At 39.1% G+C, this 144,179-nt stretch overlaps 1 protein-coding gene and 1 long non-coding RNA gene across 3 annotated transcripts; one reads left to right on the top strand and one right to left on the bottom strand.

Moving 5' to 3' along the window:
• The first annotated feature begins 7,261 nt into the window (after positions 1-7,261).
• On the top strand, positions 7,262-22,493 carry LOC118221865. The gene is made up of 2 exons (XR_004764191.1): positions 7,262-7,753; positions 22,345-22,493. It is a non-coding gene; the product is annotated as an uncharacterized LOC118221865 (long non-coding RNA).
• Positions 22,494-73,638: 51,145 nt separating this feature from the next.
• grin2cb (glutamate receptor, ionotropic, N-methyl D-aspartate 2Cb) lies at positions 73,639-137,518 on the bottom strand. 2 transcript variants are annotated; one of them, XM_035407281.1, is made up of 14 exons: positions 137,015-137,518; positions 136,135-136,370; positions 115,825-116,254; positions 103,539-104,134; positions 99,911-100,025; positions 93,461-93,672; positions 85,390-85,558; positions 83,185-83,338; positions 82,608-82,733; positions 81,189-81,418; positions 78,353-78,513; positions 77,902-78,089; positions 76,957-77,189; positions 73,639-75,853 (listed from the first exon to the last, which is right to left on the bottom strand). In XM_035407281.1, the coding sequence occupies exons 3-14, from the start codon at positions 116,236-116,238 to the stop codon at positions 74,288-74,290; spliced, it is 4,164 nt and encodes a 1,387-aa protein (XP_035263172.1). In that variant the 5' UTR covers positions 116,239-116,254; positions 136,135-136,370; positions 137,015-137,518; the 3' UTR covers positions 73,639-74,287. The 2 variants fall into 2 exon arrangements, with proteins under 2 accessions (XP_035263172.1, XP_035263171.1); XM_035407280.1 differs by having other exon boundaries at positions 136,135-137,518.
• Between the last annotated feature and the right edge of the window lie 6,661 nt (positions 137,519-144,179).

Raw genomic sequence — 144,179 nt, 5'->3', positions numbered from 1 at the left:
ATTCATTCAGAGCTTACACTAGCCCGCTGGTACTGGTGTCAGTGGCAAGACTAAAAAACAAAAGATTTTTGAGAGCCATCTTTAAATCCAAGTATTTTGCATGGCCACCAATAATACACTGGGCAAATATGACTCCTGCAGTAGTGACCATATTTCTTGCACCCGATGTTCCGATATATTGAAAGGAAAATGTCAATGGGGAGGTTCATCCCCATTGGCAGCACGGTTTTACTAGTGTCGTTTTGAAAGAACCACCATGGGAGGGTGTGACCTCTTAAGATTCATCTGTAGGAATTCCTCTGAAAAAACCTTATCCACAAGTGCAGCCATACAGCATGAAGGTCAGGCTCTGTGCACTTAAAGCTGGATGTGCTGAAAAGCGATTGACCACAGGATATGATCCATGGGTGTCCTGGAACTGAGAACTAATAGCCCTGATTCTATCTGCAGGTAATGTTTGTGATAAGGCCTGGCCCAAGCAATAGTGTATCCATGACAACCTAAATAAAAGCAGTTACTATTTTTCTTCAAGAGAACTGCATTTTTATTTTTTTGAATAGACATGACATAGGTTGTGAAAGTCATACTATACTATTCAAGTTGCACTAACCTCTTCAGAGGGAATGAGATTTTTCATGTTTAATTTTCCTTTTCAGTTCTCATACTACATGCATGAGGATTCCCATTTGTCAAATCCTTCAGGTTGTCTGTGACTTTGGGCCATTTTAATTATGTGCCCTTCATTTCAAATGGAGGTCGGAGAAGTAGGAGGGAATATGGTTTTTATTTTTTAAAATAAATATGTTCTATCTTTTTGACAGGAATATATTATGGATGCCCTCCAGGTAAAGAATGGACAATGTGTGGACTTATAGAATATCCATTTAACTCCCTGACATTCCATTCTCTTTGTTTTTATCTTTCCTTTGTGATATACTGTGTAAGCAGCAGGATGGCAGTATGCATGCTTCTGCTTATCTCTTCTAATACTTCATTATATTGCCGAGCTTTCAATACAGAGCTCTCCGCAAAGTAAATTAACTGAACAACTGCAATGTCCAAAGAACACGTAAACATCTTGGCATGACACTTCAAATATGACAGCATTATCACTATAACCTCACAACAAAAGCACAGAACAGCATACAGATTTTCACTGTCTGTGTAATTGGGAACCAAGGCGATTGTGAACATGGTAGCAATATGAATGTTTTTTTCAACTAGCCAGTTGATATTTACACAACAAACCGCACTGCTTTGTTTGAACAACTTTATGATATATTGCCTTAGAGTAGTGCTTGTTCAGTTTGTGTGAATCATATGGCTTTAACTGTCAATTATAACTTGGCATTATTTTGATATTAAATTGATATGCATTGTACACTTGATTTACTTGCCTATAATAATTATATGTCATATATTAGACTTGCTATATAACTGGACAAAAACCTACACAGTAAAATGTCCAGTGTTGATTCAACTCTATGGGTCCAACAGGGCATGGCTCAGTCTATGGCTTTGCAAAAAATTTTTCACTTTTGCTATTTTCAGAACATGAAAAATAACCTTTGTGCTACATGCTGCTGAAAAAAGACATCTGGCCGGAAGGAAAACCTAGAGAACTGGTACCCAGCCAAGGCTGTCAACAAAGTAAGGCATGATACCAAATGTCACCTTGTTTCCTCTAGTTTTTGCAACAAAAGCAACCTCATATTCCACAGCCGGGAACAGAAACTGTTTGTGTGTTTGTATTCAATTTGTCATATTGTTGACAATCAAGAGTGTTTATGCTAATTTAAAAAAAATTATGGAGGCACAAATAACAGACAATTGGCGATATGCAGCGCCAAAGTCAATGAATGAATAAATGAATGAAGGATATATAAAACTGCAGTGACTTGAGTTATCTTATGAAAACAGCAACAAGGAAGCACAAAAATAACATACTTTGTAACTTCAACCATTTAAGGGTGTTTTTTATATTTATTTATGCCACACTGACAAAGTTATTAAAAGGGGCCAGGAGCAGACTGCCCATTTAACTTATTAAAAAATGAAAAAGGGTATGGTCTTTTTGAGATTCTCGTTTAATTTCTTTTCTTGTTGGATTGTCATATCATTAAATTGGATTGTCAAATCATTAAAATTGCAATTTGAGGCACAAACTTTAGGTAAAACATGATTTTAGTGTACTCCACACCATCCTCTGATCTCTACTGAACCTCAGAGTAATCTGCTAAATCTCAGCATCACAGTTTTTTTTTCTCCTGCTTGTGCATTAGAAATTATTCATCATTTATATATACACTCATTCATTACGCTTCCTTGCAAACTCTTTACAGTAGATGGTCATATCAATTCTATCAGAGCATTTCAATTAATAGCTCCCTTGTTTACAAAACATTTTTCTGTATTAACAGTTACTTACAATATTTTAAGTTTGAGTTTTCACTTTTATCTGCAGTTTTCATAAGGATCCAAAACTGTCCTCTCGTGAAGCAATTGCCTTACATTGAAACTGAATTTTGTAGTCTCATGGTACACCATAATTCATTATTCACATTTCTTGTTTTTAACTGAAAATGTACTTGCCTGTTATAATTAACTTCTTAAATAATCTAGTTACAGAAGACAGCTGTAAATAAAAAATTAAGTAATCATTTCTTTAAACAAATTAGCTTCCACTCTCATCACATAATTAGTTAGCAAAATGGCACCTTATGAATATTGATGAAGTGCAAAACAAGAATGATCAAACAATCTTTCCTGTGTAATGATAATTAATCTATTCATTTTAACATGTTGGGAATTAATGGATATGAAACCAAAACCATAGATTCAATACAAATATAAATATATGTTTATACTTTCGCATAAATCTGAAATTACGCAGCATACTGACAGCCCACAATGGTTGGATGTTACCATGGAAACATCTATCAAAAATACCTCAGAATGTCAAAAGTTGTACTGTGATGTTCAGTTGTAGAATGTTAGCTCCAGGTACCCAAGCACCTGCTCCTTTTGCCCCAAGTGCCCAATGTGCCTCTTTGTAAAATAAATACTGTAAAATAACTGGGTTTTGTGTAACAGTTTTCTAGGTTAGTGTGCCCTTTTCTCGCTTTGAACACCTGCCCCTCAAAAGGATTTGTTTCCTACGGTGTTTGCAATGAATGTACTCTCGTTTTCCACTGCTGGGAACAGAATCTGTTTGATTTATTCATTTTGTCATATTGTTGTCAATCAAGATGGTTTATGCAAAATGAAAAAAAAATTCGGAAGATGAAAATAATAGACAATTTGCAACATGTTGTACCAATGTTAATGAATGAATGAATTAATGTTATATTTTAATATTTTAAATAAATTATATAGCTGATAAAAACAGCTGTAAAGAAGCATATAATAATAGAGTTCATAACTTAATTAATTTTTCAAATTGTTGGTAATGGGAACTGCAAATATAAATTGTTTGGGTTATTGCAATATGGCAGTGCGTGTGAGCCTCCAGAAATTAAATTCCTTTCTTGTGGGTCTCTTCATTTTTTTGGAAAAGAAAAAAAAGCGTATTGGTTATTCTGCATCCAGAGAAGGCACAATGCTTAGGCATTTCCAACTTAGCTTGCCTGCCACAAAAGTGGAAAGAGCATAATTTACATATTACAAGTTGAAAGGATTTCACTGGTTGTGCATCATACCCAGTTAACCCTGCCCACTGAAAACATGTAGTTTTGCCAAAGTGAAACGTAAGCCAATCACTTCACAGGCTTTGCTACATCTTTTTTTTTTTTTTTTTGCAAGAATCAGAAAGTATTTCTGAGTCATTTGTGAATGCAAAAAAGTATTAAAACAACACATCAGCAAAGAATTCACAAATATTCAGTGTCCTTTAAGATGCGTCTTGTGTATTTGCCTGTAAGCTGCAGTTTTGACCTCTGAATGAACAGCTCTTTCAGTGGCAGTCAATGGTGCAGAAAATAAGTGATTTTTATCTCTACAGCATGGCACCATGTTTGCAGTGACTTGTTCATGTGCTTTAAATTGCTTTGTCCATTAGGGCCCAGATACACCAGCATGTTGTGTGTATGTGTGTGTGCGCGCGTGTGTGTGTGTGTCTGATTGTTTCTGTTTTTATCGTCCATGGAGGGACTTAAGTGCTGGTTATCAGATTTATTTATTTATATCATCTGACTGCAGTTTATGGAACCACTTTGTCCTAAATGGGCAGCTTCATTGCCTTATTGAACTTAAATTCCAAGAGTGGGTCAGAGAGGTATTCTAAAACTTCACAGTCTAATGGACTGTTGATAGCTGTCTATTAACCCCCTGTGCCTTGGGTATGATAGCAGCTCCAGGCAAAGGGGTGGGGGCACCATTAATGTAACTCATTTCTAACCTTACAATATGAAAAAGGCATAACCAGCCTTAATAAGACACATTCCTCCCAATGCATACTCAGGCTGTCTGGTAATCTGCAAAAAATATAACGTAGAGGACAAACATATTGTAAAGTTCAATTAGGTAGTGTGTGTATGTGTTATGCCTATGTTGTTGAAATGACATTGGTTTGTAGACATGGATTAAAGTTCTTCGCTGGCTTTAATTCAACTTCATTTGAGTTTCTGTAGACACTGCTTTTTTTACTGATATTTACTCACTGAAAAACACAGGGCAATTTACCAGGTCTATTGCACAAGCATCACCAGCCCCTGTCCCTTCACATGCATTCCAATGCACTCATCGTACTGCATGCACAGCTATTTAAACTGGCTGCTGCAAGCTTTATGCAGGCTCTCATTTGATATATTGAGATGCTAGGGGCATTTCTTAAACAATGTCCTCCCTCACATCACTGAATTCCATTTATCTAGACAGAAAAGAGCTATTATGTGGCAGTTGTACTGTTGTAATGTAATGTATTGCTACCTGGCAGATGAGGAGACAGTTAATGAAAGGTGCCTTTTTTAGAGGACAATTATCTCTGTCAATATTATTGTATACAACCTTGTCCCCTTATACTGTTTGCAACAGTTAGAAAGAGTACACTCAAATGATAAAACAATTTTACCCAACCTCCACTAGCCTACCTTCTCTTCTGTTCTCTCCCCTCTCCACCAATGGTCACATATTTCACCTCATCCAACGATGCCCTGGACCCCATTACCTCACCTTTGCTCCAAACCACCTCACCCGGCATACTTACATTCATCTCTTCCATGATCAATTCATCACTGTCCACAAGCAGAGTAGCTGTGGCCTTCAAGTTACACCCCTGTTGAAGAAAGCATCTTTGCATCCTTCTGCTGTCCAGAATTATCAAACAGTATCCTTCCCCATTCTCACCAACACCCTGAAATGCACAATTTTCTCCTTACCGCCCGCTCCAACACCCTGAAATATGCAGCATCTAACCAACTTTCTTACTTCTTGTCACAAAATAGCCTTCTTGACTTCCAGTCTGGCTTCAGGCTAGTCACACCACTGAGATTGCCATCGCCAATTTACTTCAGTCAGCTAGAGTAAGTTGCCTCTCTTCTGTTCTAATCCTTCTGTACCTTTCTGTCCCTCTTGAGATGGGGTCTTCCTCTTTACTCTTAGTTCACTTAAGATCTCAGGCACCGCTCTTCAGTGGATTGAATCCTACATCTCTGTACATGCTTTTAGGTTTTCCTGGCATGTCACGCCCAGCACCAGGTGTGCCCATGCTCTGTACTTTTTCTTTTACATTGTATTTCTTAGGTCATCTCTGCCCAGGGTTTCATGCTATTTCTATCCTGACAATACTCAGCATGACAATATTCTTCCTCTCTTTACCTCCATCTGACAATCTAGCCTCACTTCATATCTCAGTTTCCCTGAAATATATCTCATGCTGGATGGCAAACTGTCACTTACACGGGAAAGTTCACTTTCAGTTCTAGTGTATGCTTTAGATTGGTCCAGATAGTTTCTGTGTGCAATGAAGGATATCTTAGATATTTGCCTTAAAACCTGTCAGCTTTAAAATGACTTGTTTATGGGCAGTCTTGGGTTTGTGGTTTAAAGCAAAAAATACACTTCACATAACTAAAAACAGTTTGTGCAGCAATGTGCAAGGAATCAGATTGATTGAATGGGGCATTCTAAAATGCTTAATGTGAAAATTATTTAACAAGTGAAATACATTTAACTTTGAGGGGAAAATGGACCATATTCCGTGGTTTAGGGCACCATAGGATTTAGCAATGATGAAATAAAAAAAGAAATATACTTCTGTTAAATTCATATTAATTTAGTGAAAAACTGTCAAAAAAGAGGATTTAATGTCGCTTAGCTGGGCAAATCTTATAATTCAAAAAGGTAAAATTATTTTGTATTGCGGTAGGGATGTTAACAGTTCATCGATTCACTGTTAATCATTAACAGGAACAAAGATCAATGAATTTTATTGATTAAATGGTTAAATTTCAATAAACCATTTCAATGAATAACCTAGTGCTGGCAATTAGATTTTACATTAGCGAGACGTTTCTCCATTGTTAGACACAAATCCCCTTGACTGGTGGAAAGTTTATGAGTCACGGTTCCCTCAACTGGCAGCATTAGTGAAACGTTATTTACCCATTCCTAGAACATCGGTGCCATCTCAGTGCATCTTCTCAGCTGCCAGTTTCACCTTCAGCAGATTTGGGTCCACATGTCCCCTCAGAGGGAATACAAAGTTATTCTGAGTGATTACCTTTATCCTATGAGGAAACATTTCTGTCCTGATGGGAGTGGTCTCTTCCAGAATGACAATATCCCCATCCACAGGGCACAAGCGGTCACTGAATGGTTTGATGAGTATGAACATGACTTGATCAATATGCTACAGTATGGCCTTTCCAGTTACCAGATCTCAACCCAATTGAACACCTATGGAAGATTTTGGACTAGCGTGTTAGACAGCGCTCTCCACCACCATCATTAAAACATCAAATGAGGGAAGACTTTTTGGAAGACTGGTGTTCCAGCAGAGTTCAAGAGACTTTTAGAATCTATTCCAAGCCGCATTGAAGCTGTTCTGGCGGCTCATGGTGGCCTACAACCTTACCAAGACACTTAATGTTGTAAAAATTTCATTAAATGGTTTGAATACCTTGTTATATTTTTTAAAAAGGTTTTTTTTATTCTACACATTTTTAAAATTTAACAGTTTACATAGTTTTTAGATTTTGGATATTGTTTTATTTTACTTACCTTTTGTAATCCAATCGATGATGAGTTCAGAGGTCATGGGGAACAAAGAGGAGAGAACAAAAACAAACTGTTAATTAGTGTCCATGAGTTACAATCACAGTATGTGGCTATGATATATATAATGTGAAAAGCATTGTATTATGTACTGTCATTTGTGTATTTGTTTTAATGTTGTCAGCGCGATAACTTTTATTTTTTTTAGGCTACTGTTGTGAGGTAAGGACTCACACGGAAGGTAATATCTGTTCCAGACTGACTGAAAGACTGTTAGCTTAGCCTGTTGCTACTCAAGTGAAGGCATCGGATCCTAGCTGAATTTAGCTAGCTCAGAAAACCGTTAGTGTCTACAAGTTTAGCTGCGTGACAGATAATCAGAACCAGCTAAAAAAAAAAAAAAAGACAGGTAGCGGTTTGGGCTACCTGGAAACGCCAAAACTTCCTCTGGCATTGCTGCATGTTACCTCAGTCTCTTTCTTCGGAGGACGCCCTTCCACTCAGCTGCGCTCGCGCTGCCACGCCACCGCTCTGGATTTGAGTAAGTTACGACATTTTGTTTATTGCTCGGCATTAATGAAGCAGCCAGTTTGTTTTAGGCATCCACACACCAAAGCAATGCCTCAGGCCTACAACGTAAATGGGGAATGTTGGAAATGTTTTTCATTACCGGCTTTAGATAAAGGGATTTTTGATTGATTAAGAGTGGATTGTTGTTTGTACCACTTTGAAGAATTGATTTACCTGGCATTTTGCTAATTGGTTTCAGGGAACAAAAAATAAATAGATTAATAACTTTTATTGACATTTAGTGTGAAAATCCATAGTCTATTGCCCAAAGGATATTTTTGTTTACAAGTGAATAAATAATGAATTACTTTTTTTACTTACCTGTGTTGTGTTCAGTGGTTATTAGTGAGTGATGCACTAGGCATTTGACTTCTTGTTCAAATTTGACAAGGGGAAAGGGTTAGGGGCCAGTGGTTTAATTGGTATTAAGCAGAAAGAGGCAGAGTTATTAAAAAGGTGCTACACTTATGGGAATTGGTCATTTCTATATTGGCTTTGGGGCTGAAACAAAGGTATATTCAAGAGGCACTTTATTACCATTATTCCTTGATGTATAGGCCTAGATATCACTACTGGAAAACAAAAATCATCTTTACTTTAGGCCATCCTCTGTGTCATAATAATATTAATAGCTACCACATGCAGACAAGAGACCCCACGTAAGCACGTGTGTTAGAAGAATAAAAACTATCGCAATCCTCATGACACTTCCGCTGGAACTGACAAGCCCCTCCCTATGTCAAAATGGATTTACATATTTCAGGCTTCTGATAACTTTAGACATTTTACTTTGTGTCATTCGGGCTGAAGGAGAGGAGAGGTGGTCTGTTGTCCATAGAGAGCTCAGGCTCTGGATTGCTAAGTTTAACTGCTGTAAAAATGGCATCTTGGTTTTGAAGGTTAAAAAGCTCCAGCAGCTGGTTGATTAAAGGCTTCAACATGCCCACTGAGGCCTGTGTGCAGCTCAGCTCACGAGGGATTCTACAATAAGGTCCTGCCTTAATTAACTTTCCAACCATGAGAACAGGGCAGAGATCCTGAAAATTGCACTTAAGGAAAAAGGATTGAAAATCCATCAATTTCTTTTTTGCATTTATGGTGCAGTTTGTTTCTTTTTTTACCCTCCAGTGATCTACCAAAACAGTTATGCAAAGCAGATCTAGCTTTGTGTGAAGGACTTTAGTGCCTCCTTTGAACTTGAACTAGGCCTACTCCAAAGCAACAATTTATAAAAGTTTCTCTTAATAACACACAAGCGTTAAATTCAAAAATAGGTTTGCTGCCCCTCTGGTCCTGCCCTTGAAAAAAATCAGTGCATGACTCAAGGTCTTTCGTGTGCTTTCTGTCAACAGGAATTCCAACATTGTCCAGCCTTGCAGGCGGTCATAGTTTTGTTCAGTATGGTCATAAAGCTCAGAGAGTCGATCTACAGATTTTTTCATTACCTATTCTCTTGCATTCCCTTTCAGCATTGATGGGCATGTTTCCTGGTTAATGGGAATTGTTAATGTAAATTAATTATTTGAGCAATTAGGAGACTGCCTGGGGAATCCAGGCTTCATTGTTTAATACAGGATCAATTGTAGCACAAATAACTGCATTCAGTCACGGTCAGGCAGACGGTCCACTTGTTTTTAATTAGCGTGATTTATTGCATGAAGTTACTTCAAAGGGTATTTTGTCAGGGTAAGGACAAGATGACAAGAGAAAAAGAAAAAGAACACACGCACACACACACACACAACACACGTTGTGTAATGGGTAACAAGTAAATTAAAGTTAAAAAAATAAGTGCTGTAAATGCATACTGTATGGGCACAGACAGTCCATGGGCCAAGTTGCTTACTGGTTGAAAAAGGAATAATAGAGGTTTGGGATCGAATGTTCCAGAACAGCTCCAGAAGTACATTACAGTTTTATGGACCTAAAAGTCTATAAAGTTGAGAAAAACAAGACAGTTGAGAAAAGAAAATTAAACAAAAAAGTATCTAAATGATACATTTACATTTATGAATGAAGTTGGCTTTTAAAACTGTAAGAGGCTGTAATGTGATTTTAAGTGCTTATTGTTAAGATGGCATTAGACAGTAATACCTAGTGTAGGCGGATGTTGTGAAGCTTAGGTGCAGTACGGGCTCCACCCCAGGCCATGAATGCTGAAAAAATGTTGAATGTTGGAAAAATGTATCAAAGCAAAAAGGCCAATGGTATATTATCACAATGAAATCGGTTTGTCTCAGCTTCTGTTATAGCTAATATTTACATTCTCTTTCATTTTTCAGTCAAATTAAACTAAACTAAGAAGGACAGTACAATATGTCCCTTCATTTAGTTCATCAAGGGAGATTGACACAGAAAGCTTAAGCTACAGTATTTTCTAAATGACAGTGAAATTCTACTCCAACAGTGAACAGATACAGAAACAGCCTCCCAATTTAAATGTCTGGATTTAAAGGCAGCAAGATCACACGCAGGTTATGCCAGTTAGCTTGTTATTTTCACACACAATTCTCCAGGTAAAAACTAAATGAACTGCCTTGCAACACTTTGGCCTGGATTCAATCAACATTGAATTAGATTCCCCATTAAACAGAATTTTTTCTTCACACAGCAAAGTGAGCTCCCCACAAAAAAACAAATGTATATCTAAGCCAGGGATAAGTGTATCAGGAGGAGCCAAGATTTAGAACAAATGTCATTTGAATCCAAGCCTTGGCATGTATAGCTTCTGGCCCCATTAAAATATTTATAACTCAAAACAGTTGATGTTACAGTATGCAAGGTGTGTGGAACTGCAGTTTCATATGTATAATTTTCTTATATGAGATGGATGTTCAGGGTTCATTGCACTATATAGATATGTGTATATATATATATGTAAATGCAAACTAGATCTGGCAAGGTTACACCTTGGTGACAAAACTGCGGTCACTGTCTTACCTTTTTTTTAAACTTCTCATCAGCCTCGATTATGTGACGAGCATTAGGTGCACCTTTTCTTATCTGTATTTAATATGCAGTTTGTTATTTCACAGCTGGGTGATCAGCCTAATTGAGGTTTTCTTGAACCCTGTAGATTATGTGCTGCTGTTTAACTTTGTAATCAATTTGGAGGTGAGCCACTGTACCAAAAGTCTAAAGCAGGATACTATGCTTTGTTGGGCTGCCTGCTACATCAAGGGGAGACTGGCAGGTTGTCATTACTGCCAGCTATCACACCTGCTAAATTATGATGGTTAAAGTGGTATTAAAAATGTATTGATATGACACCACTCAGCAAGGTGCATTTCATTACAAATTTCGCAGTTTATCAATGTTTTATAATGGCAGGAATGCCATCCATCAAGGTACAGGTTACTGGGGTATAACTCCATGCCAATACCTGTTTGGAACTCAGGTTTGCTTCAATATCCCAGGCCTGGTCTACATACTCTCATGTAAACAAATTTTTTTTAAACAATATAATGGGTCAAATGCTTAGCAAGTGTTTAGACCTCAGGATTAGGCTAACTATAACGATATAATGGCTGAGGACTTGGGGGTGTATTAGGGTAGTGTATAAAAGTGTTTCATGTTTTTCTGCCGGGGAATTCTGCCTGTAGCTTAATGTTGTTACTGGGGGAGCACATAATAAACATAAAAAGGGAAGGCTTCTTGGAGAAACGTGATAACAATGACATTAATAAAGGCTTTCTGTACATATTTAATGATCATATATAGAGGACAATATGATGGAAAGGGCAACAAGGTGGTTATATTGTTAGAATATTCAATATTCAAACGGAAATACATTCATTAGAGCAACAAAAAAGCTGTTTCGTGACTTTATAGTCCGTAGATACAAAATGTTTGACACTGATATAAGTTTTTTTTTTTTTTTTTTTTTTGCCTCCGGTGGCAGTGGAGCATAGTGGCATGGCAAGGAGATTGATAACTTTGAGATTAGGTAGATTACTCTACACATTGTTCTACACCTTGATGTTTGTCACTTCTCAATTCTAATGTCCTGCCAAGCCTCAAGGTAAATCAGCCTGATGCAGCCAAATATCAACTTGCTCACCCAACCTCTTTAAACATGGATTCACCACCCTCACTAGTCTAAAAATGAAATATGGCTATTATGAATATGACAATTTGCCTTTACCATGATAGACAGAAAGTTTGGCACTCTCTACATAAAACTAATTTCAGATTCCCATTTCAAGTAAACAACTGTAGTTTCAAACTAGTATCAACAATGAGCACATCTTATAAAAAGATTGATTCTTTCCCCTCCAAAATGCTGACTTGGGTGGTACGGACAAAGCCTCCAAATTAACTTGCTCTGCAAATTCCTTGTCCTGTTCACTGCACCTGATATCAGAATCTATCCAGCTTGCCAAAGTAATACATGGGAGATGAGCAGTAAACAGTGCTGTGTATCTGCGTATCTCTGTGGGTTTTCTAATCTCAGATGTAGGTTGCTACATAGTGGCTGCCACTGGTACCTTTTTGAAAACTGGTACCTTTTTGAAATTTTCTATTTAAATGCATTTCAACTGTCTACGAAAGAAGCCAGTCAATCAAGTCACTCAGGGTATCATAAAGATCCTCCATAGAACAATTTTGGACAAAGAGACAGCAGCCATCCATCATAGCTGCCCCACCATAACCCTCTTTACTCAATACAATCTCATAGTGTTTGTTTTTATTTCACGTAGAAAAACATTTTTATTTCCCATTTTATGATTGCAAACCCAGTTTAAAATGCCTGAACAACAATGCTTCAATACATACAATTTTGATTAGTATCAAGTTGGTAGTCTTTAGGTTTGTTTCAATATGGATCTTATTAAGATTTTATGTGCCATGTAGGGTTCTGTAGAATTCGATAAAAAGGCACCAGTGACTGGAAATTAATTAGATAACAAGTACTCTGGGTATTTAGAGTAAGTCTAAACATGACTGAATGTCATGTGTTTTGGTTATTACAAAAAGGTAAGCTTTACTCATTTAAATTCCTTTATATTCATTGGAAGCATGTGAAGTTTAAATCCTTCAGTACCACTCAAGCATACAAATCACATCTGAATCAGAGCCAGGGAGGAATCTATGAATGCATGTTTTGTACTGTAGCTGCCTGACATTTGTTTGATGTATTTTTTCAATGCTGTGTCATGTTGTGTATTGACATTTTTGTTTATACTCATATAAGTTGGCCACTTTAACCTAAGGTTCAGATTATACTTTGTATTATATTACCAGAACAAAATGGCATCCTATTTCATTGAGTTAGATTTCTCAGGATATAAAAAAGGCTGAAAATAAGACTCAAATACAGTGGATTATGGTTTCATTGAGGCTTCAGGGGAAATTAAATTAGATGGTCCAAACATTTGTCCTTGTGAGTAAAAAAGGTTTTCGTCATTTGATCTCTTTTTTTATCACAGTTCACTAAACTGAGAAACAGAGAGTTTAAAGTGCATGTACTGTGGAATGGCTTTCTGAGAGACATAGTATAAAGACATAGAGACATAGTTGATCTCCCTTGTTGGGGCTGTTTAATGAATGTTATATATCAATGCAGTGCTTCCCTGGGTTTGTTCACTTTCTGGAGTTTTTTTTTTTTTTCCCAGTATATTATTTCAGTTTTAGTGTATGTTTTCAACAGTCCCAGACAGTTGGAACAAGCTGCTTTGGAGTTTATGTTCTTGCTTTAGACCACAAATATCCATGATGCCCTACACCGGCCATTGTAAAGCTTTCTGGTCTTCAGAAACTTTTCTATATATCTAAAATATCCTTCACAGCACACACAACCTGCCTGTCTGAGTCACTCCTTTACATTCACTAAAACTGAAATATCTAAAAAACCCAGAAAGTGAACCATACATTTGCATTTGGAATGTGTGTAATCCCCTTTCTGGATGAATTATAGTGGATTTGATGGTGGATCCAGGGGGCTATGCACATACGTCGTCCCTCCAAAGCCCCAACCTCCCTGCACTTCAAAATCCACTGCCTTAATGCATATGGATAGAGCATTCATTTTTGAATACAGAAACTGAAATGAAACATTACATACCTTCTTAATTTTAATACCTATTATCAGATACGTTTTACTTCTTTTAGATACGAAAAATCATAAGCCCAACAGAACTATCTGAAGCATACAAATGGAGAACAGTTGTGTTTACCTTTACATGACAGCACTCGGGGAGATTATGGTAACCTTGAAAGACCACAGTGTTCTTAATACCTGTAGGATTGTCATATTTGGCATCTACTGGTGGTGCAAGTCATGACATGGGTAAAAAGCAGCAATGCTCATTCTTACAGTATGTCTTAATACAGTGGGACCCCTGTGTATGCTGGTTTTGGTTCTGACCACAATTGCAATCCCAGAATTTTAACAAGCTGTTAATATTTCTTAAATATGCTTCTCATGGTTTGAGAGATTATTTAACTCTGAAGTCAAATTCAAAGAAAATAGCAGTGCAAGCCATGATGAATAAAAATTCCCATATTCACACTGTGCCATATTTTAAATTATTACATAAAGGTTAAAATATATAATGTAAAATGTAACTGATCAAATTAAAGACCAAGTTTAAGGTAATGTGAAAAGTGTGGACACCTGGCCACTAAAACTAATCATTTGGTAGATAATGAAGAATTTAAATACAACACAAATTCTAATGCGACAAACCTGTATTGCATTAACAAGTATACAAGTATAAGGGAAACAATTATGAAAGAAACACTTTTTAAACAACCTTAATTGAGCAAGACTGGATGTAACAAAAACTGGCGCACACAGAGGTTCCACTAGGCCAAGTGTGAGAACAGTTGTCTTAATGAATATATAATTTGACAAGTTACAAATGTCAGACAGAAAACTGCGGGTGGAGAGACTGTAAAACATACACATTAGCTATGAGATGTGATTTACCAAGGTTGCTATGATTTGCAGCTTCATGAATTTTTCTCACTATTTCATGCAAGGAGAAGGGGGTGTAAACTTAATTTAAATACACTGACATGGCCACTGTTATTGATGTCATACCTGCTATAATGTACCACACTTGTGGAATTTTAATCATGGAGAAACCCTCAAGATATGTGATCAGATGGGGAAAATCTTTCAGTCCTTCTGAGCTACACCTTTCAGCAATGCTGCTAAAATTAATTCTGTTGCAAATTCATGGGGAAATTCTTTGCTTCTGCACATGCCACATCTGAAGTTTCAAGTAATCTTCAGCATGCAGGCGATATTTTGTTTTAATAGTGATACCTCATGATCTTAAAATTGATCACAATTCATTTTCTTAGATGTCAAAATGATAATTACTTTTATTTCATTTCATCATTACGTAAATGATGGGTAATTTTCAGTACAGATGAATATGGTGTATTATATATATGTGTGTTTAGCTCAGGAAACAACAGTTTGTTAACCCTTTTTGTTTTTGGCTGGACCGCAACAGCGGAGCCAGCCCTACAAACGTGAATGTCTGTGACTGACTGACTGACTGACTGAGTGATGCAGTTACACCATTGGTCGGCCGAGTTATGAAGTTACACCATTAGCCGGCCGAATCACGTGTGTTAGGTCCAGCCATATACTAGGTTTTAGGGGAGGGTCAGGGAAGCAATGGAATACATGGACAATATCGGGTGAGTTCGTTTAGTCTTTGAATTTGTCATTATGCTGAGAAATAGCTAAACCATTTTTATTGATAGTATTTGTGTTTCTCTGCAAATGTGCGAAAACACGCTGGTATAATAAAACAATGAAGGTAAATATATATAGTCCGCTTCGTTCTGTTGCTACCATAACATAACAGACTTTCTTGTGTCTACAGCTGCAGTTTCTCACTGCAATTACTAATATTGAATATAAACAAAAGACGCAATTTATGCTGTAGTCTGCTAATGTCTAAATAAATAATACGGTACTCTGCGCGCAGCACACAGGTAGCAGGGATGGCAAGTTGATATTTTGTTTTTTGTTTTGTTTTTTCTGTCGTATTTATTATTTGAAATATGTATTATTATTCTATCTGTCTCTGAGGCGCTCTGAAATGCTGAGCAATGGATTGGAATATGTGTCTTTTCGGCTGGACCGCAACAGCGGGGCCAGCCCTACAAACGTGAATGTCTGTGACTGAGTGATGAAGTTACACCATTGGTCGGCCGGGTGACGTGTGTTAGGTCCAGCCATATTCTAGCCATGCCACTTGTTATGTTTAACTAGCTGTGGCAGATATTTCAAACATTTCAGAATGTCCTTAGGGAATCTTTGAACAGTCTGGATAATACCGGAGTAATTTGCTGGCCATAGTTTAATCTATCACACAGCATGTAATGATGTCCTGACCTAAGCATTTGTTATTAAGATTTCACTCCGATAGTCAAAATGCATCTGTAATGGCACACACTCTAAAAATAATTCAGTGACCTTGAAAATGTGACTAATTAAAAAGTTACGCTGTCACAATAAAATAGCTGTATATCACTGAAATGATCACTTGAGTTGCCTGCACCTAAATGAATGGCCATACATCCAACTCACTAAAGCATCCTTCATTCACCTCACAACTCAAAATGAGTGGTAATGGACAGACAGACACGTGATTATTCTCAAAAGTGCCAGTCATGCAAAAAAAAAGTTGTAACTGTACCATCATTGGGTTTACTTAAAAGAAGATTGAAAAAATAGATTTTAAAAATAAGCATAAATTACTGTATATCTACAAAGTTACGTACAGTAATTTCAATTACGATATATAGTGCTGCTTTGCTGCATTTTTTCCATTACTTATCACACCTATTCTCGGAATGTGACCCGCAGTAACACCTTTATCAGTGTAAGTATTCTTTAGTTAATAATTTAATTCCATAATTCCATCATAACCCATGCTTTGCATCAAATTTTCTCCACTTTTCATTCAGAGTGCTAGAGTGCTGACTGTGCATGTCTATAAATGTAATCTTCACTCCACTTTAGTCTGATTGACTGGCAAATTAGGAAGGAGAAGTTTGTTATATAAGATGAATTAGAACCTGAATGGGTGGGTCGAGAGAGTTGTTTAATGAGGAGAAAAATTCTCCTAAATGCTCCTAAATTCAGATAAGACTGAAATGTTGGTTTTAGGTCCCAAAATATTAAGGGAGAAATTGTCTACTCTCACCTTAAACTGTGATGGTTTCCTGTCAGTTTGGGATGCTGAAAAATTGATCCATGCGTTTGTTATGTCGAGGTTAGATTACTGTAACACTCTGCATTCTGGCTGCCCTAATAACTCGTTAAAGAGTCTCCAGCTTGTTCAGAATGCAGCTGCTCGTATTTTTACCAGAACTAAGAAGTATGAGCACATTACACCAGTACTAGCGTCGCTTCACTGGCTACCCATTAAGCATAGGATAGATTTCAAGGTTTTGCTCCTGACTTTTAAAGCTCTGCATGGACGTGCACCTGTGTACATATCTAACCTGCTCCTACCTTATAAGCCCACAAGGTCACTCCGATCCCAAGACGCAGGCTACTTGGTAGTCCCAAGAATTTCCAAAAACCTAAAAGGTGGTAGGTCTTTCTCCTACAGTGCCCCACTACTGTGGAACCAGCTTCCAAAATTTATAAAGGAGTCAGACTCTTATAATCAGTTGTAGTCTGGAGACAGGGGGCGAGAAGCCTGTAGTCATAGAGCTTTGTAGGTGGCAATCCTTTCCTTACTGTCACTTGTCAATCAGCTGTGACCAGACTTTACATGGGCTGGCTCTTGTTAGGCGGGTATGGTTGTCTACCCCTCATGACTGCATGGGCCCTCCATCCCTGTCCTAGTAGCTATGCAGCCATATACTACTCCTGGTGGGATCCCCCCAATACATACTACTGCCACTGTCTCACTGTCTGCTATATTGCAAATTCCCTAATAGCCGTTTCTACCCTCTTCCCCACGCTGCCGGCGGGGCTCTTGCCCCAACCCTCGAGAGTGCTTCAAGAGTCGTCTGGTCTCACCCACCTCTGTGGTCCAGCCCCTCTTTCGTCATTGCCTCCACCCTGCCCACATCTGTCGCCACCTGCTGTTCCCCATCACCGCCACCCGGCTCCACCCATCATCTGAGCCACATCATAAACCTTATAAAACTGACTGACATGTTGGTCACCAGTCGGCACCCTGAGCCGACCAGAGGAGGATAGATTTCCCCCTTGAGCCTGGTTCCTTCCACGGTTTCTTCCCATCTGCCACAGGGAGTTTTTCCTTGCCACTGTTGCCTTAGGCTTGGTCCTGTGGGGGTTTAGGCCAGGGTTGTCTGTAAAGCGTATTGTGACAACTGCTGTAAAATATGCTATACAAATAAAATTTGATTGATTGATTGATTTGATTGATAAAGGTGGCAGAGACGTCATGGCAAATAGGCAAATGTGACAACAAAGTTGTTCTTTCATATTGTTGGCTTTGTTACATCAACCATGTAACACCGGGGCCATGAGTACTCATACTCCTTTATGTTTACAATTAATACGTTTTGTGCAGTTGTACTCCATTGAGCATCCTTTTTAATACAAAAGGGCCCTCTGGGTTCTCTGTTTTTTCTTTAGTTTTTTCATCACAAGTCATCATTGAGCTCATTTAAAGTCAGCAGTCTAGTAATAAGAATAGCCTGAGCAGATGGGAAAAATCAACCTAGTGACGTCACAACCTAGCTTGTTCCAAGAAGGCTGCATGTTATTGGTAGTAGCTGAAAAAAATCTAACTTTATTTTTCCAGAAAATACCAGTGAACTTCATATTTGAATGTAGGGCCATAGCTTATGTAAGGCATATCTTATGTTTTTCACTACCCCATTTCAGTGGGACTATAGAGGTGTTGATCTGTGGTCAGAGGAATGCTATGCAAATATACTTTTGCCATGGCTTAATGTCTGGATTGGTTGAATATGTTTAGAAGGTTTTGACAGATTGTTCTGTCTTGCTTGCCTTTTTATTAATGTGGGCAATTGTTTACATAGTTTTGATTATGCATCATGCCTTGGCTTGTGTAAAAGGACACATTGCATGTTAATCTCATTTTAAAGAAAAATTCAAGAAAATTTTAAATCCATTTGTAGTTTTGTGATTTATATTTATGCGACAGAGCCCCCATAAAATCCCTAGTACAATGCGTCTCCTAGTAGCAAATTATATTTGAAAGACAGGTTGTCACTAATTCTTTAAACACTCTTTAAAAGACATGCTGTAGATACTGAATTCAAATGGTTAGCTAAGCTTTATTTAATTAAATTAATGCTAAGCATGTATGTGCACCAATAATAAAATTGAATTAAGATATTTTCCAGTGTACAGCACAGTGCATCCTTGTGAGTAGAAGAAGACAGAAATGAAGTGAGATACAGTGTTCATAAAAAATTGTTGGTAAATGATATTAAACCCTTAAACTCTTCGAGGACAGCCACCTTTTATATCCTTTGCAGATCACAGGGAAAATAAAACTGACTTATTGGAGGGGGATATGATGAACTGCATATAAATCAGTCATGTATTAGAGATGTAGGAAATGGCGTACAATGTCAAAATGTGGAAAAAAAAACTTAGTAATAATTCATTAAAGGAAATAGTAGTCTCTTCCCTTTCACTATTCTCATCTACTACAATCCTGGTCTTGGTGAGCCACATGGTATGTTGGTTTTACTATTTATTAATTAAATCTGTCATTACACAGTTAACTGACCTCCCTAAGTTTCTCAGCTACCATCAACAAAAATATAATTTCACCGGTAAAGGCAGTATGCTTCAGAAAAAAAAAGTTATTGTGTTCAGCATGTCACCACTTAAAGCAGTTAGAGAAGACTTAGGAGGTCCGATGAAACTTTTCCAGTTTAGAATTGTGAAACGCAACCACTCATAACTAAGGCTTATGCCAGACTGGCTTTGAATCAAAGGTGTTTTTTAAAATCCTCCTGCTCTCTGATAGGGTTAAGAGGTGATATAGGATCAAAGTGGGATACCATATTGTACTGAAAAATAGCAACTCTCATGTGATGAAACATTTCTGGAATGTCACACTTACTTGATTCTGTTTCTGGACTCCCTCGCAACTACCACATAAAAAAAGGGTGTGAATACAGCTTTAGTCATTACAGATCATCACTTTTTCCTGTGAACTTTTTCCCTTCTGTCTTACACACCTTTTTAAAAGGTGAACAAATACCAAAGGCCTCTCACACAAATGCAAGTGTGGGCCAACACACACACACAAACACTGGTTTTTCCTATACTGTATATGATATGTAGTTTACAGTCAAAGGAAGTCAACCAGGAGAGTGGCAATATATGCAAAGAACTACACATTTATTAGCGTTAGTTTTTGTATTCACATCACTGCTGAGAACAAACCATTCACAACTCGCAAGGACAGAAGAGCTGTGATATATCTGCACAAGCAAAAGCTAAGCAATTACATTGAGACTCCATTGAATACCTTTTCCTTGCTGCTCTTTTCCCTGAGATTTAAATTTCAGCCATTGCCATTGTTTCATTTTTAATAGCATCTTTACACGAATGAGAAATTGATGTTAATGTTTTAACCTGAATGCAGTGAGAGCTATCAATATACAACAAATACACATAAGTTCCACGAAGAGACAGACTCCAGATGCAAAGACTGCATAACACACTCTGTTCCCTCTGATCTGGAGAGAGAAGTCTATCGAAGGTCATGGTGCTTTTGAAATAACAGAGCAGGGATAGTCCTTTCAGGACAATTTGGATCCTGGCCATATGGTGCATTATCATATGAAAATGGTCCTTTGCTTCATGCTTTTCTGATCTACTTTTGTTAATATTTGAACTAGAGGACAGTGATAGTTTTACCTAATTTATTATTTAACAGCACCCGACTTTTTCTGAAGGATATACATATTTCTGATTGGCTAATTGCTTTTGCATCTTCAGTATGACAATGAATGAGACTGAGGTGGCGTGTGTGCCAATGTGGAGCCACCTGGGGGTGCAGCCAGACTCTTCTGGCTGACAGGTGTGCATTCCAGATAAAGCAGCATTATTCAGGCTGCCACGGCTGTGTCCACGGCGGAGACCAACCCCCCCAGGGCTCTGCGTGGTGTGATGATAATTGCACAGGAACAAGAGCAAGCCTGTTTCACATCAGTATGGTCCACAGGTGGTGTTTTACATGCACCACTGACTGTACATGGATTAGGTTTACAAAAAGTAACAAAAATCCCTTTCTGTGTCTGATGTGTAGTTAGAATCATATGTTCATGTTTTTGTATCTAAGGTTTGCATGATTTCTCCTGTGCATTGGCTACACTGTGCAAATACCTATTTTTATACTCAAGGCACACTGTTATGCTATGTATTTATACGATCTATGCTATTTATTTATTATACCATAACACAATATTACATGCCAGAAATATAAATTCTGCCAAGCACCGGAATTTGACACACTTTCAGTACTTCCATATATTCAGTACATGTGAGGTGATGCTTATGTCTTTCTCTTTGATCTCATTTCTATATTCATCTTCAGACAACACTGTCAAGTGTCTTATTGTCATGTCTCTGGCCCTGTCTGATGTTGCATAGCCCGCTACGGGCTATTCCAGCAGGCAGCACATGACTTTTGACGGCCGTCTCGCTGGTTACGGTTGTCAGGTGAGACTGCTGGACATGGTCAGCCAAGCAGCAACAGTGACACATTCCTGAGCTTAGAGGTCCAGGTGGCAATTCTCTGCATTTCTCACATGTCCTCTCGAACACAAAACAGAAAACATGCAGTGCTTTCTGGCCACATGAATCCAAATTATATTATGAGTCTTTTAATTGCACCCATCATCCAGATATTTCAGCAATATTATATTTGGTACTTTGTTGACTTAATAGTGTCTCCCTGCCATAAACTGTGTAGAGGGTCCTGCAGATTGGGTTCTGATGAAAGGTCATATATTTGAATATTATTGTTGGTTGTTTTTTTCTGAAACTGATCATAGGGTGGTATTTGGTATTTAATTTCACATGAGCTTTGTTTATTTTAGCGACAGCTACATTCTTGTTGTTGTCACAGCTGATGCAGTGGTGTCCAAATGACAGTGACATAGCGGACTGATAAATTAGAGAGACATTGTCCACTGGCTTGGCTGTACTCTCTTCTGCCTATGATGACACAGGATGTGGGCCAGACATCTGCAGACCTGGGGGCCTCCCTGCCAGCACAATGACATGTTTGGTTTCATAAACAAGACACATAATCCAGCTCCATCTCAAACAAATATTGTGCCCTTCATTCAGTTGGAGTTCTGGAGAAACTGTAAAAAAGTATAGATTATGACTGGACCAATCCTTTTTTACCAGAGATGTAAGTTAGCAAAAGACACTGAAGGATAATAAAATTGAGAATTTCAATTGACTCTGCAGAATGTATTTTTAACATCTCTGTGAGGGGGTAGCGTGGTTGTGGTGCCGGCTGCAGGAGATGGGGGGAGTGGTTTATCCGGCTGGCAATCGCAGCTGTGGGCAGTTACATGTTTAGTTCTAATCTTTCTCTGTGCTGCCTGCAGTGAGGACGGGGGGACAACGGATTCACACAGTCACGGACAGCAACACAACAGTAACAACAACGACCATGACAATGACCACAACGACAACGACGACAGTGACAGTATTGTGGTCCATGTATTGAATAAACAATGTGCATTGTACAGCTCCATGCCTGTGTGGTTCTGTGGGACAATCATATACCGCACATATTTTAACTTTTTCATGATACAGATTTTTTTATCATATTTCACCACCCCTTGCCATATGCTAAAGTGTCACAGTGCAAGCACACAGCATTTGATTAATTTGAGGAGATTAAAGTTCCATTGTTTGGAGCCTTCCACTTGATCCTGTGAAATATTTCATGAATGCCGAGGGAGCATATACCTTCAGGAGCAATGCACTGCTGCTCTCGGACACGTTGCTGAAATGTTAATGAGAAACCTTTAGCAACAACCCTTTACCATGCACAGATTAATTGGTCATCAGCTGACTTCTCACATCAGCTGAATGTAAAGAAGGAATCCATCTCAGTCTGACACTGATGGGGCACCGCTTTCATTGATTTGGCTCTGATGGATGCTAATACTTGCGAGGGTGCATGTTATCATACAAATGCAATACAATATACAGCACAAATTTAAACAGTTTGAACAACACCCCACAGAGATCAAACTTATAACAATTTTCTGTCCTTGGCTTTCTTGTTTTTAATCTTGGGTGCATGATAACAGCAAGAAGACCAGAGATAAACACAGACTAATTCCTGAGTTGACGGTATAAATGATTTATAAAAGGTGAAGAGAAGGTGGCTGGAAACAAGACTTTGGCATAATGAATATACGCATAGATATATTATGATGCTTTAGCTATTGTGTTTTGGCTGGCTTTAACATGGTATTTCTGCAACGACACATCAAAGGAAACCAATTATTATTTAAAAAATCAGTTTATATATCTACATCTAAAATATTTTATAACAAATGGACATAACTGATATTGATCTTAGGGGGTTTGGCCAATTATGAATGAGAAGTATGAGAATGAATCTGTGTACCTTCTGTTCAATTCATAACCATTTTGAAATTAAGGAATGCATAATGAAAAAAGACTCCAGTAGGAGTCGCTAATGCAACGATTAGGACTCATACCCTCACCGGCTTCCCGCTCGCAAACACAGCCAATTGTGTTCGTAGGAACGTCTGACCAAGCTGGACGTACCGCCGCCGGGGATTGAGACCCGGGTTTCTGTGGTGGTAAGCGAGTGCTTATACCTCTACACAACCCAGACAGCCTAACTTGTGCCTTTTTCACAAAACTAAGGAGTTGACAGTCATATTTTCAACATGGTTATACGCAGAATAAGAATCTATGCATGATTTTACTTGACACGATTCTATAATAAAGTTATAGTCTAGTTGTTTTTCCTTACGTAGAGTCAACGCTACACTCACTAGTTGGTTAACATGTGACTCAGCATATGACTCTGATTAGTGGAATATGTGCAGTTGATGTACTGTGAAGCAGTTTGAACTTCCATGGTTACTGAACTGTGCTAGGAGTAGCAGATGTCAGCCAGTAAAATTAACATGAATTAATTCCTTGACAGGGGAGTCCCTGGTCTGAATGTTTTGAACCCTCTGTAATGAGTGGCCAATTATACAAATTTTGTATTTTGTATTTTACATTATTTAAAAAAGCTTAAAGATATGATGCTGAATAAAATAAAATCTAGCTTCTTGCAGCATTAAACACAAGTATGGGGCAAAAGCAATGCGAATTAATCTATAATGGCATTTTGGGTATTTAACTCAACATTCAAACAATGGTACTGTACATTCCTTTTGTGCAATTGTTAAACAGTGCAATTTTGCTATCTTGACAAAGGCTATTGATAAATCTTAATTAACTTTTTAGGGGCATTGCTTAAAATGTAACACTGGAGAAGAGCAATAGAATTTGTGATATACTGAGGAGAACACTAATGATAACTTTCACATGTAAAAAATTTTGCCTTCTGTCTTTTTTGGTATCTTTTTCTTTTGCAGCTTCAGATTTTAAAGTTAATTAAATCTGTCGTCTGACAAGTCAGCTTTGGCTTTCCATTGTAAAATCAGCCCTTAAGTTAAGATATGTGTGTAAGACTCTTCAATTAACTGACAGTCGATGTCTCCTATAAGTAAATTTGTGGATACTTGTCTTTTAAGTTGGGTCACATTGATTTGACTTTGAGAAGTTACCAACAGAATAATACAAAATGTATCATTTCAGTGCGTATAACTGTATTACATTTTACAGTCAAACATTTACCTCGCAAATTGTTATGTGTTAATGATTATTAGCCACTGAAACAAACAAACTGTGCCACAGATGTGTTCAATGTTTCTAGTCATGAAATTATTTACTTTAAGTTGGAGGTGACTTTATTTGCCACTGTTCTGAATTAGCAGTAGCCTTTTATACTTGCACCTTGACTGTGATACAACGGCCCTATATGGATTAAACATAATCTACTAGTTTCATCAGTTTATTGTTGAACGTCAAGTTATTTATTTATTTATTTTTACTTTTTTGAGAGTACTTAGCTACAAGTCTTCGGCTTTGATTCAGTGTGCCTTTGGCGTCAATGTATGGCAAGCACAACATGTAGCAGCAGCTGCTGCAACTTAAATGCACTGCGATGTTACCTTAATTTGTCTTTTAATCTGTATTTGCGCCGTACCCCGCAAATCCTCTCAGCCCCAGGAAGCGGCGCCCTTCGGGTTTCTCAGGTGGCGATGTTTATTACGCCCACCCATTTGCTCTCAATCTGTCAACACCAGGGCTGGGCTCCCGAGGAGAGGCCGTCATTTGGCAGTCCATCTTTCAGATGACACGGAAACACAGCGTCCCATCTGCCAGCTAGGTATCCAAGCTGGGGCAACATTTGGCAGGGACTCATCTGAGATGGTACCTCCCTCCTCTTTCTTTTTTTTTTGGGTGGGTTGGGGGGGGGGTTAATGTATCTACCTTCAGGCATTCCTCTGTGCTGGTTAATTTGTGATTAGGCTGTCTGCCTTTAAAACACACACATGCACGCACACACGCACACAGTATGAATATTTTAGGCATTGGTCATGGTTTATATTTTTCCAATATAAAACTATTCTTGTGGTTTATGTAAAGTGATATACTTTATGAGGCATACTTTGATTCTTCCTTCTAAAACCATTAGAAGATCATCCTGTTGCTGTAGTCATAAAATGTAAGCAATTTAAACTGAGTTAAATCTTCCAATTTGAGCCTTGAAGCCACTCCATTAGGGATCATTTGCACTTGTCAGATTGCTAAACACTGCCAGGCATTGGCCCTGCAGGCCTCTGTATGGAAACGTCCTAATTGGGAGGTGATAATCAGCTTGTCAGCTGTCCTTATTATAGGTGTGACCAGTGTGCTCACGGCTGCAGTAACTCATTCACAGGCAACAGGCTTCACCCTTAGGGGCAAGGCAGCTTTCCATCCATCTGCACCTAGTCCTCTGTCTCATTTTCACACAGGTCGAGAGGGAGACAATACAAACCACAAGTGAAATGCAGCTCTGCTCACACTTCCTGTAAAAGGTCACAGAGTAGAAAATAAATAAGTCAATATTCTCATTTAATTCTTTTGCATAAAACTAGAGTACATGCGTATGGTTGGCTTTTGAGTTGAAGCAATTGTGTCCATTTTTCATTTGTAAATTAGTGTAAAATGTAAAAACAAATTAAGGTGCTGTGGACAGGCTCCATGTGTACCCTTTGGGACAATATTTGACATTGGGGGTATTGACATCATATTTTTTTAATAGTTCATACATAATCAAGACATTTAAGCTCATTTGTGAAGCTTGTCTGTTATCATTAAACTCACTATCACTGTAGACTACTTTCATTTATCTTTATTACCTACATTTTATGACTTGTGATGTTCACTCATGTGAGATTATTTAAATTAGATTTTAATTAAATTTTTGGAGGAGGAGCTAAGTTTAATTGTAGTAAAGACTATTGTTGCTTAATCTACATATTTTGTTTAAGTCTTAAGTTTCTGGCAGGGATGTGTGTAAAGGTTAAAAAATAGTTTTAAAAAGTTAATATAGGTTTTGAATAAAAAATCTCATGCACCTATCAACTGGAATAATGGAAACACTTGTACGCTTCAGAGAGAACATGGTTTCTCTTTATTAACAGGAACATTATTTTCCACAGTAAATAATTAACATCTCTCCAGTCACTCAAATAAAGTATTCCCCATGTCAACTGCACATCAATATTTGCTCTTTCTGTTGAAGACATGTCGAGTGTCCCCAGATAGTCAGATGGAATGAGCTGTAGGGGTCAGTAAGCTTGTGCTTGAAAGCCTGGAGACTCTCGTGCAGCACAGCGGCTGTCATTTCTCACTGATTGATAAAGACGGTTGTGGTAGTACATTCCACCCAGAGGAGCCTGCTTTTCAATCTGCGTTTCTCTGATTGAGTTCATGTTCTTATGGACAGTGGCAGAAATCTAATAGGGCACTGGGTATGCTGAAATGCCGACGTCACCTCTCAAGAGGACCACCGTGTCTTTCAGAAGTCGATTTCAGCCTGGGCAGCTTCAGAACCTACCACAGCAGGAGCCATTTAAAGAGCCCGCCCAATGTTGGCAAGCAGTTTTTATGTTCACATTCAGGGCCGGCCCGTGGCAAAACGCTCTATGCAGTTGTTTAGGGCCACAACCGCTAGGGGGGGCCACGCGACCACAAGGGGGGGCCACACAATCCAATGTTTATCTAAGGTAAATAACGTTATTTTCATAATTACGTTATTCATCCCCCATCGCGGAACTAGCGGTATAAGTTTTAAATGGAATGGCAACAGAACATTTCATAACAATGTAATGTAAGAAGGATTTTGCCAACCAAACCCCAACATCTCATCATCTCATATTAGACAAAGCTCTTTATTGCAAGCAGGGGGAAATTAAGACTATGAACATATCAGATCCAGTGAACAGTGATTTCAACATGGCAATACTGCAGTGGTATAGATCATGTCTGGTTTTATTGTAAATGTAGGGGATTTAATTTCTGCAGGAATAAAACACTATATCCAAAAGCACAAACAGCATCAATTATCTACTTCAAAACAATAACTATTTCCCATTAATTTCTTTGAATAATGTTCTCACTATAATTTACTTGACAGTTTAATATGCTGACATGCCCATTTGCCCTCTATGTGTGTACTGCATTAATATGTATACTAATGGATAGTGAGGACAGCCTCTGAATCAAATTAACAAATTTCTCTCAATGATCTTCAGCTTTGTGAATTTTAAAGCTGTTTTCTGCTTTAATGATGTATATTTAGGCAGCAAAACAATGTATCTGTTGTCACTGGAAAAATAGCTTTATAATTACAAAAACAGGGACGCAAAGTTCTCTTTTTTTGTGTGACTGAGTACAGTAAATGGGATTATTCATTTATTTAAAGAAAGAGCCTGTTGACTGGTGTCACACTAAGTTCAGAGGTTGCAGTGGTGGGTCTCTGCAGGGCTGTACCAGTAAAGGGGCCTGTCACTCATACCGCTCATATTCCAGTTTGTGCCTCTTCTCAAGATTATACACATCTTAATCAAAAACTGAATATGGCCCATATGTACAATGGTGTTACACAGGTGTCTCCACGGGTCTATCATTTTACCCATTGTTTCCTCTCCTGAGGAGCTACAAGTTCTTCATCAGATAAGATAAAGGGTCAGTGCTTGAAAATGATGCATTGAGAGGATGATAGGATTATTGAGGTTGGAGAGAGTGCCACTAAATTTGAAGGTTAGAATGTCAAGCTCATCCAAACCCATGGCCTTCAAGAAAGACAAATGAAATACTGCAGCTTTCAGTTATTGTGCACCGACAGTGTCTTACTGTATGCTTACAGCTGCCAGCCCTGAGAGGAATATACCCTGTATGATGTTAGTATTCTGGAGAAGAAATGTTGCATTGTAATACAATAATTCATACTTAGACTGTAAAGGCAGAAACACAAGCAGTATTCATTATTCAGTATCAGTAATTTTGATTATATTCATTACAATAAATGAACATCCATATTATGATTCATATGCTGTTATAATTATATTAGCATATATATATATATGCTAATATAATTATATTATATATATATATATATATATATATATATATATATATATATATATATATATATATATATATATATATATATATATAATTATATAACATCTATCATCCATTTGTGCTCATCTAACACAATTACTCTGTTCAGCACTTTATATGGGGGAATTTCAGAACATTTAATGAATAGCACCTACCTTAGGCTAGCTGAGTCAGGCACCATGGTTGCTTTGCATAACGTCCCTAGAGGGAGGGCAAGCAGAGCTGATATGTAGACTTGTCCTATCCCTACAGACTGGAAAGAGAACATATCATTCCTGGATCCTATTGGACAGCAGATATAATTGTAGCCAGAGTTCCATCAACCACATGCCGTGCCACTTATAATTGCCCAATAATTAGTCTCTGCACGTTCACCCATCTGCTACATTATTCTGACCTTTACCTGTGAAGTTGGTATTTTCCCTCCAAATAGCTACCGGTGTTCATATTCTGTGGGACTTGTTTTATGTTCTGTCCTGAATTCAAACCTTTCCTGCCTAAGTAATTTATGTGAAGCTGACCATTTTCTTGGTCTTCCTAGAAGGTACTTTCCTCAAAGATGCTGAGTGAATCTGACAACGTCATCTCCAGCTTAGATTTAGCACATTGTAATTTATCTGTCTGAGGTGATAATACCCAATGCAAAGCTGCACCATTGCTTAGTGTTTTCTAATGGAGAAAATGATTAATGCTTAATTTACTCTGACTATCATAAACTGCTAGATGTTAAGTCAGGTATCGCAGGACACAATAAAATTCACAACACCAGGCCTTCAACTTAATAGGCAATGTACCGTTGTCAATAAAGTCCTTGTGCTATCATTGTCTAACTGGTGCCATATCATCTTATCACATCACTGGATTTCCTTTTTTGTGTTCTGTAATATAATTTTAATCGATGAGATGATTAAATGAGTCTCATACCCAAAAGATATTCCCTTATTTGGTGTTTTTATGATGGTGGTGGGGATCGCTGTCTAACACATTGGTCCAAAATTTCTCATAGGTATTCAGTTGGGTTGAGATCTGGTGACTGCAAAGGCCATATTGTATGATTCACACATGTACACTCACCACTTGTCAAGAATATGGTGAAGGATTACTCATCTGATCATATCACTTTTTTCCACATCTCTGCAGACCAGTGCCTGTGGTTTTTACACCATTGAACTCTGAAATGTGCATTCGTATTTGTAATGAGAGGTTTAACACAGTCTGATCACATCCTGCATTGACATTCTCAGTCACCTGAGGAAGAGTTGCTTTTCTGTTTTTTCTTAAATATCACACTAATGCACAAGCGTCATGGTCATACACACACACACACATAAACATATATATATATATATATATATATATATATATATATGTATATATACACACACTGAGCCCCAAAATATTTGGGACACAGACACTTTTTTTCTTGATTTGGCTCTGTACTCCATATTTAATCTGGTTTACCGCCAAATCTCCACAATCTAGATCATTTATTAAAATTAAAACTCGTAAAATGTCCACAGCACGTTGTTTGACAAATTAAAGATGGACTTTTTGGAACTTCCCCCTAGGGCTCCAATCTGGCCAAGAACAGAGCAATGGCATGGCAGGAGAGGATCAAGAGAGAAAGTTGGAATTGATTTGTGCAACAGTGGGGGATCAGAGAGATAGCCCCAAAGTCCTCATTAGTACATGTGAGCAGAATATAAAATGCTTTTCTGACAATTGATTAATCTCTGCTGAGTGACACTGTAGCAACCACTGGTCTCAAAGCAAATCTCTGGACGTTCTTATTTGAGAAGCTTGGAATTTAAGTTTGTGTGTATAAGCAACCAGGGTCCTCACTGAAATTTCCTCTCATGTGTGGTAAACGTGTGATTTCTTCAACATCTCTTGGAAACTATATTGTTTCATGTTGTCCACCAGGCTATGCTGTAACGAAAGAAAGGGTGAGTGTTTACAAAATAGCATGGTCTGGTGTTTAACCTCGTAAGTTGCACTGGCCCATATTCAGACCAGAGTGGGTTTATTTCCATTCGTTTATTTATTTCCATTCGTTCAATCACTCTGATAACGATATACCGTTTGAAATGTTAAAACTCACAGTTTTATCTCTATAAACAATTTTATGATGGCAATGTTTTAGTGTCAATGATTCCTTATTTTGTAACGTGGGGTGGCAAAACAACTTTGGCGGGTCCTCACGTGTTTTGGAAATCCACAGGTGACACGGTCAAATAGGTATCTTTATCGTGGAAAGGATCCAGCAAACAAGATCCACAGTAGTTCTTAGTCCCAAAATGTGCTAATTCAGAGAAACATTGATATGAACGCCCATTGTTTATTTAGCAATTCTGAAGAATTATCATGGTTGTACATTTTGTTGTTACATACACATTGGAAGTATTGTGAACACAATGTTATTATCTGCGGTTTATACAGACTCTGAAAGAACATGAGCCCACCTTCATTATAGGCAGGGGGTGCTATACCAGAATGCATTGGGCGAGAGGCAGGAGTACACCCTTGACAGGTCGCAAATCCATCACATGGCACACACACGCCATTCACTCGCACATTCTTACCTAGGGGCAATTTAGGCTCTCCAGTTAACCTAACCTGCATGCCTTTGGACTGAGGGGGGAGACCAGATGTCCACAATACAAATATTTTTTATTCATCATTTGTTTCCCCAATTTTATTGCAAAATAAATAAAATGTCGGTCTCTGGGGGAGAGGGAGGGGGAGGGTGACAGGCAGTGGTAGTCTACATCTTCAACTATCATACAGTATACAATATACAGTATTTTACACCTCTAAACACCCATAATTTCAATTGATTACCAAGTGTCCTTTTTCAAGTCTCAAAATAGCCTTTTTTCGGAAACCTGCCTAGACGTATAGATAAACTATGCAAAATGATCATGTTTGGTGGTACTGTCATCAAATTTAAACCAGAATTGGCCCAATGTTGTGGCTGTGGGCCTGTGGCTCCATTGTGTATCTAAACCCATCAGGCACACCCACAAGCATCTGTAGCAAAACAATACAATCTTTTAGGTGAGGAAAAACTTCTTCTGCATTTGAGCTTCTGTTACTTTCTTTCAGAAATATTTTGAGTAATTCTGACTCAAAACAAATTCCCAAGGGTTACCTTTCAGAAGAGACCAGGATTATGCCTGTAGTCAAAAGAGTTCAGAAATAGTAACCATTTTATTTTGGGTATGTCATTTTCAGACGTGTTAAAAAAGGGTGCAATACAGAAGGGTATTATATCATTGAGAAGCATTTTATGTTAAATTGTGAACTGTAACAATGAAGAAATTGATTTGTTTAATTGAATCATTGGGAAGACATACAGAAACAGCTTTTCTTTTCTGAGAAAAGCACTACCATTTTGAATACCCTATAATTTACTTTGAAGAAACCAAGGTATTTGAATTCATTATTTGAGTTATGTGGTCAGTAGCCTTACCATACTGTAGTCTTCTATTCAATTAAATGATGTGAGTCTTAGCTAGGAGTTAAATGGGAGACATGGAATCTACAGATTGCCGCCATAATACACCACCCAAAGTGACACTGGACCAGAAGGGGGCAATCTTCCCTCTGGGTAAAGTGAAAAAGAAAAACAGGAAATCGAGTGGGACACTGTGTTGCAGGAATCACCATATTTCAACGATTTCAAATGAAAGTCCTCACTCAGTGTGGTTATTAATGATCTCAAATATCCCATGGCACTTATCGCTAAAAGCAGAAGGACTTTGATGTCCTCGACAAATTACCAATCTAGCCCTCCAAATCTAACCATCTAATTACCCTCCAGTTAAATTGGCTAAATAAATCCTTTCCCCTCAACCTCTGCTAACATGTGATGTTACCCGTGAGGGTGATACAATTTTGTTTGTGGTTAAAGCGTGTGGGTTGGCATGTGGAGGTGGGGGGGGGGGGGGGGGGGGAGAGACAGGTATCTGTGTATGATGTTCTGAGAGATATTCTCATGTTATCTGTTAAATGCAAAGAGAGTTTGCGGTCCCCTGCTGACTCCACAGGTATTGATTCTGAGGATCTCAATCACATCTCTGACAAGGACATTGGAATTCTGTGAAAAACATCTTTTATTTCTTTAATTGTTTGTTTTAGCTTAGGGTGTTAATGAATGCTGCGTCACAAATGTGAAGTTGTCTCTCAGTGATACACCATCTGTTTTATATGGCTTATACATTGCACGGTATGTTTAACATGTTTTTTTTTTTGTTGTTCTTCCATGACAGTTAAGTCACAGTTGCATCATTAGCCATGTTAACAATGTAAACAGCAGCTTTGTCTTCCCGTGGCACATTAATGGATCGAGAGGATTAAAAATGAAAAGGAAAGCTATGCTTAAAATTCCACATTTTAATAATTCTATATGAACCTCATCTAAAAACATAGACTTCAACTGACGTTTGAATGGGACTATTCTCTTGGTTATTAAAACATTTTTTTGCAGCAATGTTTGCAGAGATTCTTTTATATGAACAATAAGTATGTTCATTACATAATTTCACCTTCATGTTTCAAACCTTTAAATAAATGCATACAATTTAGTTGAACCGCATTTTAAATAAATTAATGTAATTAATGTAATTCATCAATGAAATTAATATGGGTTGAAACATACAGCATTGTTCTGAGGGGAATTCTTGACTTTTGATAAATTAAAAAAATTAATAAGATGAAGATGTAGTAAATAAATATATAAACACATATATTTATATAGAGACAATTCCATAGTATTCCATATGAATCAAAGATCTATACATCTAAACAACCAAACCTCACCTCCAACTAGTATTATTGCAGGTGGGTCCACTAACTTTTTTTTTTTTTCAAATAAAACAGGACGTTTAGGATGAGATTAATGACATTTTTTGGGATGTTTGTTGGATTTCACTTCATATATATATATATTACTTTTTCAATATACCTTTCATAAATGAATGTGGAGGTTTAACTTGATTTTAGCCACAACCTCCTGTGATAAAGGAATATAGGGAGAGGAAAATGACATAAATGCTTCTTGGAGATTCTGGATCTGTCTGCTTTTTCATACAATTTTTGTATCTAAAACAGACAGATAATACAAGATTAAAATATATGCCGGATAGGTTTTTAATCAATGCTGCATGATTCATCAAGATCATATAGCATGAATGGGCTTTCATCAACATCATGTGACAATAAATAATGGAACACTTCACCTACATTTCATTTAGGTCATGGTTTGATTGTCATTTAGTATTTCTCTGTGAAGCTCTTAGACTGATTAACAGACACGGACGAAGATTAATTTCATATCAACTTCTGATTTCATTTACAGTCGCTCTGACCAGGATCCATTGCAAAAATGTCATTCCCAACCACATTATTCAGTATTGAAAGGAGCCCAGACAAGGAACTTTGAACCCAGAACTAAATAAAAAGAGCACATATTAGTAAGTTGAAAAAAGCACAGAAGTTTATGATAAGCCAAAAAAAGATGTCCTTTGCAATTCACTGAAAGTTGGTACAGAGAGTGGAGTGCAAAGATAACTGTAAACTGCGTAAACAATGTCAACTGGTCCTAGCCAACACAAATTCAGTGTGTGGTCTTCATGATAAATAAGGAGTTGTACATTTAAGTCCAAGGGAACTGTGTTTCAAAGTCCCCCCCTCCAGATTTGGCCACATGGCCTTCTTCTGCCATGTCATACCCCCTCCTCTTCCTCCTCCTCTGACTCCTACTTTAGACAGATGTTTAATAAGTTGGCTGTGATTGCATTATAGCAGCGTGGCAATCAAGAACTGGAGCGGTGAGCCACACACAATCAGCTCTCAGAAAGCATGCCTTGTGATAGACTCCCACGTTGCCACTTTATCACCCTGTCAGAGATAGGGAGGATATCTCCAAGGTCATTCCATCCCTCTGCTACAATCTTCCACTCAGATATTCTCCCGGCCGTATAATAAGGAGTTCGAGTGGAGTAATCCAAGTCTTTACACTCTGGCCCCTATATACATTTCAGAAAAAATAATATTGTGTTTGATAATGCATGCAGTACTCCAAAGAGTGTGGTTTTTATTTTTTTAGATCCCACACACTGAGGCTATTAGGGCTGTTCATAAAAGGGGATAGGACAAACACAGTGCTCAACTGTCAGCTGGGTTAATGCTGATAAGCGTGCTACAGTTTGCCTTCTGTGTCAAATTAGTGCAAAAAAAGTGAAATGTCTCAAACACGTAGACTGTTGGGCGGGGCAGAACAGATTGCGCATGGTGGGAGAAGAGGGGCTTAATTGCATTTGGAGGTGATGATGTATAGTTGGAACAGAGGTGTGAATTTATTGTGAAGCTGTGAGCACACAGATGCATGCCATTGGCAGGCTGTTGACTGATAGGAAGAAATATGTCCTGGCTGTCCTGGCTCTTCTGTTGTTCATTTGGGAACATTCAATTAAAACAGTTTTATAACTGTTTGATAGCTTTTGTTCATTGCTCAAGCTGTACAGTATATGGAGATTCTTGAACCCATTTTACCATTGAAGATCAACTTAACCTTCCTCTAGGTCACATCCCCAATTTCGCACATTATGTTAGGAAATTAATGACAGACTTATGTTGTCACATCTGATTAGTCATACTGAACCATGTCTTTCCTTCACCCTCCGTCTGAACTAATGTCAGCACCAGATACCCTTTTATGCTTGGAGGAAAATGGCCTCCAGACTTCAAGTCAAGTGTGAAGGGATAAGCATATTACAAAAAACACTATGGTATACCGTCAGTAATGCATTTGGGACAATATTTGTGTAAAAGCAGTTGAGATGGCTGGATCAGTCATGTGTAGGTTTCTAACTGTGGAGGGAAGCATTAACTGTGAAGCTGTCAAGATTTGCTGTGACAACAGAATACCCACAGTAAGCTGAGTTTGGGTATGGTACAAACACTCTGATCCGGCTTAGCTTTGTTTTTGAGAATAACAGAGTGTTGATTTTTTTTTGTAAAAAAGAAAAATGGGGGGGGGGGGGTGGGGGTGTTGCCGGTCGTGCACAGGAGCTTCTCTGTAATCCCCATCGCTCAGAGCTCTGGGTTCAGACAGAGTGTCGGTAAAATATAAATCCACCTGGGATTTGGGGATAGCAGAAGAAGCACTCAGTTGAGCAGTTTTTTTTTCTGTTCATTTGGGTAAAGTTTACTGCCTTTGCCCTCAAACTTTGCTCTGTGGCTGCATGCACTTGCTTCACATCTGTGGCTAATCTTTCAGCTATTCCCTGAGGCAAAAATCTAACCTGAAATTATGGACAGCAATTTACAATATATACAAAGTATAGTGCCAAACTGATTTTTCTCATCTAAGATCTGCTGTTTCAATAAAACGTATATTCTTCAAAAAATCTGCATGCATGGCGCTTAAACGAATGATTGTCCTGCTGAACTGCTATTCCTTCTGTGAAATGACTCCAGTGATTTATACTCATCCTTCTACCATCCTCAGCCTCTCTCTGTGCTTCTGTCCTATGGGACTCACTGGCCTCACTGCTAACTCTCACCTCGACACAATATGATAACAAATGCCATGTTATGGAATGTTATACTAGGGCTTTGCTGTTGTGCATTTTTCTAGCTGTTTATGTAGGGCTGTAAATCCATCCTCAACTGCTCTATAATGACTACACTAACTACTATGACCGATAAAATGGACAATAAACGCATAAATGTGCGCAGTTGGAATTGTAGTTTTTTAAACATTTTCTGTGCTTGCTTACAGTTCAATAAAGGGAGTAACTGACCCTCGCCCTGCCTGCCCTGTCCCACATAGCTGACTGAATCGATAGATTAAAAAATGTGATTAAAAGAAAAAGATTGAGGTTGATCTTTTGCCGTTTCTTTGGTTTTGTCTTCCCCTTCCCTCCCCCTTCATTCTCCACATGTTCTCAATATTGAGTAGAGGAGTACCACTGAGGTTAATCTCTCTCTCTCTCTCCTTTTTCTTTCTCTCTGCTCCTCCCTCCCTTACCCTTAAACTCTCTGTCATGAGAATACAAATCCATAACATGTATAACAAAGTTGATGGTCATGCTGGCACTGTCATAAATCCTCTGCCTTGTTCTCATAATTGTCTGGGGAGTCAAGTCGTTAAGCCACCCTAGTAATGGCCTATCATTCTACTAAGTGACAGAATTAATTCATAAATGTGTTCAGTTTTTTTTTCTTTCATTGCCCCTCTCTCAGGGAAATGAAAAAAAGAAAAAACTGAACATCTTTGGCTCTCAGTTGTCTCTGTCCATTCCACAACATGTTTAGTTGAACAACTTCTGAAGTTGTGAATTCAATGTTATACTGTCCAATAAAGGTATAAAACATTATTAGAAATGTTTAAGACATCCACAGATTTTACTTCACCTGCTAATCTCAGTTTTTTGTCAGGCAGTTTATGGATGAGAAGTACTTAAGACATTTCTTGAAAGTCTTTAATTGCATTCCTTTTTGTCAATCTTGGTGGCACACACAACTTTCCACTGGCAGTTTAACTGAAATGAATCTGTTGTTAATTGAATGTGACAAGACTGCTTGGCAAAAAGCACAGGACCCACATATAAGGAGTCTTCAGTCTACTGGTGCCACAGAGAAAAAACAGACTTTCTAGTTTTCATATCTTAGGTTGATATTTAGTGTCCATTGAGGTACCTGTAACACTGGTGACACGCACATATGCACGCATTCGCACGTTTACATAAACTCACATAAACATAATTTGCTACTTGGCGCATATTAAAAGATTGTTTTTTATTTTATTCATTCGCTGGTATGAATGAATACATTTATGCCTTTACTGCTTCCTTCTGCCCACCCCCTCCAACAGCATGACCGGTTAGCTGTCACATGACGCCTGCATTACAGTCCAGTGGAAGCCAACCGCCTCTCATTCTCCTTCTTTTAAAATTTGACTTACTTTCATATTTAAAAAAAGATTTGACTTGTCATGACCGCTGATGTCACTGAAGTGCAAAGCATGAGAATGACAGTGAGAAAAAGGTCTCTGTAGCATAGTTAAGAGGATGAAGAACAGGATGTAAGTCATACATTGGGGGACACTCGAAGCCCGAAGGATGAGTGTGTCAGAGTGGACTGTAAGATCTTGACACAGATGCTAGGCTATGCCTGGAGGGCATTTTGGGGAGTTGGAGACTGTACTACAATATAAAGAGATTGGAAAACGGGCACTCAGAAATATCAAATCTTTACTGTATTCATAGTTCCAGAAGAAACCTACCTCTGTAAAGAGTCATTAGAAAAATCTGCTAATTTGGATCAGCCAACTCCAAGGGGGTTCTCCTTTTTAACATTTCTTCTTCTCTTGCCCTCTGTATATTGGTGCTTGCCAGAAGAAATGAAGACACCAAGAAAAGGCCCCTTCTAATGAAACATGTTTTTACTGGTTGAATTGTACCCAAGTTCACATGTACAAAAAAAACCTTTTTAATCACAAGTAGTAAGTTGGAAGAATGCAGTGTTATATGAATACAGTATTTCTGAATACCCTTTTCCCCTCATCCTCATGTGTGAGATTTCCACTTTCGCATTCAGCCAGAAAGATGAATAAAATCAATTAATTATCATTATCTGCTATTTCATGTAAGATTCTTCCTCTCTTTCATGAATATTTAGAAGAAGAAGAAAAAAAACTTTGGTTCTCTTCTGTTTTTCTTGCTTTGATTAACAAGCATTTGAATACTGATCCCAGTAGAGCAGGCCCTAGAGTTTTGGTGGCCCTAAATAAGAATGTTGCTGTGGCTCCAATGGTCTGAAAAAAAACTTGAATTGTGGCCCAGGGCTGGTTGTGGCCTGAAACGACTGCATAGGGTGTTTATGCCAGTGGCCGGCTCTCTATCCAAGTGATTGATTAACAGCCCTTCCTGTTTTAATAGGTATTCCATTTCCCCTTTTCATTCAATAATATATTAATGTACATTATCTTGAGATACAATTCATTACTGAATTTGGATAGATGTAGAGCACGAGTGGACATGAAAGTCTCAAAATGTCTCAAATGCTCGATACAATTTCTCATTTGCTTTCTCCTCTCCTGAGAGCCTTATCACACCCAAGGTTCTTTAAACCGGAACCTATGCATTAACTTTGCAAATTTCTTTCCTCAATATGCACACTGTATATATCTTTAATTAAAACACCTTCAGAAGTCATTTCTTTTCCAATTTCTTCTAATCTATTCTGATTTAAAATGAACATTTTTTAAATTTTAAGTAGTGGAGGAGGTACCAGAGTCTCTGAAAACAGCTGCCCTGGGATTTTCATACCAGACAGTCTCAAGAGTTTGCAGAGAATGGTGGGATAAACAGAAAACATCCAGTGAGCTGCAGTTCTGTGGGCAAAAAACACTTTGTTACTGAGAGGAGGAGTTAATAGGAGAACAGGCAGACTTGTTACATTACATTACAGGCATTTAGCAGACGCTCTTATCCAGAGCGACATACACAACTTTTACATAGCATTTTTACATTGTATCCATTTATACAGCTGGATATATACTAAAGCAATGCAGGTTAAGTACCTTGCTCAAGGGTACAATGGCAGTGTCCTTACCCGGGAATCGAACCTGCGACCTTTCGGTTACAAGCCTAGTTCCTTACCCACTGTGCTACACTCCGTCCTACTTCAAGCTAATAGAAAGGCCACAAATGGTAAAATAACTATTTCCAATGGTAATGGTGTGCAGAATGGCATTCATGAACACACGATGCAACAAAACTTGAAACGATAGGGCTATAGCAGCACACCTTGCTGGGTTCCACTCCAGCTAAAAACAGGAAGATTAGACAACAGTAGGTACGTGATCACCAAAACTGGACAATTGAAGACAGGAAAAAAGTTGCTTGGTCTGATGAGTCTCTATTTCTGTACTGACATGCTGGTGGTAGGGTCAGAATTTGTCATAAACAGCATGAATCCAGGGATCCATCCTGCCTTTTGTCAATGGTGATAGTGCAGTAGTGGTGTGGGTGGGGGTTTAATGGGCACACATAGGCCTTTTAATACCAAATGAGCATCATTTGGATGCTACATAATACCAAAGCATTGTTACTGACCATGTGCATCCCTTTGCGACCACAGTCTACCCTTTATCAAATGGATACTTCCAGCAGAATAATGCACTACGTCACAAAGCATCGCAAGCTGGTTCCACGACCAGGACAGCAACTTCAGTTTACTCCACAGTTCTGAGATCTCAATCCAGTAGAGGACCTTTGGGATGAAGTGGAATGGGAAGTTTGCTGCATGAATTTATGGGTGAAATATCTGCAGGAACTGATGCTATTTTGTCAGCATGGACCAAAATCTCAAATAAATATTTCCAGCAACTTGTTGAATCCATATCACAAAGAATTAAGGCTCTCCTGGTGGCAAAAGGGGGTCCTACGCGGTACTAGATAGGTACAGTATACCTTATAAAGTGGCCAGTAAGTGTATAATGGATATGTCACAGAGCAGAAGCGAATGCACAATATTATTTGTAAAAGCCCTGTGCTGATGTTTCATCCTTTTTCAGATAAGCTATGAAATTACATAGTGCCATTTTTCCTCCATTGATTCCGGTCATGTATTTTCAGGTAATTTATTAAATAACATGTCATTTTCCCCCCGCTGATCTCAGTCATGTATTACCAGAAGTTAATTAATAGCTTAGTGGATAAGGTTGAGTTGTTCCTGATCTTAAACAGAACATTAGTTTTGCTCAGGTTTACGTGACCTCTGTGTTCATTCCAGAACAGCACACTGTTGATTGTTTCTTTAGATATGCATTACCTGGGCCAACTGAGATTGGAGAGTGAGCTTGCCTGTCCACCACAAAGGCAATCTAATACCATGTCATGGTGATGTAATTTTCACTCTGATAAATATCCACATGGTACTGTAGGAGTAAATGCGTCTAAACCTGAACAGTCCATTATATTAGTGTATTAGGCTTGTCAGGATACCAGGTCTGTTCAAACCTACGCACTTTATCACAATAATGAAAAAGAGGTGGTAGCAGGCGGCTGTTCCGTCCTCTTGCTTCATCTCTGTAAGTTTGCCAGAAGCCCCTCAGATAGAGTGGAGAACCTTACGAATATACAGTACACAATGTCCACATTAACTTTTGTTCATTTAACTTTTGATTAATTAATTAATTCATTCATTCATTTATTTATTTATTTTAGGAAAATTGAATCAAAGGAACAAATGTAACCCAACGCACATTTTCTATGTAGATAAACAAACACATGCTCTGGGATATAATGTGCAAAAGAAAAAACAAACCATTAAAAACATTATTTGTGATGCTCAAGAAATAGCTTACATGTAAACTTGCATTCTGTGGTAGTCTTTGGATCTGGTGACATTTACACTGCATGTCCATCAATATATAACATCCACAGAAATAGCTTATCTCTTGCCTAACCTTTTAGTCTGTAATGGACAAAAGGAGGAGTTTATTACAGTACTTGATATTTTTGTGCCATGGGTTGTCATTGTGTCTGAAGAAGCAGTTTCCTTTTCTCAAGAGATACAAATATTAAATATGACATTATATCAGACAATAGGATAGGAGATTAAATCCCTTGGATTGCTCTTGTTGGTCATGTGTACTGCCTTCCCACACCACAGGCAGATGATTAACAAGCAGGACCATAATTCATGGACTTACTGCAATCGTAGTTAAAATATGGAGGGTTATTTTCTGAGGGGTATTACTTTGAGCTGCAGAGGCCATCTGTACAATGCTGGACGATGTGGGGGCAGTGATGTGTCAATGAGTGGAGCACATACTTACAGCAGGCTGAACTTTTGACCCTGTCATAAAAGCAGTGGTCCAGACCCAAGAGGCTGTATTATATGGCTATCATATTCACAAATGCAGACATCTTTTTTTGGCTTGGGTGTGTGTACTGAAAACATATTTGCATTCTTAACCAGTTTAAACAGTATTTGGTTATTTTTTTCAATTAGTTCAGCTATTTGGTAAATTAATCAGGAAACCTCAGACGCATTAATGACATATTAATAAAAATAGTCTTTGGGATCCAACAGTAGCTGTAGGAATACTTCTAACCTCTTGTCCTCGACCATGTTAATTGGCTGAGTCATCTGACACAATCCATACTGGAGTCAAGTCCCCCTTCAAGGCCAATACCCAGACAAGAGCAAGATTGAGATCTTTGACCAAGATCGGCCACTTTTAGCAATCCCAGTCAGCAAAATTACAGAAAAGGATTTTTAAAAATGTCATTGTATCCCATTCTTCTTCCACCGTATTCCGACATGTTTAAATCGAATAAATATTTTAGTGGTATTATTATAGAAAGGAAACCTCATATTGTCCTTCATTGTATATACAATACAAATACAATATTCTAGGTTGACCCAATTTGCAATGGCAGACAATTAACACTGATGTGGCATAGGCTAATGTTATTCAGAAAACGGGCTTTCAAGATTGTAACATTATTTACAGTCGACACCAGGCGGTATTATTTTTTATGATCATTTTGCTAATTAGTTTACATTCTGCTAATCTCAAACATCGATCTGAAGCTCTCTTGAGGTTGAATTTCTATGCATGAAAATGAGTTATAAACTGGGTATGCTTTATGACATCGTCAAACAAAGTCCCAAGTAGGCTATAGGAAAGCTGAAGAAACAAAGCAGGGTAACATTACGCAGAACGCTGACTTGAGCAGTCAAGTTGAATGTTAGCGAATGTCAAGCTAGCACTGACTAATCACACACAAGTGTACATGTTTTAAAAAGTGGTATGTTTGTACCCTGAAATAGAATGAACTAGCATTTGAAGACTGTTTCCTTAAATGAAGATTGAATTGACAGCCTTTCCAAATGTTTCACAATAATTCAAAACCACATTGGCACCATCATAAACAATGTGCATGCATTAGTTTGCGCAGTTTGTGTTTAAATTACATTTTTAATGAACTTGCGATTACTCCAAATCATTGTCAGCATAAATGAGTTCATCACTAAATTTGCATTAAGGTTCATTGCTTTTCATATTTTTCTGGTGGACATATTTTTCAGGAAAAATTTTGTACATTTCATGAGACATTATTTTGTTTAAAGTAAAAAATAAAAGCATAAACAATTATTTAAAGTTGGGGGAGAAGAAAGGGGTTGTTGTTATCCGTTCCTTCCCCCAATTCATTGTCAGCAAACATCAATGATCGAACCGTTTTAAAACTGCAACACGCCATGAGCCCGGCTGAAAAGTCAACCAACAGTCTTGTGTCTGATTCTTTTAGAGGGCTGACTCTAAAAGCCATCACTCCAAAAGAATGAGCTAGTTTGGAATGGAGTAACAGCCATCCACATAACATTTATACACATGCTTGTTTTTCAGGGGTTTCATAATATCAATCTTCAAGTGGCATCCAGATGGAAATTAATTTCAGTTAGAGGTAAAAAATAATAAAATAGGCATGGTCAAACCCTTGGTCTTTGTTTTGTCAAGTTAATACATTTTAAGGGTCAACCTTTGCCTCGTAGCCTCATAGCAATAAGGGGTGCCGATGTACACAATCAATTATTTATGAGATCTGCTGTGTAATTTCAACAGCACAAAAAATGAGATGCAGGTGTGTAATGCATATTTTGTCTCCCTTCCGATTATTTCAGTTCTTGCTTCAACTGGAAAGCAGCCCTTCCATTTATGTAATGGTTTTTTGCAGCCTGCAGGTTAGAGTAGTAATAGTCTATTGTACATCTGCCGACAGGAGAGATGAATTTGAGTAACCTTATAAGTAGCTGCCAGAGGATAACAAAACATAGACCCTCCTCATGGAGGCACAGCTGTGGTGTAAGGGAATAAGCCATTTACTGTGAAATTACGAAGAAAAAAAAGCAGAAGGCTTTGGAAAGCAGCAAGGAAATATATACAGGAATCCTAATAGGTCAGACATTCAGAACTGTTCAAGCACTTGAGCGATGTATAATAGCAGGGAATGCTGGCAGTCTGCTGGCAGATTCTCCTAGAATCTAATTTCCTTCAGGAACATAGCCATTGCTTCTCCAGGTGAAGCTGCCCTGTGTAGTGGCTTTAAAAGTAAAAGGGGTATTAAAAATCAGATTTTATTGGCAGTCACTTAACTCCTCTCCAGACATTTTCCCTCCCAGTCAGACAGATAAAATTCAGGATAAAGCAAGATATAACTGGCGTATCCAGAATTTTAGTGTTTTTTGATATGTATCAAATGGTAATGGCCTGATTCTGTTCTACATTCCTATTTGTGCAGGATTTGTAGTATGCTTTCTTTAGAAGAGTTTTGTAATTGTCTCTCTCTATCTCAGGCGTATGACGACAAACCAGAGCTCATAAGTTGTACTTGGATGTGACAGAATGTCGAATGGTTACTTTTTACCACGCAACATTTTCCAATTCTCTTCCGTTAATTCTCTCTTGTGCTCATCCGTAGATTAGGACTTAATTTTGACTTTTATGGTGTGCGTTTCCAAACAATAGTCATTGTGCCACTTCACACTGACCTTACACTAATCAAAGCTTTGTAAAATGGTAGCAGGAACAGGTGCTGCGGCCTATTACCTCACCGTTGGGCCTGATTGAAGGCCTGGTGCTCAGGGCTAAAGGAGAGAGCTTTGGGGGAAGAGGTGGGATGGAAAAGTGCTGTCTGTGGGTGCAAGTTTTTGTTTCTGAGTTTTGTTATTACTTTGCCTGAGAAGCGTTCTGTAGCCAGATTGGCCTTTTCCTTATTTGGTGGAGGATTCTGCAGTGTGGCTTTTTATTGGCAATAAATGACAGAAAGCCAAACGTTTTAGTAGTTTTTTTTCTGTTTGTTCATCAAATGATCAGTGGCCAGCCCCAACCAACTCACAACAAGGCTGTAGCATAAATGTAGCATTTTACAGACTGCACTAGAGAACCAGGAGACGAGCTATGTGGATCTAACCACCTCGGGTCCTGCATTAAACCAGGCCTATTTATGTAATAGCTCATACAATTCCACATGGATACAGTGCTGAGAGATATTAATTTCTCAGTTAGAGTGCATTGAAAATGTTATACTTGACTTAATTAAGAATAAATAACAGACATCAATATTTTTCAGTGCATACTGTAATTACTTGATGTGTCATGTTCAATATAGCAGTAAACTATATTAGATAAATTCATACTCTGGACAGTTATCTTCAGAGAGTTTGTGTACGAATTAATTTTAATATACAGTGAAATTTGAATAAATAAACAAATGAATGAAGACCCTGCCCAGTAGAAAAGCAGGGGTGGAAATAGATATGAGATTCCTGACTGACAAAGTCTATGGAGCTAATGTTGATATTTAAAACCTGAAAGTGTGCCTTAGTGTTACTGTAATGATTCACTTCAGCTTAAAATGTCAAATGGATTAATCTTATTTGGGGGAAATGTCACTGTATGCTGTTGCATTTATACATCATACATTCTGAAGTGCCCAATGAGACACATGGCTGCAATCTAATGAAGTACCTGAATGAGGAAGAGCCAAGGAGAGTTTATCTATTACTATATCTAAAATACTTGCTTTGGTAATGTGGCGCATGCTAATTGCCTCTGCTCGTTTCTCTCCTTTGTTCCGCTTGGCTCACTGTCATTGTGCATAAGCTCGACCGTGATAAGAATGAAGTGCCAGTTAATGCCAGTTAGTTGTTATCACATCTGGAAAACAAGCGGGAATTTGTCTCGCAAGCACAGATTAATCGCTGTCTGCAGTTCAGCGGGAGAGAGTTCATCTGCTCACCTTTTAAAGAGGAATTTGGTGGAGCCACCCGACAGACCAATCCCCCGCCCTCCACATACCTTTACTTTAGTCTCATTTATGGAGATATACAGCAGAGAATAAAAGACTGGGTCTACAACGCAACCTTTTACTGGCTCTTCCGGCGCTCTGAATCTGAGAATAAGAGGAAGCGAGGCTGCTGGCTGAGCAGGCCGGCTCTCTATCAGGGCTGGCCGGGACCAGAGGTCCCCCAGGCCCCACACTAATCAGTTGTTCTCCATGTCTCATCCTCACACATTCGGTAATACCTCACCCAGCTGCACGTCATCACTAAAATTGCGTGGCCTTGTTAGAGCCTTAATCAAAGCAACAGATGCAATTTCTCTGGTGTGGTGTGGCATAGCCCTGCATCCGCATGCATGTGTGGAGTGGCAGACGCTTACGAGGGTAAAATGTCCTGAAAGCAGCTGGTAGCAGATAAATATCAGGACAACTCAACTATCTCTGCCTCTTTCGCTCTCTTCTCTCTCCTCTATCTCTCGCTCCCCAGCTCTGAACCCTCCCTCTTTACTGTCCTCTGTCCTGTCCCTCAGCGCATCTGCACCTCTCTGTATCACTGAATACCCCCTTTCCTTTTGTCTAAGGCTGTGTATTCCACCTGTCTTTCTCCCCCTGTCTTGCACAGTAATCAGCAGGAGCTGATCAATACTGTGCACTGCACTGCTGACAGAGGACGGGCCAGGGTGGATGGAGCTTTTTTTCTTGGCAGCTCAAAAAAGTTTTGCTCAACACAGAGGCTGGTGAATATTTATTAAGGACCCCTCCACTCAAAAATTTTAAAATGGATAATTCCTCTTGGAAGCATTCACTTTTCACGATTTATATAAAGTTGGCTATAGTGAATTCAAACTGATTATGATTGAATGAATGGGTTGCGTAATGTCCTCTCTCTCCAGTGCTCAGATGTCAGGCAGCGTGCATGCATGTGATTGGAGTGAGGAGCTTTGGACGGAGAGCTGAGGGGAAGGGTGTGGGAGATTTTTTTTTCTTTTTTTTTGTGGGAGATTATGCTCTTTTGCTAGTTTCTTCGAACTTACACGCAGCACCTTTAATGGAGTTTTTACATCGTGCCCTTTATCTCCATTTACTGAGTTTCTTGTTTACCTATGATCAAGTTCACAAAGCAGCCATGCTGGTACTGTGCACCTTTGCTCTCTGTCCATCTTGGATGCTAATGTTTCATTATTGTGAGAAAGGCAATTATTTCCATTGTGCTTGTCACACCCGGAGAGTTTGACAAATGATGCCGTGCAATCACCAGCTATGTCCATCCATCATAATTAATTGTGTTGTGGAATTGCCCAGCCTGTTGGGTGTATGAGACTGGGAAAGCAGTCAGGGAGGTCAGGGAGATGGGGGCAAGAATCGTGATGACCATCAGAATTTGGAACTCAATGGACAAGGTTTGACAAGTTCATTTACTTTGCGAGGTCAAAATTCTATTCCTCCCTATATTCAGTTACTACTACTTCTACTACTACTACTACAACCAATAATAATAATAATAATAATAAGGCCTTCTGAGGACTACTTTGAGCAATATTTCACAAGGACTTGTGGTATTCCATGTTCTTTGATTTTTGACTAGCGTATCTGTCATGATAAAGGGTATTTGTTATCTAAAATATAGCCTGAAGGACTGGGGATTCGTAAATGTAGTTGATTGTTTTTTAAGCTTTCAGCAGAAAACAGTGGAACATACTGAATTTTTTCTGCTTGATGTAGATATGGAGAATGCCTGGCCTTCCGACAGGGGAATAATTTGTTTAGGAATGGATAGATTGGGAAAATGAGACTGCTGCTGGGAAGGAGCTGCCCGTTGTCTTGAGAGACACATTCCCAGCCCCACTTCTGATGACAACATGGTGCTCATTAATGTCACCAGGGAGCACATGGAAAGGTAGGGGTGGGTGGGGGGTGCTGCAGCCATGAGAGAGAGACTCCAGTGTTGGTTCATGCATCTATTTTCTCTCACTCTTTTTTTTGCTAATAGCCAGTTTCAATCACATTTCCCTCTAACTCATTGAAATGAGTAATTTCGCCAGCTTGTTTCTCCATAGATGGAAATGAAAAGCTATCAAATGCCTCTCTCCACTCTTCATAATGTATGGTTCAGAGCAGGGCACTGTTCAAACCTCAGCCTTTAACCCATGCAGAGGAGGAAAACAGCCATTCGTTTAATGAGTTGTCTGAACCATTTTGTCCAATTTCCCCCCATGAAACTCACGTGAGGGGAAATTGGAATTGTGTCTCTACGCTTAGTTACCCTGCCATAAGGGCAGAAGCAAATGACTCCATTACAGGTATCGCAGCAGTTCATGTTGATCAAGTGATATGGAACTTTAATTCAGTTTGCTTGTTCATGAGTTCAGCCTGAAAATGTCCTTTTCACATTCCCCTAAACAAAACAGTTAAGGCAGTCAAAGGATATGTGCGACTGGACCTGGTTATCTGTGGGAACGGTTTATCAAGTGCAATTTAGAATGTTTGGATTGTACAGTATTGGAAATAGTATTTCTGTCCATATGTATGGCACTCTCTGAATCTTAACCCCTGCTGTATTTCTTCATCCCTGTTCCCTTGCTCATTCTGTTCTGTCCTTTCATTTAATACCCACTCACATGGGAGAAGAGCTCTGTTCAATTTTAATCCCCTGGTCCCCTCTCTCTAACACTGAGTAGACAGCTCTGGAGAATCCTGCTTCACAGCCTACAGTCAACATCACACTCACTCCTCCTCTTCTTCAGTTCAGTTCAGTTAACAACAAACATCTTTAGGGACCCATGATTTATGTCAGGTGAAATATACGGTGCAGTTAAATGAAAATTCACATACACACAACCCGATTTTTGAAACGAACTATAATTTTGAAAAATGTATGCATCTGCAAAAGAGCTACTGTGATGGTTAATTATAAAGGTAAATTCATGAATACCTTCAGACTACATTGTATGGAGTTATTATGGTATGTATTAAGCATCAGCAACAGTACGAGAAACCAATTGCACTGCAATTTCGACTTAAATCAGTGAACTTTTCCATCTATTTCTATGTGGGGATTAAATGGGTGGACTTCAATTTATTACTGGGTTCTGAGCTATTGGTTCCAGGTCATGAAGGATGGTGAATAAATGTTTTGGTCTCATTGCATATCTCCTCCCATAGTCTGAGTCTAATAAATCCTTTGCAATAGAGCATCGTTGTCCGTGTTATCTATAGATATCCGTAATAGTTAACTGTTGTTATTTAGCTATATTTCTGCTCTTAATCCCTCTACCAACCATATCCCTCTCTCAGTCATCCTCCTCAAACCTGCTCTTTCTTCCACCTTCTCGTCCCTTCGTGGTGGTGCTACCTATCTGGCTGCCTAGCTAGTCTAGAGCTATAGCTTTTGTTTTGATATTGTTATTTCATTTAATTTCGTTATCAAGCCTCCGTTTGCATTAAACACATGGCCTCCCTGGATGCATAAACATAAAGGATGAGGTCGAGGGGAACAAAATGATGTCATTTTTTCATTTTTTTTAAAGAATGATGCAATTCAGAAGCAACGGGTGTAGTTTTTGAAAAGCAATGGCTTCACTGGCATGATCAGTGCGAACACGCAGTTGTTCAGTGGCCATTTCACAAAACCAGACAGCTTTCAAAATTGTAACCAGAGACTTCTTGGCTTGCCCAAATTCCTGAAACTTGTTGCTGGGACTCTTCCCATTTCCCTGTTCCCAGTTGAGTCTCCTGGTTGAGACTTCTGGCTCACACATACACGGTCGTATTTGCCCGATTGCACTCGCAGCTGTGACCCTTCTGACAGTCTTTATAGATAGATGTAGCCACATGTGTTCCTTTACTTGTAGGTAGTACATTTTGGGAACAGTTGAGGGGCGAGGTGGAGTGGCAGGGTGGCTCCAACCACGCTCATACAATCCTGAGGATTTTTTCGACACTGACTTCATACCTGAATTTAAATTTGTGTTATTATAGTTAATGACATTACTTTGGATAGATATAGTGGATGTACAGTGGATATATCCTTCTGTGATGATTTATGGCTATTTTAACTATTTTCAGCCCTTAGCCCAGTCTGTCATTTCCCTACCCATTGCATATTCTTCCAACTGACACATACACATAACATGTTTTAATTTGCTTGGAAGAGTTTCATTGCATTTCATTCTTTGTGTGTGTGTGTGCATGTGTGTATGTGGAGTGTATGCATGTGTGTGGCAATAGTACTGTAATTGCATGTTTCCATTGCTCTGTTTTTTCTCAGCCCAAGTTGAGGCACAGACATACAGTACATACCAGCCAAATTGGAGATCTGTATTACAATTCAATACAGTATGGTCATTTGTTTCCCGTCAAGGACAAAGTGTCCCAGTTTTAGAGGTTGGGGGGGGGGGGGGGGGGGCTTGTGTTGGACCCTTTCTACCACGGGGAGGGTTGGCTGCTCTAATGGATCTTGCCTCCGAACTGATTTCCTTTGGGGAAACTATCACTGCAGCTCTAGAATTGAGTGTCTGGAGCTCTATACATGCACACAGTTATTTGCCTCTCTCATGGTGCTGCTACACTTATTCTGATGAGGTTTTCCTGCTTTCCATTTCTTGCATTCATTCACATCCTGTGTTTGTTATCCAGCTCCTGTGACAGGGATAAATAAAAACATATTTAAACCTAGGACAAAAAGGCATTTTTTTCTACTTTGGCATTAGTCAATGAATTCGTTTTTCTGTACTTCTTTCTGGGAGATAGAGTAGTCAGTATTCACCATTTGGAGAAACAATGTAAAATATCTTCAGGTATTGAGGCCTCTGTGGGTAGGCAAAGAAGCTTTAGAATTTCTTAATTAGTAAGGCACTTTTGTCTGAGAGTGCACTTGAAACATGGTAAAGCATTGCCTCTCACCTAAAGGGGAACCAGAGTGTGACACACACAGGTGTTTCAAACAGCCATCTGCTTGGGGGAAATGGGACTTTTAGGCTAAAATAAAGTTTAAATGTGCTGTCTACATAGTTTGGTTTTGTAGATTTCTGGCTCCTGGGAAACGTCTTGGATGGACATGAATGTACACCGTATTCCACTTCTGTCAGCACTTCCTAAATTCTAGGAGAACACACACATGCATGCATACAAATCTGATCGGTTCATTGTCCCATGGCTGTGAATCATGCATGGATGGGCTGGCTATTGACACCCTGACAAAAACAGTGTGTATTGGTTTGAAGTTCCCAAAATGTTGCCCTCTTGGTGCAAACATGTCTTGTGTTTTGGAGACATTCCTTGCTGCTAGCTGTGGAAATTACAGTATGTTCAAGAACAGACTGATTGTGTGAACAGACTGATTGTGTGAAAGCAGAATTGTTGTGCACTCATCGTGTTTCTTTTGGCTCCAATGGATTAATCACTGTACAGTGTGTACACCCATCACCTTGGTTTTACCACTGTACACTTTACAGTTTATTTATCAGCTTTAAGCAATTAGATAATATGAGCTAACCTTCATCTGTTTTGCTTGCAGTGTGTGTGTGTGTGTGTGTGTGTGTGTGTGAGAGAGAGAGGGCAACGAGTTTACTGTGGTCACTAATAAATCTCATGAGCATCTCAAAACTCTTTGAGAGTCTGTGTGTTTGTGTTCAAGCAGGAACAGTCACAAGATATTGTGCTTACTCATTTACTCTTTGGCTCCAGTCATCCCGGAATTCCAAAAAAGCATGAGGCAGTGTTTCAATTGATTTTCAGCTAAACATTTAATGTTTTTAAAATCTTTTCCTTTAACTCCAAATCCATAGCATACCAAGTAACAAACAAGTAGCATATTATAAGCTTCACTCAGCTGAAAGATAATGTGCCATACAATTCTCATACAAACTTAACTATCAGGTGGTCAACAAGATCTTTAGTTAGAGAAGCTAATTAATTTATAATATAATTTATATTTCCATAATTCATTCTCACCTTTCTGTTATGTTCATTCATAATCATAGTTTTAATTTTTGCAATTAAAAAATAATAATTAAAGTTGCTTTTATAATGCTTTTAATCCAGTTCAGTGTTATTACCACTAGTTGGGTTCTGACCATACATATAGTAAGGTAAGGTTTGGATTTTTAAGAATCATTGTACCATACCTCGCTACAGGCAGCTGGCTGTGTTGACCCTGTAAAAAGCAAATGCTGATTATAATAATAAGTATTACCAGCTTTTACCAGCTTTGATCCTGAAACCCAAGGGAGAAGAGGAAGATTAGTTGGTGTTGCATAGGGAACATACTATTCCGGAGTGAAAAAATAAATTGAGGTAATAGTAAAAGCAATACAAACAGACATAGCTGTTTATATACACTAGCTGGTTTTTGTTCATATGTGAATATAACCAAATCCAATGAATATAGTTATCTTATCCTTTCACTCAGAGAAAGAGTTACTATGGATGAGTAAGTAAACTGAAAAATGGAAAAATAAATAAACAGTTTCTGAAAATGGAGGTGTTATCTTTTTTCTGACAGAATCTTCCCTGAAAGCAAAGACATTATGGAAAAGGAAGGAGTCACAGGGACTGAGCAAACATGACATAGAGATAGAAGGCCCAGACTCACCCTACTGTATAGTCAGTGTTGGCTGAGACACAACAAAAAAAAAAACTGCAGGCTTTAATATGGAGTTGGACCTCCCTATGCTGCTGTCACAGCCACCACTCTCCTGGGAAGGCTTCCCGGTAGATTTTGGAACATGGCAGCGGGGATTTGCTTCCTTTCAGCCACAAGCTGATTAGTCAGGCTGGGCACTGATGTTGGGCGTAACGCCTGTCTCGTGGTCGGCATTCCAATTCATCCCAAAGGTGTTTCATGGGGTAGAGGTCAGGCCTCTGTGCAGACCAGTCAAGTTCTTCCCCGCCAAACTCAACAAACCATTTCTTTATGGACCTTGCTTTGTGCATGGGGGCACTGTCATCCTGAAACAGGAAAGGGCTTTCCCCAAACTGTTGCCACTAAGTTGGAAGCACACAATTCTCTAGAATGTCATTGTGTGCTGTAGCATTAAGATTTCCCTTCCCTTGAACCAAGGGGCATAGCCCAAACCGTGGACAACAGCCCCCAGCACATTATTCCTCCTCCACCAAACTTTACAGGTGGCACTATTCATTCCGACAAACCCAGACTGCCAGATAGTGCAGCATGATTCATCATTCCAGAGAACGCATTTCCACTGCTCCACAGGCGAATGGCGGTGTGCTTTACACCACTCCAGCCGATTCTTGGCATTGCGTATGGTCATCTGGTGGCTGTATGCTTGATTTTATGCACCTGTTAGCAATGGATGTGGCTGAAATAGCCGAAACCACTCATTAGAAGGGGTGTCCACATACTCCTGGAAATGTACTGTAGTGGAGATGACTATGACTAAGACTACACACCAGTATAATGAACGGGGTTTTATGCTGCTAGGGTACGATTAGGCTGTAGGCTTCCAGGTTTTCACTTGTTAGTGCTGTTTGATCCCTGGATTACATCTCATAGTTACTCACCAGGGGCCACTGGTTATGGGTTGTTTGCTGAGAGGGCTGCACCTCTTTTCTGATTTGCACTAGCTCTCAGTACCTTGTAGCTTGGAAAATATTCACAGCCTCATGAGACAGTGAACAGGAGGAATGGATCTATGGTCAAAGATGTTCACATTTGCTTTTAGGGGTTTTAAGGCCTTACAATAGACAAATCACACACAACAATTAAAACAAACTGTGCACTTATAATCAATGTGTTTAATGAATGAATTATGCCTTCCCCTTGATTAATTTCAGCATGTATTCTCATGTGGCTATGATTAAGGCCAGCGCAATCTGGTAGTGGTTGGATGTTCCCTGGGAATAACCTTCCTTTTAAACGGCTCTCTGCTGCCCTATCATTCTGTGAATTCTTTGAGAAAATGCACCTATTGAGCTGACAATGCATAAAGATATCAACCATCAGTACCCAAATCACTCTGTAGCTTGTGTACAATGTTCATATCTGCTTGACGTACCTGCTAAGAGAGGCAGAGAGGGGAGTCTTGATCTCCGATGGCATGATCAAAGTGTACTTCATCAACGGACTGCATCACTTAAATGTCTTTTTTCATTCAACACTGGGATTATGTACAGTAGATGTTTTCCACACTTTAAATCCAGTTTAGGTCTATTTTTCAACTAGTTAAAATCAGAAAGAAATATTGATACTATATATACTAATAAAGTGGTCATGACAGTTAGTCATAAAAAAAGAATAATATTACATGCTTTCAAATGTAATTTTTCACCATTAAGAGTGCAATGCCATACCAACAAAATGTTCTCAATCCACAAAAATACACAATGGATGCTTTTTTTTGGGTCAGTTGTTTCAGTCCATCTTCATAGTAGCATGTGTCCAGGCTCTGTGTTAGTAAAACAGGCTTTGACAACAAATCATACTGCCCAGCCATCTTCAACGAACAGTTTGATGGTTATCACACCACAAGCCCCTGACCTTAAAAGCGCTTTGATAGTGTCATCATCACTGTATTATATATGGCCTCAGTATTTCACCTTTATTGCATCATGTGCTTTTTCACTTTAGCCACAGTTGTCCACTGGTTACAGACACCCATGTACAATGGGTACTAATATGCATACCACATTCTCACAGGGAATATGGTCTTAAATGCCCGTTGAGGTTTCCTTTTACCTGTTTAATCTTGGCTGTTTCCTCCAAATCAGTCTTTTTCATATAGTTTCAGTACGTATCATTCTCCTACGTGCTATGGGATTTGTGTGCAATGACTGCGAATCACAGCTTTGTTTAGGCCAGGTATTTTAAATCTTTTGTTGTGTTACATAATTTTAGCACCTTCACAATATGCCTTAGTTCTGTTAACTACAATTTTTTCAAGACTTGGCAACATTCTGAGTGCTCCATTTAATAACAGTGACTGCCTTTTAAAGACAAATCTTTGCCTCAGCTGAATAATCAAAGAATAGTAATTTGTTTGCGAGCTTGCTGATATTACTGCAGGTCATAGGTGTGTGAAATCGCTCCTTTTACACAGGTCTTTGATTTAGGGAATCATTCTTCAAATATTATGGTATTTTAGACCAGTCCTGAACCAGGCACCATTAACAGAACCTGCTCCCTACTAACTGCCTGGGACGAGGATTTGTAATTCCTGACAAAGAGTCATTAGGTAGAGAAAGTCAGAGTAGGTGTCCCCAGGTCATCTACTCTGTTTCAGCTACCCATTAATGTAATTATGTTTGCACCAGTGATACCCTGTAAGCACACATACGTTGGTAGCTAGCTAACTAACAATTCAATCATTTGGTGGCACTTCACTGTAACAAAATATGTAATAATAGCGAGAAGTCTAGCCCCAAATTCTGACTCATTGAAATCCTGCAGTCAATACGTATCAGGCAGCGTCAGCCATTCTGTGTTATCACAGCTAGTAATAGCTAGCGATAGCTAGCTACTGTTTTAAGGAGATAGACAAGTGACTTCCAAAATAAATAGAAATGTGGTCAGTAACTTGGTAATTCTATTGCAGTCTAACGTAAACAGGTGCTTTCTTAAGCCGTTAATTACCTTGGTTCCTAGCTATTTCTAGCTTGTGGTGAAATGCTTTATATTTTTGGCTGTGTATATAAACAAATGTGCAGTAATAAGAGCTTACCACCTAAACGCAACATTGGCTTGTTTTCATTATTCACAGGAAAAAGTAGCCTACAATATGGGCAAAGATTTGGGGAACACTTTGCTGTACTGTATTGTTGCTCTCCTGAACTCTGGTACTAACATAATCTAAGCAGCACAAGGTGGAAATTATTCAAAATGTCATTGCCTAGAATGTACATTGCATGAATAAATGTACCCCATCACTTAAAAATTGTCCTTGTCAATTATGCTTTATGTCAGTGTGTTTTTATCATGAAGCACAAGCCAAGAGATTGCAAATTCACTGATAAAATGATCCTTTGAAAAGCAGTTAAACAACTTCAGTGCAAATAGCGGTACAGTAGATAAACTATTCTATGTACTCCTTTAGCCACTGAAGTGATTTGTCCTATCACAGCACAGAGGAAAATGTTCACCCTTACTGAGTGCACTGAACTATGAGAGCCGCCAATAAATAATAAATGAATAGATAACACACAAAAATTACTTAAAATCTGTTCATAAATTAGTGTGTGTGTGTGTGTGTATTACTTGTGTATTTATTTTATCATCAGCATCATCAGGCAAAAACAGAAATATTGAAGCTAATAACATTTTTAATAATGGCAGAATATTAGTAGCAATGTCAAAATAACAATATAATCAAAACAATAATGACAGTGGATTCATGTCATTCTAGGTCAAAGTTTATTATGCAACATATTTTGATACATTGGTTTTGTGTAGGCAACTCTCTAAATTCAGCCGTTTTCAACATTGTCAATCTCAGCCTCATACTCGTTCATGCCTGGCTGTTCCCATGTAAGCAGGTGCGTGAACTGTGACGTAAAACCATGTAGACCAAATTGGAATGAAATAAATCTTATCTTCTTCTGTGGGGTTCAGAAAAGAAAATCAGTGCCTGGAGAGCAATTAGTTCTGTGTCAAGAAAATTTTAGTGTCTAACAGTACTGTTCAAAATGTGTAGTTTTGAATGGACCTCAATGGGGAGATTTGCTTTTTGGCACCAGAGGCTTACTAAACTGCAAAACCTCACAGAGCTTCACAGAGAATGGCAATCCCTGGTCCCCGGGGTAGAACGGTGCACCATTAGATATAGCCTTTATGTTTGGGGGGAGGGCATGTCAGTGATTGTCAGGGAATAGTGAAGTCACCGTGCATAGCCTAACATCTGCGTAGCCTATGCATGACAAGGGCTTTTACATGCAACAGCAGTGTAATGATTTCTTAGAGCTAAATGAAGCAATAGCTTAATCTTATGGGAAAAGCTATTTATGATTATACAATGCATATGTTATTCTTTTACAGATTTCCCTTCTTGATCAGTGGGCTAGGAGTTTGCGATCGAGCTGGCTAGCAAATTAGCAAGTATTGCTACAGCCAAAAACACATACAAAGTTTAAGCATAATAGCTAGCTAATAGGCTAATGATTTTGCAATAAACTACACCTGTTATTGCCTTTCGCTGTTCTCAAACACTCAAAAGCTAGAGGGGCAATGCGCGATCAATATCCTCCAATCTATGACACCAAGACAAACTCACAATCCCCAAATTTACTATAATGCAGGGATCACAAAAAATGTAACCATAGTACAATCCATTTCTCATTCATAGTAAGCAATTTTCAGGATCAAAAGTATTTACTAATCACACCCTCAAACACACTCGGGTGCTTTCACTTTTTGAAGCTGTGCATGTGGATTATGCTACCCTTAAACAAAATTTCTTGATCAGGGCTTACTGTTTAACATGGTGGCTTTGCTTGCACAAATCAAAAACGCAATCATGAGACGCACAGCAGTGATCCAGCTCAAATTATAGCAGAGTGGGATGGTGGCTCGTCAGAAGCCACACAGCAATCCCCTTGAAAAGCACTTTGTGTACTCACTCATTTGAGGGGCATTTTCAACAGTCTTTAAATTTAGCTCCAGGGCTTTGACACTATTGTAGAACGTATAAACAGTCCATTCAGTCTCTCCTGCCCTACTGACGCTTAATTCAAATGCATAAAATGAGTGCTCTGTTGTTGTGATTGTGACAGCCAATGTCATGAGCAATAGCAGTGCAGTCGTTACATACCTGACCAAAGGTTGACGTTACCAGATGGTGTTCCACTATAAGCATGTTTGCAAGTGTATTGAGCGGCCTCAGCTCTAAAGCAGGTCCAGAATGACAACAGTTGAGCAGGGAAGGTTATTGATGTATCCATTCTCACAGTAGTAGCCAACTAACTGTTGATAGTGGTCACAGATAATTTGTGGTTGAGTCACAGGTTCATGACTGCATTTTAAAATCTATCCAACTTTGGCAACTTGGCAATCTTTTCTGCCAGTCCATTTTCTCCAATTTTGTGTTTATAAATTTGATTTGCCTTGTTGTAGCTAATACTCTTCTGTGCTATCTAGCTAACTAGTAGATGATGCTCACATTTCACAGACAAAAATAATTAACAGTTACATCATTCTGCATCATCACATAATCAAATAGACACTTGGCATTGGAGAACATACACAGGCATATTTCCAAGCAAACTTATCAGAAAAGATGACTACTGCTACCAAAGTACCACAGACAATTTAATTAATAAATGTTTGCAATAAATTCTCACCTTGTTTGCATTTGGTTGTGAAAGTCAGGAAGTAAACTACAGTTTGCTTAATATTTCTGTACTTTGGAGGAGAAGAGGCAGGGTGCCACAGTAGGCCCCCCAAATCTGCGGGGCTGTAAGCAATTTGCATGGAGTCCATGTGTGCATTTTTCTGGTTTGGATTACATCTTGCAAAGCCAGATTTAGGGAAATTGTTCAAACTCCACAAAGGCAGCTCATCCGTCCCCTCCTAACCCCTGGCTATCTGATCGAATATGTCCAGACAGAGCCAAACTACGAGTGGCAGAAAGGAAATGAAGGAAAACCAGATCACGGGACGATGTGTCAATCTTCCACTCACACCTGGTGTTCTTTGTTATCTACATTTGCCTCTGCTAAGTCTGCCTTTTTTCTTTCGAGAATCCAATCTGATCCTTATAACCCAGTAAACCGTTCTCCACACTCACCTCTCTTTACATCGTCCCATCCCCATCTCCCTTCTCTCTTAACACAGATTATTTTTTTCTACCTTTGAAAAGAAGGTCAATGTCATCTGCAACTCCTCCTCACCCACTCTCTTATGGCTCTGCCCACCTGCTAACCCTCTAACTACCTATCCTCCTTCTCACCCCTCTCGCAGCTCCAAAACTCTTCACCTCCTAACATTGCACCGCCCTACTACCTGCTTTCTTCACCCTACCCCCCCCCCCCCCCAGTTAATTTCCTAGGATATCATTCCTTTCAACTCCTCTCCTCTTATCAGCTGCACTTTTTTAGCCAGCACAATCCTTGCTACCCTTAAGAGGGCCCATGTACACAATTACTGACCCGTTTCACTCCTCTCGTTTTTATCTAAAAGTCTTTAACATGCAGTTAGGCAATGAACTGTCTCTCCATTTTCAACAGAATCTCGACTGCTGTTTCCACAGTCACAGAGGCTCTTCAGGCATCAAGAACTAAGTCACTCAGTTTCCTTCTTATTCCGCTGGACTTGTTTGCAGCATTCAACACTGACAAGCACTGTGTTCCTCTCTGATCTCTTGTGGAGATGGGATTTTACAGGCTTTGCCCTGGTTTGCCTCAAATTGAGCAGGGCATCCTAACCAGGTGGCCAGGAGAAGACCCCCCCCCCCCCTCCACACACCTTATATTGGCCAGTGTCTCACGGCCCTTGTGATATGGACTATGGTACCACCTTGCTGGCATGAGCCATCGGGCCGCTGCAACTGGTCCAGAATGCTGCTGCTTGTCTTTAACCTACATAAATTCACACATGGCATGCAGCCTTTGAACACCATGCACTGGCTTCTTTTCTGGTGGCATCCTGTATTCTGTTCTAATCTCTCACCCTGGCATAAAAAACTGTTAATATTTCTACCCCTTCCTATCTTCAGATGATGATTATACCATACACTCCAAACAGACTTCACTGTTCAGCATCCTCTCACCAGATGGCTGTCCCATCTCTTCAAACACCTAGCAGCCACTCCTCGGGGCCTGGCTCTTCTCTGCCTTCATCCTATAATGGCGGAACAACTTTCCCCAATTGATCCAGAAGGCAGGTTCACTGGCTGACTTTCACAAACATTGTTCTAAAAAACTAATGCTCTTCAATGCAATGTGTGCAGTGTCTAGAGGCATTCACTTGGACAGTGGCATTTGACTGCAGTCTTTTGTCTAGCTCTTATGTCTAGGTCTTCTGGTGTATTCCTAGCGTGTGAAATGTGTCTGCTAAATTAAATTGTAAATGGAAACTAGTCAAAAAGCATAATATATTGGGGGGTGTGTGGCCAATAGGTATTGAGTCACTAATTTAAAAAAAAAATCACATTCTACTCAAGTACTTCAAGTACAGCAAGAGGCTAATCATTGTATTTTAACATTCATTAATAGGGGCAATAACACAGATATGCTGTATAAATAGTTTCTGTTACTTGCAAAGATAGAAAATTGTTAGCTGTGTCTCACATCTTTCCCAGCATGAACTGAAGCCACTGTCTGATTAACTGACACTTAATGACACTTAATGAATGCAAAGGTTAATTACACCGAATGAGTAAAAATCTCCAAGGAACTGAAGTAAAAACAAGATTAAAAGAGCTTGTAATATGGTTCATTATTAGATTATAAAGGAAGAAATTATGTGAATAAGCAGGAACCCCTTTGTAGAATTTTTAGCTGTGACTTCTGTGATTGTCAGTGTTAAACTCAGTTCAGTATCTCCTTTTTCTTCACTGTAAATACTCATAGTAAACACTCATCTCTTTATTTTGAAGGTACAGTGAAGAATAATGAGATACTCCTGCGTTTTATAATTACAGAAATGCTAGCCAAATATTGTGGAAGTAGAAGAATTCAGACAGATTTGTGGAATATATTGTATGCTTGTCAGTAGCTACATCTGTAGATATATGTCCTGAGCATTCATATTCTTTAAATATGATATCATAAAATAAAGATGGTCTTTTCTGTAAATTTTACTCTACAAGGTTCATCGACATCAGTGTAGCCAGCATGTTCTGTTCACTTTACTGCTTTCCATTCTTCTGTTCTGCACTAGTGTCAATAATGTCCAGACTGTTTCGTGATTCCAAATTTCCCGGTGGTATACCCTGTGATTGACAGGGATCCAGTCCAGAGCATGAGCAATCATCTGCCCTTGGTGCCACCTTTTCCCCTTGATTGCCTGGGAATGCTCTGCCTTCACTGCCACTCAGATCAGGATAAGCAGCTTCTGATGATAAATGAATGATGAATGAAGAGAGGAAGTTCTCCTTTTCCCTAACCTTGGGACTGTCACTCATGCAGTGAAACAAAGAGTGGCTTTTAATAATTATCAACCCAGCCAGACATAGGCTTACCCACTCCCATGTCAAATAAGGGAGTATTCCAGTGATAATGACTCCACTGCCCTTGCAGAAGTAACGATAAAGACCAGAAGATTAAGTGTCCTGTGTTCAATTTGGCTGGGTAATCAGAGTTTGGACCATGCAGCCACATTTCATTCGCCTCTGACCAAAGTGCAGACACAGCCGACGTTCCCAAATGCTAGTCCAATCTGAGTGCATTAACTGCTAACATAGCCATGGGGACAGATGGCATTTGTGTCATAACAAGGCCAAGCCCACAGTGGCTGAGAAATTGGACAGTGTTCCCATTTTATCTTCATTCAGAATTCACCATGTTCACCTTTGATTTACAATAGTTTTCCTTTTTGTCTCTCAAATTTGTATTTCTTTACCATCTTTTACTCTGTTTCACAATCTTTAACTCGTCAGAGCTAAGGATTGTGTTTTACTCGAAATGTAATCTATAGGCATTTTGAGAGATTCCGATCATTAACACCTTGAGGAACACCCTGAAGAGGGAAAACATTTACACAAACATATGTAAAGGTAGTGTTGCATTGATTCCGGTATTATCAAAAATATGAAAAGTAACTGTTACATAGAAACAAGGCATTGTGACCTAATGCTAAGTGTCACTGACATTGAGTTAATACTAAATGGCATCTGTCAGTTGTGTCATATGTTTTTGTGAAGCAGATTAAAATATTGTTTCTTTGACATGTTTGTTGATACTTGATACAGGTGTAAATGTGTAAGTTACTCTGTGTAAGCGAAGAAAAGCACTGGGTATGGTCTGCAAACGAGCCCGCTAGCTGTTTCGAAGCCATGTCAGGCTCTGTGAGGATTTTTGGGTTCATTCATGAAATTGAATAGACCCAAAAATCCAACTAGCTGTAGAAAATGTTAACTCGATTTGCTTCAGTTTTACGCAAATATTGTGGAGTGCCTACACTTTCACAGGTGGTTTAAAAAAAACAAAGGCAATGAATTACAATTTTTAACGTTATTATTCACAATATAAGGAAGCTAACAACACAAATCTGAGAGATAACAAGAAGGAATAGTATTGTAAATCAAGAAAAAAATTCCCTGTTTTGAATGAAGGTCAACGGGTTGACATTGAATATTTCCCCACCCACTGTGGACATGGCCTTGTTATGACGCTGATGCCGTCTGTCCCCGTTGCTTTAAAGTAACCTTTAGCTTTGCAAGGACAGCAAGGGGGCTGTTGTATTATTCACATTAGACTGAGAATGTCCCTGCCCATTCCAAGCTTTTACTGTACCAGATGGACAACTGATACGCTGAACATCACACATGGAACAGCTTTTTCAAGGCTCACCATTTCAAATCCAACCTCTCCGTACACCTGTAGCACCCCTGGAGGCTGGGTTAATACTGCTTACCTAAAATATTCTGTGCCTGAATGCAGAACATGGCCATTGGGAACAGCCTACAGTAAGTCAGAGTGACGCACTATTCTCACGCAAGCTCGCTGGTGTTGCAGCATACAGTATTAGATACATCTTTGGTCTAATGATTAAAATGTAGGTTCTAACCTTACAGAGCTTGATATTTTAGATGTATGTTGGTACTTAAAGTGTCTATCCTTAATTTTTCAGTTGGATTGAAATTGGTGGATTTAGTGACATATGTGGTGACTGGTGGCCACAAAAGTTCATTTTCACACTCCAAATTCCATATTTCCATTCGAAACAAGGCTATTACTAGGAGCATATCAGGTGCTTATTTTTGTCAGAAGATAATCTAGCGGTTTTGGAGAAAGAAGACCGCTCAGAGACAACCAGCAATTTTTACTGGCATGGTAATATTGAGCAACATACTGTATCAAATGTCATTTTTAAAGACACTTAGATTTTAGGTCCTTACTCTTCCACATTTGGCATGCAAGTTCCTGTGTGTGTGTCATCACATTTGAATACTTGGTGGGATTGTCATACCCAACACCACCAGCATTCAAAGGAGCAAGTACAGAATGCAAACACATTGAAACGATATTGCCACAGAAATGCTATTGTGAAAAGGTGTCAAATATGGCTTTTTTTAATATGAAAAAGTTAAGAATGGACTCTTTAAGAGGACAGTTTAGGAAGCTGACTAGTATCTGAGTGCAATCTGAGATTCAGTGGATGGTAAAGATCACAGTTACTTTTAGACATTTACATTCATTTACAGTCATTTAGCAGACACTGTTCAGCAGTGTACCTTTCAAAAGTGTATAAAACGTTCAGGCATAGAGTCGACAATGATAAAAATTGCTATTTTGAATCTAGTGAACATTATCAATAACCAAAATAGCCCATTATCTGTAGGGAGTATTCATCAGACACAGAGAGAAGCAAGTAATGGAATGTTTCTATTGAAGAGCTGATTCAAAGGCTACCAGCCGTTCACTATTTTAGGAAATTTCATGAGCGTAATACGAAAATCTTTCCGGACTTAAGTGCGGAAAGGTTATTTGATAATGCATATGAGAAGGAAGGGAACAGAGACTATTCAGCCTATTGGGTCTCACTCCTTGTTCTGACAGTACTGCTTTTTTCATTTATCCATTTAAAATAAACAGCGGGAAGATGTGAATACCTGATTTGATTATATCGGTGATTCATCTTCTGAAGCTGGTTGTCCGTGCCACTTTGTAATGCTGATGTAGAGGCAGAAGAGGGTCATGTCAACCTTGTTGTGGAGGACTGGACCTTCTCTGCTCCTTCACCTCTTGAACTCTCGGGGCCTTCTACATCATTCCCATAACGTGAAAACACAGATGCCATGAACTGTGAGTGAATGGGAGGAAATTTATCTATGGATGTTTAAAAATTAATTTGCTTTTATTTACTGTGTCCATTGTCCTGTAAACTGTTTCCATTTATTTGAACCCTCAGTGGCTTAGTCCTTGAAATCAGTCCTGGAGACTTGTTTTTCATTACCCAGATTTATTGAGGCATGTGCTGTAATTTCCATCAAGCATCACATAACATATTTTATTGCCTGTTTTCATCTGTACTTCATAACATTTGGGGTCAGATAGTCACTGGTAACCGGCACAAACCTTTACATGCATACTTCTTTTAAGACGTTGCCTTCTCACTGGATTACACTAAACACTAATGGCACTCACAGCAGATTTTGTATGAAGTCTTTGTGACAAACTATGTATGTGTTTTATTTAGTTAATGCATAGAGTGCTAAAGTTATGAGAACATTAAATTTCCATCTGTAGTTCCTTGGCGGGTAAATTCTTGAAATGAACCCTCCCACACCGAATTAACTCTCACTCACTCTTCTCACTACTGAAATCAACACTGCTCACAGTAAATGTAAATTAGGGTACTAGTTTTAGCCCAGTAGTTTCAAATTGGTCGTGTTGGTTTACTGTGGCTAAAGTTAACCAAAGGAATTTTAGTGGTGTTAGATGTATTATTTTTATTTAAACTTAAATACAGGTTCCAAGCAGTCATAGTGTTTAGTAATTTGAAGTTATGGATACATCTATTGTTTTTTGTAAGTTTATTTTTAATTTATTTATGCCAGCATACATTACTTTTCTGTATGTATCAAACTGTAAGGTGGGCTCCAGGGCTATCTCTTTCTCTCCCAAACTGCTGTGCCAATGAAAGTCAAGGAAGCCATTATGAGGCTGAGATATCAGAAAAAAAAACACTCAGAGACATAGGGTAGCATTAGGCTAACCAAAAGCAACTGTTTAGAACATCATTAAGAAGAAAGAGAGTCCTGGTGAGCTCAGAAATCAAAGAGAAAGCACAGAAATGGGGGCGGGGGCTATTTATTGAAAGTGCTGTAATTTCTACATTGGTGAAACAAAAATTTGTAAAAATTCCCTTAAATAAAAGGTTAGAAAGGGCACTTTAACCAAAATTGTTTGATTTCAAATATAAAATTGTGGAGTACAGAGCCAAATGTCTTTGTCCCAAACATTATGGTGCTCACTGTATTTGTGTGTGTGTGTGTGTGTGTGTGTAGTCCTCGAAATTGAAAGCAGTACATCTTGTGTTTCCTATAGACACAGAAGGATGGAGAACGCCTTGTATTAGGGTCGGGGAACGAAGCATGGCAAAGGGCATTACTGATTGCAATGCATTAGATCCATCTAGTATGTTAATTTGTTGGGGCAACCAAGCAAACACATGGAAAGAAAAGTAAGTCACCACCCAATGCAGCTCATCAAAGTAAAAATTCAGACAAATGTACATGCTCATACATAGAGTACCCTTCGAAATTATCCACACACTTGGTGAAGATTAACAAACAAGACTATAAAATAAATAATAAAACTGCTGAGCTATATTTTATTTATTAAGCATGGAGATGCTATTCTATTTTAATAATGAATAAATGCAGTCAACCAGAATATTGCTTTTCTCAAATTATACATGTACACAATATGACCTAATGGGACACCCCTTGGTCTGGCGCTGTTTATCATATTTTGGGCTGGGCCCTTTAATTCCAGCAAAAGCAAATCTTAAAGCTACAGCATACAATCACATTCTAGATGACTTTGTGCTTAACAGTTTTGGGGGAAAGCCCTTTCCTGTTTCAGCATGACAGTGCCCTTGGGCACACAGCAAGGTCCATATAGAAATGGTTTTGTTGAAAACAGTGTGGAAGAACTTGACTGGTCTGCACAGAGCCCTGACATCAACCCCATCCAACACCTTTGGGGTCAGTTGGAAAGCCAAATGCAAACCAGGCCTAATCGCCCAATCAGTGCTCGGCCTCAGTAATGTACTTCTGGCTTTTTTGTATAAAGCCTTCCAAGAAGAGTAGAGGTTGTTATAGTAGCAAAGGGTGGACCAACTCCATATTACTGCCCATAATTTTGGAGATAGATGTTGGATGTCACTTACTTTTGGCCATGTTGTGTATTTCCCAGAAATATGTCATAATTATTCACACATTTTTAGTACTTCATTGACTCTTCCTTTGCAAGAATCACACCTTCTTTTCTTCTTCAAATACTTTGGTACTTTACAAAATGTGTGATTACACTGATGCAAAAGTAGATGCAAAAACAACCCCATGACATCAAAGACCCACTTTTCACTACAGTCACAATGTCCTTTTCATCCTAAGTGCCCTGCTTCCAACTCCAAACCCATTCCTGACGTACATGGACAATAACCCCAATTTCGGTCTCATCTGACCATAACACCTGGTTCCAATCAATGTTCCAGTTTTGTTTATTTCCAGACACTTTTGTTCTGCACGCAGACACTTTTTGTTTTGGTTTCCATCCATAGAGGCTTTTTTCTGGCAACTTTCAAAAAAGCCTATTGGTGGATTTGGAGTTTACTTGGTGCACCCAGATAAGATATTCAGAAACAAATAATTGGTTTTTACTTGAAGCAAGATAGCATGGTTTTTAAGTAAGGTGAAAACCATTGAGATTTCTTATACAACCCGTGAAACAGGAAGCCATGAGAGGCCATTATACAGTTCCCTGTTACAGAGATGTTGTAAATGCAAATGTATTTTGTTGGATTAAGGAAATGGGTGTGACACATATCTTTTTTTGAAAAATAACAATTGATAAATAAAATCTGTATTCTTTGTGCAATTGTATTATTTTCTCTTTTTTGACCATACAAAATATAACTTCTATCCTGTTATTTTATATGGCCTGTTGGTCATTTTCTATGGCTGTTTCTCATTTTTATTAAGGGTGTGAATAAAATCAGGATTAAAGCAATCCAAATAAATACGGATATTCCCCCCAAACTAAGTGAAAATTTTGCAACTTTCTGTCATATTTCCAGTTTCCAGTCATGGCTTGGATATTATCACTTTAACGGCACAAGATTAATATCCATTACATCCTTCCTTCTCTCATAATTATGCTGGTGACTGTTATCCCTCATGTATGAAGTATTCTGTGAGAGCACCCCTGGCACTCAGTACCCAATCAATGTATTCATTAACATCCAAAAAGCAAATTCCATAACTGAGCTCATTGTGTAATTTCTCTGGTACTTTACATGAGACTGACCACAGCTTTCAAGCCTGAAAATAATCAATTAATTTAATGAGATTTCTGCCATTGAATTTCAACATCAGTTTCATATAATGGCTACACCAAAGAGAGATGGAAGCTGAAGTGCTTTGAAGATAATGTGGTTGGGTATCTTTAAAGCATTGGGGCTGATTTATTTTCCAGTATAAAGCTGCACTATCTTTGCCATTATCGTCATCAGCACCATTTCCACTGGTCATGTGTCACCCGATGCTCCTCCTTTTTGAACCCTCATGGGAATTATACCTCAGAATGATGTCATTCTGAACGATATAAATTGAATTCCATTACACTGAACAAGCATTGAAATACAGAAAATCTGGTCCAATGGCATGTTGCCCTCTTTCCATCTTAATTGCCAGGCATTACCACATATTGATTATCTCAGGCTCCTCCTTGCTCATACATTCAGTAATCTGCCCACAAATCCAAATCTAGGGCTGATATCTGTTCTCTGGAAGACAAGTAATACTAGGCAGTGCCCTACTTAGGCCTAATCAAACCCTTTTGTAACCAGCCAGTAAGCCCATTCATCCTGTATCCAACTGAAGCAAGGGGAAATGGAAGATTCTTTGAAAAATTATTTATCTTCAAAACAGGGCAAACGTCTCCCACACTGATTAGACCATTATTTTATTAAACATCCTTTTTTCTGTCTGTTTTCATCCATGTACTTCTCATCTTGAGGTATGTGGACTCATTTTTGCCCCCTTGGATTTCTTGTCTTATTTTCACTCTATTCGCTATTCTCTTTATAGTTATACCACTCATGTACTTAAATAAATTTGCACAAGATTAACATTTATTTCATTTGATTCTCATTTAACCTTGGCCTCTCTACATGAGGAAAATTTCTTAGATTTTTGTATAGTATGATGTTCCTTCAAGCATTGCAGAAACTAGAATATGGTGAGGTTAAAGAGGTTGGCTCCACACCACCTTCTGTCTTGTACCCATCCAGGCATTACTCTGTCCTTGAGCTGTCTTCTCGTCATGTGAATCTAAAGCTTGCGAGACATAAAGCCAAGATTGGCCCATTGATCACATCAGTGTCACCATGCGCTGCAGAGTGCAGCTCCCAGGATCCAAGGTGCGAGGTGGATCTGCCCATTCAAATGACCTTGTCCCCTAATTCAAACAACCACGTGACTGTCACCTAGGGTAGAAGGAGAGTTCAAGGATTGGTAGTGTGCCCTATGGAGAAGTATCTGAGAGATTACCACGCAAATATGGGAGGAACCATTACCTCCAAGTAATAGAGTCAAGCCAACAGTGTGACCTTGGAAATGACACACTCAATCATTCATGGAGAAATTTCTCATAGAAAGGACAGTATTAGAGCAACTGAAGAATTTATCTCCCCTAAATGTATTCCTGTATATCTTCATGCACATACATAATCATTTTGGATGACAAATACATGTAAGTGCATTTAAAATTTCAAATGGAAGATGTGAAAGTAAAAAATGAGATTGTTTTGAATAGCATGAATAAGGCAGGTGCAATAGTTGTCTTTAATATGTATTTTGGTAGCTGTTGATGTGGGCATATAGTACATAGTCTCAGTCTCACATGTGAGCCCAAAGTGGGCTATGATAGCGAATAGTCTGTGGTCGCATAGCAAACTGCGTGAGCTATTGAGCATCAGTCATGAAAGCAGTATAATCACCCTCAGACGAGTTTTGAATTTCTACAAGCAGTGACGCGAATTGCAGCTTCAAGTGTCACACTCAGCATTGAGTGAATCATAAAAGAAATTGTATTTATGACATATTCCCCTAGCAGTGATGCAATCTCCCTTTGCATTTCTGATAATGCTCTGAAATGAACTGGCTGGCGCCAGTTGCCTTTGTGCTGTACTTCTGGCCGTTGCCAAGCATAGCATAAAGGAAGAGCTGCAGAGCAGTTGCATTAAAAGAGAGCACATTTATCACATTACAAAGCCTTCAGATTGAAAAAAATTGGCCATTAATTTGCTTTATTAAATAAAGATTGGTTAGAGTTGAATGCTGTGAAATGAGCCCCCATTTTTAGTTTTTGAAAAGGATCATTTTTAGGTGAAAAAGGGTTTAATCAGTACCAGAGCATTTCTCACGTCTTGAAAGGTCAAAGGCTTTTTCTTTTTCATTTCTCCCCCTTTTTGCCACTATTAGAAGGTGGCAAGACACCAGTGATGTTTTCCTACATAGTAGTTTTAATAAGATGTATGTGCCACTTTTGAAGTTGCTTTTCCCTACCCTGTGAATGTGCCCATCAGTTCTGATGAGCTTATTTACCAACCTTATACAGAAAAAAAGTGTGTAAGTGGCAATGTCGTCAGCTATACGATGCCAATTTCATCTCTCAGATGAAGCCAGACACATTGGTTACAGTTATGGGAGTTTTCAGACAGACAGTTTTACTGAATTTCATCAGGATATAAACAAATATATCTAACCCACAGGGACAAAACACAAATGTATTATTTGGCAAAGGAATAATCTCTCCATGGCTTTAATATGCTTTACCTGAAAAGAGTGTTTCTGGTGGCATTACAGGGATATGCCACAAAGTCAACAAAAAAATTTTTTTTTTTTTTTTTTTAGTTTTTTTTTTTTTTCTCATACAGCAATGTTGTGTCTACCACTTCCAGTAATCACACTATGCCCTTTCATGGTGTCATTGGCAGAGTAATAAACAATTAACACATTGAAATCCCTGCAGGATGTTGCCGTTTCTGTTATTCTGCTTGTTATAAAGTCTTAGGAAAACACAAGCAACCCCGTGACTTTTAAATGTGCATCATTTTTCTCCGTGCTCACCTGTGGTGAGTGATATATTGCTGCTTGTATCTGTTTGGGACCAATTTGATATTGGGTTCCCTGTGATATTTTTATCTGCATGTATTGAATCATTTATTAGCCAGCAAAATATCTCTGTTCTTCCATCAATTTTGCTGTCTGTGAGAATAAAAATATAAAAAGCAAGAGAATAAAAAGAAAATAAATACATTTTCCCTTCTTGAATATTTTTACATCTTTGTTTATTTCGAAGTAATATACATTAAAAAGAAAAGAAAGCAAGGAAGTGTTCCTTTTAATATTTTTTTTTTTTTAGAAAAAGAAAGCTTGGGCCTGCTTCACACACGTCCATCAATGAAAGCATCCCAGGGTCTGTTTTGAAGTCTATGCAGACGTAGATTTGTATGAGAAAAGCACAATTATTCTGTCGTATATAAAACTATGTGGGAGCAGTGCTGGAGTGAAGATTAAATCATTGTTATTGTGCTGTCCCCAGTAATGCTCCAATAACAAAGCAAGGCTACTAATGGAACATTCAAAGTTCCAGTGTCTTCAGTGTCAAGTGCACTCCCCTCCTTTTTCTATGAAGAATAGCTTTATCTTTCGATGCAGCGTCTTAAAGTTTAATTACTTTGACTTCAGGTCACCTTGCGGTTCTTGAGGATAAGGGACACTTTTTAAAACAGTGAAGCAAAAAATTATGAAAACCATGAGTAAAATCTCATTTGGCTTTAAGGCAGGGGTGCTGTAAAATATGTCATAATATTTGTGAAATTGCATAAAAATGAACCACTTCTGTTGTTTAAGAGTAATTTATCTTGGCATTTGGTCTTAAAGTAAATCTTTGTGGATAGGGTAGTATAGTCTATACACCATCCTATTCTATATGGTGAAACGTGCAAATTCACTGAACGTTCAGAAATGGTCATCTGGGGCTGTGTGCTCCATGTGTTGCAGCCTCAGCACAGTTTCCGTTTAGCCAATCAGAGGATGATGGATTGTCAGTACTACCTAATCTGAGGCTCCTGATGGAGGCCCTTAGACAGATGAATTCTGATAGCACGGTTGGCTTCCTCTCACTGTTCTGTCCTCAGATTCATTCCTTTTTTCACCTGAGGAACAAAACAAGGAATATGCAATTACCTGAACCAGCTTCCAAAACAATGGAATCTATCCAAATAGCTGTAGCGTTGTCCTGTCATTTTCACTTTGATTTTGTTTTGTAAGAAAAGCAGAACAGTAAAAATTGATTGATTGTTGTATTTTCAAAAGAAAAATAAACATTACTGTAACTGTTGAAAATACATGGTGTATCCTAAATGTTTGTGCAGATGAATAGATAATAGGATTTTGCATAAGCATTACATCTATTCCTTATTAAGACAGGTTATTGGGTTCAAGTATTAGGGGATTTAACCTTCTGGATTTTAAGCTTCATGAAAATCCAGGAATGAAAACAGAGGGGAAAAAATCAATAAGGCCTAGTTATCAAGAGAGCAATGTCTCTGTGACATTGGCATTTTGGAAGGTTGGAATAAGTCAATGCACTGTGGCTCCCCATCTGGGATGTACACAGGCAGCAATACTTTCCCTGGCAAGATATTACAGACAGTCACTGATGGTGCATGTTTCAGGACAATGTCAAGCCTGTATCAGACATCACCATCATCATGTTCAACACTAATTCACTTTCATTAGAAACCACAGACATTTTGACAGCCTTATTGTTTTACCTACTGTAATTTCTGGTGATTTCTGTACCACAGACAGATTGAGTCCCCAGTGCCAGTTGCAGGAAGGCATTAAGGTATTGAGAAGTGATTCATGTTGGTTGCTTTCCATGTCAAGTAGCCTCAGTCATCTGAATCATTCCACTGACTAATTCTACTGTAGTTGTTAGAAGTCTGCATCGGGCTATAGAAATGAGGCCTGAGCCTGCTTAAGCCTGATGTTTTTACAGCCAAGCCCAAACCAGCCCGACAAGCTCTATCCATATTTTAAGTCCAAACAGAGCCAAAACACTGCTAAAATAACAAGCCAGCAACTCCATACAGCGCGGTAGGAAATAATGTAGTGTTTCCAGCAGGAAAGCTTCTAGCGAAGGTGCTTGTGATCATGGGACAGGGGAACACCGCGTCCATCCGCTGTTAACAATGATGGACAACAGTGGCACAGAAGTGTTGCTATGCTAATATTTGCAAACTTTTCGATTGGCAGTGGGGCTGATACCCGACACACAGCTAAAAATAGGCCTGATGCCCGACCCGATCACAGTCAGGCTTCAGGCCCCGTCGGGATTGGGTCAGGATGTAGATGTTAGTGTTGTTATCTATTTTTTATTGCCCTGTTCACCTGAGTTATCTACCTCAGAGGCAGATCAAGAATTCTCTCCAGTAATGGGCAATCAACTAATGAATCAACATTACCAATTAAGAGGAAACTACCAAGACCTTTATTCGACTGTTTTAATCAGTAGAGGCCACTTTATTAGAAAAACAAGAAAACATTTTTGTAACACAAAACATTTATTTACGATTAAATGTACAAAGAAAAGATCTGTTTGAGAAAGATAATGCTCAGACACAGTAATTATCTTATACTCCCAAGTCTTTGGTGATCAGAGGTTGCCATGCTCAGCCTGTCCATGTGGTGACCGATGAATGGGTTGAGGGTCCTGCCGGTCCAGTGCAAGAGCGGCATCCTCTGTCCTGTGCAGAACAGCTGGTCACATGGCTGGGCGGGGTCCTTCAGCTATGCTACAAAGTCTGTTATGGTGCAGGGTCCATCACAAGGGTAGGGCCTGGCTTTTCCAGGGCCTACAGTGGCAGTATTCAGAGCTAACTCACACAACCAACTCACCAACTCTCAAAAAAAATTTGTGAGCTTCCTGTGTGTTGGGACCCTGTATCCAACTGATCGATCAATGCTGATGGGCTCAGTTTGAGTAAAAAGTCAATCCAATGACCAGGACTGTTTGTAAGCTCTGCCTATAAACAGGGTAGTCTGTGTGTCTTCAGTGTGGGCCTGGTTCATGTTCCTTCCCACCTTTGAGGGTGAAGGGTTGTATTCCAAAAGGGTAGAAAATAACCCACTCCCCTTCTGCTGATTGCAGGAACTGTTTCTTTGTTAAAAGGGGAAGAGGCGAGAACAAAAATGGTGAAAAATGGTTCAACAATGAATGTAGCAAGTGTACACTACACTGCATTGTTGTCTGTGTCATAGAATATTATATCTATTTTTGTTGTTTTCTTTTTGTTTTTTTGCCATTTGGTACATGGAAAAACATTTGGTTCCTGAGAATAAATATTTTTTTTGGGAGATATGTAGTTTTTGCTCGACATCTCTCCTGCTCTGGAATTATATTTCTCCTTTTAGCGTGACGGAATATTAGCTAAATCCCATCTGACAGCAGTGAAAGAGCAGTGAGTCTGAGAACGTGTCCGTGAATATCTATGCTTTCATGTTGAAAGGGCAGGGCAGCGCAGGGAATTCAAGGTGGTTCAAGGCACTGGACCTCAATGACCATAGGTTTAAAACACAGAAGGAGCACTATCCTATTGTACACATGAACAATATATTGGACTTCATCACAGGTTCTCCAGTAAAATCCATCTTTATAAAAAACAAAACAGATGAAAAATTGCAACAACAAAAAATGCTCCCCAAAATTATCCTTGTTTCTCAAGGAATCAACAGTCAAGCATCACTCCCTCTTTTTCCCATGTTTGTTATTTATGTAAGTATACAGGCACAACTGCAATTTATGGAATGTGGAGAGGTAATAGAATTAAAATAGTGTGTTTGTAAATGTGCCATGTCTCTTCTTTTACAGTTATCTGTTACAGGAATAGCACCCAGCCCTACCACATTTATTAATATTAGCATATGTACACAGAAAGTTTATTACTGCTAAATTAATAATAACCACTGGTAATTACAATGCACTGCTATTAAAGGAAATCAGTTAGACTAATTTCTTTTCATTATTGTTTCCATTAAAATACAAGTAAATCGTATTGGAAATTTACCTAAATGTTTTCATGTTTTGATTAATTAAATCGATACATAATCTTACTAAATCTTGTCCAGAATGAGGTTATCAATGACAAATTTTCACATTTAGTAGTAGTTACATAGAGCAATAAAATGTGACTTTCTGTTATTTTTATTTTTTTTTAAACAAAACAGTATTTCGCAAAATAGGTCAATACCCCTTTGTGTCAATGTTTTCTCTTAATGTTGTACGAATGCATTGTTAAAGCCTTTACTACCTAAGAAGAAGACAAAAGAGTAAGGACTCCAAAAAGCCCTCGAAGAGGCATTAGTGATTTATTAAAGAGTGGAAGAACTTGGTAATACAGATACTAGAATAATTTCAATTCGTTATTTTGAAATCCAAGTCGAGCAGACAGAGCAACCACTTGAGCAAAAGTCTCAATAAACAACGCTCCCATATTACGCTTACAAAACTCTTAGAAGATATGTCAGTAGAGTAATTACAAAATTCAGTTGTCATATCAGATTAAGTGGAAGAATACTAAATTGGTCTTAATAAAGGAAAAGAAAAGTAACATTTTTGTTCAAAAGCCCTCAGTGAAGCTGTGCTGCCATTCATAGCTCGTTAATTTAATCTACGAAGGCGCCGAACAGCAAGACGCCATGTTGAAAAATAAATGACAATCAATGCTTCGAATTGGACGATACAGAATTAAGAACTATTCAACACTGTCTTCTAATAAATATAAGTTTACTTGTTCCAGCTGTGACCGCACATCTTTTTCTGCTCCTGTTTCCCTGCTGCCAAGACATTATTGCACAAAGTAAACAATTCCAAGTCTGCAGTTTGTTATAGTTGTTATTTTGTTGTTTATTTGCTTGAGCCAAAGGCTGAGGGTCAGTTACAGCTCTTAAGACAGCTCATTAAATACATTAAAGCCTGGAGATGAACCTGAATAGGCTCAAACCTCTGACTCCAGACTGGACACCCTGCCCCAAGTTTTTGGCACATAGGGACTGTTGAGTCTGCGGGCGACCACAACCTGCCTCCTGTCTCTGCCACTTGCCCCTGGTGCCTCACGCACCTGTCCTGCGTCCCCATACCCCCCGTACATGCTGTCCTGGTAAACTAGCTGCCGGGGCACGTTGGGGCAGTGGCTTACGCAGGGGAAGATGTTGCACATGTCCTTAGAGTGTTCATACAACTGGGCGGTCCCCTGGGCCAGTGGCCCCATATACACTGGCACGTCAGTGTAAGAATTCAGGTAGGAGGAATACTGTCTGTGAACCATAGTGGAGGACCTTCGCAGGGCAGCTGCATTCTGAAGGACTGCCTCCCGATAAGATGGCAGCCGAGTAGACTGTGAGTACTTCAGCTTCTGCCCTTTGTAAGGATGGCTACGGCCTGGATTAAGGTAGGCATGGTCCACTGCCACTGGGTAGCACAGGCTGTTGTTCCCCGCACTACTGTACAGCTTTGGGGGTTTGGTGGCCACGACGCGGGGGAACAAGTCCGGCATGTCTATGTGGGTGGAGGCAGAGGTGGAGGGTTTGTCGTCCAGCTGCCGGATCTTGTCGGTACCCCAGGTGGCCTTCAGGAATGAGGCTCTGCGGTTTAGCTTCTCCTTACCCAACAGAGGCACGTCATCCAGCTCTGGCTCCAGGTAAGGTTTGAAGCAGGAGTTGCAGCTGGCATTGGCTCTGGAGTAAGGGCTGTTGATGCAGGCCACAGTGGTGGGAGAGTGGTTGTCCATGAGGTGGTTGGCTCGCAGCTCTGTGAGGCACGCGGCCGGCTCTTCGTAGTCGTGTCGTCTCCGCAGGTCCACAGACTCCTCCAGGTAGCTGTGGGACCTCTTCTTCCGCCTCAGGCCATCGGGGGGGATCTTGCGGCACGGGGGCTCCGCGTGCTCCATATAGATATCTGGCACATGAAGATCTCTGTAGGGGACAAAAGAGGAGCTGGGGTGCCGGGTGTGGCCGTCCACAAACAGCCTGCTGCTGTGGTGGGGAGTGTTGACAGTGGGAAGGGAGTCCCTCATGGCGATATGGGGGCTGCTGAGGCTGGAGATGGGCAGCGTCCTGTCATAGAGGCGGCTGCCCCGAGCAGGCAACGTGTAGCGCAGCGGAGTGGGCCGCGCCAGCACTCTCTGCTTCTCCAGGAGCGGCTGGCTGGCACTCTCGCCGTAGTGCACTGTGAACGTAGGGGTCAGGGCACGCTGTGGAAAGGGGGAGTGGTTCTCAGTTATGCTGGAGATATACGGGAGGCGACCAGAGGCAATATCGGAGGTGGCCACTTGTGGCACGCGGTTCTGAAGGCCACTTTTGACTTCCCCGTGACGACTCCAGTTCTCGATGGTCTTGGTGGCGTTGTCCAGAGAGTTCTCCACTTTGGCTGAGGACACAATGTCCTTGGCAGTCTGTAGCATCTTCAGCATGTTGGCCTGGGCGTAGTTGGTAGTGATGTCTGGGCTTTGGATATTTAAAGACCTATCTGGATCCTCCACACCATTGAAGCAACTATATATACCCTGCAAGTGAAGGCGAAAGAGAAGTCCCATTTATAAGTTATAACTTACATAAATAATGCAATAAATTGTCATTTCCTATGGAATTGTTATATAGTGTCATAACTTTTTCTTCATAAACCAAAAACTTCCCCTGAAAAGAAATTTTAATTTAACTTCCAAAATAAAATATTCAATAAATGTTCTGATAAATGGGGAGGAATATGGCCTGATTCTTCAAACAAAATTAAATCTGGTCTTCTGAGCTTCCCTAAAATGTTAATTACCAAATTGTCTTTTATTGCTAATCTGATAAACACACAGATGGAGTCCAGTAGTTTAATTACATATTATATGAGAGAGTATTATGTTTTGTTAAAAAATGCACTCTTGCCATCCCTCTAAATGTGTCACAACGCTACAGTGCCATGAGTATTTACGTCCTTCCGGATTTCGTCTATGAGTGCATATTTGTCACACTGAATGGTTTCAGATCTTTAGACAAAATGTAACTTTTTTCATTAAATAATTTAAATAATAATGTAAAAAATGTGTTTCGTATTCACTCTGTTTCCCTTTTTGTCTGAAGATCTGAAACCATTCAGTGTGACAAATATGCAATAAGTCAGAAAGGGGCAAATGCTTTTTCATGACACCACAAATGAACAAGCAACTGACTATGCATTTATTATTGTAAGTTTAGTAATACAGTCATCTGTGCTTTTTTCAGAATGAGTAGCACTCAAGGCTTTGTGTCAAATCAGGAAACAATCAGATTAAATGATAAAGAATTTTTCTGAGGTTTTTTTGGTTAAAAAAAGTTAATTTTGGTAAGTCAATGCAAACAAAGAAAATAACAAAATGGTCATAGAAATGACTTACTTTGTATTTTGCTCTTCTTTAGCTCTCAGTACAATATATAGTTCACTGAAATTAAGCAGTTTTAATAGACAGAAGAATGACTCATTATAACCCACCTAAATAAAAAAGATACCACATCGATAAACTTGAACCATGAACAAACTCAGGTAACACTGACATTACACTGTCGTTACTCTGCCAAACTGTATGCCGACATCGCTCTGCTTTGTGAAATTCGCCACACGCGTTATGGAGAAGCTCCCTACCCTGCTGATGGCGAGCAGGAAGTCCAGACGTTCCGATTTGCGCACAGAGTGTCGCAGCTTCCAGTAGAGCAGGTGCTCCCAGGCGAAGACCAGGAGACTGAGGCCCATGGCCACCAGCAGCATGTAGAAGACTCCCGCCATGTTGTCGATGTCCAGCTTGGAGCTCATCACCTCATTTTTCTCATTCTGGCAGATGCCGGAGAGCCACACTGTCTGCAGCCTCTGCGTGTCCCCTGCAGCAGATACAACTGCTGATGTTAGAAGTCAAAATGGCAAGACAACATATTGCATTGGAGATATTAGTATATTAGAGATGTTTTTGGTGTTATTAAATTGATTGGTTACATGCCATGTGTAAACTCCCTGCACATTCCTTACTGCTGTCATGCAACAAGCATGCTGTACCCCATCAGGGGCTCATTCACTGTAGGATCTCATTTTTCTGAACTGTTCTATCAAAGAAATGCAGTTTGCATTAATATGAGCCTACAAGCTCCAGCTTTGTAATCTAAAATATATTATATAATAAATATATTAAATCTCTCACAAGCATAATAAAAAAGAATAAGCAAAAGATCTCCTTCAGAGTGCCTCCAGACTGTCTACTGTCTGCTCTGTTTTTACTGGGGCTATAAATTGAAAATACAGATAATGCTGGTCAGCAACGCTCGCGAATAAGGTTAACGAGAAAAGCTGTCACCAGGCCTGCTATCCAGCACAGAAATGTATTTTCTCTGGCATGCTTGGATGCTCTCTTGATACCATCATTACCAGAGAGAAGAAATATGAATCTGTTACATATAATGAATAAACAGTACCAGCCAACCAATCCCGTAGCAAGAAAATATGATGACAACCATATAAACACAGAGCCTAGCGGAGGTGGTACAGGCTTGCATGTTAAGAGTGATTGACATGTAAACAAGCACTCCTGTGTTGATTTACCGTCCCCCAGGAACTGGAGGAGGGCCAGGTCTATGGGGCGCTTCCAGTGGGAGTCTTTCTGCAGAGCAATTCCGTAGCCTGTGGTTGCAAAAACCTTCCCACTGCCAATGGTCACCAGCTTGCAGCCTTCATCTTTGCCGGCCATGTAATTGAGCACTGCTGCATCGTATATGAAGGCGTCCAGCTTCCTATATCATAGACAAATGAAAAAAAGCTTCACAAGTTAGAGATTTATTTTTTCCTCATTTCAATACATAAAGCAGAATATCACTTTAATCTCAATCAGAAATGTAAAGCTGTAATGGTACAGGTAGAGAATACCCATGCCAAATTTGAGATTACATATCAGGAGTTTGCTTATTTGCTTTTACCATTAGATCATTTATAACTTTTAACCATTAGACAAGGTATTATTGTTGACTTCTGTACTACTGAATAACATGGTTCTTACCCTGTTTTAAGACTGTTGAGGGCATCCTCTACACCTCTCTGGTTGTATTTCATCATGTGGGTGTGCATATCTGGATAGTTGCTACGAATGTTCCTCTCAGTGCTCCCATTGGGGACTGTGCCAAATCGGAAGGGTGGGTAATGCTCCTGTGGTTTCTGAAACTAATAATCAGGAACATGGGACAGATTACACTTGGGATATTGAATTACTTTGTAGATACCTGATAGCTTTCATTACCTGTCATGATAAAACGATGTTGAAACCAACCAACCAAACATTGTTTAAATGATCGTTTGGTTTAAAACTAAATTGAACATTCTCAGAACCACCTTTAACCAGAACACCCTATCAGTGGAGGGTGCAAGGCACAGATTAATTTTACTTGGAAATAATTAGGTGTCCATTTTGAGATATTATATTTGCTTAGATGAAGGTCTTTGACCAATTCATCAGTGTCAAAAAACTTGGTGAGATTTAGCCTGCAACGGTGTACAGGAACATTTCTTTTTACGATGTGAAATGTTTGGCAATTAATTTGGCCAGCACTTCAGGTTCCCGCCACTACTCTGTGAATAATATTGTGGATGCCATAATGATGGCCGGGAGATGGGACCTTAGCACATCCGTCTTGTTGTAAAGACTGAAACATTGGTTTTTTATTTATATGCATCAAGAGGAAAGGTTGTCTCCAGCAACACTTCCAAAAGATATGTGCTTTTCCTTCTTAAATACTGGGTAGGTTTGAAGTGCTTCTGAGGTCTAAAAGATGCAAAGGACAGCATCTCTTGACTAGAAATAGTTTTGAAAGCTGAGTCACTTTAAAGTTTCACTTTATTCGGGAAGGCCAGGCTTCGAGTTGCTCTGGTTTCCCTTTTCTGAGTGAGACAAAGTAAACTGTAAGTATGTGCTTCTGTAAAAACAAAAACAAAGTTTCTTAATAACTCATTTATAACCAATGTATTATGCCATGCAACTCTTTCCAGTTTGATTCTGGCAATAAAATGAAACTTTTTCTCACTGCTGACTCTTGAAAATTACATTACATTGAGGCATATAACTCTCTCTTGTCTATGGCAATTGTACACATGTACTGAAGCAGGTCAGCTTAAGTACCTTACTCAAGGATACAACAACAGGGCCTCACTTGGGAGCCCTGCAACCTCTGTGAGCCACCTATAAGCAGTGTATCATAATATTTACAAGAAATATTAAAGGCTAAACACAAGTGCAGAAATGTTCCTAGCCTTGCAAAGATAAAACAAGCAATTCAAAAAAACATGTTTTCCTCACCAAATATTAGGCCCGTATTTCAAAGATTGTACACAGGTCTTGTACATTCACATGACCTTCATGACTTTAAACCCAAGTACTGTCACAGCCGTATTTATTTTCATAGTATTTTGTGTTTTGCCCTTGCAAAATTGCATTTAAAGCTAATGACTACTTATCCAAGAATGCAGAAGGACAAAAAACCTTAAAATAATAATTCACAAATCAAGCTGTGGCCATTTTTCTTTACTTAATTTTATACTAATTTCTGTTTTTCCTTGTAGGTGCTTTATAGTCGTTTCTATTAACCGAGAGGTTAAGGTCAGGCTTTCAATCACACAAGAGGGTTAAATAAAATGGAATGATTAGGTTAATTGAAGGTGTTCGTTTTGCCAATAAGACATTTCCAAAGGCATTCAAATTTACTTAACATTTTTGATTTACACTCTCTGTTCTCACTTCCTGAGGCATTGGACTATCTTGTAATTTCATCATCGCCAATATCATTTTCATAAAAATTGCAAAAAGCAGTCATACCAAAAATGTCCACCTCTCCCTAATTTGCTGTAAATGAGCATTTCTGTCCCTTTTTACAATATGATTTCTGTCATGCTTTATGCCGCTACCCTGGTCTGCTGGATCAGGAGAAAACACATTTTAAAAGTAGTTGTACAGCTTGAAATGAATAAAAATATACTGTAAATGCTATAACAACATGCAGCGTTTGACATAATATGGAGCATGTGTAGAATATGAGATTGTGACATACAGGTGTCTTAAGCATTTTATTTCATTTTTACTGCAGCTAAAAAGACGGTGAGATAATTCTAATTGAAAGAAGCCAAGGAATAATATTGTTCCTGTTCAGTGAAGCTCAAACCAATTATATAAATTTCTCCATTGGGCTCATAGTCAAACTATTCTGAATATCAGCTGCTATCATACTGTCATGTGTGCAGTCAGATATAATAACCAATCAGTTAGGGGTTTCAGAGTGTATGCAATGGATAGTTTCATCTTTTTTCCAAAATCCTATAATCTTGCCACCTCCCAGAGCTGAAGTATGTAGGAATCAGTTCCACCACTGGGGTGGGTTTAAGAATGGATTTCCCAGTCAATTCTGGTTTACGCCACCTTAGTAGTCACATAAAATATGGAGACATTAATACCACCATGCATCATCAGTGGCTATTCCGTTAATCCTACTTGCAAAACATTTCCCAGTTGCATATCTTTAAATGAACGTTTAGTGTCTTTTCTCCTTGATTGTTGGTTCTTTGTTTCTGTGATTAGAAAGCTTTCTTTCATTGAGTTTTTTCTTATTAATGACATTGTAACATAGGACATTGTAACATTGTCACAAAACTGAAATGCCCATATTGAAAACCTGAAATGTCAGCATGCTACAAGGAATTTTGAAATAGCACTGTACATTTACATTTAAAAATCAATTTCATTGCCACATATTTCACATATTTTAGGGAAAATTACAGTACATAAATTAAAATATTGGAAATTATAAATAAATATCTATGTTGCCGACTGAACTGGGCAACAGATAACTTACCTTTTTGTCACTGAGTCCAGAGACTGTGTCGATGTACTGCTCCTGGATCATGAAGGCGGCCAGGTTGGCAGTGTAGCTGGCCAAGAAGATGACTGCAAAAAAAGCCCACACTAGGACCATTATCTTACTGGTGGTCCCTTTAGGGTTTTCTATGGGGACGGAGTTGTTGAAGACGATGCCCCACAGGAGCCACACTGACTTTCCAATGGTAAAGGTGGGCCCGCCAGGAGCTGGGAGAAAGGAAGAAGGAGAAATAGGAGATATAACATGGGATATAACTTCTTTATTGGTTTTAAGTATATAAAGATAGTGTAAGGATATTTCCTCTGTATAATAATGTTCACAATTGAGCTTACAGTCATGGTGACGAGCAGTTAGTAATCAATATATTTGCCTGTTTTTACTATTTTGCACACTCTACACATAGTGTACCCTTTAAAAATAATCCTGAAAGAGTAACTGTGCATTAATAAAAATTTTAAAAACTGATAATAATTTGATAATAGGTTAATAAACTGCTGCTGTGTGGCATAATTGTTTTGTAACTGGGTTATGAGGCTATAGGGTCGATTTCCAGGTAGGGCACTGCCACTTTACTCTTGAGTAAGGTACTTAACCTGAGTTGCTTCAGTAAATATCTAGATGTATAAACTGACTTATGTAGGGAATGCAAGCTGTGAAAGTTGTTCTGGATAAGAGCATCTGTAAAATGCCTAAATGTAATGTAAACTAAATTTGTGCTATTGTTAAATTAGATTTAAAAATAATGTTCATGTCATTCACCCATGTATAAACTACTTGACCAGCGAAAATGAAATGAAATATGAACTTTAAACAATTAATACAGATTATTTTAAGCATCTAAATAGGATATTTCATTACATGAAATACTTGCCCATGTATCAAGTAAAAGCGGTTTAAAACTTTAATATCATTAATGAAAAATATTGATGCATCCAAATGGCATACTGTCATACATATCATACAGTACGCCACAGGGAAAGAGGGGTTTGTATTTACAAAAGAGGACAGGGCAATAAGTCTGTTATAACACAGTGAGTACTATTTACAAAGAAAAGTTGAATGAAAATAAGCCAGTGGCTGCTGATCTAAAAATATATACAGTATATCAGCACAACGTGTAAACAAATTAAGCGGTTGCAATGGTAGCTTTTTGGTCTGTCACAGGCAGGAACAAAACCCTAGCAATCAATCAAAGTCAGATTTGTGAAGCAACAAGCACTAATTAAACCAGGGAAAATGACCTTTTATATCAGAACACCAGCGCATGTTCTGTCAGTTCAGTATATCTGGATTGATTAGACTTGTTCAGACAGTGCTGCCCCTACCCTCTTGTAATTTGGTCTACTGGAATTGCCAACTAAAAGATTGAAAAACTAGTCAAGAAACTGGGCTTACCTTTAGCGCTGACCAGACTGCGGTTATATCCTACAGGACTGAAATATTCAAAGACGAAAACAGTGATGGCCACCACAGTAAGGCACATCACAAACATCATAACCCACACCGCTGGACTGTATGGTTCTGGGAAAAATAATGAGAGCAATAGAAAAAAAGAAAAATTAAGTAATTCTCACACAGAACTAATGTCTCTTAACACTTAACCGTGGACATACAGAGTGATATGGGGGAGAGCGCCAACAAGAATGTCCTTACCTTTAAAGACAAAGTTTATATTTCAGATCCATGCAGGCAGCCACAGGATGTATTTTACTTTTTGGTTGTTCAATTTATTACTTCTGAATGTAGGATTTATTTACGCCGTGGGAGAAGTCTTTAATCCAAATCAGATGTCCCTCGAGGGACATTGTAGATCAGATTAAATTTACTTAAGCTGCGTAGTGAAGTGGTCTGTGCCACACATACTTTTCCTCAAAAGAACCTGTGTTTTGACATTCAGACATTGCATAATATATGTTTTTTAAATATAATATATGTAATATTGTTTATTTTAAAAAAAGAGAGACTTTCGCACCTAGAAAGGCAGAAGGAGAAACAGTGCCATTACTCCTGGCCACCATCACGCTGATTCCAGTCTCCACAAACGGCACAGAGAAGTCGATGATCTCCGACCGCTCCTCGTTAATGGTGAGGGAACCGATGGCCATGTCCGCGCGCTTGTACACCACCTGAGGGGAGAGGAAGAGGAGGAATGAGGGCTTGGAACGCAGCAGCTTTTTCACTTTTGACTGCCTTGTTAAGGGCAGCTGAAGCCAAAACTCAGTTATTATTGTTCACTACGTTACTATTGTTTTCTTTTTTCAAAGAAAAGGTCCACTTTGTATGAATCAAGCACCAACTCGAGCACCACAAATTTTGTGTAGTAATTTATAGGGTATAGGCAGCCAGGAGCAAGTCTGCAATTCCATTTACTTTGGGTGATGGTTAAGAGCCATCCGTGTGCCTTTTTTCGAATTTAGAGTTCTCTTAAAATCACAGCTCCATGACAGAATTGGACTTTGGAGAGTTTTCATTGTTACCCTTTAGTTTTAAATGAAACATCGCAGCTCCTCACTGACACTGTGCATCTTTACAGTGCCTGCTTTTAAATCTGCCATCATAAAACAGTAATGAAATACAATTTTTATAATCACAAGGGGCTCATGAAAAATAATTTGCATATTTATATTCAGCTTTGTCAAATTGACATATTTAACCACCAATCAAATACTAAGCAATCAGGCTGTCAGTTAATTAATGAACTTGCTTATTGTGCTGTCAATAACTGAGTGTAAAAATCCATTTGCAATGCGGATATCACTCTCTTTTTCATTAGCATATTAAAGTCAGGATGTCTTTTGACATAGATGGCATATATGTCTAAGCCTCATTATACAGTTTTCCAACACATTTCCGATACTTAAATACTCTGTTGCTAATTAACTGCAATTAGAATTTCGAAAAAAGAACAGCAATCTGGAAGTGAGGATGTGCTCATATTGACTTGTGAGACTGACATTCAGAACTTCTTTTTTATTTTTTATTTTTCTCCAGTCAAAGTCTGAGCATAGCCAAAATAGCGATGAGGCTCATATTCCAACCACTGAATGACATTCATCCACCCTGCTGTGTTATCCTGATGGTAATATGACACCATGATTGATTCAGCGCAGGTCCCATATCCTTGTCCTACTGCAAGATAGAAAACTTCAACGATATGCCTTAAATTAGTCATATCTTTTAATTCATCCAACAGAAATTATCAACAGGTGATGAAACAGATTAAGTCATCAGGACCCAAAAGAGGAGTTTTAACGTGAAGATCAAGACAGTCGATATGCAGCAGAAGATAACAGGATGAACTGTCCAAATTCATTTTTTTGAAACCAATTCCTTTTGTGAATACTATGAATTAAATAGCAACCATTTTTCAACCATGCACTCAGGTGTTTCAGCAGATTTTGGCAAAGCTCCTGTTCTGCAACTAATCCTCCTAGAATTTAGGACAAGGTTACGAACAGGAAAGGAGCACAGAGACAGAGCTAATAACCCTGCCCTGATCATTAATCAATGATCTCAGCCTCATTGTCAGCATGATCGAAAGAAGCCCCATTTTGGCTCAGACAGATCCCTTGCCAGTGATTATAGTGCATTTTATTTCATGCTTTTCCTCCCCAAACACAAATTCCTGATATTTATCACCCTGTTCTGTGCATGCGTGTGACTTTACTGGGCCTGGTTTTTTACACTGTGTCAGTCGTTCCTTTGTCATTCACAACCAACGCTCCATTGAGCACAATTGCCCCTACGCATCTGAAAGTGGTAATCTTAGAACTGACTGTCACCTCGCTTTCTTTGGGATGCTGTGCAGAGGAAAGTCTATTCATTTGATGGCTCAGATTATTTACAAGGACATTTGCTTTTATTACTATGCACTCCTTGACTATGACTTGGAGCATTTTATTTTTTATCTCAAGTCATTAGCTCAACCTTCAAGGTGTTTTTATTTTGGACTGTTTCAGAATGAACAATTCAACCCATCAAAATCACCTGTTTTTTTACCAATTCAGTTTTTTTATTTGTAATTTTTTAATTGTGTGTCTCATTCTATTCCTTAGGCCCCCCACCATCCACAGGCATGTACACATACATGTAGATATACATGCATGCACGCACACGCACACTGGCTATGTGTGTAGCAGATAGTACAGAGATAGTGATGAAGGTACTGCTCTCTCACCTCTCCAATCATCCCATTCCAGGTGCCCCGGACCAATTTCCCGTGCTTGCCATTGGTCACCAGGTACAGGTCATAGGAGAACTTGATGGTCCGAGAGAGCTTCTTCAAGATGTCTATGCAGAAACCTTTGCAGCACAGTTTGGTATAGGGCTCTGAGTGACCCACAATGCTGTGAACACAGGAAGATTAATTAGCCAAATATTGGTGCTTGGTATACCCTGTAGGATTACCAGTAATACTGTTGGCTGATGGGGGTGGGTTTTTTTAAGCAGCTAGAAACAACATAAACTACAACAACATTATTAAAATGGCCAATAATTTGTTAAAAGAAACAATAGTAGTAGAAAAAAGTTTAGTCACAGACATTTAGAAAAACATTTACACACTTATGCTGTGAATAGCCTATCAATTTTCGACAGCAGCTAATAATCAAAACAAATATTTAACTATAACTACACTAAACAAGAAACAAAGTGAACAAGAATGTTCTGAGAGCATGCTGTCTTATACACATGCAACATACAAATAATTAAACATTGACTTTTAAATAATGGTTACCATTAAATAATGGTAACATTGCACTTTTTGAAGGTTTAATTGTAATCTAAATTAAATCTAGGTAGTGTTAAAGTAAATGTTTAAAACAATAAAATTATAAATAGCCCAACCTACGAAAAAAGAATGGCATTTATGCTTCAAAATGTGGTGTGACCCTGATTAGTGCTAACTTTTTTCAGGCATAAGCAGCAAATTGCCTGGCCAATATTGTGAGGCTTGCCTTTTTCTTTGGCATAAAACCAAAATGTGCCCAAACCAATTCTGTGGCATTTGGCTTTGACACAAGATCATCCATCATCAGAACAAATCCTCCTTTCATTCTAACGACATGATAAATAATGAAAAGGGTTACCCGAGGCCAAACCCCCTCTTTCTAATAGGTCAAGAGGTTGGCAGTGCGAACTCAGGAATTCAAGATGTGAATTGTCATGAAGTTGAAGTTAATAGAATGTTTTGGTTTAAGTGTGCTGCTCAAGTGAAGCATTTTAAGAACACCTTCATGTTAAGATAAATTAATAAACAATTACAGTTCTCATTTTGAGTTGAGTATACATAAATTAATTAATTTGCAAATCAATTAAATATATATTATTAGATAATGTTAACAATAACTTATTGAGATTAATATTTTGTGATCAAATAATATCTATATTAAACATATTTTAACTGGTGAATAGAAGACTACTAGAGGACAGCATTCATTCAATAAAAAAAACAATGTATAGCTGAGTTTTTGTATGTTATATTTTGATGCAGTTTTGAATTGTAATTTTATAATTCTATAATAAAGATAAAAAGCATTCATCCAATATATTGTCCATCTACTCCCCATTCTCTGCCTTGTGTGGTGCTGCGATGACAGCCAGCAATTCAACTTCAAAGAGGCAGGTGAAAAGAGAGTATCAGTTTGAGTACAGCCCATTCGCTTCGTCCTCTAATACATTTGGCAAATGCATTTGGGCACTGTTACATCAATAAATATAATAGTGGGGGTAAAAAACTATCACAACATTACCCCAGTAATTCATTCATTCGTGTTCTAAAATTCATATTCTGGTCATATGGCACTGCACACACTCTGACAAATCAGTAGCTGAAGCTGACACAGGCCAGCATGGTCTTTATGCACTGGCATTAAAAAAGCCAGGGGGACATGTGTTCTGGTGACGTCAGGAGCAGAGAGAAGGACAGTAGTGGACTGATTGGTTAGGCATTATGATCCCATGGTGACAGATGTCTCAGTCAGACCAAAACAAAGACTGTACAAATTAATCATAAACAAACAAATACTACTACAGAAAATACTACACTGGATTACTCACCTGGCTAATGCGTGCTCAGCCACATGGGATAAGCCGCCTACACACTGTCCATACTTTTACAACTCCAGCCTGCTTCCCTTAATACCACGACAACATACTGACGGTGGCACTTTCTCTCCACTCCTAAATGTCTTTAACAGTGCATACAAATGTTTGGCCTTCCCTCACTATGGTTTTGAGAGGGGAAAACATAAACATATTTTAAACGGATTGACTGCTAACATGGGAAGGCGCACACAATGGCACAACGCTGACAATGGGGAAAGGAGAAACTCCACTATGCTAAGTTATAAACTGGATTATCATAGATGTGATCGCCAAAATGTTTTCTTGTTCCACACTAACAGAATTATTATGCAGCTAAGTGTGAGAGGGACACAGCTCTCACTCTGGTGGTATTTTCTGGTATCACTAATGTTTTGGCGCAAATACACTTGGGAAAAGCGCCTTCATGTTGAGTGCCTCTGCAGCCAGTGATGCTTATGTTACCATGTTAATTAACTGTGCTCATCCTCAACAGCTTTGAATTATCTACTGCATGAGTACATTAGGGTTAGGGTCATCCCAGAAATTGAGATCGACTGCAGCCAGAGATTCATAAGTGTTCTCTTGACACTAATACTGTCTATCCTAGGAGGTAAATGTACAGTTCATTGGGGAAACTCACAAATAACGTTTCGGCACCATGAAGAAGTGAGTTTAACATGAGAAATATGTTTGTTTGGGTATTAAAACTAACAGCTATCCCAGGGAGCCCTGGTTAGTGGGATTACCTAAATATCCTGGACTATGCCACCACTATTATTTTAAGAAATAACGCTAGGATCTATCTGGACACTGTCTCAAACAGCTATCCCGGAGCAGCTGAACATCCAGCTAGTAAACCCATCAATATACTCAGGAAGTAATGATTAAATAATTAATGGTGTCACCACAGAACTGCATATGAGACCAATACAGTGATTGGTTCTCGCAGAGATGCACACCTCAGTCGGTGTATAAGCGAACCACGTACCTTGGATGCACTGAGAAAGGAAAGACGTTTATAATGACACAATATGACAGTTGGCAATAACCAAAAATATGCAGTTTCAACAATGTGAAAAGGACTATGAAAGAACTATGGTACTAGGACAACTGTTTAGCAGATTCTCCCCGAATGTCTTTTGGCTGTCCTGAGAAATTTCATCCTGAGCAACCCTTTGACATTTCACAATTCTCTTAGTTTGTCCAAAAAGGTCTGGCCCGGAGTAAGGCTGTAACACCCTGCACCACCAAGAGACCCCCCTCCCCCTCCTCCAGGAAGAGAGCAACTGCATAGTACACATCCCCATAATCTAGTGATAGTAATAAGACACATTGTATGATGCTGGATGTTTTCATGAATGTACCTATCATTTCTCCAGATACCTTTCAATGGAGGTCCAAGGTGGTGGCCCATCCATACGTACTTGCGATCATAACCTCCCTATACCATCTTATAACAGCTCATTGTGCCTGTCTCTATATCACATATCATATAAGGTTGCGAGGCTGTCTCGTGGCGTGAAGATAGCTTGTCTTTCCAGCTGCCATTAATGGCTCCACCCCTTAGTAGCAGCGGAATTATGAAAGTCTAGAGTGAACAGATTAAGGTACAGTATGGTGAGAACACTCAAAATTGCACCTTACACCTCTGCAATTATTTTGTGATTGCTATGCATGTTGTCTGTACAACCCAAATTTCAGCTGCATTATATATTTATTTATTTTATATATTTCCTACTGAAAACTTGTCCTGTTCATGGGCAGGATCGTTCTTCTTATTGGCAAGCTTTGACAATGAGATGCCTGAAGAAGTCCAAAGAAACAGAGTGGCTCTGTTAAGTACTCCGAAGGAACAAGCACGGTGGAGCGAAATGCAAAGAGCAATAAAGATACATCACCTCTAACCTCCCATGGACCTTCTGTCTAATGAAGTGTGCAGTTGGATGAGGTGGCTGAGGGAAAGTGAAAATCGCAGCCAAAGAAACAGTCACAGCAAAGGGAAACAAATGAACTGTTCAGAGAAAAGTCCCTGTCTGAAACTGGCTGAGACATAAAGTAAACAAGTCAGTCCCCTGTTCCCCCATCTCACCAGCTGTCAGTGCTCAGAACTGTGGGTTAAGTGAGCTGTGACTTGTAGCTGAATGATTTAATCAGTCAAACTCTGTGCGTGTGTGTGTGTGTGTGTGTGTGTGTGTGTGTGTTGTGGTATTTTTGCATTTTTGTTTCCAGGAATTATTAAGTACAACTCTTAACCACCAAACCACCACAACTTAGTGCCAGTTATTAACTACTGTCATGGCCTTTTAAAACAGGTATCCCAAGAAAACTGAAGGCTAGGTAACCTGTGTCACTGTTGTGATCATTACAAGGATTTCAATGTCTACCACATAAAATAATTAACATTTTAGCAGATAGCACCTTTTTTTGTAGAATTGACTTCTTTTTGGAAAAGATGGCAAGGTATCTTTATGATTCTTAAAGGATTGTACAATAAACCTTTTAATGGAGAAAGCAGCTTGGACAGGCTGTATTATCAGGCACACTGAGAAGTGGACACAAGGGCCTGTTTCTAAGGAAGGCAGGGAATGGATTCAGGGAATCTCAATGCCACATCTTCAATAATACGCCAGCGCCAGACAAGCGTGCACAGGGTTTACCCTTGGAGGAAGCAGGGAGAGTCCGGTCACTCGCTGTGCGGTTGGGCCGGGACTCACATACTGATTACTTGAAGGATGAAACATTGGACCGAAGACCCCGTCTGACAAATAGGTCCTTGGAAGGAGGCTCGCCACTTTATTGTTTATGTGTGTTCTGGAACAAGCAGTGAAACAGCACCCTGCTGATCCGTAAAGCCGTCGCCGGCGGTACTTAATGAATACACATGCCAGGCCCACTGACTCATGAAAATATGAACCACAGGCTCGATTAAAAGTTTCAGCACAGAGCCTATTGCACTCAGAGCACACTTGCCCTGAGGTGACTGACACTGTCATGCAGTCGATACATTTCTCTTATTGATCCAGGTGTTTCCCTCCCCCTTTCCCCTGTGGTTGGGTCATTTGATTTATTTGACTTTCTTTATGCCACCACTGGCGTCGTTCCCCTCAGATTTCCGTCCCTGCTTGTTGAATGCACCTGCAACATCTGGAACCTGATGGCATGCAATCTGATTCCCCTTGGGGATGACAGCTCCTCAGCTTCTTTCTGCTGTTTATTCCTTGTTGGTTTAACAGCAGAAGCTTGGCGTGCGCTGAGGTGTTTTTTTTAACAGTACAGCTTGGAGGAGCAGCCGTTGGGGAGTCATAAAATAAAGGTTTTTCTCTATTAGTGTCATTAGCTGTGCAGTCGAGATAGTTCTGTAGTTGATTTTAAAGATTCTGTCCTTCTGGCTGAAAAGCACTGAATGTAAGTTTGTACCTGGGGCCCGTCAGTATTTGTTAAATTGGCCATTTTGACAGCGATAATATTTTCCAAGGGATTCACAGTGATAATATCAATAATGTTGATTATGAGAATGCTTTCAGGGACTTCCCGTCCGCGCACAGCAGAGGTCTACATTGTGAAGTCTGCCAGCACTATTGGCAGAGCTATTCACTCACTCGATCACCCTGCTGCGCAGTAAACCTCCACGTCACACTCATAGACCGGCAGTTGTTTCTCATTTTCTCCGACCCATCTGTGCTTTTTCTGAAGAGAGTTTTGTTTACTGAAAAGTGTCTGGACAGCTGAGCGCTAAAACAAAGAGTACATAGAACAAGGATTTCCAATAATGAGCCGGTGGGCTCAGGCCCCACCTGCAGAGAAGGGAGAATGGGAGGATGAAGCTGCCAATAAGCAACACATCACATTATTATACACATGAAACAATGAAATCTTCCGCTTTTTTACATCATAACAATCTAACATATATTGCATCTCCAGCTGTGCTTAAATTTCCTTATTTTTCATTTTGAGTAAAGCCTAGCTTTGACTTCGACAATTTTCCTATGGTCTGCTGACACACACATAGAATATTACTAACTTTCGGCTAGTAAATAGCTCATTGTTTATGGGCAAAATGCAACTATATGCACCTGAAGGTCTTGGGCCAAGTATCACCCGATATTAACCCCGACATTCTTTACTGCATTCCTTCCAAACATACAAGTTACTGTTATCGTAAATATATTATTGGTAGCCCTAGTGCAATGCAATTTGTCTTTTTAACAATTTGTTCAAAAGCATTATATATACTGCAGTGATGCGTCATCATCAACAAGGATGTAAGAGATATTAATGTGAATTTGAAAAAACTAATGTTATTTTTGATACATTCAGTTTAGCCCTATAAGCCATGCATTTCAATGAGTGATCTGTGAATAGTTTATCGGTTACCAAATCACATATTTATTTCCTTCTCTTATTTTATCGTGAATTGTATATTATGGTCAATGAGACTGTAATGATTTCTTTAGCTAAGTACTCAAGAATTCCATGCTCAAGTATGGGAACATATGCAGTGTGTGAATTTCACTGTAATAGGTTCTCACCTAATAATCAATCTTTCTGATTTTCCATTAGAAGGAACTTAGGATTCATGAGATTGTAGATGAGATTGTTAGGAAGAGTTATGCTTAGAGAGTTCTGTTTTACACAATTCCAAATGCTTTGCGCCACACAGAATATTTCAAAATAGTCAAAAATGCATATTAAAAGCATAAAAAAATAACATGTAATCTAGTCATTAGTTAATTGTAATTGTATATTGTTGTATGTTACACTGTTCTGTAACAATGTAGTGGTAGCCTATTGAGCAGTTAGAAGCAAAAAATTAATAATCTGGGAATGATGATTTCAAAGCTGTTTGGTCAGGTTTTCTGGGTTCAATGGTGGTGAGTGTGCCTCATCACAATTTCAGTGCAAGAACTGGCCACTGAGCAGATACATTTAAAAAACTAGGATAGCCAAACATGTTAAGGAGAATGAATAATAAAACGTTTTTTCCATGAAACTGAAATGTTTCCACAGCTCCATTTCTTTTAATGGAATCAGTAGATTTCAAAAAGTGACATCATTGCAGATGATAAAGTGCCTTTGGTAAAGTGTATAAATTTCATATGCATACTACCGCATGCATGTAAATTTAATGGTTTAAAAATAGCTCCCCTTCTTTAACAAATAAACGCAGATTTGGTCAAACAGGTTTGGGATTGAGGAGACAGCTTTGCTGTTTTCATCAGGTGATAATAGATATCTCAGCAAGCAACACATAAATCACATTAATGGCAATCAATGGGTGATAACACTCAACAATGCACTTCACATGTCTTGCATAATTAAAATTTCAGTTTGGATAAGATAAAGACTCACATGGTTGATAACTGAGAAAGCATCTTTTAAGCTTAGTGTGATATTGGGGTATTGGGCAGTTTTTCTGTTTATTTAATTATACTTACTGTTACACTTAGCAAACCTAAGTGCAGTGAACTCCAAACAGTTGTGAACATACAGGAGGAGACAGATTTTATAGAGGCTGTCATAGTGCATCTTTTCCTACCTCATAAAAAAAATATTTGACTTGCATTTGCAGAAATAAGTTTTCTTGTAAAGGTCCTCTGTTCTTTTTTTGGATAATTAATGTGTCATTTCTGTCACTGCCATTCAGTAATCTTGGGAGACATTAGGCCATCTGGCTTCCACTCATCCTTCAATGACCTGTCAGTCATTAGCACCCAAAATATAACCAACAATAAACACATGTACATTACAACTGTACTGGTATAAAACTGGATAACGTTGCCCTTTATTCAACTGTCAGGAGGAAGATTCCACATAATGAGCATACTAACTTCTAGATAATATGCAAGCATAAAGGAAAACTGTATTTTGAAAATGTTGTGTTGTTGATATATTCAATCATTTTCTTTTGGTTCCAGTTAAATGTCAATTAACACAATTTAAAATGGCAGAAGATTGTGTTCTACGCTTAGCTCAAGGATGAATCTAGAAATTATTTGTGCTTGGAAAAAAATGTGAAAAGGGCCCCCCCTGCATGTGCACGCAAGCAGACATACACACACATACACACCCCACCACTAGGAACCCCCTGGACCCGCTAGTGCCTGGGAAAGCTTTCCCTGTTATTCCCCCTTAGCTCCGCCCATTGCTCAGACTAAGGCACTCACACTTCTGTCCGGTTAGACTGGCGGCGGCAGGGCACAGTGTTGCGGACGCAGGTTCCAGTGACGGGGTCCACGCTCTCCACAATGACAAAAGGGCGCTCCTCCAGGGTGGCCACGGTCAAGTGGCGGTTATCAGACACCGGCTCCAGGAAACTGCCATAGCGTGGCCACACTGGATATCGCATCTGCAGTATCCCCATCTCGTAGTTCCCCACCTGGAGCAGAGCAATACAAACGTCAGGGGGAACAAGAGGGGAAAGAGAGGAATTAAAAGGAAAAAAATGACAGTTAATGACAGTGTCCCCGGAAGAGAAATGGGCAAGGGACGCTTGAGCAAGGAGTCCATCTTCTTTCCTTTCACACCACATTTTATATTGCGATAACTGTAAAGCAAGAGAAATGGTATAGTATTTACTAAATGAAGTTGTGCTGACCCCTTCTGGAACCTCTTAAATGAAAGGAACGCATGCAAACATATCAGCACTGTGATGAGGAGGAAGGGCTAGATTGCTCTGGGCTGCTCAGGGAAGGTGGTTGCATTTCCCTTGTCAATATTGCAGCATTGGAGTCGTAAAGCCCTATAATCCCCAGTGCATTCAGCTTCCTGTTACAGTCAAGCTCTAAAGCCCTGTGAATCCCTTGGAAAGAAGCCTTGGGTTCAAAAGCAGAGTGATGAATTAGGCCTTTCAGTATAGTCCTCAAATGTATTGGCGCACTCCCTTTTAAGAAGATGACTGGACAGGAGACTCTGTGTCCACTCTGGGTCCACTACACATATTGTATACAAAATTGTTGCGTAATTCAGGTTTAACACATAAATATAACTGGCCCTGAAAATGAAATTAATCTCTAAAAATTCTACCATTCATGTCATTTAAAAATTGCTATTGAACAAACAGTAATATTTACAAATATAGCTATATTCTTATACAGTATACATATTCTTATAACCATATACTCCATGCTATCCCTCACTGTAGTCTCAAATACCTTTACATATACTGAGTGTCATTTCTTTTGGAAAAATTGTTTTCCCAGAATAAGTGGTGTTTGAATGCTAATTAATAATTTACACAATTTTTTTTTAATGAAAAATTTGATAATTATAATATCATGGACCAGGGAGGGGAGGAATAGGAGCAAAACAAAATTGTAACTGGAGAAACAATGGGATTCATTACAAACTAGTGGTTTAATTTCAATCAATTATTTAGACCAGACATTTATACTGTCCGGTCACGACCACAAACCGGACCTATACAAATAATTTGAAAACAAATCTGGGCATCTGGCAACCCTAGCATAAGCATGGACCTGGCATGAGACTAAAAATTATATACATGATATTTAACATGGACATCAAAAATATGCATTTAACTCTAATAATCAGTTTGGGTCATTTAAACTTTTGGTAAGAGGAATGATGTATTTCACAACGAATGCCTAAACCAGCATAAATGTGGTACTTCTTCTGTGTTTCTGTTTCTTGGCCATAATCTGTATTTCATTGTCTTTTTGCCTACATGGTTTCTTTGAATATAATGAAATAAGGTAAAAATAAATGAGAATGTTCAAAACAATACATGTCAATAATCTACTGCATGAAAACCCAGTTTCATTCGAATTTTTCACCAGTAAACATGATTATTTCTGTATTGTTTTAAAATCGCAGTAATGTCCTGGGTATATTTTACCCATGCTAACACTTTCACAGGTGCTAATAAGTGATTGGAACACAAGGGCTAAAAGTGTACAGGCCCAGGGCTGGAGGAAATAAAACAGATATGAGTGTTATAGGGCAGGGAAGATGGCACACCACTGGTTTCAGAGCTAATGCAACATGCATAAAGAAAGGATAAGAAGTTAAAGGATATGAATTTGATCTACAAGGGACAAGTAATTTTAATAACCAAATACACAGGTATAAAAATAATTTGCACCACCGTTTTCAATACTTTGAGTGCCACAGTTCACAAGTGGGGAATTTGTTTATCTCTGAGCAATTGCATCAGTATAAAATAATAAGATTCCCATTTTTTGGGAAAATGTATTAATCAACAAGTTTTGCCATTAAATGACTTCTCAAGGTGTTAGAGCTGTTAGTGCACCTGAATTCCCAAGATCACACATGAAGCACATTGGCTCCATCATTCATGTTCTTGACATTTCCCATACATTGCAGCCTCATGTTGAACCTCTGTAGTGGGTTATGAAGAAAAAGAAAAAATTTGGATCCAAGATTTTGACATGTTGCCAAAATCACATCTAACTTCCTCCAATGAGAAATTTGTATGACAGAGCAGTTCATTTTCAGATTCACAGCTGCAGTCCCACAATTAGGCAAGTGCAATGCAAAGACGGGAAATTGTAGCTTAATGGGCTGCTTGCCTACCCAAGATGAAGTGTAGAAATCATTTTGAACCACAGGTTAAAAAGGTTCTTCACCAAATATTCAAGTTGTTTCATGCATATCAATGGGAAAAGCCAGTGAACTCTTTTTCAATAAATGTGCATTGTTGCTCATGCTCTTGCTCCTGTGTGCTTATGAAGCAGTGTAATGAATGAGTGAGCGTAGCTATCTCATGAATAAATGCAAGCGCTTCCAGGCGAAGCATAAACTGCACATCAAGTATTTGTCTGTGAGTGCAAAAACATATTTGTGAACCAGTTACATTTATTTGTAAGCCAACTGTATTTATTTGTAACTTACGAAACCATATTTGTGCTATTTATTTATTTCATATTAGTCAATATTGCAATGCAATTGATTTCTTGAGCTGTTGCTAATGCTTAACACATAAAATAATAACCCTCTTTTAAAAGTAGCCTGAAGCCATTCATGGATGCACCTTCTAAACTATTATAAACAAGCAAGACAAAGGTTATTTCTTCCCCAAACACTTTCTAAACTTTTTCTGTTAGTATATCAGCCTCTGCTTCATAATTATTAGTATTGGAATTTCTTTGTAATTTTATTCATTAGCTTCTTTACAGTGCAAGGGAAAGAAAATAATAGAAAATATTGACCAGATTTAACTCTATATAAAAGTTATTTTTAAGCTAAACCTGAATGATAGAAACAAATCAATCGCAACTATATTTCCATCTATCTCTCTCTCTCTCTCTCTCTCTCTCCCCCCCTTTCTCTCTCTCTCTCTCTCTCTATCACACACACACATCACACAAATTTTGGAATTGTGCTGAATGATTGACAATTCCTGGCTTCATCTTTATTATAAAGTTCCCAGCAGCCACTGAGGAGCTCTCTGCCAGGGATGCCCCAAACCATTGCTCTGTAAACACATTGTTGTTAAAACAAGCATGCCAACATTGCTTTCTCGTTTAATGAACTTCTGAGAGATGATTCCTCCAGACAAACTATCAATATGCTGAAGAAAATGTTTCTGCCTGATTATTATATTTGTTTTCATGGTCTGGAGAGAATACAAAATTGCCATATGTTTAAAAAGACTGCCACTTTGAGGACATTTTAAAATTTGTGTCCAATTTACATTTTGATTCATTTGTTTGGTTGTTTCTTTACAGCGTATGGGTTTTGGCTTATGAATGCACGTGTAGAATCTCATTACACGCTGGTTAGGAAACCATATTTCAGCTTTGCAGCCATGTTAAACTCTTTTCCAAAACACAGTATCAGCCATAGAAAGTTTATGAGACACTTACAGCATTGATTTTTCTTTATGATGAGAAAACATCATAAACTTAGCCGGTAAAAAAACACAGGCCTCTCATTTTTTAAATCAGTTGGCTGGAGTTCTCCCTCCTATTAAAATCAGGGCTGAATTATTTTTGGAGAATTGAAGGGGGAGAGGTTTTCTGCTACGGCTCATTAAAGACTGAACATGAACAGTAGCAGAGGACCAGGTCTGTTTTTAATTCTGGGCTACTTTGTTTCCTAATGGATTAACTAATTATGGCAGAAATAACCAGGTCAGGAAAGTAAATGGTTGCCGTCTCATGATTTGTCTCATTGACAAACACCACCATGTAAATAGCCTTTTCATTTTGAATGTGTCCTTTCTTGTGTATGTTTTTCATGGAGACAGGACATGGAATTTAGATTAAAACAAAGGCTTTTCTGATTTCAGATTAGCAGTGGTAATAGTGGCAGCAATAGTGGTAATTAGTATGTCTCTCTCTCAGATCCCTACTTTTCTTCTTTCTCATGCTGAACATTTTGTTCTACCCTCTCTAGGAAGTTATCTATTCCTTTTTTTGGGTGGAACGGTTAGAAGAGACCGAGAACGTCTCTCCAGACATTGTAAAGAAGCATGTTCATCAGCCGTCAGACACACCGAGTTTGAAAAGAGCACGCCCATGATTTATCCCAGCCAATATATTAGTGACACGATGAGCAAAGTGGGGGCAGCACCAGAGAGGGAGTTGATGGAGCTGACCATCATTCTCTGGCGCAGTGCAAGAAACGTTTGAATAAAAGACAGAGGATACAGGGAAAAAAGGTAGGAGATCAATTGCCGTGACAAAAGGAGACAAGTCTGCTGATGGATTCAAGCCTAGTGTTGGGAATATTTGTACTAGACTGAAGGCAGAGAGTGTACAAACCAGTCGTAGTGACAGTTGGTGCCTTTTGTATTTTTTTTTTTAAATAAATAAACTGTTCTTTTTCAGTCACTGCAGAGCTTCACAGTTCAAACATTTCAGAAGATTTTTAGGTTTGTATATCAGGCATGGTAAAAATAATTACTCAGTTTGAAGATATTTAAATATATTTATGAAAACAGCACAGCACTGCCTTCTCCATACTTGAACAGCAGTTAAGACCAGTAAAAAAAAACAATTCAAAAGAGACGAAAAGTAGAGAACTTCATGCCAGAAAGAGGTAAATAAATGTCAAGTATTCTGCATATTGATGACAGCAAAGGCTGCAGTACAAGGTTATGTTTTCAGTCATAAATCTCAGCACCCCTGTATGACATTTCTCCAAGCCACCAGAAAGTTTTTTTTAATTTCAGAGTACATGGTAAGTTTCTACTGTTTGCTAATAGACCACTTACATCAAAGTGAACTGCCTGTCAGGTTGTCATAACAGAGACAAAGTTAAACCCCTCTATTATCAATGGAGTAGTGTTGTGTTGTCTTCCATGCGGCCAGCCAGACAATCCAAACACATAATATAAACATGGATATAAACCCACACATTTCAGTTTGCCCAGAACAAATAAGGTTGGCACACAGACTGCACAAGCAGAGCCTACATCTTTTTCCACCACTGACAATGACAAACTATCAGAGTAGAGCTAGGACACAGCATCCTCCACTTTTGTGTTTAGTGAGTGGGTTGCTTATGTATGTGTACTTTGTCTTGCAAGTGGAATAGAGATAGCATTGTACCCAGCTGAAATACGCTGGTGCTTGTTTGCTCTCTATTTCACAAGCTTGTAAAGTTCTTTGGCAAATAGTGTGCACCTTGTGTGTTTTGTCAACCATTCTGGGACATTGATCCAGGGGTTTTCTTATCCTTCAGCCTGGTTTTAAAGGCATACTATGCAGGATTTTTTTCCATGCATCATTACCGTGTTTACTGTACAAACAAAAACGTCTCATCCTCAATTCTCAACCCTGCCTATGCCTCCAAGATGATGAAGCTAATGCACCAACAAACCAAGTAGATATTTTGCTCTGGCTAGTGAACTATGTTGTAACATCATATTGCAGACTGCTGGAATCACATCTCTTTGCATTCATACCAGTCAGACAGTTACAAGTATGCCAAAATGCTCGACCAACAAATCTGATAGCAAAAAGTAATATACGGCAAAGTTAGCTTAGCTTTAGTTTAGTGGTGATGGAACACATCTACACTAGCCAGTGCTAGCACAGAAATTTCATAACTTAAGCAAATTTAAATTCATAACATAAGCACACCCATGCACAATTCATTGTCGCTTTTATTTTTTTTTGCATCTTTACAGTACATAGTCTAGCTTTGTGTACCTATTGCAGCGAAGTCATATGCCTCTCCCACCGTGTAGTTCAATGGAAGGCTGCCTTTCACCTTCAGCAGATCGAGTAAGTAGCCTCAAAGTCCTTCCAGGCCCCGGCTGCAGCCTACCAGCCAACCCCGTGGCAACAAAGGCACATAACCATTCATTCAGCTAAGATACATTTAGTGGTCTCTCTGACCAAGGATATTATTCTGTAATAGCTGAACTGCCTCTTCTTCTTCTATTAATCGCATGCTTTTCAGGTACAGCCCACAAAGAAAAAAGGCCATGACCAGAAACATCCCCACACTTTTTAGAATAACAAATACAGACAGACAAGCAAGGACTGGGAAGAAGTGCACAGAGACAGATAGGTAGTGCATCACAGTAATGCCCGCATGCTTGTTTTATCATACAGTATTTCCAAGGTTAAAATCCTGCATAGAATGCCTTTAAGCGCAGGAGGCTGTGAGTCAGGGGTATTTACCTTGTCCCACTGTCGTTCGCGGTCCAGAGTAATGATCACCATGGAGGGATTGGTCAGGTACCCATCACTGTTGAAGGAAAAGTCCTTGTGTTCCCATGTCACATTCAACATGTGGCTATAATCGAAAGGAAGGGGAAAAAACTGTTTTAGTTCTTTTAGTGGAAGCCCTTTAGCACAAATTATTATTGTTGTGCAGAGTGAGGGGTTTGTTAAAATTAATTTGACCTGAATATTAAACAACATCATTTATAAATCCGGATAACCAAAAAAATGAAAACATTGAAAATGAAAGTACTGTGCATTATTACATGGGGGTGTCCTCAGGATTTTGGTTGTATTCAGGATAGTGGTGCAAAATACAATGGAGGATGAGAAAACACGCTGCAACATATTAGCCTTGCCCATAGAGACCATGATTGTCCATGTAGACAATCAGAAATAAAGAACAACTCTAATGTATTGTAACATGGAAGTACCAGGAAAGGAACATGGTGACACAGTGCCAGTGTAACACTCCTTGATGGAACTCCTGATAACAGCTGACACTTAGCAGATGAGAGCGAGAGTGTTTAGAGAGAAAACCCCATCACAGCACCTCGGAAGGAATGGGGCGAACATTACTGATCATAATCTAACAGCTTCCTCCTCCTTCGTTCCCATGTCACATGAATACAGTCCCAAGCTAAGAGGCGTGATTAAACCCCGTGTTATAATGATGAACACTAGGAAAAAGGATCTAGGAAAAAGGAATTCATTTCATATCTATAAAGTACTGGGACGGTGACACAATTTTTCTTGCTTTGGTTCTGTGTTCCAGCACATTGCATTTAAATTAATACAATGAATATGAGGTCAAAGTGCAGACTGTTAGCTTTATTTTGCAGGATTTTACATCCATACTGGGTGATCCGTGTAGGAATTACAGACCTCTTTTTATATACAGACCCCCCCCCCCCCCCCCCCCCCCCCATTTTTGGGATCAAAAGTACTTGCACAATTTGGCTGCTCAGTTGTTTCTTGGCCAGCCATGTATCTTTCCATCATAAGTTAATTCAGAAGAACGCTGACAAAATGTCTGAAGTTTGGCATTTGAAATATGCATTTGGACTATTCTTTGTTGTCTCTCAACATGAGAACCAAAGAAGTGACAATGCCAGCAAAGAAACAAGACAATTTATCAATTGGTTGATAAATTGTTAGGAAGCAAGAACGCACTGGTGAGCACAGCAATAGCAAAAGACCTGGTAGACCATGGAAAACCACAGTAGTGGATCGAAGAATACTTTAAATTGTGAAGAAAACCCCTTTTTCAACAGCTGAACAGATCCAGAACACTACAGGATGTAGGCATAGAGGTGTCAAAGACCATACAGAGAAGAGTACACCAGCATAACCTCAGAGGATTTACCCCAAGATGCAAACCACTGGTAAGCCTCAAGAACAGAATGTCCAGGTTAGAGTTTGCTTAAAAGTACATTTAAAAAACTGTAAAATTCTGGGAGGAAGTCTTATAGACGGATAAGACATGTATTAACCTGTACCAGAGGGATGGAAAGAGGAAAGTGTAGAGAAAGAAAGGAACTGCTCATGATACAAAACACTCCTCCTTATCTGTGATCACCTCCTCCTTATCTGTGAAACATGGTGGAGGTAGTGTTATGGCTTGGGCACTGGAACTGGCTCACTTGTCTTCATTAATGATGTGAGTGCTGACAGCAGCAGCAGGATGAATTCTGAAGTGTACAGATACAGCTTATCTGCGCAGATCCAACCAAATTCCTCAAAACTCTTTGGACAGCACTTCACCTTGAGGCAGGACAATGACCCCAACATACTACAAGGAGCAAGGAGTTTTTCAAGGCCAAACGGGGAATGTACTTGACTTGTCAAGTTAATCACCTAGCCTGAATCCAACTAAACATGCATTTTGCATGCTGAAGACAAGACTGAAGGCAAAATGTCCCAGAAACAAACAGAGGAACTGAAGATGGCTGCAGTACAGACCTGGCAGAGCATCACCAGGGAAGATATCCAGCGTCCGATAATGTCTGCGGGTCACAGACTTAAGGCAGTCATGGCACGCAAAGGATTTGCAACAAACTACTAAATATGAGGTCTTTATTTCAGATTATCTTCATTTGTCCAATTATTTCGGTCCCTTAAATGGGGGGACTATATATAAAAGGGCTTGTAATTCCTACACAGATTGCTCAATATGAATGTAAATACCCACAAATTAAAATGGACATTCTGCACTTTAACCTAAGATTCATTGTTTAATTTCAAATCCAATGTGCTGGAGTAGACAGCCAAAACAACAAAAATTGTGTAACTGCTGCTGCAATACCTTTGCATTTTTGCTGTATATACTGTACCAAGGATTTGGAGACAGGGAAGAGAGAAAGAGAGGCAAATCTGATAGAAGGTTGGGGAAAATGAGCTGATTCACTCCAATATGTTATCAACTGCTACTGTAGAAAGGACAAAAATAGCTTCAAAATGACTTCTTAGTGCTGGTCCATTAAAATATAATCATGTATTTATTATTTTGCCTGTACAGTACAGTTTTTTTATTTTTAAAGCTGATCATGGTAATTTACAAGTTTCTGTAAACACTCTCAACCAAAGAAGGATCAGTAAACTTTACCTTCCGATGTGACTTAATTTGTCTCAGACAATGACTTAGCAGCTGCAGACCTTTACTGCTCATATGTAAAGTCTGAATCCCTCCCCTGTACCGTTGGAAATGTATTAGGCACTCACTGCTGTGCATGTCCAGTCTTCCTCCCACTAGACCTTCACTAATGATAAAGCCAGACTCCTCTCTTTCATTTGTACTACCCTCACCTGCCTGCAATTCACCTGACTCTGTCCTTTCACCTGACTGCAGGAATTGCTGTGTACAGATGGTAGGACAGCTCCATTGAGTTGGGCATGACAAGGCAGACTCTCTCTCTCTCTCTCTCTCACACACACACACACACACACACCCTCTCACCCTGTTGCACTTAATTATATAGTGCCATAATTACCTTGTAATTACTAAAAAGAAAACCCATATCTCTTGAAATTGTATTTGCCCTGCTATTAAGCAATGATTTGTTCAGAGGTTATGTTTTAAGTACTGCTTTCAAATGAGAGTGAAATATGAATAAGTCATAGAAATAAGGGCAGAGTTTCTTGCAGTTGAGTAATTTCACTATTCATACAGATTGAATTTTTTTCTTGATTTGGCTCTGTACTACACTATTTTAGATTAGTAAACTCACATGTGATTAATGTGCAGCTTATATTGAAGTGTATTTGTATACATTTTGGTGTCACCATGGAGAAATTGCAGCCCTTTTTATACATTACAGTACCCTGAAATGGGGGTCTATGTATAAAAAGTGCAGTAATTTCTACATAATAAAACCAAAATGTTTAAAAATACCCTTTAATAAAAGCTGAGAATCTGCACATTAACCACATGAATTGCTTGAATACAAATCCAAAATCAAATCTACAAAAAATATGTTTTTTTATTCTGGAGCTTGCTGCATATACACACATATACACATGCCCCAACCCCTGCAAAAAATTATATGCAGGCTTAAATCAGTTTTCTTCCCTCTTCTGCATGACTCACCTGAAGATTGTGTCATTGGTGATATGTCTGGCAGTACTTTGGCAGTCACTGTGCCCCTCGGGGATGAATCCTTGATGCCTGCGGAAGCTCTGCACACCCTTGACCACGATGGCCACGCCGTCACGCACTCTCTGCCGAAGGCTCTTTTTCCAGCGGTCTGTGATGATGCTGATGAGTCCCACGGGGAAGCTGTCGGGGGGTAGGAGGTCAGGGTTCCCCACCGCCAGGCTGGGGACAATCCAGATATAGCCAGGTCCCACAAGGCCCACTTCAGCCGCCAACCTGAAGAGGTACTGGGCCTCCTCGTGGGAGCAGTACACCAGCAGCACCTGCGCGTCCACCTGCTGCAGCAGCCTGCGCGTGCGCGTGTCGCTGGCCCCCTCCGACATCTCGAAGCTCAGCACATCCTGCAGCTCCCACAGGAAGTAGCTTGTGTCAGTGAAGGACCTGATGTAGTCCACAAAGTCCTCGTACCCGGGGTAGAGGCTGGTGATCACCACAAAGCTGCCCCAGTCATACTCCTCCATCACCTTGAACATACAGTTGACCTGCTGCTCAATGGAGGAGCCCATCTGGAGGAAGGTGGAGCCATCGCCCTGCAGATTGGGATTGGAGAGGATGAAACAATGAGCAGGAGCAGCAGACACAGGCAGTCTGCCACAAAGATCACATGAGTAGAGAGAAGATTTATGGTGGAGGTGTATGTTTTTGTGAAATATAACAAATGCTTAAATTAAAATTCTCATTAAGTGAGCAAAATGCCTCTGACACATAATATACAGAACTTGATTAGATTTCTTGTTTTTTGCTGATGATGTGCTTTTCAGGAACACATTGCATGGAACTATGACGGCCTCTCCCTGCTCACTTTCCTCCAGCTTCCACCAGGGAGACACATCAATAACTTTGGGGAAGTGTACATCGCACAAGTAGGACTTTATCACACTATAGGGTGTAGCGGCTCTGAATCCATCTCAGTCTACTATTAATGCATACTACTTTCATACAGATTTACCACTAATAATTAACTAAAAAGACATTAATGGAAAGAGAGTGAGAGATACCAGTAAACCAGACCAAATATTTTTCCACTTGCAGCTTCAGTGCAATGGAAACAAAGGAATCAGCTTGAAAGATATTTATGGAACAAAGAACCACGAGGAACCACCAACAACAAAATGAGAAAATGCTTCTTTACCAAGGCTCAATCTCAACTGCTATTAACCTTCTCCTCTCTTGTCATGAATACTTGCAGGGATGGAGGATGCTGGCCCTGATTCGTTGATGCTGAGTTAAGGCCCTGAAGGGGGACAGATTTGTCTATGCCAAGTACTGTTCTAGTTTGTCCAACGTAGAGCTAAGCACCATGATATTATAATCAAGAAAGCCTATTTTTATGGAAACCAAACTAAATTATGCAAGGGGGTAATTCAGTTTAGCTACTGAACACATCTAGTAAAAAATGGTAAATGTATTTCTGCCTCAGACAATAAAGATGATATTTACAAATAACAATTGTGAAATCCAGTGTTGGGTATCTCCATTTTCAAACTGGGAAGCCTCAACAAACGTTATTTACATTGGAATTAAAATGCCCAATTGACATTTCAATTGATTGCAACAAATGACCCTTTATTTTATTGCCAGCCTGGGTCGTTCAACTTCTACTCTGAATGGTGATAGTAATTCTGTGGTTTCTATGACCATGCTGGGCCCTCCTTATCTGATTGGTTTGTGTAATGATACGCCCTCAATCATGGTGATAACCAGGATGTCCATCCCTATTTATTTCACTCAGCTTGTCTTAATTGCCAAAGGCATTCCCTTTGATGTTTGGGGAGGGGAGAGAGACAGTGAGAGACCAGGAACGAGCCAGTCGTTAAACAGAACAAACAACTTCGCAACAATGTACTATTGTATGGACCATTAACAAATTACCCACAACAACCCATATTGTCCCTCTGTCATATACCACAATCTAAAAACAACACATCTGACAATCCCTCTCTTGAAGGAATGGGTGAATGTGAATGCACCTGCTAAAATTCTATTCTTCAAAGGTCAAACATATATAACAAGTCATACATATACTAGGTGTATACACTGGGTGAGACCTTGTGAAATATCACACCCTTATTTTATGACCACAACAGGCCCTGCTCATCACAAACTGCAGCTGAAATACTAATGGTGTCAGGTGCCCTCTCAAAGGACAAAAGCTGTCTAACAATGAGCACTCACTAGGTGAGTTGGGCAGAGACAGAAACAGTGCTGAAAATGAGCAGTCTTACAAGTAGCTCTGTATTAGATGGGGTTTCTAAAACATTTACTTTATACTGATGAAAAACTATATAGAGAGTAAAAATCTAATTTACAGTCAAAGGCACACTAAACACCATAAAAAGTCAGGATTGGTGATAGTGAATAGCAGGTAGTGAAGAGCACTGCCACCCCACCATAAGAAGAGCCGTTTTGGAATGTGGAGTTTGCATGTTCTCCTCATATCTATGTGGGTTTCCTCTGGGTACTCCGGTTTCCTCCCACAGTCCAGCGACATGCAGCCAAGGCTAATTGGAGAGTCTAAATTGCCCATAGGTATGAATGTATGAGTGAATAGTGTGTGGGCCCTGTGGTGGATGGGTGACCTATCCAGGGTGTATTCCTGCCTCTTGCCCAATGCATGGTGGGACAGGCTCCAGCACCCCTGTGACCCTGATCAGGAATAAGTGGTTTGGATAATGCATGGATGGATGAACACAAATTTACTGTGCATCCTTTGGAGGCAGATAGCTACTGGCTTACGGAAAGGTGCATTGGGAGATGTATGCACTTCACCTTCAGCATTCATCTGTTCAGTGGCAGTCGGGAAACCAAAAAATATATGTGCAAATATTGTTTTTTTATCGGAAAAAAGGCAAGATCAAAAAATGGAAAATATTGGCTTTTCATGTACCTCTGGGATTCACTCTCACCAAGGCTTCTTTCTCTGTGATAGACAGTTCTGAAAAGGCAGGGTCTTCGCACTACACAACCTCATAGTAAGAGTCTGGATGGTATGGCCTTTAATCGATTATCTCCAATGACAATCATTTACTTTTAATTCCATTACTCAATCATCCAAAAAAGCTTGATTAACTAAAATTACCTGAAAAGTCATTTTTAATTAATATTACATATGTTAAAATATTTCATTTTTCAGTTCTACAAAAGTTACATTTCTTAATAAAGAAAATATCAATAAAGATGTAGCATGCTTATTTCAACTGTCCTTGAACCAGGTGTAAGACAAAAACACAAGATCCAGTGCAGCAATAACTGGATCCACGGTAGATTCTGTATTATTGCTTTTCATTCTCACTCTGAAAATGCTGCTGATTGATGCGTTTTCCAAAAATTTTGTACTACCAAATAGGTTTACAGTTGCATGAGTCTAATGTATTATGCATAAATGTTCAATGTTGTGTGCATACAGCAGCTGCATTGCAGGCTTTGTGGAGAAGTCACCCATCTATTTAGAGAAGTTCTTTGACTTTATTATTAATTAGTTACGACTGATGATTCATCATAACTATCAATACAGCTAAAAGAATGGAGTCTACTTTATCTCCCACTATGGCAAATTCGGGGGCCATATTAATGACTCATGTTCATAAGGGGCAGGTCCCCAGTGGTCACAGGGGTCCACAGCAATTTTCCAGATAGAGTCTCAGTCCAGCGATGTAAGGCACCAGCAACAGTGCCGCCAAATTCTTATTCTAACTAGAACAGTTGAATAATTCATAGTTTTCACCCTTTGTCTCCCACTCGCAGTAGCAGCGCTGGCCCACATCCATGCTCTGCCCAGCAAATTCACAGAGATGGCATTATCAGGCAGCACAGGCTCTTTTTTAATGCTACGTCCCGCTCAGATGTGCTGCTTCCCCTGAAGGACCTTGGGAGGGTAAAAACAATAGAGTGCCAGCATTTATTTAAGGAGTCTGCCTGTGATACTGCATTCAGAGTGAAGTGGAAACAACTCCAGCACTCTGATATCCATACAATGACGCACACATTACAATATTTTAAGCTTTTTTAAGCGTATATCTTTAAGGTCAAGAAAAACAGTATAACACCATATTTTCTAGGGTTACTGAGATGCCGTAGTTCCACTTATTAAAGTACCATAATGTAACTTATATAGGAGAATTTTAAAGTCTTGAATTCTTGAAACATTGCCCTCTACTTTGCATATTTAAAGACGCAGAATCTCATCCTGATTCCACAGGAACAATACTTACTGGGAAGAGATGTTGGTAAGTCAGGCACCATTACAGAGTCATAAAAGACAGCAGTGTGTTATTTTAGAACAGACAGACTGTCCTTTAGATAACTTTTTCTGTATTACAAAAGTAGGCTAGACATCTGAAAGGAGTGTCTAAGTGTCAGGTATTCAGGAATATTCTATTGAGTCTCTTCCAAAGGTCTGCATTGCTCTAAAAATAAGATTCTGCTCCCATGTGACTACTGCCCACAAATCAGAGCACAATCAATTTGAAAGCCAACTAAAAGTCTGTTACTATTATTTTGTTGCATTGCAATATATAAGCCGGCACGATAAACATCATTAGTCATAAAAACAGTGGTAAATCATGTGCATTGTAAACCCTAATTCTATTCCTTTCCTACCACTTCAGCTCCTACACCATATCTGCATTTGCAAAAAGTTTTGTTGTATGCAGCCTGTGCTCAGCACATCAGTGTTGGTTTCTTTTGAATGTTGAAGTAAATGTTTATGAAGACTGGTGCTTCATATTTATTCTTTTCAGGGGAATGAAGAGAGTGAGAACTGGGAGGTGGCTAGAGAACTGTAGTTATTTCAATTATATAACGTAATCACCAGGGATCTCTCACGTACATGCACAGTCATTCTGAAACAATTTGCTTAAATGATACCCAGTTACTGGTATCCTCCAGAGGCTGGGGTACCAGTGGAACATGTTCTGAGGTTTCACTTGGCTCTGAATTCACTGTAATGTAAGTGTGTGACTGTCAGTGTAAGTACAGTCATATAAGTGAATATGTAAAGTGTAGCCATGGTATGCTTTCCCTGGGGAAGATTAGAGATATTTATCGTCCTCTTAATCCTCAGCCATAGTCACAGTGAGGTTTACAGGAACCGCAAGCAAATGTATTAATCTGTATAGAATGTGAAGAGGGAGGGGGGAAGGATACCCTTAAATATGATCATTTGTTCATTTATTTATTCAGATTTGTTGTTAAGCAGATATGTTATTTTAAGCCACGCATGAGGCTTTCATGATGCCTGCAAGCTAATGCAATCTCATGGCTGGAGCTATACTCTAGTTAACAGCATTCTTTTTGCATGAGCACTGGACAGGTACAGTACCAGATTAGCAGCTAAATGAAGCTTAAAATGGCATTATTTATGGTTTGGATTAGAGTTAAGGACCAAATCTCTCACTGCCACAGAAATACAGACAGGCACAACATGGCAGGAATTCAACAGACAGGCATTTAGCCTTTCCCATCTGCCCTTGCAGAATGCCTATTAATATTTCTCCCAAAAGTTATATTCAGAAACAGAAATATTACCTCTACAACAGGGTGACATTTAATCTTGGCAAACATCCACTAGTTTAAGCACCCTCTCATTTCCAGTAACCACAGCAGTGATTACTAAGAGAGCTGTAATATAACCTGCTCTCGCCCATGACACACATAGGATCTAATGTGCAGAGCAAGGGGAGGAAGGTCCATGCAATAAAAACTACTGACTTCTCTGGAAAAAAAACCTTGGCACCGAGGTCCCTGGAGCTGGAGAGCTCAGATGCGGTGTTTATGTCTTAAATTATTCAAAACCTGAAAATAGAAATATGAAATAAGCCACTGGCTGTTGGCAGTCAGTGGTAAGGGACAGTAGTAAAGAAACATATCCTCATTTCCAGTTCTGAGAGAGGCACAGTGCCTGTCGGGCTGCCAGTGATCCCAGGTGGGTAGCATCTTGATTTCTGGAATTATATCTGCAGCATCTAGAGGGCACTGACAGATGTTACTCAACAACATCCAAAAACAACTTCCTTGACACAAGAAGACGCAAATTGTTGCCGCAAACTATGTACCCAGCCTGTTTTACTTATTTTTGTTCATAGTAAGCTCCCGCACAAGTGACCCACCGGAATATCCAAAACGCTCATTTAAATGTTAGTGTCAGTCCCAAAGATTGACAGCCTGGCCATTAGCAGCATTTGTATGATCACAGTAAATTAATGGAATATAAATACTTGCTCTCTTAATGCAAGCAAGGACTACTTGAACTCCCCTACCATATGTAATTGATTTTAGATACTCTCAAACAAGAATTAATTAATTTTCTAGTACCCCAATGTGCCTGATTTAAGAACAGTGCCATAATTCACTTTATATACCATAATTTAACTATGCTGACAGGCTGCAATCTGTTGCCTATGCACTGCATATCATGCTGGCCAATTCTGAAACATACAGTAGCCACTGATGAGTTAAATTAATTTCTTTTTGATTATTAGAATTTTAACCAAAAAATTAGCAATAAAAATATGCGACCATTGTAATCAAATATTTAGTTAATAAATAAGCCTTTCCTAAATTGATTCCAAATTAATTAATTTTTGGATATTCACTTTCCGACATTGTGTCAGCTACCGTGCTAAATTTAATTTTTAGAGAACACTGGGTCCCAATGAGATCAGTTATGTGTGAGTTTACACTATGAATTGACCTTACTTTAACAAAAAACATTTCAATGCCAGTATTGAAATAATGCTTGTTGAGGTGAGGAATGTACAACCTGAAACTGCTGATTCCTAAATGCAGTATATATTCAGTAACAGACCAGTGTGACAGAATAGTAGTTTTCACAGTAACTGATGCGTATTATTAAGCAAATCATAAAACTAGGGCCTTTTAACCATTAAATGAATGTACATTGATATAGAAAAGTGATAAAAAGGATAGATCAAGAGGAATCATTGCACTAACCCCCTCCTCGTTCTCCTTTCTCCCGTACACTGCTCTCATTCTATTAATGACTCACAGAGCACAGCCCGAGGCCCTCTAGCGCACCTGAATTTAATCTGCATTAGTCTAACGTTACACACAGGTGCAGATCAATAGACTCAATGCAATGCCTGAAGCCTACTGTAAAGCACTCATTCCCTCACAACAAATTACAGTCTGATAAATGGCTTTGACAATCTCCTTGTTGAGATGTCTTAGACAGTTCAGGCACTTCAGACTGTACTGTTTATAAAAATGAATTTAACTGAGTTCCACCCAAACAGATTCAGTGACTCAAAAGGGCTTGTCCTTTTGTCCTATGACATTCATAGGAAACTTACGTTTTAACCAAAACACTGATATATTCATTACACACTATTTGCATATCAAGGTGATGTCTTCCCAAGCAGTGAGGTTTAGATACAGTGGTCAGCTTTGTGGCTCACCTTAGTGCACGGTTCGGTGTGTCTATCTGATTAATGTTCATCTTCCCCATTGCCTGGCTTTTGTACTTTACTGTCTTTGTTTTGTTCACTTTGTTTTATGGAGCACCATCTCTCTGTACGCTCCCGGCAAACCTTTGAAAGGATTCGAAGATCATCAGCTGGGAAGGCAGCTGTGATCCCTTTTCAAATTTGCATCAAAGATATTCATTACCTCTGGAGAAAGCAGGCGCCATTGAATCCTTTCATCTCAATATATATGATGTTTTTTCACCTGCCCTTTTGTGTCATGTGGTCGTGATGAGCGTTTATTCGCAGCAAATTAAATTCACCAAAAAAGGAATGAGAAATGATCATCACCGGGAGCGGAGCATGGCAGCTAGCTGAGGTCCCGGCTCTGCTCTGACGAGATGCGCATCCGGGCCCATTGTTCTAAAAATGAGTTTAATTGCGCACTCAAGTTCCCAGCTTTCAGCCTCAGTCGAATGAGATGTATAGCATCACCTGCCTCACATCACCACCACCAATCCTGCCTGGCTGCGTCTCAAACACATCTTAAGCACACGTCTGACACATTAAAACCATGTGATTCTCAGCACTCTTTGAAAAAACGACGAAGGGAAAAGTAGGCTCGGTAGCGATGGGTAAGTTGTTCCACTTTTTTGAGGCCCTCGGGCTTCAAAAGAAAAATTAGTTTTTTTAAAAAGTACGGCCTCCCAGAGCTCTGCAGCTCAGAGACCCGGAGCGGACTGGAGTGTGTCTCTGGCAGATGTTTGACAAGACGGGGAGCCTGTGAAACAGAAGCAGGACTCTGGGTCAACTGTCGAGGTCTGGAACACAGAAGCACGCGCTGCAGTCTTACAGTACCGCTGTTCTTTCAAGGGCAACTTCCCCGACGAAATAAATCTTATGGCTACTTTATGGCATAGTGTGATTTTATTTGATAGCTGTCATGCATTTCCAATTTCCCAGTAACATTAGCATACTGTCATACATTTTTAGTAGAGTGACATAAATGATCCTCATTGTTCACAAAAAAAAAAAAAACTGCACACACTGGTTGCTTTGTTCTGGAAGACAGAACACTGTAACCTTGTAAGCTCAATGATTGTGTGCATAAGCACGAAAGTTACACAATTAGTTACTTGGGGATATTTATGTAATGGTACTTTTCTTTGTGGCATTGGGATATGCCAAGTTATGGCTTGGAGGGCATGCCCCATACCTATACATGCCGAGAGTTTGACAGTGTTCACGGTTTCCTATATTAGTCACAACCTCCCATCCGATTGCATCTGCCTCATCATTTTTCTTCGCCTATGACTTAACCGGTCCACATGAAACTTCTCTCAGAAATGCTGGAAGGGGGCTGTGGGGTTATAGTGCATTTGAGCTCCTCCTCGCTATTTTAACAGCGCCATCCTGTCGATCGGGGCTGTAATGTAAATCTGCCGGCACCGCGCAGCAAAGCCCTCAGGGTGTAATTTTTTCAACAGCGTGTTTGTTAATCATTATTATTATTGATTTTGTTCACTGTCTCCTCAATAAGCATCACTGTGATTGATTGCTGATAGTGAATGAACTTCGATTTTCATCAGAAGGGGACGTATAATGGATACCCGGTAAACTGCAAGAATGGAAACCTCAGATTCAGGAAGCCTGCTGCTCCATGTTTCCAGGCCAAGGCGTTCAGGCATAACTCACACGCCATGCCTCATATTACAAATCCAGATTAGAGTCTTATTCTTCTCTGTTTTTAGCACATCTGTGTGCCCGAGCCTTCATCTGTCATTCCTAAATCGATTTTCAGGAAGGCCTTAGAGCTAATTCAGGTTTTTGTCTTCAGATGTCAAGCGTCATCCAGATTTTCTTGTAAATACTCGTGGTAAGATCAAGATTTCATCTCTCATGATGAATGATAAATCGGTAATTTAAAATGACTCCTGAGCCAGGACTAATTTATTGTACACTTAGGATTGACTAGACGTCAACTGAGGAAAAATTTGTGAAATGAGAACTGAAGTAGGAAGACATCCCAAGACCTGTAAAAATCTCTTTATATCTTCAGAACACTAAGAGTGACCAATGAGCAGCATCCATGAATGTCCTGGCCTCTCAGTCTGGTCCTGGATATTAATCTTCCATTGATGAGCCTTCCATTTTTCACTAGCTGAATGCAAGGCTGATCTAACTGTGTTGAGAGTTAAGGTGAGAGAGCTTTTTTGGTTTTGTGAGAATAACAGAAGAACAGAATGCATTCTCTTGAAAGGAATATAGTTAAATCAGAGAGGGCATACTCTGGAGTGTTAAATTGATGATCTTTAAGAATTTTTCCTCAATAACTGTGGATTATGTAAGCAGCTACGCTGAGGTTTATATTGCTCTATCCATGGAAAACCACAAATTGTTCTAGTAAAGAAGGATAGTTTGTTTAAGCTTTGCCTATAATAGTCACATAGGGCCTTTATATTTATTTAGCAAAAAAAACAAACAAAAAAAAAACACTTAATTTCTTCATGGCTTCTTTTATTTTTTATTTCAATGAATGTCAGTATCATTCCAACAAAGTGACTCTTTCCACTTGGAAGTATTGATAGAACACTTTTTATAATAAGTGACTGTAGTGTCCAGTTAATCTTGTTTTTTTTAATGGCATCTTTTGGTGGTTCAGATTAAATACACAGGTAAGTGTGCGAGTGTGTGTGTGTGTGTGTGTGTGTGTATGTGAATGTGCAAAACAGGTCCTCCCCTATTAAATACCTGTCAGTATTTATCACAGAGCGCCTAAGAAAATGAGGGGACAGAGGAATCATATGATAGGGTTCTTTTATAGAGCTTTTCCTCACCCTGGCATGTAGACACTATAAATATATATTTCCCGAGACTCCAAGTAGATGTGTTGAAAGGCTCCTCAAGTCGTAGTCTCCTCGCTCCTGTCGGGGAGACGTGTGACAGAGCCTACGGGAGGGGAGTGCTGTAGCCTTAATCAGGCTGAGCGTGAGTCGGGCTGTCACCCAACTCCGTGGCAGGCCCATGCCAGCCACCATTAAGAGCAGAAAGAGGCCTGCTGCTCCATCAGCATGATCCCCCTCTGCAGTACAGCACAGCTATCCTGCACACCCATCTACACATTTCAACAATTTAATCAGACTTCACACGTAATGTACATAAAAATATAATTATCAGTGCTGGAGCCACATAGCAAAAAAAACCAGAGCATTTATCATGACCCATTTACTATTCCTTTTGAAACAATCAGCTGTCCGTTGTCAGCATTTGTAGGAATTGTGTTTCATTGTGTCATGTTTGCTCTGAATCAAGCATTACCTGGCTTGCCTCCAATTCTAATTATACTGGAGGTTTCACACAAGCACTTTTTTGTTATTTTATCATAAATGCTTGCTGAGCTGTGGATTAACTGATGGAAATCGAAAGTGGCAGACTTCATATTTTCCGCCACTCAAATCACAGTGTGCTGCTGCATGGTTGAACAGATCGCCGTTTCTGCAGAAACAGATCATTGTATTTATTAAACATTGTCTTAGTGGATTTTTCTTATCTTAACAGAGTTTGTCGGTCTGCTTTATCACTGCACGTTTCTGGGTCTGAATCAATCTGTTTATTGTGCTTTGGACACCTATGCCCTGAGTATCAATTCGGCTCACTGCATATGGCAAGTCCAGTTTGCAAATAACTATTAAGAATGAAATGCTCATATCTGCTTTCTTTACCCAAAGTCACATGACACTGTTCAGCAGTGTGGATACATAATAGTATATATATTATTGTTTACAAAGTTCCAGGGAAAAAATGCTCTTCCTCCAGGTAATTGTATAAATATGTAAACCTCCTTGCTGAAATTTGTCAGCAGTTTCCTTTCTAAAAGTGACAGGTACCTGTAATATAACCTGAGCATGCTCTCTGAACTGCAGCCTTGAAAAGTCATCCAGCTCACTGTTAACTTATTTTTGAACTGCAAATTATTCCAATTGTGTCACCATTCTGCCATTAAATCCATGCAAGGAACCCTGCAGCTGAAGCATGTACAGTGCTCCAGTGAGCCAGTTTCACATCATAAAGGGCACTACAAGAAATATCTTGCACTTCCTGGAGAAGCGGCTCAGTAGCCTGTGTGTGCCTGGGAAATCATTGGGAGGAAGTAAGAAAATAGCAACCAGTGGAATCCTGGCTGGCTTAAACCCATATTCCCCTTGGCAAGACAAGACCACCTGTGTCCCATCACTTCCGGCCATAGTTGGCAAGATATCGCTGTTTTCCCTCCAGATCTAACAACATTAAGCCAAGTGGGTGATGGAGGGAGTGGGGAAGATGTTTTCAAATGGATTTTTACCCCAGTCTGCATTCTATGGCAATTTGCAATGCCCAGTTGTATTTGTAAGCTGGTCTCATCATGACAACCTCCTTCGTCAATCCTGCATAGTGAAGATAGACAGCAGTCCACCATTTGAGCTGTCAGTTTTTGTTTTATGGGAGTTTGCTTTATGTGCAGCTTGTGCAGATCTAAACCATTCATGCACAAAAAGCCACAGCCTTCCTGCCAACTGAATCCCTTCGTCGCTAGGTTATGCTACAGTCAATTATGCACAACCCTCCTGATGGGCCAGCCACAGTTGGCAGGAACTACATTTGATACCGGACCCAACCCCACACTGAAACATGACTTAACACGGTGAGCCATCCAGCAGCCCAGAAAATGTTGGATTTTAAACAAAAAAATGTCAGTCATGAATTTGGACTTTAAGCTGTAATTGAAAAACTACATTTCAAATGGGGCGGTCTCTACTGACCTTGTATGGCAGAACCACGGCCGAGCCCCCACTGATTCCCACGATTGGCACGGCCGTCTGCGTGGAGATGAAGTCCAGGATTTGGGCCACGGCCTCCGAGCCGATGTTGTCTTCGAACACAATGCCGTGCACGCGGTTGGTGGCCAGGGTGTCGCAGATGCGGGTGAGCAGGGCACGAGGATTGGTGTCATTCACCACCACCGTGATGGGATTCACCTCCAGAGGCATGTCCATGAAGTTCTCCCGACTCAGACGCCCTTTTATCTCCATGTGGTAGGCAGAGCCACTGAACACCACCGCCACGTTGACTGTCGGCGGCCCGAATGGACGACCCAGGCAGCAGGGGGCAGCATACAACAGTAACAACAGCAGCAGCCACAGGGAGGCGCTCAACCAGCCTAGAGGAATGCCCATCTCAGCCACCTACTGCCTGAAATACACAGAGAGAAAATATATATCCAGACTGCATTTTTTTTTTTGACGTTTGTATGTTGTGATAATTCTCCATAATCCCACCCACCAACCAACCAACCATCCATTGTTTTTAGTGGTATTTTTTTCATTGCCTGACCTTTTAACTTCATCCCTGCATTTTCTCTGGTGTATCTGTCTGAAATGACGTAAAAGGCCATTAGCAGACTGATGAGAGGCGAGGGGTATTTTTAGAGTGCGCCACGTGCGACGCTGAACCGTCGACAGGTTGCACTGCCAGTGGAAAGTGGCTGCGATCCCTGGGTCTTTAACTCTGCAGCTCAGCAGATGGTGGGCACTGTGTAAAACATTCTCTTTTTTAGAAAACTGAGAAAACGGGGATTTATGATTCCTGGTGCGAGTGTCTCTTTTTTTAAACACAATGCTCACAGTGTTGAAAGTATTTTTAGGCACCCTTGGTAAATAATGCCCCATTACTAAATGTTGCATTATCATTTTTTTTTTTAAATACTGGGCCCTGATTTACTGTTCTTATCTCAATTCTGAAAAGGTGTTTTACTTTATTTGAAAATGTGCAATTACCAAATGTTCATACTTCTATACAAACCTTGAAATAGTTCAAGTTTTCAAAAGACAATGCTTTGTGCTGATCCATATGAACATGTTCCATCCCATTTTACAAAAAGAATACTCAGATTACAGTGTGTGTGTCAATCAATACAAATATATTTATTCTTTGAATTAATTGAATGCAAATATTTATCCTGCTCAACCAATTAACTTATATTTTCTTTGCAAAGCTTTTGGTAAGGAAGTAATGTAAAAAAATAAACATTGGATTCAGGTTTATGGTATTCTATTTGCTACCCAATTACAGAAATTAAACTCTGTAATCCATGACATGGGAATAGTACATCAACAATCCCACACATGTTGTCATTTTTCTTTGTGCTTTGAACTACAGTACAAACAAAATCTATTTTGGTGTAAATGTGCTGTGTATTAAAAGATGCTATGTACAGAAATACACAGTGACTGAAATGTAAGATCTAAAACATTGGATTTATTCTTATTACTATGCTTTTTTATTTTCTATTTTTGAGATAAATGTATCTGCTTGGAGAGGAGGTGTGGAATGCATCATAATCTTTCATAATCCTTTCTGGTGTCATGAACGCAATCACCTTATCATTTTTCTCAATCTTGTGTAAGCAGAAATATTATTTTGGTTTTTCCAAAATAATTATGGAGTAGGGTTTAAGATAATGCTATCATTTGTTTTCCAAATAGAAGTGGGGCAGATAAAGAACTGAAGATACTGGAGCTGGAGTACTTTTTGTCCTGGCTTTTCTTAGTCAGCCAACTATGAATAATACAAAAGATTTTTATATAATAAAATTAATAACAATAAAATACAATAATATAAAAATATTAAGAATATTTATATGAATAATACAATAACTGTTGTTATTATTATCATTATTATTATTATTAGTTGTTGTTGTAGTAGTAGTATTCTTGATATTTCTACTTTCACACCATTCAATGATTTATTTAAAATCTCACTAACCAGCGACATGGCCAGTAGGACAATACAGTATAGAGTCAACTTTGCAATTTGCTCCAATATTGTACCTGGACCTACTACAGATTTCATTTTATTTAACTGCATTTGTTAGTGAGATGTGGTTAGAAACTTGCACTCATAGGTCATAGAGGGGACTGTCTCCAAAATATACTCTTCTGTTACAGCATTTGCAGGAGCTCCAGTCACTAAAGCCTCTAGATGGTGTTTTGCGTGCTGCTTCAGATTTATCTTTTAATCAGACTCCTTCCTGAATAGTGTGTTGTTGACTATTTACATTTCATGTCAGCACGGTGTGTTAAATATAATATTCTCATGATATGACATATTCATTTGACTGGCCTTCTATATTACAATGCTGAAATAAAGTTGCCAATCGAGAATCATGGCCATCATCATTCGGTTCAATACAATGTGCAATATACTGTAAAACAATATAAATACGCTGATATATTTTTTCCCTGTGTGATTGTGCTATTTCACAATCCTTTCATTTTATCTGCCCTTGTTGAGTTTTAATAGCTATCAGTATATATTTTTAATGTATACTCAACATAGTTAAAACTAATTAAATTACTAGTTCAATTAAAACTAAAAATGTACATTCACTCATAAAAGAATACATTTAAAGAACTTAATTACATATGTAAAATGAAACAGAGATAAGCTAAAAAGAATTAGATGTGACATGTCACATTGTATTTCACAGCTATGAATATACCTGTGACTATAGCAGACCCACCCTAACCAATAAGCAGTTCAAGCATTCAACAACTGGGTAATCAGCTTAAAAATATACAACATTAAACTGGAAGACAATTCTGTGTTTACCTAATTCTTACATGAAATATCTTACATGTGCCGAAAAGCAAATCAGTACTTTGGACATGACTCCACACCTCCAGTTGCAGCAATATCAGCGAGGAATGTTTCCCATGTCTTTATATCTGTTTAACTGCCACCTGGACAATACAAACACACTTGAAGGTCTTTAAGGGAAATTAACCGTACAGGAAAATAAGCCTTTCTATAACACTGTGTATAATACTGGAGCCTTTGGTCAATCTTCAATCAAGCAAAGATGGAAATTTTAGCCACCACTAAACACCTGGCCCTCAAGCACATTGACAATCTGTGTGGTTCCAGGCACATGTGTAAAAATAATTCATTTCATTCAAAGTGAATCCACCTGGGCACAGTTTTCTGGCAAGTGCATTTGAGTCACAGCTAATTTCCAGTTGAGCAGTGGGCAGATGGCAGGAGTGTCACAGATATATGCACGTTGCTCCCCATGGTGGGTGGTACAAAAAAAAAAAAAAATAGGCCAGACTGTCCAAGTGGTGTGACATAAATTCACATAAAAACCTGTAGCCTTCGGTGGCTTTCCAAGAGCTGTCACACTTTGTGAGACTGAGCTGTCTGCACAACTCAGGACAGGGTTCACAAGCAGAGGGACTCCCAGGCTGAACTAGTTACGATGCCAAACACCATCAGTACGGCTCCATTATGAAGAAGCCGTGTTCATTCAGCAGATGTAACAGAAGGAGGTGGGGGAGGCGAGACACACTGTTGTCTGTGACAGTCTATTTTCTGGCAAGGACACATTAGAGCTCAGACAAACCAAGAGCAAGAACACACCTAAACAAATAATTGACTCATTAGTGACACGATCACACCATTGTGCTTTTTAAATGGTTTTCACCCTCCCAGGTGTGAGGCAGGCTCCGATTTATTAAGTATAATAGGAGCTGGAAGGCTGCCATGAGGGCTCGAAGCCGAGGAGAGCAGTCTGGGCTGCAGCGAGACACTTTGACCCTACACAAAAAAAGACGCTGCCGCCTCTGATTGCTTTCAGCACGCATTTTGACCTCCAGGTTTTTTGCTCATGCAAACAGGGCATTATGCACCGACAACAGCTCCCTGGCTACAGCACAGAAAGTCAAAAAGCCCAGGGGAAAGAAGCTTACCATTGAGATTATAAACACCACTATTCAGTTGCACATTGTCGAGGATCACAGGGTCACTCGGAACATTTTATTCCTCAAAATGAAAAGGTTTCAACAGAATTGAGAAAAGAACAGAAGCTGTACTAACCAACCTGCATGGTGCTTTTTGTTTGTGTGCACACACCTATTACATGAAAAAATTGGGAATTAAAAAAAAAAATGAAAGGTTCATTATGAAAGTTTTTTTTAGAACATTTTTGTTAATATTTGGTTAAATATCCTTCACAATCTGGCAGATATCAATAAATTATAAGCTTTAAGAAATCTGGTCTCTCTGACTGCCCCAGGCTCTGAAAGCAGCCACTCTAAATTTCACCGTGCCTGAATCTAAACAACCAATCAGGAAAGCTCACTGCAAGGAGGCCAATCAGGACAGTGCTCCACATTGTCAGAGCAGGCTACACAGTTAAGAGCATGGCAGAGATACCGCAGAGATAGCGCTATAGCTATGGGGGATTTTTGTCTCAAGAATAAATAAATAAATGTGACTGATCCACAAATAAACGCAGCTGATCCACAATTAAATGTAGCTGATCCACAGATAAGGCAGCTGATCCACAAATAAATGCGGTGGATCCACAAATAAATAAATGCAAATGATTACAGAAAATAAATCTTGCAAATCATGGCCACTCAGATTGCCTCAAATCCACAAATAAATGCAAGCAACAGGCGATGCATAAATGTGAGCCAGCTGCATTTTATTTGTGGATCAGCTACATATATTTGTGAAACAGCTTCATTTTATGTGTGGATTCCCTGTATTTATTTGTGGATCAGCTGCATTTATTTGTGGATGAGCAACATTTATTTGTGGGTCCGCTGCATTTATTTGTGGATCAGATTATTTTTGAGCCAATAATATCCCCATATATAGCTACCTAGCTGCCTAGAAAACAAGACAAGTAACAAGTGTGGCGGAGAACAATCAGATAAAATTAACAGTTGCACCTTTGAATACAACGTGTGTACACTGATTTTTTTTAAAAATTTTATTTCTAACAAGAAAAGAAAGACTGTTAAATAAAAGATTATAACCAAAATGTAATTGAACCAAACGAGACAAGACTCGAGCGAACATCGGTGAACAAGGCCTTCAAAAGTGATGCTGAGCTTGCAGTATTTCTGCTGGACAGGTAATTATCTTGCATGTTCTATTTTTGTTGGAATTATCGCCCAAAACTGTGTAGCAGACATAGCTAGAAAATGATAGCTAGAAAATGTTAGCAAGTACGCTGATCCATTAAGTTCACTGTTATAACTGTGCTGTACATTAGGTGTTATCCTGTTTCTTATCTGTAGCCAGCTAGCTATGTTTTTTTCATTTTAGATTAAATAAACGGCAAAGTGATTTTCAAAAGGGTGAATTACCTATACCTAGCAACTTTAAAGTCCTGTAGAGTGTTTTCCTACACCATTTCAACATGAATGGCAGTGAATGACGTCTGTCTGGACAAAACGTAAACAAACACGATATCTCAAAAATAAAGCAATTTTGGGAAAAATGGTCGAGGTTTATGTGAACCATGTGGCCCATGTTAACAATGGACAATGACATGTAGTAACACTGGTTACAAGATCCTGATCTCGTAATTACAAGATCTTTCCTCGTAATTATGAGATCTTTTCTTGTAATTACGAGATAGTAACTCATAATTACGAGATAAGGTGTCTATTTTTTTTCTTTTGTGAATGCAATGCGCTTCTGTAATTTTTGTAGCTGTTAAAGAAAAAAAAAGGAATTTGCACACTCAAGTTACAGACGCATGTAGTAATATTTATTTGACTGATGTCTCGCCTGTAACTTTGTCTGGGTCTCATTCAAGCAAAAACGCTGGAGTCTGCATTTATTGACTGTCATTAGCCCATAGCTGTAAATTTAAAAAACCGAACTTTATTTCAGTAACTACCTAGCTACATATGTTGTGGACTCGTTCAATCCACCATGGGCATTTGAGGAATCAATACTGCATGTGATGCTACCTCCCGAAGTTTACTTTCATTCAGAAGTTTGTAAAAAGTGATTATGTTTCATAATGATTAGGGAAATATGTCACTGTACGGTTTGCCTGTAACACCAGCCTGATTTAGTTTACCTCAGGATGCAGCTGCTCCCTGTAGACTTCTTTCTATCATTCTGAAAATTCAAGTTTTACTTAGAGACAAATTCCTAAGGCAGTAAGTTGATAATATATAATGAACAGTTAAAACAGCGTAACTGAAAAATGCATTACTATCAATCAGTGAGACGAGAGAGCATTGTAAATGCATTCAGTACACAAGAGCTGACCTGTTTGATAAAAATACTTCCTTCTGCCAACTGTGGGAGGCCTCCCAGGAGCTGAGACCCCCTGTAGTCATGGGGTTCACTGCGTATGCAAATCCAGACCTATTTGGAAAGGACTCTAAGCTGGGATCCAGTGGGACCATCATGGTTTATCATGATAAAATTGTTAAAGGTGCAGTATGTAGGTAATTTGGAAGAACGAGAGAGCTAGTTTTTATTTTTATTTTTGAAGGTCCACCCCCTCCCCTTAGCTCTCCCTCTCATAGCCCTGCCCTCCAAATGCATGCATGCACGTTGCCTGTCACTGTACAGTGTTACTGTACAGAGGACAAGAGCATTCAAAAGCAAAGCAGGGATTATGATTATGACACATTATGACTCATTCACCGTTATAAAATAAAATGCAGTATGTCATCATAATGAATGTAAACAATGAACACAGCTATTGTTTTGATTTACAGCTATGGGCTTTTGACAGTAAATAAATGCGGCCACCAGCATTTTTGTCTGTATGAGCCCTAGACAAACTTATGGGTGTCAGTTGGTTTACGTCAGTCTAAATTACTAAACTGAAACTGGAGTGTGCAATTTCTTTTTTTTTTTTTTTTTCGCTTGAGCAGCATAGGTAGCTATAAACATTGATAGCTAGCTACAGATAAGCTACTCGATAACACCTAATGTGCAGAATAGCTATAACGGTGGGCTAAATGCATAAGTACACAGTGTTGTAGTGTTGAAGGCAGAAATTATCATCTCAGAAGATTTTTCCCTGCCATTCTTGCTTTTTTTTCTTTTTTTAGGCAACTAGCTAGCTGTAGCATTATCTCAGCGGTATCTGTGACATCACAGTGAACGTGCAACATGATTGACAGGCAGAGAGCTGTCCTGATTGGTGGTTAAGATTCAGGGGGGGTGAAATTTAGGAGTGCCTGATTTCAGAGCCTGGGGCAGCAGAAACCAGATTTTTTCCTTAGAACATATAGTTTATTAATGTCTGTCAGGTTGTTATAAAAATTTAACCAAATATGAACAAACGTGTTCTAAAAAAACTTACTGCACCTTTAATGTAAATTGATAGTTAAGCTAGACCTTAAATTTTGAACTTGATTTCTGACATTATTACAAAGTATTTAAACATCTTTAGACCTTTAACTCATCTGTGAACATAGTTATTTTAAAAAAGTAGCTAGCTATAAATATGTTATAAAAGTATAGTATGGGTGTCAGCCAAATTTGTTGAAATCAATTTCCAAGAACACATGGTAGCATTTCAGGCAAACTGGGAGTGGGGGAGGGCGCATCTGGGGTTCAGAGTGGAGGTGTGGTGACTGGTAGAACCGTAATATTACAGTTGTTTGCTGTGTTCCCAGTGTTGCACACATAATAAGCAGATGCCTTACTGGTGCACAGTTCAGTTTAATAATGATGTATTCCTTCACAGTTTGCAGGCATTCCTGAAAATACACATGAAACAGCCGGGTCAGAAATGCGTGTCCTGTTCGCTATGTTGCACATTCTAAACTGGCTGCGCTGTACATCTGTGCATCACGTTCTCAACGCATGTCACCCACTCCTAGCTATCATAGCGATCCCAAGTTCAATCACTTCAACAACATATTAACTTCACCGTAAGTCTCAAATACAGAAATATATCACAGAAGTTATTGGGCATACATAACAACACTTTCATAACGTAGTTAATTGCGGTCACCAATTACTTTTTTCATTTGAAAATACGCATGAAACAACCCAGGCAGAAATGCGTGTGCTGTTCGCTATGTTGCACATTCTAAACTGGCAGTGTTGTACACGCCAGGACCATCTGTCCATGAATACTGAACCAATACTGAATAATAAAATGTATCAATATACCTGAATACAAGTGTAACAAAATGATTATAACAAATATATTACATGGGGTATCCTGTTTCCCAATACAATAACACACGGTTCCCAATAAATCATGGTTCCAACATCAGAAAGTCTCCCACCCCAGCCAATGAACTACTTCAACAAACACTATCAATGGGAGTCCCCAAAAGTTCCCAAACATGCAGTTTTCTCCTCCTTTATCTGAGATGAGCTACCAGTGAAGGCTCTTCAAAAGATTGCATTTTAAACCTAATTTAAAATGTAATGCATTTTTCAACTTTACCACTTTTCCACATTCCCACATATTATTTTAGAGACTTCATTATACTCAATAATTTTGCATTTTTGCTTTGAAAACTGCTTTGCATATGTTATTTCTCTGATAAAGGGAGCTACCATTTGTGAAGGGAGCAAAGCAAGTCTTTCTCTGAATGTTTACCACTGTAGCGTGTTAATGCTGTGTGTTAGCGAGTGGAATTTATTTAGTGAATCTGGCAACATCTGGGGACATCTCCACTTCATATCCTTTTGTAGTTCATGTGTGACAACTGACATTTTTAAAGCTACTCTAGAACCATCATTTTCACAGTCCAGCTTAATGTTCACTTTTCACTTGAGAAATCAAGGGCTAAATCACAGCAAAGTGACCAACTCTGTGGTAATTCAGATCTCCAGTGGAGCTCACTTTGTGTTTGTCGCTAAAACCCTGATGGCAGAATATGCACCCCTTTTTCCAAACCTGTCATATTATAAAAAAAAGAGGAATACACATCTGCAGATAATTTGCTAACAAAAAAAAACAGTTGTTTATATGTTGTAAGCTCTGCCTACAGGTATTAACAGTGGAAAGTGTTTAACACCCTCTAGTGGGAAAGAAAGGAGCGAAGCAGAAAATGGAATAAACTGCCTGCTAGACCCTCAGAGAGCGGTGAGCCTCGTGTTCACCCTAAGCCTCAAACCCGCCTGAATTCCTAGTCTTTGCGTTCTCTCTTACAGACATCACCGATGGCCTCTTTGAACTGGCTGAATAGCAGGTTGTCAGCCGAGCCTTTAGAACATGATTTGCTCAGATTACCTTTCATCAGATCTTCTTATGTAGCGTCTCTCCAGCATATCACGTTTCAACCGAATGCAATAAATAAATAAATAAATAAATAAATAAATAAATAAATAAATAAATAAGCTCATTAAAATAAGAGGAAGATATTGTGGTGGGCGTTGATAAGTACAGGCTTAATAGGCCCTTTCAAGTCCAATTCATACATCTACAGCTGAAATGTCCACCCTCTGATCTTTGGTATACAAATCAAATCAATATGCATCAGGGCTACAGATCTGAGTTTTCTGCCACTGCCTCATGAGTGAGCCAGCTGAGGCTTTCATATCTTAAGAGGCAGCATTTTAATTGTAAAAAAAAAAAAATCACAGAGGACATCAATAAAATACGGATGTAATTGATTTCTTTAAGCATTCAAAAAATAGCATTGTTCACTGGAGTTGTGAGAAAAACATACAGCAAAGTGATTGGTACAATTTGAAATGATCAAGATGAAGTTAGGCACTGGTTGCGTGTTTCCCAGACATGTTTGTTTTGAAGGCTTACTATTATACTAGATGTATTATTCTGTAGCTTGAACATTGACAGTTGTCCATAACAGCCCTTAACATTTAGCACTTAAATTGAGATTCAAAAAGTTTATGATTTACAGTGAGCCTCATTGTTTTAAGCAGCACTGGCTCAGGGTATGACACTGTGATGAGAGTCATTCATTAGTGTGTAATTTATCTCAACAAGCTCCAGATTCATCAGTATTATTTATACACCATGTGTATAAAGCATTTGAATCTTATCATTTGATTCAAACACACTTATTGTCTTGAGATTGCAAACTAAGTGCTCATCAATATACACTCATGTTGTCTGTCCATGTGTGTATGTCTCCATATGTTCTAAGGGAGTTTACTAGTCATAAAATTCATGCATTTATGAGAATTCAGAAAGAAGACTGAAAGGCTGAAAGTTGTGTCTACACGCAATCAGTAGTTGTCAATTTTTTGTCATCAGCCTTGATTGTCCTTTGATTGGAGCCACCTCTCTGACCACCTTACTTTATTTCATTTCTTTCTCTTATAAAAGGGCTGAGTACACAGCTTTAGCTACTTTTATATTTTATCTTTCCATCCATCCTTTGGCTCCTACTTGACAAGCAATGCATCTGTAATACCCTGACTTCTCTGTGGCGATAATATGATAGAAAGAAAAAAGCTCAGCAATTTCAGGCTCTGAATATAATCCTAAACGTCAAAAGCTTACTCTATCATTTCATTGAGCAGATCAGACACAATAGTGTATTGCACAAGAATTACCATCTATTACAAAATTTCCTTGCAAGGATTGCTGCATACAGTTTGCCCTAATAACATGAAAGCTTAAAATAGCTAAACACCAGGGTTACCACATGTGAAATGGTGTTAGTATATGAAAGCTGCAATAGTATTAAAAATGATATGATTGCTGTTAAGCATTTGAAGTCAGACACAAGAACAGTGAGGGTGCTGCACTGCGGGAGTAATTAGAGTGATGGACAGTGGTAATGTTGGGACCACCACTTTTTCCACCATGGGATCCCACAAGGAAATTTCAATCGTCCATGCTTCTGATGTCTCTCCCTTATAATCTCACATGTACACCCTCTTCATGGTGATTCCCAGGCCACAGCACCACCCTCATCTCAAAAAGAGAAAATAGCAGCAAAATCCACTGCAGAGCCAATGGGAACGGGCCCTTTTCATCCAGATCTGTCTAGGCCAGACCATAAAAAACAGATACAATTTAATGACACCCATCTTGTTGCCAATAGCGCAGTCGTGAACACAGAAACATATTTCAGGTACGATGCTGTGCCAAGTGTACATGACAATCGATTGAACTGCCAAGTTACAGAAACTGACCTTGATAGATCAGACGGTGGAGGTCTCTCATTGAAATCCCTCATGTGTATGGTGGTGAGGAGGAGCCAGTGGGAACAGCCATTATATGTCATGTCAGCTCGCACTGTTAAGAGCCCAAATGATCAATCATTATCATTCATTATCTAGTCACCTGACTTTGATGTATTATCTTAGTGCCAGTGTCATTTTACAATCCTAGGAGACATTGTGTCACATGTGTTGTCATCTGTTGTGTCATACATTTGTTTGTTCTAAGGGTCTATCTGAATTTTTAAAATGTCTTGAAAACCAAACTGAATGTTGTATGATATTGTATTGGATTGGATGACACATTGGATGATTTTACCAGAGAAAAGCTTTTTTATAATAATAATTGAATTGACATTGAGATGAAGATGAAAGGAATTAGATAATGCATTCATTTAACATTCTTTAAATTCATATGGTACATTTTTAATACTCCTTGCCTTTATCAGTCACAGGGTCACCCAATGCCCAGAGTGAAGAAAGATTAAACTGCAGTGAAGAAGACCTCATAATGAAAAGTCTCCTAATTCTTAAACGGTTACAAGCTTCAATATATGTACCCAGTTTGAATTAAATGCTTGTCCATCACTTTACAATGTAAGGAAATGTTGGCAGATCCTGGCAGAGTTAAAGCAAGGGAATAAAGGGGAAGTATGGAATAGTTGGAAGATGTTGAAATCAGATATTGTCTCAGATAACGTATGTTCCACTGGACAGCTCTTCGGTCATATTGAGAGACTGTGAGGCTCGAACAAGGAAGTAATAAAAAGCTGCTGATTGGCTTTTCATTGTATTTAACATGAGGCCAATACTCCCCTGTTGTCTCATATAAACACAGAAGAGGTCCAGCACTCAAATCACTCAAGTATACTATGACATACAATATGTATCCATCCAAATTAGAAATTGTTACATGATTTTCATTGGCTCTGATAAGCCAAAAGGGCAGCAGTGGCCCAAGACAATGGGGCTCCAAGTGCAACATTAAATTTTGTGCGCAAAATGCATTTCATGCAGCAGAATGACAATTGCAATTTAATTCTGGAGCTTGGAATATTGGTGGTTGAAAGTAGGTTCTATGACAAAATAAATATGAACAGCATGCAACTGCTTTGTTGTTTTCTGGTTGTCTTGATATGAAAAACCTACATACAGTGGCTTGAGCTAGCATGGTGACTACTTTACCTAGCTAGCTGCTTATGTAGTTAAGACGGTTAACGTTAGTTGGCTAGCTAATGGTCGGGAGAGAGAATTTTTAGAAGTAATGTTAGCCTGTCTGGATTATTCGCCCTCGATTTGTTTTAAGCAGTCCCAGGCAAATTATGCAGGGCTAATGTTAATCAAAAGCAAAGAAAATGAAGTGCTTATCTCCCAATACACAGATAAAATGAATCATTGTTTCTCCCACCCAATCGAACAGGATATCCCTATGATGCAATAAGATTAGCAATTAGACACAGCCATGTGTGCGCCCGCCCAAGTCCACGAACTGTCATTCTTATTCATATTCACTTAATTGTAGATCCAGCTTTCAATGGCAATATTCCAGACTGGCTAATGTTGCGTAATCTTCTCCCCGGAGATCAGCCGTCCAGCTAAAATTAACCGATTCACTTTGCCTAACTAGCTAGCGAGGCAGGGTACCCACCATGTGAGCTCAGGCGACTGTATGTAGGCTTATAAAGTCAAGACCACCACAAAACAGAATGTTTTTCGTATTTATTTTGTTGCACAACTCGTTTTCAGTTGCCAACATTCAACATTCACCAGGAAAGGAGTCTCACCATTGTTCACTAGAAACAAAGATGACAGATATTTCTGAATCATAATCTGTATTTGCAGCTCAACAGCTTGAAAATGAGCCTTTGTTTCCATTTTACATGACTACATCAGACAATCATAATACACTGAATTTTTTTTCATTTTTCTATTTTTTGCACAAAATGCTCACCACAAAAGTCAATTTTGCAGCCTTGAAATGCATTCCATGCTCACCAATTGTGACAAAAAATGCATTTTATTTCACAAAATGCATGTACTATATCATTTATTTGGTGATTGTATTAGAATTTTATTACAATCATTGTCTATTTTATACATTTTGTGCCCCATACAAGTCAGTGATGTGACAATACCAATGTTGGTGGTTTGTGAAGGCACGCACATTTGTGTGTAATCAGGTAATCCCCCCAGAAGATCACTGTTCCTTCTATCCTTCACTCTGTCATTTCATCTTCTTTTTCAACGATGTTAGGCTGGTCACTCAGTTTTTATGGTTTTGTTAGCACTTTTAATTTAGTAAATGAAATAATGTTTATGAATATATATATTAAAGTAGTGAACAGCAACTGCCGAGAAATTGTTTTTTTAATCCTATTTATGTATAGATACATCTTCTCGCACAGAAACAATTCCCAATGACAACTGCACTCAACTGCTATTTAGAATTAGAGAGGCAACTGATGTTCTGATGAGTTTTATGCTTTGAAATGCAACACCAAAATTTCGTAGTTAAAAGTCAACTGGAATCATTTGTACTGTAAAATTCAAACCCACTGGAGCAAATTTGGTTAAATACAGGATGCCATGACATTTTTGGTGCCATGTAAATTTAATAGAACTCTATGAAAGAGAGCAGAATTGGCTAGGAAAATGTTGTGCACACCTTCAACTTCCTTTCACTGTTTCATCTTTCACAGCTTTGTCACCTGTCTTTGGTAAAACATCATTATGCGTAGTGGGATCATAAATGTGTAATGCACCAGGTGTCTTTGAAGTCTGTTGAAGATGTGTTCATAGTCCACTTCCCTAAATACCTCACAGTTTTTACAGACTAAATGGGCACAAAAAAAGCAAGTTGTCATGTATGATGACTCCTGGTGGGCTTGCTAGTTACAAGGTTGGCGTGGGACATGCATTGAGCAGGAATCAAACTGGAAAAGAGGGGGATCAAGTTAAGACCTTTTTAAGCTGGAGCTATGTCACTGCAGCGGAATCCCCCGTCCAGATGTCACCATCATGTTTTCTCTGTGGAGAGAGCAACAGCTCTCCAGCTGACCACCAACCTTCTAGCCCCGTGAACAACTAGTAATCTCCACACCATGGCATACTTTTCTCATGGTTCCAAGTCAAATGCATGTCACTGGCAATATAAACATACAATATAAACACCAAGACATTGAATTCTGTGAATAAGCTGTGAATTCTAGACAATATTTATTGTCTTTGAAAAATAAATAATCACTGAAACACTTCCAGGGGGAGAAGTATATTTAGACTTTGGATAAGATAAAATATCAGTTAAATTGAAATACATTCTTTGTCTAAGAATATATTGTAAAATAGCAGTTTCTTCCCTGCACTGTCTAAAAACGGTGGAAAAAAAACTTTTTGAGTAATTGCAGAATTTCTTTGTCTAATATGCTGTAAAGTGTCACAGTGTGATACTGGGTGCCATTTACTGGAAGAACTATCAATTTTTTTAAAAATCCATTCATGCCTAAAGCAAAGAAATTGCTCTGAAAAACTGCAGAGAATGTGTCAAATCAACTGAATCTCACAATATTGAAAGTATTGTAACAAAAGAATACCATGCTTTCAAATATCAAACACTGCCGGGGTGGCAAATTGTATTTTTATTTTTTGTAAACTAGAAGAAAAATGCAAAAATTAAGAAAATAAATATTATAGTGTTGATGGACATTGCATGTTACCTTACATGTACAGTATATTTTCTTGACTCTCATTCTTGTGAAATACATAGTATGAGCTGTATAATTTCAGCTGGTTTGTATGACCTGTTGTCTGTGAAGCTGCTATATCTTTCAAATCTAACAAGAAATTATATGCTACTGATTTCCTTCATGTCACATTTCATCATATAGTTTATTATACACAGAGAGTGTATAATAAACAAAGAGTATAACACAGCTTATTGTGTTTATTATGTGCATGCATTGTGATGAGAGACAGATTAATTTTTGTGGGTTCAATAGCAGGTCTCATCAGCATTGCATTGAACTGAGGATAACCTGTTAATCACATAACCATAAATCAAGAGACCTCATGCCAAGGCTCAAAAATCAAGCTTTCCTGTAAGGGTCAGTGTTTTAACCCTTTAAGGTGATTTGAATGTTCTTAACTGAACATTCTGATGCTGATGTAACATTCACAACTGAAAGCGATGAGTTCTAGAACACTTAAAATTTTGAAAACTCCTACTCTTCAAATGGTTATAATGGAATTTTAAGCCTCTTTCAAGAGAACATCAGTTTGTTGTTACCAGTTCCAAAGATCTCTGTGGACTGAGCTGCATGAACACTTTGTTATCTATCACCATAAAAACTCATAAAGGAAGTGTTACACAAAGCAAAAAATGCTTTGTGTCTTTCTTAAGATTTTGAGATTATTTGAGTAGCATTACATATTATCTCACTCATTCACCAAACATAATGTGAGAGAAAGACATTTGTAATTAATTAAAGGTAGTCTGGGTCCCTGTAGTGTGATTGCTATATAATAAGATAGACCTCCTTATATCAAGAAGTTACTGAATTTGTTAAAATGTTCGCTCCCCTCCAAAATTCATGATGATAAGTACATATTAAAAGAAACATTTTGGAATACGTCTAATCCATTGCAAGTGTGCAAGAGCACAAGAGAGATATCTGTAAACTGTGTTGTTTATTTTTTATTATTGATTTATATTCATGGTAACAGTAATAGTCGCCCAATTATATTTGAGGAAATTGATTGCGATTATTTTTTTGGCAAAGCATCAAGCAGGACAAGTAAATCCTCACAGTGTAGGTAAATAAAAGATGACCATAGAAAACATGATGATAGGACATTATTGCAGTTGGTATCTCAACCACCTAGAAGAGAGTGCTTGATATGTGCGAAAATGATAGCAGCTCAGCTTGTGCTATAGTTTTGTTGAAAGCTTATGAAATGCTTTTCGATTATTTAACTTGTTGTAGCTCTGAAAGGCAAATCTCTACAGTCTGATTGACCGATTTATAAATACACCTCTTACACTCTTCCCTGCTGGATAAAAATCACTGTGCCCTTTCAAAAGAATGGCAGTGGCTTAGTGCTGTCATTGTGGAGCATCAAGTTCCACTTCTTCATGGAGTGGTATGATTGTCTGCTGTGTTTTGATTGTCTTCATGTAGCACAATTTGATTTGGTTAATTACCTTGCAATTCTGAAATCAATAAGGCATGATTTATGTTTGTGCCTGAAAATCAATTGACCACGACTCTCCAAGACTACACGGTACTTGACCGGGTGTTAGATTGTAATTATAATACTGTGGTAAACATCTTCAGCATCAATTTAATGATATGCAAGTCAGGTTTCCATCCAGTTAAGCATAACTATAAACTTTCAGGGATATTCCCCATAGTATTCATATTGCAGTTATGCCAATTTGGCTTTAACATCTGGTTAATTCTGTTTCAAAATTAAGACTTATGAATTTCAAAGCAAATTGGCTTTAACATATGATTAATTATATTTTAAATGAATACTTGCAGCAGGTATTTTGAGTCTGATTTACAACTCAAGCTCTGATAGTATGACACGAAAGAGGTGACATTTGTGCATAATTAGAATAAACAGCACAGTGCTCCTGCTCGAGTATTGGAATTGTCATCAGCATTCATCAAAATGCCCCTACCTCAGATGATACGCACTTCTAATTGAGAAATATTAAGCATGGCGTGAGCAGCTGTGATTGAACTGTAATAAATCAATCCGATCATTGACAGATGACGTCCAGCTAACGCGGGGTTCGCTCGTATGTGGGTTTTTGGTGATTTCGTGGGCCATGTCGGACGGGACACGGTAGAGGGCAGAGTAATGAGAGGGCGTGCTCTGCTTGTGAACGGCGTGCCGATTTCCCTGTGAACAGAAACAAGGCGTACATAGCGCGTCCTCTGAATACAAATGTGGCAGGAGTCTGCATACCAGTGAGCATGGAGAGGAACACTTGGGAGTGAGTGACACCAAATATAGTCAGTGATTCCCTGTTTCGTTTCTGTGAGCTCTCTGAACACAAACAGTTTAGACAAATACACATACAGATGTATGCTGTAACAAACACACGCATGCACACACACACACACACACAGAAGAATACACACATGTGGACACACACACACGTTCTGGTCCATTTTTTTTTCCACTGTCCTTTATGGTTAAAATAAATCACTGAAGAAGATTATGTGAATTTACTGCCAGGTCCACTGTCTGTGAAATTTACTGCTTCTTTCCTGTGACCTTGGCTCATTTTCTGTGGTTGCAAGTCATTCTCCTCCCACAGAGCATGTTTTTACTGCACTGTGTGTACACACTTGTGTATGGCCCACACTAGTTTTCACTTTATCTCTGTTGCCTGCTCTCACACTCCTTGTCTCTTCATCTCTTTCCATCAGATTCAAATGAAAGCGTGTCCCTGCTTGGGTTGGCCATGGGGGCTGAAGTCTTTGACTTTTCATCAAGCTGATCAACTCTGAGTGACAGTAAATGTTCATCAGAGCTGACAAAGCATTCAGTAACATTCCGCGCCTGAGGTTATTTTACGTTTTTTTAAATACATATGTGACAGATCCTATCGTAATTGGCCTCAGTGAACACGCCTCCATTTTTGACAGAGTATATTCACAAGGTGGTGTCACTGGAAGTAGGAGAACTGTCTGTTGGGCATTCTGCCAGCTTCAAGGGGAGTATCGGTTTGAATGTAGCCCTGCCCCTTGAGCTAAATTAAGGATCTAACTCACTCCTGTAGAAATGTGAAAAAGCATTGATCTACGAAGTTGAAGCTCATGTTTCAAAATGACAGTGAATTCTCCGCTTCAACATGAGTCAATATTTACATTTCAGGCTTAGCTTTTTAGCATCACCAGGAAGAACTGAATTTTTCACAACACAAAATATCAGATACACATTTTTTTTTTGTTTAAAATAAGAAGAAAATCCTAAATTAGTTTTCATCAACAATCAAAATATAAAAAGACAAGACCATACCTAATCATTACAGTAGCGACTTTAATCATAATTTCCTCCCCCTCCCTATTGAGGGTGGAGCCTACTGATCAGGTGATGTGGTATTTTGGGTTGTCTTTCCCACTGGCACACACCCAAGCACATTCACAAAACAGCAGTAAATGAAAACTCCGAAAGCAGCGCCACATTGGCCTTTTCACAACCGCCGCTCCTAGAGCGCTCTCTGCCACCCTGCCTTCATCCGTCAGGAGCGCAGGGCTCAGGGAAAATCTCGGCCAACTTTGTTCAGGGATTAAAGCAGCATCTGCTTAGAAATATCTGTGTGATTGCCGACTTTATTTATTCCTCCCCAGTGTTCCCCACCCTGGGCTCTGCTGGCCTGTGTGAGAGCTTTAACGCTCTGCTTTCCAGTCCTGCCCCCCCCCCCCCACTTACACACACACACACACTCACACACACCTTCCTCCCGCCTGTCTCTGTTTCTCCAATAGAAAAGGCAGAAGGCAGAGACCAGTTCAGTCATGCCTGACAGTGAGCACTGTACTTTCACTCTCGCACATGAGGTGAAATAACTGAAAATAGAAAGGATGGAGGCTGTTTTTTTCCCCCCTAGGTCGGATGGCTTGCGCTTCTTGCTGTGTGATGGACCAGTTCTAGGAGACGGGAGCCAGCAAACTGGGATCAATGCATCTGTTTACTGTCTCACAGAGCCATGCCACCAACAAATGGGAGGGATGTCATATGCTTTACCCCTTTCAAACCTGCCCTGCTGACATCTGTCATTCTCATAGTTTTATCAGAGAACTGCTTTATTTCTGCCACCTGTGTATTTCCAGCATGACTTCACTGACCTAATCATAGAAAAAGCTGTGAGAAACAAAATCCAACGAGCTCTTTCGTGGTATGCCACTTAAAATGGCTGCACTGAAGAGCATGGGTTTAAGTGCCAAGGTGGTGTACCCTTTCAGATCCAAAAGCAGAATGAAGAGATCAGACGTAAACCTCCAGCCTCCCTCAGAGCGCTGGAATAAAGAGAACACACTCCCAGGATAAGGATGTTGAGTCCTGTCCATCATAGCACCTCCTCTGAGCACAAACAGCCCCTCTATCCTCTCCAGGCAGGGGATAAATGGCATCCTGCCAAACGTCCATCATGGTCCATGTAAATGAGGCCATCATCATCTCAGGTGTGGCAGGCTCACATTTTCCCCATTCTTCTTTCTGTTCCTTGTCACTTTTCAACCTTCCCTGAAGCCAAACTCCAAAGCCAGGCTATTTCTCTATCAGAGGACTCACTGGTGATTACAATCTGTAATTATTCATGAGAGGGGAAAAGAGGATTGGCGGGGTTCCTGTGCATTGTTTTTTTTTTTTTTTTTTTTCCAGAATCTTTATTTTACTCAGTTAAATGGGCTTCTAAAAGCTTCCATGCCAAGCTGTCATAAAGCATTCTGACCATGGGTATACCTTTTCCTGCAGTGGTCTATAATAGTCTACATGTTTGCACATTGGGCATTTTATGATTTTGCCAGACACATACGCAGGAACACACATACGAACAGGTTCATCAATCACAATCTACTGTATAATAGGCAAGTGATCATTTCCGTCTTAATCCTCATAAAAATACAACTTTGTCGTATTTGAATTGAAAGCTCTGTAAACCACTCACATACTTTCTGTTGCTAGACAATTACATGGATGTGAGTCCTGAGTAAGTTCTACAATAGTAAGTTCTGTGCACTTCACCTGCAATATCCTATTTGTATTTCCCTGTATACATTACCAGCCTGGCTCAAGGCCATCTTTCCAAAGCATATATTCACTCAGAAACAAATGTCAGTATGGATTAAACACAAACAGTGTGTAGCACCTGTTAAACAACTGTAAGCTATATTCATACCACAGCTCACAATGTAGCATCAAAAGTCATGAATGCCAAAATAGCACTCTTGGTTGTAATGGCAGTGATAAGCATTTCACACATATTCCATAATATAGGAAGTGCAATTTAGTAAAAAGACATTCCCCTCTGGCCTACAGAAAGAAAGAAAAACAGCAAACTGAGGCTTTCACGGTGAGTGCACCTGTTTGACCACGGGGAAGGGCTGAACAGAGAGAGATTGAAGCAAATTCATTACCTGTGTTGGCAATCCGCATCCAGCCCTGGCTCCCGGCGACTCATTCCTCGTTTGCGGCTTCAAGAGTACCTTCCTTTTCTTCTTTTCCCCCTTCTCCCTCTCCTCTTTCTCTCCCCTCGGCACTTGTTTGAGTCTATTTCAGTATCAACAGTGGACCCTGCTGCGATGGCATGCCTTTTAGTACTTTGGCAGAAGGTCACATCTTTTTGGGGGGAGTACCGGTGGAAGTGAACGGGCTGAGAGACAGAAACAGGGACAGAGAGATGAAGAGGGATGAGAGAGAGAGACAGAAAGAAAGAGAGAGAGAGAGAGAGAGAGAGAGAGAGCGAATCCCTGGAAACACAAGAGTAAAAGGAAGACACACAGAAACAGGCAGTCCACAGATTTCCTACGTCTGTCAGCCTTGAGAAACTGCTGGAGAATTAAAGTTGCGAAATCCGTCTGGGAAAGGTGTGAGTGCGAGTGGGGATCTCAGCTGAGCTCTGACAAGCAGCCAGCGCGTGCGTGTGTGTGCGTGTGTGTGTGTGTGTATGTGTGTGTGTGTGTGTGCGTGTTTGTTTATCAGGAGAGAGATAGAGGGGGACTGTTTATGTGTGTGTGTGTTTGTGTGTGAGACTATGAGTGCCTGAGTGACTGTGTGCTGGAATGCTGCTCCTTACAGGGTCTAGACCAGCCCTTCACCTCCAATCAGCTGTCTAATCTGTAACCCTCCGCCGCCTGCTACTTCGCACATGCCCGCTATTCAGGCAGGGAAGGAAAGATGCAGAAGTGAGGGAAAGTGAGCAAAGTTAGAGCAGCTGGCATGGAAAAACAGAAATGAAAGAGAGGTAGAAAAAAATTAAGGAAATGTTTGGACCAGCACACAATAGTCAAGACTCACAGCCCTTCATCTTCTCCTTGTCCTGTTTTCAAATTTGGACATGTACTCCAATGGGTTTTCCTTCTGTTTGTACGTATATTTTTTAAATCTTTTTGCCCTATTCCTTTTTTTGTCCAAAATTCAAAGTGTCTGTTGGATAAACTCTCCTTCTTGCCCTCCAGGTCTCCCAGCTCCCATCTGTTGCGAGTGTAGCTGATGTCCTTCCATTTAAAAGGTGCGCTGTCCCAGATGCTTTGGTTGGGACTGACAGTGCAGGTGTACAGATGGCCCAGGCACGCAAATTCAGCTGGTCTGCTTACAGAGTTGCAGATTGTCTTCCTGCAGGTTGTTTCAAGAGGTCCACAAACTGGACAGTGTTGTTTTTTGTTCTTTATAAATATTTTTTTAATATTATTTTGCTGTCCCCTATCGCCTCCTACAAATCTCCCCCGTTTTTTTCACTACTCGTTCTATTCTGTCGAGTTGTAATCCCACAGAGTCCCACACTCCATGTCATAGGACAGGCTTGTGAGCCCTAATCATTATGTTGTAAGGATTTATCCTGCAACTCTCTCCTTCCCTCCCTCCCTCTCGCTCTCTCTTTCTCCACCCCTCCCCTCTGTCTCTCCCCTCCCTCCCTCCCTCCCTCCCTCCCTCCCTCTCTCTCTCTCACTCTCGCCTGTCCGCTGTCTGAGCTATCGTCTAAAGGCTCCTGGTCACATCCCCCCTCCGGGTCCTTCTCTATACCTCTGGCTGCATGTATCTCTGTGTCTGTCTGTTCCCAACCAAAACTCTCACATCAACAGGTCTGAGGGATCCTTCCCAAGAGAAGTTCTGTCTGCCCAGCTGGATCCTGCTCTTTTTGCCATTTTCTATCCCTTCTTTTTATGGTGTCTCTCTTTCCCCCCCGGCTCGTTCTGTCTTGTACTCTTGAATTCCCTGCCCTCCGTCTGTTATCTGACACCCTCTAATGTCCCGGGGCCGAGAGAAGGTTGTAGAGGGTATTGCTGATATTTTTAAGGACTTAACAAAAAGAACATTTATTACTAACCTGTAGAGGCAATTACATAGTTATTTTGCCTTACCACACTGAACATGTCAGTTATGCACGATAGGGCCTGGAGCTATGCATGACTGGTTCAGTTTGATTATCATTGATTGTCATTGCTGCAAAATTCATGAGGTTTCATTACTGATATATTTTGCGTTCAGTTTTTCTGTGACGTTTGCAGATGGTCCCAGGAATAACAATTCAATGAAGAACCATCATTAAATGAAAAGGTCATTGTCATTGGCATGAGGAAAATATTTTTTAGCAGTGAAAATAAAATAGATGTGGACATCTTTGATTTTTTTATTTAAAGCATTTAGTGTGCTGATGTGTTGTCAGCTGATTAAGAGGCAAAAATGCTATGAATTTTACCTGTTATGCAATGTTTTCTGTGAACAAAGATAACCACAGCATACCAATATGTACAGGCACATAGCAATAAGAAGAAATAATTTTATTTGAAAAGCACATCTCATACAAAGACTTGCAGCCCAAAATGAAGGTATCAGATACCTCTATGTCCTTGAGCCTCCACAGCTGTTATTGATGTTTGCTGTTTGAAATATTTACTTTTTTCGTATCAAATTTGGACAGGTATTTTACATGTGAAAAGACCCTCTGGTCCATCACTTCAGTGTTATTTCAAACAGAAAACTATAATTGTGAGAGGTGCTTTACTGGTTTTGCTGTTTTAACATTTCTATAAATATGATTGCATTATTTTCAAAATAGAACTGAGGATAAGACATCTCCTGGATCACATGGAGAAGTGTAGACAGGTGTTTGAAGGCTAATATTTAGATCTGACTCACTGAAAGTGGTTAAGCTGCTTTGCAAACAGCTCTGAAATGAGGGCCAAGTAGCACTGTAGTAATGAATGCTGAAATGCCTGAATTTGGTTCATCTCCAGATGTTTGTCTGTGCAAACAGCATGCAAAGGGATTATAGGAAATTGTTAGGAGTTTTAATATAACTATCTCACAAATGTCTGAAGAAGACACTATTTTACATTTCTCAAGGGACCTTCATTCCTCCCTGGTCTCCTGGGGACTCAGTGGTTTGTAGTTTGCAGTCTGCTCTGCATTGGTATTTTCATCTTATTGTCCTTTTAATATAATATAATAGATCTAAGCTGCGTTTTGAGTACTTTCCTCAAAGAATGAGAAATACATTAATTAATATGCTGTGTTTCTTTTATTTTTCTATCTAACAAGATAATTCATCAAATGATTTTGTGGTGGTACTTGTTGTCTTTGCCAACAATTCTTATCAGGATGAATACAAGGATGAATTATTCTCTAAAAAGGGACACATCTATTGTGCAAAACAAACAAACCCATGTTGGGTAATCAATTCAATTTAGTAAAATTGTTTTGGAAAGGTGACTTTGAATTTCAGGCCATCTCAGCACAGTAATGAGGTAACTGAGTAAATATGTAACAAGTGCAGGCTAGTGGTCTGCTGCAGTCTTTGGCAGCACTGTGATAGGAAGGCTTACTGTATACCTAAAGTGACTGTGAGCAGATTCAGTGTCTGCAATGCTATGGTTTGCACCATTGGGCAGGGGAGAGATCGGCTGCCTTTTCCAATGGACATACAGATTTAATTGGATTGCCTATGACCTGACATGGTTGAAGCATTTCTTAATTTGAATTCCATGACCCATATTCAACATGAAAGATGCAGGCATTGACTGTGCCAAAAAGCGAAGAGATAACGAGTGTCAGTTAGCAAATTATTTTAAAAGAATGGAGCTGGTGAGAAGAATAAAAATATGGCTGTATTTAAGAAAATGCAGCTCTTTTGATGGGAAATATCCTAAACTGATTTTGACCTTCAAGGTGAGCCAACTATTCAGAGGTACAGAATCAAAGAAAAATTGTGAAAGGTAATCATGCAATGACCTGACTGACTTTATGCAATATGCAGTGACCTGACTGATTTAATCGTTAGACCATTTGTAATCACACCATTTACATTTCAGAAATTATGTAAGGGATAAACCATTGAAGGGTGGTTTATAAAACATAAGCCACAGCTGGTTATATGATATGTTGCCTTGAGTCACATCCTTGTTATCTACCCTGAAGTGGTTTATTTTCCTACAATATTTATTTGGGTGCAATTCCCAAGGTAGTGTAGTCTGGTTTTTTGTTGTTGTTGTTGTTGTTGTTTTTACCCACGTACAATGCTTTTTGTTTGCTTGGTGACAAGGCTGAAAGATGGCAAAATAATCAGCTAACCAGTTTGACGCTGTACTGTATGTGGGTGCGTGCAACTGATGCACAGCTCAGAGGGGGTGGATAAGAGACATACTCCAATTTCAAAGCCATTTCAACAGAATACATTTTCTTTTTATTGTTCAAATATTTTCCCACTACAGATTCCTCCAAAAATAGTTGTTTTACTGTCATATTCAAAACTGTTATTGTGCGTCGTGCCCCATTACTGAAGCACATTTGTGGAAAACGAAACAACCATAATGGTCATTTCATCTGTCAGTGAAGCCATTCAATAACTTTACTTAAAACCTTTGCTGATAGAGCTGGCCAGAGCAAAGTCAATTCGACTGTAGTGTAAATGTATTCTTATCTACCACAGTTTGAAGACAATGACGTTTGTGTTGGGTAATAAAGCTTAACAAACTTGGAATAACGTTGAATTTATTCAGTAGATTTTCATCCGCCAGCAGTACACAGTGTATTGCTAATTGTCTGTGGATTCATTGCTTGATTCAGAGATTCACAATATTCTTGAACAGGTAAGGAATCCCAAAACACAGTATAGACATTTTTATGTTTTTCCTAATGCAGAAGGTCATGTTATACTATTTTTTTATATTTTCAATGTTCCATTTCACTTTTTTGGGGAATGCAATTAAATTTTCATAGGTAGATCTGCTTTAGCCAACTCTGTTCAAAAGTGTGAAAGTTTTAATAGCCAGCTAGCTTTGATACTATCCCCTTGATTAAATCAGACATGCTTAGACACTTTGAAGGAAAATACAATGAAATCACCCAAGTCTTAAGGTTTTTATGCTTTGGTCAGACCAGCCTTATGGTAATAGGGATCCACATTATGCTTATAAAGCTCAGACTTTTACTCTGAAATGAAAAACACAATTAAATGAAAAGGCATGGCTTGAATTCTGTGGTTTTCATCCTGGGGGCAGGAGCTGTTTTAAAGTGAGCCTTTGTCCAATGAATCTGTTTACCTGACTCCAACTTTAGAATCTCTGCTGTTTTTTTAAAATGAATAAAATATCCTTCAAGAAAAAAAGAAACAAATTGAAAATGTCATTGTGCTTGATAAAGTAAATAATTATTTTTTGTTTTAAAACCTATTTCAATGGCTAACAATAGAACTTACTAATAATGTATTATGGGTTCAAATATTCCACACAGTTAATAATTTTGGGTATATATGATAAACAGGCACATTTGTCGCGACCAAACTAATTTGAACTCGAGCAGTAACCCATGTGTATAGATCAATCTACTGTGATGCATGCATGGGTGGGGGGTGGGGGGGTGAGAGGGGATGGGGTGGCGGAGGGGTTGCGCTCTGCTTCACGTGGTGAACAGACAGAAAAAAACCCAGGAGGATTGGTTCGCCATCTTTTATGAGGAACAACAACGGAAAAACACCAAAAAAACCTCCACCAAACATGAAATAAGAAAAACAGACAAAACACTCCACAGTAAAAAGGCAGGCAAAAAGGCACAACAAAAACCAAAAGGCCTTCACTTGCAGCCTTTCCCTCCTACATTTGTATGGCTGTTTTAGCCAATGCACACTCCCTTTGATCAAAATTAATTGTTAATGCATACATTGAGTATAGAGTATTAATGTAAGAAGTAGTATAATTGTTTGGTATCACTGGAAGAGGCTGAAGTTGAAGATGCCCCCAAGCCCTGCAGAGTCATCTTTGTGTCCATTTGATAAAGAATTGAGTTGATCACAGACACCTGAAAACGACATTAAGCATAAGGGATCCTTGCCTTCCCTTAATGGTTGGATGATTGACTGGTTAATAATTAAGAGCAGCATAAAAGATGGATAAATTAAGAGTCATGTTTAGCCTCTCTCTCTCTCTCTCTCATTTCATAGATGGGGGGAGGAGGTGCTTTGGTTCGAACAGTTTCTTGCTTTCTCCACTCTTTCATCTTTCCACCACATTGATGTAGGTTAATAGCCTACTCATCTCAGCTGTCCATAAGATTTTGTTCTAGAACTCTACAGTTTGTTATGTACTTGTTAGCATACTCGAACTCTTATTCTGTTCTTGAGATATACTAGTGGTTTGCATCTTGCAGTAAATCCTCGGAGGGTATGCTAGTGTAGTCTTCCCTTTATGGTAGTCTTTGACACATCTATGCCTACATCCAGGAGATCACACAATATGGATGTAAATACCCTCAATTTAACCTGACGGTCTGTACTTCAACCTCATATTCATCATTTTGTGTGATGCAAAGCCAGGGAAAATGCCTTTAAACAGGTCTGCTATAGTTTCTACCCATGAAACAGCACATAGTATCCTATGTCCTCCTAATACCCAGAAATGTGTTTTGTCCCGGTGCAGGGGACATGAGTCTCTGGTCTTAATTTCTGCGCACAGTTTTCTGTTGAAACCTACACTACAAGGGACATTAAAATAAAATAAAAAAATATTCCTGGAAAAAAAATTCACTGCAATGTTTTTGTCATCCCAGACGCCTGTATTATGTTAAAAAATGTACTTTTTTCCCGCGTGTGTGTGGTTGTGTGTCTGTGTGTCTGTGTGTGAAAGTAATACTCAGATAGGGTCATATTCTCATGCATCCTTCCCACTGCTGTCACTGCTGTCATCCTTCTCAACCCTGTCCCCACATTAATTCACTATTCCCAGGTCAATAAAGCTACCTCAGTTCAATTAGCAAGTGAACATTGAGAGAGTTGGAAATGAAAGCAGTTGTTATTGACCCATTCCTCCGAACATCTCTTATGAGAAAGCTTATTTTGCCATAGATCTTTTTGTACAGTCACAATAGAGTAACTATGGCTTGTTAACTTTAAAGTTAAAGTCCAAAAATTCTCACAAAATTATGCTAATTTGACACACTTATTTTTACAGTATGCATACCTGAGTTTTTCAAGAAGCAGCCAAGCCTGTTTTTATTCAAGAACTAGCTAAAATCCCAGTGGGCACAAGCCCAAATCTAGACCAAATCTACACATCTAGAGGGATGTAAAACTAGGTTGAAAGACGTTTTGACATAAACAGACTAGGTTAGCTCCAATATAGCTCAAGTTTTATCTGGATATCGCCTGGCTATGCCCCAGTCGGCTAGAAAACTTATCATTTTCCACCCAAATTTAGCTGGGTTTTCACCAAACATTTGGTTGAATAGTGAAAGTTTTTTAAATAACTAGGACATAGCCAGGCTATTTCCGGGTAAAACCTGAGCTAAATTGGAGCTAACCTAGTCCGTTTATATCATAACATCTCTCAACCTAGATCTCTACCCCTCTAGATGTTTAGATTCTAGATTTGGGCTTCTGCTCACCGGGATGGTTTTATTTATCAGACTGAGCTTTCATGCTACATCCATAAGATACATTTACCCTCTTTCTCAAGATTTAGCCATCTACTTAACATTTACTGATCAGCCTCTTGTAAAGTTGCTGTAAGTAAAATCAATAAGCAATCAATAAAGCAAACAGATGGAGCTAAGGCAGCAGATAATTGCATGTTAGGATGTCAGGGAGTGTGTTAATTGATGCGGTGGGGTGTCAGACATCTGCTACAGGTCTGTAAACATCATTTTTCTCACTGACTTTGACAATATATTTTTCCAAGACATCCTTCTTTCTATCCAGCTTTTCAGCATTCACCTCCACAGCTTAAGATGCAGGACAGCTTTGATTATTAAATATTTTTTACTACCCTTTACGTAATTCCTGTGTTGATGAAGGGGGGGGTTCTCTTTTTAAGCCCCTCTTCCAGCCAGCATGCCACGCCCCCGTTAACAGTTTATCCCTGCTTTTATCCTTGGACTGTCCAAAGCACCCTCACCGACCTTCTCCAAAAGGGAGTTGTGATCTACCCAGACTTATAATCTAAGCGCTAGATGCAGGTCTGCACAAACAGCT

Source organism: Anguilla anguilla, chromosome 2 (genome assembly GCF_013347855.1).
Source record: "Anguilla anguilla isolate fAngAng1 chromosome 2, fAngAng1.pri, whole genome shotgun sequence".
NCBI classification, from domain to species: Eukaryota; Metazoa; Chordata; class Actinopteri; order Anguilliformes; family Anguillidae; genus Anguilla; species Anguilla anguilla.
This window is presented reverse-complemented; position numbering and strand designations above follow the sequence as displayed.

Bases quoted from the DNA above. Each gene is read 5' to 3' on its own strand.
- grin2cb (XM_035407280.1), bottom strand. From the start codon at position 116,238: ATGGGCATTCCTCTAGGCTGGTTGAGCGCCTCCCTGTGGCTGCTGCTG. The intron at 83,339-85,389 runs GTGAGAGAGCAG...CTCTCCCCTCAG, and splicing joins GGAATGGGATGATTGGAGAG to GTGGTGTACAAGCGCGCGGA. The intron at 81,419-82,607 runs GTAAGCCCAGTT...CCTTTCTCCCAG, and splicing joins CAGTCTGGTCAGCGCTAAAG to CTCCTGGCGGGCCCACCTTT.